Source organism: Pectinophora gossypiella, chromosome 16 (assembly GCF_024362695.1).
Source record: "Pectinophora gossypiella chromosome 16, ilPecGoss1.1, whole genome shotgun sequence".
Lineage (NCBI taxonomy): Eukaryota > Metazoa > Arthropoda > Insecta > Lepidoptera > Gelechiidae > Pectinophora > Pectinophora gossypiella.
Window position 1 is genome coordinate 9,963,050 of NC_065419.1, and position 144,179 is coordinate 10,107,228.

The window sequence follows — 144,179 nt, forward strand, 5'->3', positions numbered from 1 at the left end:
ATAAGTGTGATATTATGTTATAATAAATTTTATGTTTTAACCAACATTAATTATGCCATGTGACATTTGTTTTGTTTATGTGTGCTTATATGTGGTTTTGTTGTCCTGTTTCAGGAAATATACTGGTCATTATGTGATATCTTTGGACGTATTTACATGGACATTCTTTATGGCTAAATGTAGTTCCTGTGCTTGACAGCAATGGTTGTCTTTACTCTATGACGACCGGTTGCTATACAACCATAAAGTTGAAGTTGAAGTAGTGTGATTTCGTTAATTCGAGGCTAGATTGAATATTCAACGACTCAGGATATCCTTACAACAAACTCGGGGCCGCCACCGGCGTAATCAATTTTCATAAGTGATCTGTTTGATGACAGGTAGGTACTATACTATACTAACTTCGACCTGGGATAGACATTTAGGAGTCGCCGTCGCCGGACACGGCTTGGATGAGGATGATGACTATACTATACAGGGTGTTAGTGACATCGTAACGAAAACTTTGAGGGGTGATTCAGGCCATGATTCTGAGTTGATATCAAGTAGAAATTTCCGTCGCAAAAGTATGGATTGGAAAATAATTAAAAAGAAAAGAAAAATTTTCATGAATTTTTTGACACGAAATTCCACTTGATATCAACTCAGAATCATGGTCTGAACCATCCCCCTCAGTATTCGTTACGGTGTCACTAACACCCATACCTACTTGTATGGCTACCGTATGTACTTGTACGGGGTGTAAGTGTCATCGTAACGAATACTGACAGGGATGATTCATCTGATTATTCTGAGTTAATATCAAGTGGAATTTTCCATCGCAAAAGTATAGAATTGAAAATAATTTAAAAAAACTAAAAAAAATCATGAATTTTGCGACGGAAAATTTCACTTGATTTTAACTCAGAATCATTGTCTGAATCAACCCCCTCAGTATTCGTTACGATGTCACTAACACCCAGTATATAGTAGGTTGCGTGCGTCGGCGTCACTCGTCTCTGCAAACAATGAATTTCATATCGACTTGGATACGGTTTTCCCCGCCGGTTCTATTCGTCGCGGATGTTACTTTTGATCGGTTTGATTTTATAGGGCTGTGTAGAAATTATTTGTGTTTATAAAGGACCAACCCGTAGTAGTGAGGTTATATACCCCTCCGGTTGATTGAGGGGAGGCCTGTGCCTAGCAGTGGGGCGTATATAAGATGTTTATGTTATGTTAAAGATTTACTTGTTACAAGACGTTTGCCAACAGTGACGGCAGGACGACTTGGGCTAAAATAAATAGTATGAATCTTTCTCGTCATATATTTTTCGGAATCGGTATCCATAAAAAAATATATAAATGGCGCTGTAGAGATTTGCCTTCGTTTAACTTTCTAATTTAATGGTTGACAGACATAAGCAACTTTTATCTTTGTTTTTTGGGTATAAATAATGACCCTAGTTAGTACACCCAGGCACAACACATCGTCCAGCCGTTATTATTCTGAACAAAATAAAGTGAAACAATGTAGTAACATAATTCTACACGTGTAACAAGCAACAATGATTTTTATATGTGCCTCTCCAACACATTATATTTTTGAATAATTACATACCTCGAGCAGTGAGAAAATAGGTAATTATCACGTTAAATCTGAACAGCGCCATCTGTACTTTTTTTAGGGAACGTGGCCTGGAAAATTCCTCATTATTCACTACTCTACTCTGTCTTTTCATTTATATTATAATATGCAGAGTGCGACGCATCTAAAATTAAAGGTAGACTTATTAATTCGATAACACGAGTATCTACCACATTTTGGAGGCTAAATAAACTAGGATCATTAAAATGACAAACCCACACAATGGTTCTCCCTTTCTTATTCGCAAAATCTTTGTGCATACAGTAAAAAAAACTTGAGGCAACCCTGCAACGTAGTATATTTCATACGACGTTATTCAAATGCGCTGTATTGGCGTGTCAAAGCCCATTACACGGTATCTTCATTTTTTTTATTGAACCTATCTATGTACTTCTTTACTTTGTTACCTTAGGGTACACTTGTAAAGGAAAGACATGTTCAACTTGTAATCGCACTTATTATTTGATGTATGAAAATCTGTGCAAGAATTTTGGAAAAGTATTTTACATAATCTTGTTCTCTCGTGTGGGTTGTGAGGTAGATTATCAACCTCATCAACCCTGGTGTCAGGGTTATTATTGAGCCGCCAAAGGCCCCTAACATTGCTCAAGTAACGACTACGTCTTACATCAGTAAGTAGTAACCGGGACCAACGGCTTAACGTGCCTTCCGTAGCACGGATCTCTGACTATCGGACAATCAGGTGATCAGCCTATAATGTCCTAACTAACTAGGGGACAAAGTAATTTTTGTGGTACGTCCCCACCGGGATTGGAACCCGGGACCTCCGGATTGTGAGTCCAACGCTCAACCACTGGACCACGGAGGTCGTTGACTTTTTACATAATGATTACTTAGTAATAACGAAAATGTAAAAGCTAAACCAATTTATTTCTCTACAAATTGATGCTTTAATTTTTTAAACTATTATTTATTTACAATTAATCTTAAACTTAGTATAAATCTAATTTAATTCATTTTCGGCATATGTATCACGTTGATGTCTTTTCCTTTGTGAGAAGTTGCACGTCAAATCAGTTAGCGTTCGTAACTTTCTACATAAACTAAAATAGAACAGCAAAAGTGAATACCCAGTAAGTATATAGGCTTTTTTTCACGTGACTTATTGTAGATTTGCCGCAAATGATATTAACTACTTAACTGGAAAGTATAGGCATTGTACATTGAACAGTTGTTTGAAAAAGTGACACACACATAATCAGCGTTACAGGACCAAATTCTAATCCGGATCGGTTTCCGTGTTCTTTTCCAACGATAGCTGCGCCGGATCAGTAATCCCAACCGGAACGCATACATCATCGGAAGTTCACACTGCTCCACAATCCTATGGTCAGTGACAAACCACAAGCCTGGTAAAAGGAACACACTACACTATACTCGACTTGAGTCAAGTCAGTTCCCGCGTGATCGGCGCCGATTGCGCACGTACACACCGCGTTCCGATTGAGACATTCGAATCTCGAATACCCGCCAAAAGTATCTTTTAAACTTTTTAAAAAGAAAACTCAACTGTGATTTGAAATTTAACGTTCCAAATTAGAATTCGTTTTTTATTTGTGGACAGCTTTTTTTGGCAAAGTAAACAGTTCGTTTAGTTTTTACGATTGCGTGAAGGCGTAACAAGGACAATAAAGGTAAACCTTATCATATTACTAGATTTAGACTAACTTTACATAACCGTATCCACTAAAAGCATTTTATTTCAACTTTGTAGTAGTAGTATTTTTTTTTAATGCCGGTATGTGCGTAAAATTCAATGTCATTTTCGGAGTAGGCTTGTAATTGAATGGCTTATATACCTAAATAGGTTATAATAGGTATTATTATAAGTAGTTGTAAGTTTAAAAGTGTTTTTATCATTATACAGTAGAACTGGGACAGCCTTGAGGTTGACGGCAATATTTACGCAAACGTAGGCTTCTATCAAAACCAATGACATAACGCGACATCTTCGTTACCCGTCTTGTATTTTCTCTCAAAATTACCATAAAATGTCTAGCATTTTTTCGCTTAATCCCAAATGATTGCGTTTACCTTTATATTAAGAGTTATTTTCACTATTAAAAGTACATTTATATACGTAGTGTTCTTTTTTACATGTGCTCCTTTCTTCAAAGTTGCACCTACCTACATAGCTAAAGTCTAAAAATCTAAAGCCAATTTTAAATCCTACAAAGGCACGTACTTAATACATTACTTAATTATCAATTCTTTTACTAAATTCAAATCCTTTTATCCTCTGTTGGGATGTAGGGCTGGCATAACAGATCTCCACTCCTCACGAGCTTTTGCCGCCTCTGTAGCCAGTAATTTATTATTCTTATAATAAATTAATTATTATCATCATTATTTTTGTATGTCGTTTCCATATCTCGGGCCTATGGAGTCCCGGACTTTTGGAAGGCGTGCGTGCGCTTTAATCTAAATGAGGTGTGCATTATTATTATTATTAGGTATGTATGTCGTTTTCACATCTCGGGCCTGATGATGATGCGGTCAGGTACGCAGGATATATTAAGGTGCGCAGACGTTCGCGCAAAACGCAGGCGCACACACTCGTCTTACCCCTCCTTGGAAAACTGATCTTAACTGTTGTATCTCGGGCCTATGGAGTCCCAGACTTTATTATTTTATTGTAATTATGAATTACCTTAACTAAAATATGTAAGTGAGAATTGGAGGGTAAGAGAAAAGAATGGAAACTTCTCTTCAATATGAAATTTTATAGGTAGTGTAGATAAAATGAAACCTATATTTTTAGATTCCATGTTTCACATATTCAAAAACGTTATATAGTACTTTATGCAAGTCCCAGCTTTATATTAATAAAATTGTACTTATCTACTACATCTTATCTACGTGTCAAACAAGGCAATCTCATCGGATTTTTTGCGAGTCGAAACCCGGAAAATATTTAAGTACCGTCAACGGTTTTTTTTTCTTATCTACAATCGAAAGTGGCAATTAAAAGAAAACGTAAGTAAATACACGTCAATACTTTTCCTGGTGACCTTGTACGGTCGATGACCATTGACGAAATTATATCGCTATTTGTTATTCATACATACATAACACATAAACAGCCTACCTATACACGTCCCACTGCTGGGCACAGGCCTCCCCTCGATCAAACGGAGGGGGTATGGAGCATACTCCACGACGCTGCTCCACTGCGGGTTTGTGGAGGTGTTTGGGCTAGTAGTCCGGGACCAACGTATCGTGGCTTGCGAAGCACGGAATTATCTTAATTTTTTTGACAATCAGGTGATTCAAGCCTGCAATGACTGAAAACCAGCGCTGGATGGCGCCATAGCATGGCTCCATCGCAGCACAAGCTGAGCCATTTCCTTTTGCCCGTATTCGCAATATTCATTATTACCTAGTTCATATAGCAAATGTAAATTGTTACTGGCAATAAATTTATTTTATTCTTTATTCTTATTCTTCTTCTTCAATGTCCTTACCAAACAAAGGACAGGTTCACAAAGTGATATACATAAGATCACGCCTGTTTTCCGTTGGGGTAGGCAGTGACCACGGAATTCCACTTACTACGAGTACGATGACACACCACTTTCGCTTTGCAGTTTGTTATACCAGTACGTTACCTACCTATTTACCTTAATTTTTGACGACTTGAAGAGCGCTGAGGGATTTCTACGTATATTTTTGATATGCGATTATATCGGACAGAACAGTCCAGGGGAAAGAGAGCTGGCAACAAAAAGTTCCGAACGTCAACCCCAAACAATAGGGTAGTTTCGAACTGGTCAAATCAGTTAGTTTTTACTAAACGTCAAAGCACAAAAATACTATGGAATTTGTAAAAAAGCAACCTGTGACGTCATAGAAAACGTGACAAAATGTCGCAATTATTATTAAATTTTTCTTTGTTTAAAATTCATAGATAAGTTAAATAGAAAAAAGAAAACGTTATTAAAAATTGACACCTTCATTTCTACATTGTTTTAAGTTTACGCGGTTATTATCGTAATTAAAACACATAAGTCTCATATCCCCATTTAAACGTGGTAAGAACCCGTTATTGTGTGTTTTAACCTTCAATTCTGTCTTTATTTAGTAATCAGAGATTCATAATTTATCTTTGACCTAGGAAACTACCCAATTTGTGACAAATATTCATCTAAGACAACATAACATTATAGCATCACGACTATTCCCGAAAGGGTAAGCAAGAGTTGTATAGTAGGTAAATACACTTCTCGCCAACTAAGTTCAAATCCAAACCATTAACCAGGTCCTCTACTACATATCCTGGAAACCACGTCACACGAATTTCAAACGCGTAAAGAGTTGAATGGTTTAGATACCGCAATCCGGGATTCGAACCCGTGATACAACAATGCAAGTCCGTGCTTCGGAAGGCACGTTAAGTCGTTGGTCCCGGTTACTATTTACTGATGTAAGTAAGTTGTCGTTATATGAGCCATGTCAGGGGCTTTTGGCGGCTCAATAGTAACCCTGACACCAGGGTTCATGAGGTTGGTACTCCACCTCACAACCCACACGATAGAAGAGAAGACAGTGCGAGTCACTTGTTTTCCGAACAGGGCTGTTTCAAGACTTTTGAGATATTATCTATTAGAAACCTACGGTCACGAGCATTAATATGTATACACTATTACACATGTCACATTAACTTTTTTGACAAATTGAACTGTAAGTCTCACTAAATGTCAAATATGTTAGTGCGACAGAGTCCTAAAGTGGGTATATTATATTGCTCATGATGAAAATGAAGGTAAATCAATCTATGAAAGGAAGCCTACCACGTTGAAATTTATAAAAATAATGTTTCTACTTTATGTAAGTAGCTTAAAAATTTTAAACAAAAAAGATTTTACACCTTCAATGACACTTAGGATCTTTTTTAAGAACGGAACCCTTATAGGATCGCTTTGTTGTCCTTCCGTCTGTCCATCAAGACCTTGTTTATATGTATTACAGTTTGCATCAAATATCTCCTATTGATATTTACAAACTAATAAAACACATTCTCTGTTCAGGTTTTTATATGCCTTTAACAAGCGTTATTTATGTATCAGGACGTCAGTCCCGGACCTACCTTTATAGATTGTTACTGAAATTGGATCTCGTAAATAATTATCTCGGGTAAGATAATAAATAACATGATATATAAAATCAGCTACAAAGTAGTAACTACGTCAGCATTGGTAAATAAATTAACAAAACTCTTTGATAACATTTTTGGTATCCTGTTTTTCGTAGAGCCCAAAAATAGAGGAACTTTCCTCAAAAAAAAAAATAGCGTTGTACAGTTTTTCCTTCGTTTAACTTTCTAATTTCACGGATAACAGATATATGCATCTTTTATCATGTTTTTGGGTATAAATGATGACCCTTTTTACTACACCCAGGCACAATTTTTACATCTTCCACCCATTATTATTCTGATCAGAATAAAGAGAAGCAATATTGGTAGCAACATAACTCTATACATAATATGAGCCAAATATCAAGGAACAATTATTTTTATATATGCTTCTCCCATTACATTGTATTTTGGAATAAGGATGTACCCGAACAATGAGAAAATAGTTAATTATCACGTTAAAGCTATACAACGCCGTCTATATTGCTTTTGATGAGAGTCCCTCATTTCAGAAGTATGTACATGCTACACTTGATTGTCAATCAAAGCAAAGAGTTTGATTGCCACTTCCAAACATGTTATAGATTAGACTAGCTTTTGCCCGCGACTTCGTCCGCGTGGCGTGTTATAAAAGAGAGATCTTTGTGTGTGTGTGGGAGTGCATGTCGAAGCATCTAACTTATGCAGTTTAGATTTTTTCATACAACATTTTTTCCCGCTACCTTCCGTTCCCGTGGGAATTTTGCAATATCCTGTTGCAACTAAGCTTTAAGTTTACTGAGGTACCTGCATGCCAAATTTCAAGCGTCTAACTTAAGTGGTTTAGATTTTTCATACAAAAGAATTTTCCCGCTAATTCCCGTTTCCGTGGGAATTTCGGGAATTCCATTCTTAATGCACCTCTACGGGACCTAAGCTAAGTCCCTTCCAAATTTCGAGTGCCTACGTTTAGCCGTTAAGGCTGTGCGTTGATATGTCAGTTAGTGAGTCAGTCAGTTTCTTCTTTTATACATTTAGACTAAGCATACGGATGTTATAATAGTTAAGTTACTTAATTCTGTACCAAATATTTCTTCATTACAGTCCAATTATGTACTTAACGTTGCATATTCGACGTCACTAATTAACGAGATCTTACTAATCGTGAGAACCATCCCTCGTGACTTTTGAACGTACTGTTATAAAATTAATGTGTGTTCCATTAAATTTTACGATAACGATATGCGTTTATGTATAAATGTAACACGTTAGATGCTATAAATGATACCTACTTTCCATTCAAGAGTGCAAGAGGCGATTTAATAGCGCAATATGTCTAGGTAACTGACAGAATTAGGCCGCTCTCAATGTAAAATGCGTTCATGCCAAACTTAAGTGATTAATAAAATATTTAGTTTAACGCACGTTTTCGTTTGGTTGTTTGATACGTCGATGTTATGTCCTATTTAAGAATATGAACGTATTATTGTCACCAGGGTTGATGAGGTTGGTAATCCACCACCTAACCCACACGATAAGAAGACATTATAGATGCTTGATAGTCGATCTCTATAACATAACATAAATACTTTATTGCACAAACAGGAAAAAACAAAATACAACACGAAAGAGAAATATAATGAATATAAAAGGCGGCCTTATTGCTAAGTAACAATCTCTTCCAGGCAACCTTTAAGTATAGGAGATATTACGTTTTTAATGAATTTCTTATTTTTTTTACTAGTTCTGGATTTAGGGCCACTGCAACATGTAGATACAGAGCTGTTGTGGTGCCATAATATTCCCTATTGTTAAAATTATCAACAAAATGATGAATGGACACAGTTGGCTCGACCATTACAGACGGCGATACGACTCCACCACCTATGGTGTTGGTCTAACAGAAAGCATGGGTATTCCTCGCGATAGATTTACCTCTGACTACCCCGATTGGGATATAGTCGTGAGCTTAAGTTATCTTAAAATGACAAATTGGGCTCCTTAAATTTCTTATTTATCTCAATAAGTTAGTGTAAGTGTGTGTTTGGACCTGTGGTAGCCTAGTTGCTAGAACGCTTGCCTCTCACTTTGAGGTCGCCGTTTCGAATCCAGCACAGGCTTAAAGCAATAATTGTCGAATGTATTTTCGAATTCATGTTTGGATCATAAATAATTATCACGTGCTCAGCGGTGAAGGAAAACATCGTGAGGAAACCCACATTCCCGAGAAATGCATTCGGAGGTAGACCTAACCTGTATTGGGCTGGTTTTTCCTTCGCTGGTTTGAAGGTCAGATAAGCAGTCGCTTCTGTAAAAAACCCGACCTGTCAAATCGTCAAGTTAGGTAAGCGGAACGTGTGAACAACGGGATAATACTAGAAAGATGATAATGTATGGTGAAGTGGGTGTCAAAGTAAGAGGAATTATTACTGTCGGAGTCAGCCTATAAAATCCAAATATATGTTCCGATCTTCATAAAATTTCGGTCTAGATTCTAGATAAAATGAAAATTGCCATTGCTAAGGGGATGAAGTGTTTGAAAGCTAAGAACAGCCTGGAATCAAACAAAAAAGCTGATACGTGTTGGCTTAGCTAATTCACTACCCGGTACCTTTCAGACTGAAGTCTGATCTGCATACCAGACTGAGCTATTGTCATAAATTGATTTAGAGTATTAAAAAAAAAACAATTCGGAACAACACTCACGGCCACTGGCATTCCATCGACAGCCGCGGCAAGGTCGTTATTTTGCTCAGTCGAATTTGCAAAAAAGTCTTATGTAATTACATGATATAAATGCAATTTTCGACTAATTAGAGCAATGCCAGAGGAAAAACTTTGGTCATTATTAGCATATTAACATTGAATTCAAAAGCCTCTGCTTGTAATTTGCGCGTGAATTGGTCTCTATATGCCTCACATTACTTAGTCATTTAAGAGCCACACTCTTGTAGGTTTAGTATTCTCCATGCTACTTTTTTTATGGAAAAATAGGGCAGTGGTTTCCCTCTTGCCTTCCGCCCAAACCAAATTCTATACCTACCGAACTAGTTTTTTTTTTTTGTGAATTAACAATAATTATGAGACTATGAGACTTGGTTAGGGGAGTTTCAGCTGGATATAATATGATCCACGCAGAATATTTTATTGTTGTCTGCCGTACGCAATAATAATAATAATTAACTTCCGTTAGATAAAAAAGTTTATCTTGAACGTGACTTATTGTAGATTATTCTCGGATGGTAATAACTACTTGGCCGGACAGATGGGGACGACTGAGGACTCTCACCCGGTACAAAATTCAAGGCAGGCCTGAGGGTGCCAAAATAGTGTATCAGTATAGTAATAAGCGGGAATCCGTAGTCTCTGCCTACTCCATTGGATAATAGGCGTGATCTTTATGTAATTAATTCAGTATTCTTCTTCTTCTATCGTGTGGGTTGTGAGGTGAATCACCAACCTCATCAATCCTGGTCTCAGGGCCATATTATTGAGCCCCCAAAGGCCCCTGACTTGGCTCATGTAACGATTACTCACATCAGTATGTATTAACCGGAACCAACGTCTTAACGTGCCTTCCGAAGCACGGATAACCTTCTTTTCGGACAATAAGTTTAAAGAATCATTATTCTCAATAAGAATACAAATTCACTTACTTGAGAGCCTATAATGTCCTAACTAAACTAGGGGTCACAAAGTGACTTTTGTGATTTGCCTTCACCGAGATTCGAAACCGGGGCCTTTGGATCGTGAGCCCAACCACTGGACCACAGAGTATGTCGTTATAACATAAAAAAACAGCCTAAATACAATGGTCTCTTTATTAATTACTAAGTGTAGCATTATCTAACATTACCTACAGCCATTAATAAACTTTTTGGCGCGTGCTATTTTTTTCTCTGGTGTCAGTTGCCATAGCAACACATAATATACTTGTTTTTTACGCAAATTGTACTTACGAGATAATTTTTATTACAGTTGTAACGTGTGACATGACGTAAAACATTTTTCTTAAACTTAGTACATACTAGGTAGGTATTTATTTATACATAGTACGTTTATAAGCACTAAACCTTTTTTTTGGCGTGACTTATTGTAGATTTGCCGCAGATGGCATTAACTACTTGGCCGGACAAATGGGGAGCGCTGAAGGCTCTCACCCGGTACAACGTTTAAGACAACAGGCCATAGTCGCGTCGTCTGAGAGGAAAACATTTTGAAAGAATTAATCGACCCTAGTGGGTCGACAGCGATAAGCGCTGATTGAGGGAAAGCCTTAACCACTGAATTTGACTTTATGAATTTGAATACAATCCATGTTTGGATCATAGATCATTGTTATCACATGCTTTTTTATACCTGTATTTATTTCTAACAGCATACTACGGCTAATGGGATATTTAAAATGAAGAAAGAATTAAAATAAATAAAATATTTATAACTTAAAAAGAACATTTAATTTCTATGATCTACAAAATTTAAATTCAAATCTCGACTAATCAATATTGCAAATGACAGCAAACTTTAGTCAAGAATCCACACAATATCGTGTCCTACAATGTCCAAAGCTTGTTGCCTTATGTCAACACCATGGTACTAGTCTCAAGGCATACTAATATATTCAAATTAAATACAATATATTGACAGTTAACACTGACATTTAGAATAGGTGGATAAAGATCGATTGGGTGCCGGCTGTTATTTATTCGCAGAACCTATTTCGTTTGGCTGACTTACCTCACTTTTCTGGACACCTAACTTACATACATACTGGTGCTAATTCCTGTAAATACCATCTAATTTTATTTTAAGTTATATCTGTCATTTTCTTATCCGCCGAAAAGGAAAGGGACGGGTAATCGACAAGCATAAAATTTATGGAACACACGTCAATTTTAAGCACAAATCTAAACCAACCGTCTAAAAATTTTACATCCGTCAATAACCCGACACAGTTAAGTAGACAGCACGTCAAACGGATTGCATACCAGCGACGTACCTTTTGATTCGCCCGGGTTATTCATTCATTCATTCATTCTTCCTAAAATTAAGAGCTGTGAATCATCCGTCCCTTTCCTTTTCGACGGATATGAAAATGACGGATATAACTTAAAACAAAATTAGGCGGTGTCTGCAGGAATCGGGGCCACTGTTAGATAGGAGAATCGATCGACCTAATCTCGACTGATACATCACTATAATAATGAACGTCACAACACTAGCTTACGTACTTTGACAGATATATTGTTACTTCTAGAAATATAATAGATAAGATAGATAGGTAGATAGATAAAATCAGTAACCACTAATTGTACTGAACTGGGGGGTTAAAATGGCGATTTGACATTTGAAATTTGACATTGGCGCATATATAAGGAAGTGCGCAATGCAAACAAATATCAAATTGCAATATTGCTTTCTTAGATGAATTGCTTCGATGTGGCCATTTTAACCCCCCTGGTCGTTCTGTCTAATAATACAGACTAGCGGACGCCCGCGACTTCGTCTGCGTGGATTTCGGTAAGAATTTACGATTTGTTAAATGATTAAATTTAGGATACAGACTCTAAATTTAATAATTAAAAAAAATGTTTAAATGTTTTATTATTATCGTTTATAGACCAATCACTACACAGACATAATTATAAGCCTGGCTTTTTTGTAGGACCATATAAAATAAACATTTCCATCATAATATGATGCAAAATGATATTCTCATTACATTACATAATTATGTGTAACGGTTTTGTCAGCGCACGCCAGAATTGCTTGCAGATGGTAGATTTTTTCCTACTTACTTGACACTTGTCATATTTTTGTCAAATGACACAGTATTATAATAAATTGTAGTCTATGTGTTATTCTGATGTATAAGCTACATTATAGCAAAGTTTCATTAAAATCCATTCGTAGTTTTTGCGTCAGGGTATTACTTAATGATATCGTTTTTCAAATAACTAGTAGGTCAATTCAATTCCCATGCGACAGTGTAAACGTATGTTCCATTAACCCATTATCGATTTGAATTAAAAAGAGAAATTAAGTTGTATTACCTAAACGATTTTTGTAGCAATTTATCAGTGCTAGCTAATTGAAACTTACAAACTCATGTCATGAAAAATTTTGGCCTCTATAGTGATTCGGATCCTGCGTAGAAAAGTCGCTTGTATACTCGGAGACGTAAAAAGGAACGTGGTGGACGCATTAGGGTAGCTAACTTTATAAAGGTTAGCTAACGCTTTAAAAGTACCTAGGTTTACGAAGTTTTATGTCCTAGTGAGATAGGGCTAAAAGTTCTTCATATGTTTCTTCTCTCTCTCTCTTTCTCTCTCTCCTTGGTATTTATTATTCCCATCTGATGGTGGGGTCTACCTTCTTCTTCTTCATATGTTTCTAGTATTTTTTTCATTTGTATTTACCTCTGTTAAGTGCTATCATTTATTCTGTGCCTCTGTCCACATTTGTCACAATAATTTAGTATTACCTACGAAACTAATTTCTTAAAAAATCTTCAACTGCATTTTAAGTACGTGCTTGCTGTTCCCACGGCTGCGCGCGCGTCGTGATCTAGATGCACTTCGGCGATAGCGGCGACGTGCGCAGTGACACGAGTGTTGCCAAAATTATGCGAGTTTTCCAACCGTATTGAGGAAAAGGATCTTAATTTTAAATACTGCAATTATAGTTTCACGTGATATTTAAAAAATATATCGTCGGATTTTCACTTTGAAAATGGAATTTAGAAATAGGCTGACTGTAAGGTTGAAGAAAAAATGTTAATTACGCTACGGCAAGACTGGGTTTGGTTTGATCTTGAAATGTTTTTCCTACTTACTTGTTTTGTTCTAGTTCTTCTATTAATAAAAAAAAACTATACTAGGTTGCCTGGAAGAAATTGCTGCATGAGCAATAAGGCCGCCTGTTGTGCTTTTCTGTATATGCTGTCCTTATCTCTGTATTTTGTGTCCATTGTCCTCAATAAAGTATTTTATCTATCTATCTATAATAAGACTTTCAAATTACTTATATCAGAAGCAGAAGTTATTACTTACATTAGGGAACATTTTAAATAAAATTTCGCGCATAGATATAGGTACAAGTTGTAAATTCAGCGTTCCTTAAAAAACGATGTTTACTCACTAAGTAAACAAAAAACATTCAAGTTGAATGTAAAGGCTACTCGCAACGGAAACATACATCTCCGCTTAATTAGCGCCGGAATTCGACAATTCCTTATTACCCCTGAGTCACCCACGCAACACTCTTGCGCATAAAATATTTCAACATCAATTTATGTCCAATAATATATCGACATTTATATGCAAAATTATTACTTTCACACAGCCAATCTGCGCTTATCTAAAAGGTTTTTTTTAAAAACTGTAATGGTTTTATTAATAAGAAATAATTGTAGTAAAGAAATGGTTGATTTATTCCCTTGTAAATGCCAATTAGTGCTTGTATCAGCCTTGGTTTTTAGTGCACTTTCTCAGAACTATATTTAATATCCGTGTATGACTAACATACTTACTTGTAATTTTTGTAAATAAATTCATGACATATGTGTTTTCCTGAATGGTCTTAGTCAAAAACTACATAAAAGAGTAATCTATCTAATACTAACTCTTATTTCAATGTTTTGAAATGAATACAACGTCGATTTTAAATTTGGAATTCGCAAAGATTATCGATTACAATTTTATAAACGTGAAAGGAATTATTTTCTGTCTGCAACCTTTTCGAACCGGCGCGGCGTTCCCCATGTCGGAAGCAAGCCGATGACACGTACGTTCTCAAAATTCCCGCTTTTGATTTCCCTATAAATAAATAATGATACCCCTATAAATAAATAAATAAAAATAGATAAACCCGGACACTCGATACAAAAATCTCATTCTTACCATGTTACGTAACGCGTAAACGCGAGAGAGACAAAGTCCGCGCACTCTTCCTCCTTACTCCTTAGCAACTTACGACCATTTAAGACTGAATTCAAATTATTTATTTCAGATTAATATCCATAATTATAAGTACATTACATTAGATTACTTTATTAAAATTTAATTATATAAAATCATAAATAAAATATAATTAATAAAAATTAAATAAAATACAATACATTGGTGCCCATTCGGGTGCACACAAACTTAACCCAATTTTAGTTCGACAGCTCTTAAATGAGTGCCGTCCTGCACTTACAATAAGTGCAAGAAAGGGATAGAACTAAAATAAGACCCAGAAGGGATGAGGTCGGCGTCCGATACGAATTGGTGCGGGGCAGTGAGTTACCGTTCTATACGTAATATTACTCTTTATTCTATGCTATTAGTTTGTACGGCAGGACCTTGTGGCGGATTGTGATTGTCCAATTACTCACTAAGCCCGAGTAAACGGCCGATATATTAACTGCGACTATTTGTCACCAAATCTAGTACCTACAGCGAATGCTCTAGTTTCAGACCGACTATAAAATCGGTGAAGGGAATTCTTGGTTGGTTTATTGTCTTGTGTAGGAATAGACTTGGAATCTAGAATGAATTATACGAAAATCTACAGTTGGCCTTCTGTCTACTTTTTTAATGTTAACTCAATCTCAAAAAGGTTCAGTAGGTAACATAAAACTATGAGTCGTCAATTTTTATATCAATATATTTTTTTCGAATGTGTCATCCGCCTAAAAGTACTGCAGCTGTAGTTATAGCCAAGGTTAAATAGCTGCAAGGAAAACCTTTTTTTTGATAATTTTGCTGCCTAATAAAGTCACTTGTGTTTAGAAATTAAAATAAAATTCAAAAAATAATAGTCTGCTAACTAGATGAATAGGTATTCAATGTTTATCAAGTTTTGTTATGTATATTTGTGTTGTCCGTTTGGATATTATTTATACATTCTGAGAGCAGTTTTTTCTATGAAGATATTCTGTAATGAAAACATGTTTTAACGTAGAAGTCTAAAAATAAGTGCACTTTGTAAGGACGCGCAACCAACTAATACTTCCTACTCTAAAATAAAATAAATATATTAACAGCAAATCAGCTAAGTATACTTTCGAACAATACATAACATGCTTCGAGCTAAACAATTGCATAAATTATTATGAGTTGCTACTTCCACAAAATTTATTTACGTTCAAATCAAACATTTACAATCTAATTACTGTAAATAACAAAATTACAATTATCTGTCATCATACGTTACAAGTACAAAATAACCCTTCATAAATTATATTCGCAGACACCTTTGCTATTGGATTTTCCCAATTCCGTATCCAAAAGATTCTCTCGAGTATCACGACTCGCCTTTCAAATAGTTTGCCATTTGTAGCAAGGATGCTCAGAGGGGAAACCCAGCCGTAAACAGCCAGACAATGCTTCGGAATCTCGCTTAATGTCACAACTATCCAATTAATCTCCAAAAGGAATGTTCCGGAACAACACGCCGATCGCCTGCTCACTATATACCATTTATGCACTCTATTTTTAGTAAACTACCCAATGAGTCAACGCAAAATCGTACCTTTATGAAAAAACACAAAGACCAAGGCATATAATTACTTTGTATTTGTGACCAACTAACACTAGAAAACAAGGTCAAGGTCTTTGCTATAGTAAACCAACATGTGCCGACGCTTAACATTCTTCTGTTTGTTTCAGACAAGCGACGTGTGTGAGGTGCTAGTGTAGTGTGAGTGCAGTGTGTGCCACAATGCGAAGACGGTCGCGCTAGACTGTCCCACGCTGCGTTATGCAACCGCGGCCGTAATACCACGTCTATTGACACAGTGGCTGACATTTCGCGCCAATGACTGGGTAAACTTTGTAGTAAACCAATGGCTTTGGCGAATTTCACGCTGGCGGCCGTCGCCCCCCCGACACTCGCGCCCACCACACCTGCTCCCCTACGAGTCGACTTCGACGATCTATTATACTCCCCTGATCAGCAACAGGACTACGCCCCACAGCCCGGCAATGAGCCGTTCACTGCGCCAAACTCAAACCAACAGAAAAGGTCAAAATTGCGGAAACGCGCCGGTGCCACCTACCTCCCTCCCCCAAACCAGTACACCCACTATCCGAGACACGACGACGTCCCACACAACCCTTACAATGGTCCGCTTCACACGCAAGTGTACCAGCAAAACCCGAGGCTCGATATTCAGATAGAAAACCACCGAGTGCAAGAGGTGAACCCACAGTATGATAACACGGGGCAGTATATACATGATCCGACCGGGGATTACGATTATGAGCAAAGGAGGTTAGAGCAGAGTGGCAGGAGGCCACCGTACAACCCGGGGTACGCGGAGGCGCCGTATGGTCCTGCCACAACCCCGTCGCCATCTAGTCGAGGTTTCGTAGGGAACACGAAACCGAATGTTAATTTCAATTTCGGGCCGACTACACAGGCTCCAGCGCAGCCTCGGCATAACGAACCTGTTCCTAAGACTGGCGGACCCACGAACAGTAACCAGCAGCCGCCCGACCGGCCGCGAGGGTTCACCAAGGTGGAGACTGGCAGCTCAGGAGGCAAGACTCAACTACACGCCGTCCTTGATTACGACGACGATTACTACGACGACGTTTCAGGCCCAGGTAAATAAAGCAATTTATTTTATTTCAAGGTGGTCGCCTGACAGTTAAATCCTGTATAAAATTATGCGGATTGAAATAAATTGGTAAAACCGCACGACAGACAGATCGTTATCCGCCAAATAGTCCAATTCACGTCTCGTTGGAGTTGTACCACGATCGGTACAATTACTTCCACTATCAGGCGGCAGGCATAGCCTTCGGTGTGGTTCAAGATTTAAGCGCGAACGACTTGACAGGCCACATTTTAATCTGTTCTTGCGAAGCGGATACTAAAATGTCAGCTTATGATATTTTTTTGCGTGCCGAAGCGCAAATAAAAAAAATCAACCACTCTGTTATAGTAATAGTTGTCCTTTTGCATTTCCTTGACTTTGGCAATAAGATCGTCGCCTACGCTTATCGATATTGAATGGTACCTTTCGATCGTAATAGCCTTTAATCTGGAAGTGGAGGCCTTCGATCGCTTTATGTTGGCGCCATTGAAACGGCAGACAATGGCCGGCTTGCTCCGGACGTTGATGCATAGACACGACTGTTGCACGCCGTCTTGCTAATGTGGTTTATAGGGACTCGTTTTATCGACGAAATACTGACCAATTACTTAAGATATACTTAAAGAAAATCTCCTAAGTAATTTACTAAAACGCAGACGAAAACAAACACAGAAACAAATGACAACTAATAAAATATCTGAGAGTGAGGAACTGTCAGGTTTTTAGCTTTACCACACCTTATTTGAAGAATTTACGTCTAGTAATTGGTCGTATGAAAGAGACAAGTCAGTTTTATCGCATACGATGTTATAAGTCCTAAATTCTTTCTCAAAGGTGCAGGTGGCAGTGAAAATATTTTTCAGAAAATTTCGCTTTTTGTTCCTGAAGTAACCATAATATGCACGCGAGTAATTTTTCCTTATCTTCTTTGTCGAAGACGATAGTTTTTCTTTTAGGTAATCGATGACATGTCAAAATATAAAAAATATTTTAAGTTTAACATACTTACTTAATTGTATTATTAAATAATTAAATTGCTTTTAGTATATTTTGTATTAAAATTTTAAATGGTGAAAATATTGTAGTTATTAAACGTAATTACTTATGTATGTGTACTTATGTAGTTTATGTTTGTGTAATTGCTATTTGAGAGGTACGTGCCCCTCACGCCGTACGCCGCACGCCTTGCAATCAGTAAAGTGCCGTTCCAAAAAAATGGCGAAAAATTTATGTAAAAAGTGTTTTTTATTACCTAATCTTTACGCAAATAGAATCAGAATACAAACATGAAAGAACAATTTGAAAAACAAAAGCAGCCAGTGTCCTTACTATTAAAGAGTTTTTACAACAGGAACGTTTCCACTTTGGAAACATTCCCGTGAACGGCACATTACTGCTTGAAATATATTTTATAATGTAGCACATGCCTCGCCACGAATATGAAGATACCTTGCGTGGCGTGCGGCGCATGGCTTGCGAGGCACTTCGTACTAAGTATATTCTTCAAATAAAAGACTGGTCCATCAATTTAGATAAATACCTACCTCATATACCTAACCTAACCCACGTATCTATTTGTGTTAAAGAAAGACATAATAAAACCACAACTCTTCACTAAATACCAATGCACGTAACATTATTAAGTGTAAAGGTACATATACTATGACAAGCTAACTACAGCCATCCAGTTCTTCTCAGACTTCTATACAGTCCCGTTTCTATCGAAAACTTTTTCAAATATATCTAAGACTAGGCAAATTACTTAACCAGCTGGTTTTGGAGTCATCAACATGAGTGCTTACATGCGAGCTGCCGATGAAATGTTCTCTTAAAAGCCTTAGACGACCTTGGTTTCACTTTCGAAGGTATACATTAACGCAACCGTACCGTTCTAACTGTTACTTTTTGGAACGGGTTCCTCGGAAATGTTCACGGGTGTTAAGTTGTTACGAAGATCCGATAGTTACGTGATAATGTACTAGGTACATTATGAGTTTGACTCAATACCATACTTTTTGCTGTGTATTTTACACGGATCATCTTACTTTCAGACAATCGGGTGACCAGCCTGTAATGTTCTAACCAAACCGGCTCATAAAGTGATTTTCTGATATGTCCCCACCGCATATTATGCTGAAATGTATTTATATGGTCGAAATCTAACCCGATTTTGTTATCATTAATGACAACTGTTATAAAGCTATTCAAATAGATATTCAAATTAACTGCGCCCAACCTTTGAACTAAATGCTTATTTAGAATGGATATTCTAATTTTGATTTTACCAAAATGTTTTTATTTAAATTCGAAAATGAAAGATGTTTTTTGCGACGATAATTGGTTTTCATTTATTCAGTCAGGCCTTCGTAGTTCGTTATGCAACAATATAAACAATATATTTGTTTAATCCAATAATTAACCTTAAAGGTGCAAAGACAATATTTGGTGCTAAACTACACATTAAATAGCATTTACCACAAAACGTTTAAATACAGCTACGCAAAAAGGTCATCTATTAAGGTTTGTTTTTGCTAACTTGTCACTTAGAGTTCGTCATATTAGGTACCTATATAAATCTTAAGAAGTTTTAAATACAATTTCAGAGATTTTCAAGGCAAAAGTGAAGACCCACTTTTTGAGTTTGAGTGCTCCTACCTTAGACCACATCGCTGTTTGAGTGGTCAAACAAATTCAAATTCAAAAATATCTTTATTCAGTAGGTAACATAGTTACACTTTGAATCGTCAATTTTTACATAACGAACGCCTCATCCGTCTAAAACTACTGCAGCTTCTCACAACCTGTATAGCCGGGGAAAAGAAGCTGCAAGAAAAATCTCGGCACAAACATACTCCAGTGTTTAAAAAAACTAAATGTAAGTAACTGCATGTTGGTTTCTGTTCACTACGCCAAGATCATTAGCCGTAACAGTTCCGGCCAAGTACTGTATGTTATATACGGAAAATAGAAAATAAGTGACGTAAAAATTGATGACGTAAGTTTGATCAAAATCTGTTCCAGCAACTATGACTGTCTTTACTCCATCCCTATATTCCTATTGGTGCTTATTATAGTGCACACATGTCATTTTTTGTCCGCCGAAAATGAAAGGGACGAGTAATCGATAGGCATAAAATTTATGGAACACACGCTACGTAAATTTTACTAAAATTTTATATTAGCCAATAATTCCCGATAGAATTAAGTTGATAGCACACGTCAAACGGGTTGCAGATCAGCTATTTTATTCAGTCGTCAATCATGCGTCCCTTTCCTTTTCGGCTGATAAGAAAATGACGGGTACCTATAACTTAAAATAAAATTAGGTGGATATCTGCAGGAATCGGGGCCATTATGTTGCTGCAATTTCTAAAGGCTTTATACCCACGTTGTGCCTGACCGAAAGGCGTTTATAGTCTAGATTTTATCTCCGCTGCACAGTTGACATATAAGTAGTTTATGTAAGAACAGGTGTGACGTAATTCATCTCGCAAGACCAAGAGAGGGGCAGATGAAGCGAGAAACGTGATATTTTTGCAGTATTAGGGCGGTGCCATACTGCGCCTGAAGATACGCGGTCACCGGTCAACGCAATCCATCGATTATGGATTTTAAATTTAAATCGAACGTCTTACGTCATTGTCGTTACGCCTTTGATTGAAGTAAGCGATTAACCTATAAAGTTAATTTTAAATTCGTAACTGGAATATCGAACTTTTATTTTTAAATAAATGTTTGTGACTGTGATACTCATATAATTTAACCTGTGATTCTAATGGTGATAAAAATAGACAAGCAAATAAGTGACTTACAAATGGATCTTTTTATAATTGTAGAGCTGTGAAATGACCTGTCTTTGTGGTGAGTAGGTTCTGAGAATGTTACTCATTAAAAGTGATAATTGCAGGAAAATAATAAGACTGCCATTAATGCTTTTTGATTGCATTTGTCACTTAAAGGCGTGATCTGAATGTGTTTACTTTGGCCTTTGACCATGACTGATGTACGTGCAATATTTGCTCATCTTGTGTTAAGTTTCCGTACAATACTGTAAGCAACTTTATAATGACTTTTACCATTATTAAGGTTTCTTTATATTATGGGCCGCGCCTGGTTTGTAACTAGTAAACGATTGTTGTCCTCAATAAACTGAATGTCAATTTCAAATAAGTGTAAATGAAGTAAAGGAGATAAATATATATCACTTAGAAATGTTTACTGTTTCAAAGCTACTTCATAATTTCTACAAATTGGTACGCTTTCTTGATGCGAGAAGTAAGAAGTGAGAAGAGTATTGCGCGTAAAATAATTATTATACACCAATGACTTTTACTGTCGGAATTTCATAACTGTGATTGGGAATTAGTAATTTCAATTGAGAATTGGTACGCGTATTTCTAAACATACTTACACATTTTTTTTTATAAATAAAATAGGCTCGCGTTTGACCACAATCTCACCTGATGGTAAGTGATGATGTGGTCTAGAGTGGATCACGCTTGCCTAGCAAATGCCTATTCACTCTAGCTTTGGATACTCCCAAGTTGGAAAAACAGACGACGGCAGACAGTTCCAGTCTTTTGCTGTTCGCATCAAAAAGGAAGAGGCAAAACGTTTAGTGCGGATTGGTGGTATATTCTAGGATGAAATGCCTGCCAACGACTTGTTGTCGGTAAATGGAATGGAGTGGGTGGAATTGACTCTTGAAGTTCCTGCACGCCCTCTTTAGCCATTTATCGCTTTGAGTAGGTAACTCCCCTGCTGGACTGGGAGTAAAGAAAAAACATAGAATGCGTTCAGCTGCCTATCTTCCCGTGCATGTCGTAAAAGGCGACAAAGGGAGAGCGTCCTGTCGAACATGATGGATCATCTGTAAGAGCGATAGGCTGATCCCCTATCATCATACGGTTTATCATTATCCACCTTAGGACTATGTATCAAAAGTGGCTGCAAATAGTTACTTGAATATTTTTAGTTCTGCCCACCCCTTTGGGGAATACGGGCGTGAGTTTATGTATGTATGTAAGTAGGTACAATTTAGAATGACGAAACCTAGAACCGTAAAATAATATTCTAAAATAGGCAATATTTAGAAAATTAATCACATAAACTTCAAGTAACACACAACAATGCATAAACAACACTGATTTATGACTAGCTCAGTGACTCATGTTCTAGCACCAAATTTTAGTGCATTAATACATTCCATAGACACGAAACTGCAAGATAAGACTACAGTGACTGATCAAGGGTTTTTGTTTTGGGGAACGTAAAAATAAGACCTATGAAAATTATATTGCCTAATGCCACGTCCAAACAGAACTTCCCAGAGGGCTACCGAAAATACGATAAGCAGATGTGGTCAAGAAACACCCAAGTTTCTGCAACGTCTCCGAACACAACACGTGCTATAGAACAAAGTGGAAGAAAAAAATCGAGAAGACAGTTCTACCATTACGCGTAACGACTATGTAGCCATTATAGGCTGAACATACTCATACTCATCATCATCATCATCAGCCCATTAACGTCCCCACTGCTGGGGCACGGGCCTTCCATATGAATGGATAGGGAGATCGGGCCTTAAACCACCACGCGGGCCCAGTGCGGATTGGTGGTTATTAACGAGTGCTAATGCAGCCGGGACCAACGGCTTAACGTGCCTTCCGAAGCACGGAGGAGCTCGAGATGAAAACTTTTTTTTTGTGGTCACCCATCCTATGACCGGCCTCTGCGAAAGTTGCTTTACTTCAACAATCGCAGACTGAGCGCGTTTACCGCTGCGCCACCGAGCTCCTCTCATACTCATACTCATTTATTCATATATTTTTTTAATTTTACATGTCAAATGTCTACTTATAAATATCAAATACTCATAGTTAACAATACATAATTATATCAGTGATGTCAACATCTTATCTATCCATTACAGAACTCGTCCACAGAACGGAAACTTTTCTTTAAAAAAGGTTATTATAAGGTTAATAATTATTTAGAAAATACGAATGCATGGGATTAACAATACTGTCTGGGAGATGACATTAGGCAGCGAAATCACTAAATTGTATAACAATATTTTATGTTTTTTTCTAGAGCCCTGTGCCGAGGTGTTTCTAGCAGCTTCTTTTCCCAGGCTACACAGGTTGTGAGAGTTGCAGTAGTTTTAGGCAGGTGAAACGTTCTTTATGTAAAAAAATACGATCCAAAGTGTAACTATGATACGTACTGAATAAATATGTTTGTACTGAGTATCTATGTTAGCGCGTTGGATGCACACAAGTGGTAGTGGCAGCTGAATTTTTTAATTGTACTTATTTTAAAATGTTGTATGTTTACTAGTATAAAATTATAATATATGTTTAATAGTATAAAATTTTGTTTACTAACACCTATGGATTGTAATGTCTGAAAATAAATATTATTCTTCTTCTATCGTGTGGGTTGTGAAGTGAAGTACCAACCTCATCAACCCTGGTGTCAGAGTTACTATTGAGCCGCCAAAGGCCCCTGACATGGCGTGGATTTTTATTATTATTATTTCGATGATCGATCTCAAGAACCCTGGTGTCAGTGTTATTTTGAACCATCAAGGTCCTTAACATAGGAAGAAGGAGACTAAGGTCCACCCTAGATCCGCTACTGGGACTTAAGCTAGGAAAACGCACAGAACTGTCATAAATATAAAGTCGGCCCTTTCAAATACCGACCTTAGACTTGCTACGACCGGTCCACTTCTTTGCGCACGAGTTCCAATTCATTATCTAACACAAAGGTGATTTGCATAAACTAAACTGGACACATTACTGTCTGTAGACTATTTGGGTAGAGATACAAAGACATGTTCTGTAATGAAAGCAAATAACTTGATTATATAAGAATTCGTTTTTACAGCCGCCTAATGGTCGCCCTCTATTACATGGGACTTAAACATAACTGGCGAGAAGTGGGTGTATTCTATATTGAACACGTCCGCCATGGCCCAATCACGAATAGAGACTCACGCGTGTAATGTGCTATGATATGTTATTTTTCACATCATTTTCTCATCCGCCTAAAAGCAAAGGGACGGGTAATCGACCGGCATAAAATTTATCGAACACAGCTCTATTTTAAACAGAAATTTAAAAAACCTTCCCAAAATTTTATCTCGGCCAATAACCCGACAGAATTAATTTGACAGCACACGTGAAACGGGTTGCATATCAGCGAGATGCTTATTTTATTCGCCCGGGTTATTCATTCATTCACTCATTCATATTGAAATTAACAGTTGTCAATTATCCGTCCCTTTCCTTTTCGGCGGAGAAGAAAATGACGGGTATAACTTAAAATAAAATAAGGAATTGTCTGCACGAATCGGGGTTAACTTCTGCCCAAAAAGTAATGTTCAAAGCACTCAATTAAAAAAAATGATAATAAAATTGCGGAACTAGGTGATAAATCTCCATTTAATTCTTGTCCGGCTTGGACATGATTAGAGTGTTTTATTTTACGATGATGATGACATTATTATGATGACGATGAGGTAACCGACTGGCCGAACCGGTCACGTTAGATCTAGATAAAAGACGTCACAGTCGAAAACTAAGGTCAGAAAAGACACGTATGTTGGGTACAGACCGGTGGTTGGTGTAGCTATTAAATTATTTTAAAGAAATAAGGTCGCTGTCTCACTAGAACATCATAATGTATAGTAGTTCTCCTTGTCGTATCCGACACGTGCTTAGCGGTGAAGGAAAACATCGTCAGGAAACCCACATTCCCGAGAAATGGGTTTCGGAGGTGTGACCCAACCTGTATTGGGCTGGTTTTCCCTTCGCGGGTTGGAAGGTTAGGTAAGCGGACTCCGTGAGAAACAGGATAACGCTAGGGAGATGATGATGGTGAAGGAATCTCTTTCTAAACATACCTTCGTACTAGTTGGTCAGTTCAGCAGCTCACGTCTTGCGAAGTTTCAGACCCAACCACCACCAACGTATGTTACTGGTTCCAACTAGTATCACTAATACCTGCGGCTTTCGATTGAGGCTTTAGATTGAGGATCACTCTCTATGAATAATAGTAATTTTTGTTCACCCAAACCACGTCAAAACGCACGTGCCAAATATAAATATGATTATATTCCTATTTTTTTTTTAACACCTGCTAACATGCATAATTAATAACGGTATTTGTATGGAAATTTATTGAAAACCGAGGATGTGGCATTGGTAAATTTGAATCGTTATCGGAAGCAAGGTTAAATCCGAACTGAATGATCTTACCTTCGACCTGTTGCTGTTGTATCGTGATTAATTTGACAACGTCTTTAGTCTTTCAAACTTGAGCCGCAGTGGCGCCGGCGTGGTATTACGATCATGACACATGACTTCCACTCTCATCAAAGTCTTCATGCTTGCTTAGAGTACTCTTGATGTTGCTGGCTTGGTATAGGTACGGGGGACAGCCCGGTAAATTCAAACATATGGCGATGTATAAGATAAGAGCGGTCAGTAACCCTGACACCAGGGCTGATGAGTTGAACTAATAGGATCTAACTTAAAATCAACAATCATCAATTTAAGAGCCACGCTCTTGTCGGTGTAGCATTTTCCATTCCAGTCTATCAAAGGCCAATTCCTTGACTTCCCTATAAGACACGACGTTAACCTTTTCTTTAATCTGTTCCATGTAAGCCCTTCTTGGTCTTCCCCTTCCTCTCTTTCCTTCTAGCTTTCCACAAAAAAACAAAATCAACAATATAAATCTTATAAATACACAATCAACAACAAGAATAAACATTCGATTGAAGTGTCGTGAGCTCAAATTTAAATATTGATCCACAGAGTAAAAGGAATGGTGAATTATAAATTCAACCATTTCAATTCAATTCAAAAGATAAGACCGTTCAGTTGCCCATCAGGGTTGCGTAAGTTACAGGATTGCCTGATGACCTTTTTGAACGCTCTTCTCTCGTGTGGGTTGTGAAGTGGATAACCAACCTCAGCAACCCTAGTGTCAGGGTTATTATTGAGCCGCCAAAGTCCCTTGACATGACTCATGTAACGACTACGTACTTACGTCAGTAACTAGTAACCGGGACCAACGGCTTAACGTGCCTTCCGAAGCACGGATCATCTTACTTTTAGACAATCGGGTGATCAGACTGTAATGTCCTAAACAAGCTAGGGATCACAAAGGGAATGTATGTGATGATAATTGGTTTGTTTTTTTTTTTTTGTTAATGATTTTTGACTTTAGTTTTCTTTTTGTTTTGTTTTTTCTGTGTATTGATTTCCGTGTGTTTTCTGCCCTGTGTTGAATGTAATGTACCTGTCTGTCTGTGTCTGTGGTGTCCGGAAGTTATAAATGTTTCTTTCTTTCTTTATGATGATATTCATATACAATACAAGACAACGGTACATACAGTAATCCCATACCAATACTTACTGTTCTGCTATTGAGCAAGCAAGGAAAATCTAATGTCAGGTACATATTAAAGTCACGCAATAGTTATGAACTCTACAATTAAGTTCACGAGTGATACAACGTATTGTGTCTCGCTATTATTTCTTTCTTTGTTCTATGTCACGGACGAGTGAATCATTTAGTGTAAGGTTACACATCTATAATCATGTGGATTCGTTATTTTTAGTTCAGAAATTATTCAAAGAAGTCGTATTTTATTGCGTAGAAGAATTCCCTTCGCCTTTCGACGCGATTAACACTTGATAGGTATTCATTTATTTATTCTTCTTCTATCGTGTGGGTTGTTAGGTGGATTACCAACCTCAGCAACCCTGGCGTCAGGGTTATTGTTGAGCCGCCAAAATGATCCGAAGCACGGATCATCTTACTTTCGGACAATCAGGTGATCAGCCTGTAATGTCCTAACCAAACTAGGGATCACAAAGTGATTTTTGTGATATGTCCCCGCCGGGATTCGAATCCCGGATCGTGAGCCTAACACTCAACCACTGGACCACAGAGGCCATTTATTTATTGTAGTCGATATAATAGAACACAGTAATGTAAATAATTAGCTCTAAATTCTACTGGTGATTAATGTGATAATTGTACCTAATATTATTATGGTTCTAGAGCCACTAAGTAATCGGGATATGAGCGGGTAATCTTTCACAAGAAATCTAGGCAATTGGCTTCTTTCCACCTAGTCAAATCAGTTACTTTTCACTAAACGTCAAAACACGAAATTACTGTGGAATTTGTATGAAAAAGCACACTGTGACATCATAGAAAAACGTGATAAACTATCGGACTTATTATTACGTTTTTCTAGATTAGCTTTTTTTTTTGACGTGACTTATTTTAGATTTGCCGCAGATGGCATTAACTACTTGGCCGGATTCTAGATTAGTATTCATACATAAGTTAAATGGAAAAAAGACAATTTTCTTAGTTAGTTTTAGATCTGTCTTTATTTAGTACTCAAAATTTCATAATTTATCTTGAACCAAATACACGACCCATTTTAGGTGTGCGGGTGTTTCTAACACTAGGAGTTATTATCATAGAAATATTTGTATACATAACATACTGCCAAACTAGAAGTAAGCGAGTAAGCCAAATTCCATCCACCTTACACCAGTCACTCACTTCGTAGAGTAGTGAAAGCAATCGACAGCTTCGATAATCTATTCTTTCGAAAGTATCGATATGCTTCCGATGCTCGTAGATGAGTCAATAGCTTATTTTTTGAGATAACTTCACTCACCATGGAAACATAATAATTGTATGTAACCATAATTAAAGTGCCAATATCATTTAATACACTCTCAGCTTTACTTTCGATTTGATTCCACCTTGACCTATAAACCTTCCCACTGAATATAGTAGCATATTTATTTACTTTCTATGTCGTAACACAAACTGGGTGACTTGTCAACGAACTCGCAACTCATAGTCCGTACAACGAACCGCGTGGGTGACACCTTAAATGAAAAGTTTTGCCTTAAGGCGGTACAAGTGCTAATCAATTTAATTATACTAAAGTCGTAAGACCGAATTTAATTTTAAAATTACCTTTTATTTGAGTAATTCTATGTCCCACTTACTAGCAAAATACGTAAAATGTACAAATTATAATTCGAAGTATACAAGTAGAACTTAAATGGTCAATTTAAGGATTAGGAACACTCTGTCTATAAAATTAAGTAAGTATATTAAATATTCGTACTCGTACTTGTTTTGGCACGATTTGGAAAATTATGTAAATAATAATAATTTAAAAGACGTAAAACATGTAATTGCGAGTTGTACCATTTTGAACAAGGTGTTACGGTGCTTAGAGGTGTTTAGTGTTCGCTCAATCGGTCGACCGGTCAATCGGCCAAATGGAAAGTCTTTTTTTTATATACACGTTATGTTAACAATAGATATTTTTATTTTTTTATTTAAATAAAGCATTATAATAAAATATATGCTTCATAATATTATAATCTGGCCTACAAGCTAATAAGCAATTTATTTATAACCTAATCTACTATAAATAAAACACGAGAGGGAGTTAACAATAGATGCAGGATATTTTTCCCTTTTAACCGATAAGTTTCATTAATATGAGAGAGTCTTAGTGGATCGATTGATCTCGCAAACGGAGAACACTTGTAAAGACGATTTATTTTGGACGAATATCTAATAAAATAAAAATAAAACTTTAGACATTGATAAGCCCTCAGCACTACCTATTTCTTTTTAAAAGTTTTTTTAGGAGATAAAAACTAAAAACTATTTACAGTTTTTTAATCACTCGTAAAGACGATACAATTTATATGAATATCTCATAAAATGTAAATAAAACTTTAAAAATGACGATCCTCAAGTTTGATGAGCCCTCAGCACTACCTATTTAATTTTTTTTTGGCTGAGAAACTGAAAAAACTATCTACAGTTACAGTATCATATAAAAGCAAATCGTTATATTTTTATAAGTCGACAGTTGGGTGTTCCCACCGTTTATGTAATGAAGTGGGTTTAGATATACCAGTTGATTACCCAGAAGTCATCATTAGTTTATTATTGTCTCTCCATTATTATGGGTAATTGTTATTGTTTGTAATTGTAGGGATACTGGTATCTCTATACTTAAGTATAGTAAGCGCTCGGTCTGCGATTGTTGAAGTTAAGCAACTTTCGCAAAGGCCGGCCATAGGATGGGTGACCACAAAAAAAGGTTTTCATCTCGAGCTCCTCCGTGCTTCGGAAGGCACGTTAAGCCGTTGGTCCGGGCTGCATTAGCAGTCGTTAATAACTACCAATCCGCACTGGGCCCGCGTGGTGGTTTAATGCCCGATCTCCCTATCCATACATAGGGAAGGCCCGTGCCCCGGCAGTGGGGACATTAATGGGCTGGTGATGATGATGATGATGACCACTCATTTCACATACATAATGTTTCGTTCAAGAAACATTGTATCGCATCGCCTTAAGATCGACACAGGCGCTTATGAAGAGATTAGTTTCGTAACCTTTTGACCTGAATAGGTGACGCACCTCAGATGTCGAAACTGTTGTTTTACAACGAATCAAACTCAGACGCAGGTGATCTGATGTGTAGAACATACATAGATACATACATAAATTCACGCCTATTTCCTACTGGGGTAAACAGAGAGACTATGGAATTCCATTTGCTTCGATCCTATCACACTTCTCCTTTACTTCTTCACTTCTTCTTCTTGGTATGCAGAATTGTTATGTAATGTCAAAACTAGTAGAATAGTTTGATTTAAAACAAGTTTAAATTTGTAGGGTTCTCAGCATCTTACTTACGGACAATCGGGTGTTTGGCCTATAATGTCTTTGCCAAACTTGGAATCAAAGTGATTTTGATATGTCCCAGGATTCCAACCTGGGACCTCCTGATCATGAATGTAACCTAATGGACGTACGTCAGACTTCCCCAATTAGGATATAGTCATAAACTTATTTTATGTTATGAATGTAATCAATGTAATACTTTCAGACTCGGGACAGCCCGCGGTGACGCCGCTGCAAGGACCGATACTCCTGCGCAACGGCTCCGTGCCCGTCGTGCCTCTCACCTCATACCCCACCGTTAACAACGGATCTTTCTACCAAATACCTGTGAGTATATTTTACGATACGAATTGGAATATACCTACCACACTTACCCACAATTCCGAGAAAATGCGAAAATCGGAGATATGTGACCTAGAGGGTTAAAATGGCCACATCGAAGCAATTCATCTAAGAAAGCAATATTGCAATTTGACATTTGCGCATATAAAAGTAAGTGCGCAATGCAAACAAATGTCAAATCGCAATATTGATTTCTTAGATGAATTGCTTCGATGTGGCCATTTTAACCCCTCTAACCTGTATTGGGCTGGATCGGAAGATGCGACAAAAAAAAACCGGACTTACCAAATCTTCATGTTAGGTGAGCGTAGCCTGTGCAAACTGGATAACGCTATGGAGAAGATGAATTGGAAATCACCTGACAAATTTTCAGGTTAGGTGAAAAATGGGACAATGACTTATTGAGACGTACCACCTATATGTACAGAAAAATAAGTAATTGAAATCTGTGTATGTATACAGCCAAACTGCTAGGAGTAGAAAGTTGAAAATTGAGCAACATAGAAAGGTAAAGTCGTCATACTTTGAATACAAATCGCAAAACTTATCTTGGAACGAAATGCTTTGGTGGAACCTATCTAACCTTCACGGCGTGTTGATAACCCTACAATAACTCTTATACAGTACAAAAGACAAAATAGCATTTGGTAGATGATATTAAAAATAACGTCTATTTCAGTACAATTAGTGATTATATTTCAATAAAGATAATATTTTACAATAGCTTCAATGCGCGGTATGTGTTAGATCTATCAAAGTACAGTTCATTAACCTAGTGATGTATCAATCGAGATTTTGCTGATCGATTCTGTTCTATCTCATCATCGTCATCAATTTAAGAGCCACGCTCTTGTCGGTGCAGCATTTTCCCTTCCAGTGTATCAAAAGCTAATTCCTTGACTTCCCTATAAGACACAACATTAACCTTTTCTTTAATCTGTTCCATGTAAGCTCTTCTTGGTCTTCCCCTTCCTCTCTTTCCTTCTAGCTTACCTTCTATGATGTTTTTAATAAGTTCGTCGTGTCTGATTAAGGTCTGTCCGTTCTATCTATCAGTAAGTTTAGATTCCATAGACAAATATGATTAACCGTATAACGACAGGAACCAGACGATATGTTTTACTACTTCCAATATGCATCATTTATTTATACAGTGTTAACAACAGTCGGTAACTACAGACACAGCTTTTGCAAAATAACAAAGCAAATGATGTTCTCCCGAGCTGGGTTAAACAAACGTACTGTGCATGAAACGAACACAGACCCGTTGCAAGGTATCAAGTACTATAGTACTTTGAAGATTTGCGCTTCACTCGATGGTAAAGTCAAGAGCGTAAAATTTGCAAAATGTTACAGTCAAACTCAAGTAACATAACATAAGCTTACGACTATAACCTAATACAAATAATTTGGGTATTCAGAGGTACGGTCACGAGTACTAATATGTATAACTTTGTAACCATGTGTTAGGATTGGGGTGTAAAGTTCCTAATGGCTGTGGTGGTTATCTGAGGCCTAAGGCTGAGATGAAAACGTCCAGAAGTTTGCAAAACTCACTGAATTTAATTAAAATTCGTACAAACAGTATGACAGTAGTTCAATGGAGTGCAAGAAAATCGGAAGTAAAGAGACAAAATGTTGCCATAGGAATGAAAATATAAATTTAATGTTGGGGTTGCCAATACCATGTCACATTAACATTTTTGACAAATGAAACCGTAAGTCTCATTTAAACGTCAAATATGATAGTGTGACAGGGTTCTAAATTGGGTACATGATATTGCTCATGACTACATCGCAAGATGAAATAAGTCAAACTCAAAAATGTCTTTATCGATTTGGTAACATACTTTAACTTTAAATCGTATGTCTCATCCGCCTATAAAACTACTGCAGCATCTTAGCAAGTATAACCGACAAAAAGTAGCTGCAAGAAAAACTTGGTCACAAGGTACTACAATATCAGTAAGTGAAGCTTATAGTACAAAGGTCTACTACTCAAAACTCACAGCCACAATATTAAATAGTTACTTAATAGATCATTTTTCACATTGAGTTACAGGTAGGTCTACCATTCGCCTCACTATTAGGCTCAAGCTTTAGAGCACAATAATCAATCTTTAACTTAACAAACCATAATTTGTCTGTACCTATATAAAATTTCATTACTCTATGCACGTAGTACCTTTGGAGCAATAAATCACCATGAAATGAAGGGACGGGGGTCAATAAAATCAAGTTTTTTTTTTGACGTGACTTGTTGTAGATTTGCCGCAGATGGCATTAACTACTTGGCCGGACAAATAGAGAGCGCTGAAGGCTCTCACCCGGTACAACTTTTAAGACAACAGGCCTGACGGTGCCCAGTTGAGCGCGAACCTCGGCTCAGGGCGTCGTCTGACAGATCATAAAATCAAGTGTATTTATTACAGGAATTCAGAAAGTTCACAAGAACTAACAGCGGCCCTGTAGTCAACACGTATTATCGTGTTCATAATACTCTAAGGTACTCGTACTTGACAAGTCAAATACGTTTGCCTAATGTGTGCAAAATATACATTGGTACAACTCTAACTATTGCCTTTGGCTTCAAAGATACAACAAATACCATAGCTGTGGGTACTATACAAGTATTATTTGATATAATAGGTAAACACCTACCAATCTTCTTTGTGTACCATTTTTATTATGCTTGTAGATTTGCCGCAAATTGCATTAACTACTTGGCCGGACAAATGGGGAGCGCTGAAGGCTCTCACGACGATTTCTCTTCAACGCTATCCGCCCACTAGGATCGATTAGTTATTTGAAATATAATCCTCTCAAACGTCGATCTGTGACGAGGTTCGCGTCAAACTGGGCACTCTCAGGCTCTTCTTCTCTTCTATCGTGTGAGTTGTGACGTGGAGTAACAACCTCATCAACCCTGGTGTCAGGGTTACTATTGAGCCGCCAAAGGCCCCTGACATGGCTCATGTAACGACTACTTACTTACACTCAGGCTTGTTCTCTTTAATTTTGTACCGAGTGAAAGCCTTTATACTTAATGCCATATGCTTCAAATCTACAGTAAATCACAAACAAAAAGGGGTAAAAGTCATATTTTTTACCTCAGGACAGCACCACCACCTTATGATCAGTCTTCTTCTATCGTGTAAGTTGTGAGGTGGATCACGAACCACATCTACCCTGATGTCAGGGTTATTATAGAGCCGCCATAGGCCCCTGACATGACTCATGTAAGGACTACATACTTACATCCGTAATAATAACCGGGACCAACGGTTTAACGTGCCTTCCGAAGCACGGATCACTTTTGGACAATTAGGTGACCAGCCTGTAATGTACATCCTCTTATGTTTTACCAAACTAAATGAACATCCTCTTATGTTTTTTTTTTTTGTAATTGTTCTGTGAAAATTTTAAGTGATGTTATTGGCTTGTTTTGTGCGTGGCGTTCTTTTTATATTAAGCAATTTATATTCTATTCTATAAGAAACAATTAAATCTTGACCGTTATTTGAAGCTTACTTGTTTGAGATAGGCACTTCCGTTTCCCGCGTACATTTTCCCTCTTTTTCTTCTTCGATACATCTATCTCCCTCGCACATCCCTTCCACCCCCACCAGGGAGGCGAGCCGAGTTCGGGGTCTCGACCGCCATTTGTATCATTGGCGTCTGAGTTTTCCGCGCGTACAGTTAACTTTCTACGGTTAACACAAAGTTTTTATAACTTACCTTCAATTTTCTTATTATTTTTTGTTTTGTTTTTCTTTTTTTAGATACAAGTAATTTAGTAATATATTCAGTGTTAGAAGCAGAATCACGACATAACATGAGCTCCGAGAAACAAGTTGGTGAAAATGCGACCGCTGGTCCGTCACTGGAGGCCGCGCCAGCGCCAGCGCCCGCTCAATCAGTGTCACAGCGGGCTAGAACCAGGAATAAACGGAGACAAGCTAGCTCTTCTAGTAGTAGCAGCAGCAGCTCGTCAAGCGGCAGTGATACCTCCACTTCGAGTTCCTCGTCAAAGCCTACGCCTAACAAGAAACGTTCACGTCATTACCGTCGCACCAAAAAAGGCAAGCGTAGCCGCCGAAATGATCACCAGCTTGAAAGATTGACACGTCAGGTGAGTGATTTACGTAAACAAGTGGAATTTTATGACACCATTAGTGATCACTGCGCTTCTCCTAACGGCCACTGTCCCGTTTCAAATTGCGCATCCCCTAATCAGCTTCCTGTTGTTGATGACGACGTTATTGATGACAATGTCAGTGGTTTTCTATACGACGAAAGCCATGAAAAAGTGGCCGGTGATTCACATTTACAATTTGATTTTGGAATTGAAACAAAACTAAAGGAACCGACGGTTCCCAGGGCTCCCAACAATATTTTAAAAGTTCTTCAGGATATTCAATATTTTGATAAAAAGGAGTGGTCCGATGTACGTTATGCCGAGGTGCAAAAGCTCTATAACCACACACCCGGTTTTATTGATTTAGAACCTAATGAGGAGATCAAAGCTTATGATTCCTTACGACACCTGGCTTATGCAGACAAAGCATACGCAGCCTTAACCTTTTGTGTATTAAAACAACGAGAAACGCTCCAGTCTGGACTACGTGAGTTGCTCTTGTGGTGTCGTGACCAAAACAATATCAATATTGACGACATGCATGGGAAATTGACCGAGTTGTTCTCTAAAGGTGAGTATTCCAAGGTGTCGTCAGATTTGTTGCAATTAGTGTGCGGTCATAGGGCAGAAATTATTCAAATGCGTAGAGATGGAATCACAAATATGGTACGCGACCCCCTTATTAAGGCAGCCTTGCGAAAAGTTCCACCTTCTAATCTCCATTTGTTTAGTACAGAAGCATTTACGGTTACACTTGAGAAAGCAGGAGGTGTCAAGAAGGCCTTTCTACCTCTAAAGCCTAACAATGGACCCGCTTCGCAAGCGGGGACCAGTAAGGCAGCTCGTCACCCCTCGCAGGGGCAGGCTAATTATTCTGGACCCACGCAGGGACCAAATACTGGATATTGCGCCCACGTGCCTCATCATACAGCTCATCAATCCTCGCAGGGTTGTTGTAACAATTTTAACCGACCCTCGCAGGGTTATGGTCACAATTTGGATCGCCGCACGGTCCATAATCATAACACAAGGGGGACTTTTCGTTCCCGAGGTGGACGGAGTAACAGACCCTCCGACCAAGGCAGAGGTAATCGGAAGCGCAGCGGAGGTGCTACCGACTACAATACGAATAAGAAACGCAGGAATTGACTCGAAAGTGTTCAGGGCAGGCCGGTTAACAAAATTTGTGACACGCTGGAAACGAATGGGGGCCCCGAAATTTTTATTAAAAATAATAAAGGGCTATCGTATACCCTTTCGAATGAAACCTCCTTTAGTAAAAATCAATCGTCACATGCTAAATTCTTATCGTACGGAGGAAACCGAATCGATGACTGCGATAATAGCTCAAATGAAAGAACAAAGGGTGTTAGAAGTAGCTCAGCGCTCCCCAAGTTTTCTTTCAAGGATATTCCTTGTTCCAAAAAGCGATGGCTCCGACCGGCCTATTTTCAATTTAAGAGCCCTGAACGAATATGTCATAACCGAACCCTTCAAACTAATAAATGTGTACAGGGTACCAGAATTCATGCAACTAGGCGATTGGCTATGCAAGGTGGATCTTTCACAGGCATACTTTCACCTGCCCATAGCTCAAGGCCACAGGCGATTCCTACGCCTGATATACAACGGCGAATTACTTCAAATGACGTGCCTACCCTTCGGGCTCAGCACGGCTCCCAGAGTGTTCGCCGCCTTAACCAATTGGGTTGCACGAACTCTCAGAGAACTAGGTTTGAGAATAATAGTATACCTCGACGATTTTTTGTTAGTCCACCAGGATCAACAGACCTTGCGAGTACATGTCCAAATACTATTAGACAAGTTAACACACTTAGGATGGCAAGTCAATTACGAAAAATCGTTAGTGTCTCCTCAAAAGAAAATAACCTTCCTTGGAATCTGTTGGGATCCGTGGTCGAACCTAAAGTCCCTTCCCGAGGAAAAAGTTGTACGTCTTGTCGAGAAAACTACGGTTCTAGCCAATCAAAACCTGACATGTCTGAAAGATTTGCAAAGTCTAGTGGGTATCATGAATTTCGCAAGTTTTGTTATACCACAGGGCAGGTTGCATTTTCGAAATCTCTTGTTATTCCTGAATTCTCTTCTGGATATGCCCCCACTGAAAGTCTTCCCTTTGCCGAAAGAGGCACGCGAAGAATTACAATGGTGGCTTCAAAACTGCCACCAATCCTCTCCGATTCACCTTGCACCACCGTCGCATTATCTAACCACGGATGCGTCCGATATAGCATGGGGAGCCCAGCTGGACGGACAGCAAATCTCGGGAACTTGGACCAATCAAGAAAAGAATCTACACTGCAATGCCAAAGAAATGATAGCCGTCTTGAAGGTTCTTCAAATGAACGGTCCCTCTCTTCACAACTCGACCTTACTCGTTCAATGCGACAACCGCACGGTAGTTTCTTATTTGAGGAACGAAGGGGGAACCCGGTCTCTGAGTCTATTGGACCTAACAATAAAAATTTACAAGATTTTGATCCAGCATCAAATTCACCTGACTGCACATTACATCCCGGGCAAGTACAACAGTCATGCAGACCATCTGTCACGTCACAGCTCACCCCCAGAATGGAGTCTGATACCCAATTGCACAAAGACCATTTTCAAAAAATTCGGAACTCCAATGATCGACCTTTTCGCATCCGAAAGAGCGCATGTGGTAGAGAACTACGTGTCGTTAGATTTAAACGATGCTCAAGCTCTGTACCACAACGCCTTCTCCCGGACATGGAACTATCCACTGGCGTGGATATTCCCGCCTCCTTACCTGATTCCGAAGGTTCTGTCTCACCTAAACTCGGCGACCGGAGTTTATCTAGTGGTGGTACCCAGATGGAACCGCGTTTTCTGGCGCGCAGATCTGAAAGCTCGCTCAACGGCAGCCCCCTTCACTCTACGCAATCTGGATCGCAAGTTGGTCGATCTAGCGACCGGGCTGCCACCACCACACTCACAAGAGATGATTTTGGAGGTATGGAGACTTGGGGATGGTCAAGTAGCTTAGGCGAATGGAATTACAATCAGCTAGAGCTGTTAAGATCGGCCTGGCGCCCTTCTACCAGGAAGGTATATAAAGTGGCATGGAACAGGTGGCTCGATTGGTCAAAGAAGCAAAATATTGATCCCCTACATCCTACTGGATCAATAGTGGCTAGATTTTTAGCAGATTTGCATCTAGTTTATAAACTATCCTACAACACAATATTGCTTCACAAATCTGTTGTTGCTACTCTTAGTAACGTTGAAAAGGCAGGACAGTTAAGTACACATGTATTGGTTAAAAACATCTTGAAATCCATATCTTTAAAAAAGCCAGTAGTTGGTCAAAAGCCAGCTATTTGGGATATTGATATTCTCACGTCATTTTTAAAGTCTAGAAGTGTAGATGAAAACAGCCCATTTGCGATTTGCAGTCACACAGCCGCATTGTTATTGTTGTGCTCAGGCAGACGAGTCCACGACTTGACCTTATTAGCTGTAGATGCTAACCATTTCACGGAACACAATGATGCCATCGTCTTGTGGCCCGTTTTCGGTTCAAAAACCGACAACGCCAACTATAGGCAGTCTGGTTGGAAGCTACTGTCGAATAATGACGAAAGCAATCTGAATCCGGTCTATTGGGTTAAACGAACGATCGCCGTTATGGGCGAAAGACGTATTTCAGCTAAATCAAATAGGCTTTTTATTAATCTAAGAGGTCAGAGTAAACCTGCCTCACGTGCTTTAATCGCTGGATGGATCAAGTCGGTCCTAACGGACGCGGGTATTATAACATCTCCTGGAAGCATACGTTCCGCAGTAGCGTCAAAAAATTGGTCGATTGATTGTCCTATAGACGAGATTTTAGCCAGAGGAAATTGGCGCTCTGGTAACACGTTTACGCGATTTTACAGACGTGAAATAATACCAATCTCTGCTAGTAATAGCATAACTAGGTTATTTAACCCTGTGTCATAAGGCGAAAGTTTGATTGTGTTATTTAATTTATTGAAACTCAAGTGTTTGTTTTGTTTCTTATTTGTTAACCTTTCTTTTGGTAAACCAATTAACTTAGTATTACGTTGAAATATGTTCTTTATTTTTATACCTGTATTCATCCTAAGCACATAGGTACAATATACCACTTTGCTATCTCTTTCAATCATATGTATTTATTTAATGATTATAACTTTGTAAATTTTACAGTAGTTTTATTGCATCTTACTTATGGAACACCTTTTTGTTTGGCTGTCACAATAAGTTACTTTGGCACATCCCTCTATTATATATCTTAACCCTTGCTCATTATGCTGTTCATTCTAAAAGTACCTAATATACTTTTATATAACTAAAATTTACGATAGCTCTATCTAAGATACATTGTAGACCTGTCACATTGGCGTCCCCCACCAGGCGATAACAAACACGTCTCAAACAAGTAAGCTTCAAATAACGGTCAAGATTTAATAACAGCGTTTTACCTAAAAATAAAACGCATATTAAATACTTACCTTATTTGAAGCTTACCATACAATCTCTGCCTGGTGTTTTAGACACAATGATACAAATGGCGGTCGAGACCCCGAACTCGGCTCGCCTCCCTGGTGGGGGTGGAAGGGATGTGCGAGGGAGATAGATGTATCGAAGAAGAAAAAGAGGGAAAATGTACGCGGGAAACGGAAGTGCCTATCTCAAACAAGTAAGCTTCAAATAAGGTAAGTATTTAATATGCGTTTTATTTTTAGGTAAAACGCTGTTATTTTCAAAAAATCGCAACGTCGTACGTAATGTATAACTAGGTGTTGTAAAATGATTATAATAAGAAATCCGTGTCAACAGCATTTCCACGACGAACACTTTAAATGGTGCACATAATTTGCTGTTAGAATGTCCACTAGATCGTAATTTGTAGACTGGCAGGCGTGAAGAATTCTTGCAAAAATGCCTTCATCTTAAGTTCCACTGAACACAATTAAAATATACTAGTTTATATTTTCTCTTAAGAAATTAATTTATGGTGCAAGTGGATCAAAATAGTTCCGCATCGTATACGAATTAGTAACAATATTTACATTTAAATTGTTTATAAAAATAAACAAAATATAACCCTGACACCAGGGTTGATGAAGTTGGTAATTCACCTCACAACCCACACAATAGAAGAAGAATGATAATAAAAAAATATATGCTGTTAGAAATTTCAGTTTATCATGTGCTCAACGGTGAAGGAAAATATCGTGAAGAAATCCACATTCGCAAGAAATACCTTTCCCTGTATTGGGCTGATTTCCTTTCGCGGGTTGGAAGGTCAGACAGGCAATCGCTTCTGTAAATAAAAAAACGAACCTGTGAAATCTTCAGATTGTAAGTGGACCCCCTGATGATGATCACAATTATTCCTCTAAATTTTAGAGTCTAAAATATAATAAATTATGATTATAATTATAAATATTCGCATAATTGGTAGTTTCCTAGATCAAAGATAAATTATGAAATTCTGCTTACTAAATAACGACAGATCTAACGGTGACCAAAACGTTTCCTTTTTTCTATTTATCTTACTACGAATTTTAATAAAGAAAAATGTAATAATAGGTATCAAGTTTTTTTTTGACCTCTCAGGTTGCTTTTTCATACAAATTCCATAGTAATATCGCGTTTTGACGTGTAATAAAAAGCAACTGATTTGTCTAATTGGAAACTAGCATATTCTAATGGGGTCATAATTATCTTGACACGTAAATATCTACTTCCTATTATGATTGAATGCAAAATTCACATAGGTACTTTATATCTCTAATAACAGGTTGTCTCTTACTGCGTGTCCATAAGTGTCTATTTAATATCTGCACTCTATCATTAGGACAAATTAATTAATTGATGTTATTTACCTAAATACAAAGAAAAACCAGAAACTAGCGGGCCTTAGCCTAGCTGCAAACGAGAAAATGAAGTCGACAGGACAGTCGAAGACAGAAAAAGGACCCGGTGGTTTAATGTTTAACACGTTAGAGGCCATTAGCAAACGGTGTAAAGTTATTACAATAAGTATCTACTATATAAATTAGTGGGCACGTTAAGCCGTTGGTCCCGGCTGTTAGCCGTAAAAACACCTCCACCAACCCGCAGTGGAGCAGCGTGGTGGAGTATGCTCCATACCCCCTCCGGTTGATTGAGGGGAGGCCTGTGCCCAGCAGTGGGACGTATATAGGCAGTTTATGTTATGTATATAAATTAGTGCTAACATATAAACAATATTGCATCGATCGATATTGCTAGCAAATCGGTTCCCAAGGCGCAAATAGCAAAAACTGACCAGGTATAAGTCATAAGAGAGTGGCAGATAATGTCATGAATTATTGTAACACGATATTTGTTATTCTGTTTATTCGAAATAACCCCGGAAACATGCATTAGAATGAGAATTTTAAGTTATGAAAGTTATGAAGTTACTTTTAAATGTCTAAATTATTATCTATCTCTACTAATATAATATCTACTTACTAACATAACATAACATAACAAATACTTTATTGCACAAACAGGAAAAAACAAAATACAAAACAAAAGAGAAATAGAATTAGTACAATAGGCGGCCTTATTGCTAAGTAGCAATCTCTTCCAGGCAACCTTTAAGTATAGGAGATATTGAATATTAAGTAATATAGCGGGACTAATATAATTTTAAAAGAGAATTACAGATTCATATTGTAAACAATAATTGATTCATATTGTAATTCTCTTTTAAAATTTCTGTCCTCAATCCGGGACTATATTATTATTATTATGTGTTGCTCACTTTATGTTACCAACCTTTTACTTACCATGTGGAACGCAATAAAAAGATGAAAAAATATGTATTTTTCAAATAAAACTGTCTGCCGTCGTCTGTTTTTTCAACTCGTTATAACCTGGGTGTGTTCAAGGTCAGAGAGAATAGGCATTTGCTAGGTAAGCGTGATCCACCTTAGACCACATCGTCACTTACCATCGGGTGAGATTGTGGTCATGGTCAAACGCGGACCTAAATTACTTTTAACTAATTAAACAAAAATTAAAACATTAAAAAAACGAGGTCTAGAATAAAAAGTGGACTAAAGACATCACGGAATGGTACCCCAGAGATGATACAAGGCGAAAAGGGAGACCAAAAAAAGGTGGGAAGACTATCTACCACAAGGTTAGAGATGGTGAATAGGCGTCAGACAGGTGTGGCGCAATAAGGAGGAGGTCTATGTCCTTAGGACAGCCCGAGAAATAAAGAAACATATAGATAATTAAGTAAAACTATGTAATAATGTCGGTGATTAAAGGCTATTTTTATTTATTTTATTAATTAGAAAAGTAAAATTAAAACTATGTAATAATGTCGGTGATTAAAGGCTATTTTTATTTTTATTTATTTTATTAATTAGAAAAGTAAAATTATCACAGACCAGGTATTAAATGATATGATTAAAACCCTCAACTTACACCACAAGCCGATTAGAATTGCGACAACGTAGGACTACAGGAAACGTCCGATCGCTCGGCCGCGCTTAGTCACGGCGTAGGCCGATCTGGTACGTGAGCGATATGCAAGATTTGCTCAAATGGTATCGTAAGAGTTATGCTACTTAGAAGCGCCACAGCTGGGAGAGCGTTCACCTTAATGCATGTTAATGTTTTGCCTCTATCAGTATATGAGTGAGAAACTTTTTTTCATGTGAGTTATCGTAGGTTTGCCTCAGACGGCATTAAATATTTGAGCGGACAAAACTATTTGGTGATCTGGCCGGAAGTACTACACTTTTGAAAATTATAATAACTTTTTAATAACACAAGATAATGTCATGTGATGTGTGTTAATGTCGGGACAAACCCTTTTAGGGTTTTCCGATGTTAACTATTTAAAATGTAGCATTAAATTGTATCTATGATAAATAAATAAATAAATAAATAATAATAGATAAACTATCGAAATAAAAATTACTTGAAATGTTACTAATGTGTAGGTAATTTAATAGTTACAAGGAAAGCTGATAAAAAATGATCTATTTCTTTTTACGTCTTAATTTAGAAAACAAATTTTAAAACTGTAGTAGTACTTGCAAGCCAGTGTAAATCCAGCCCGTCACTCATATTCTTCTTCTTATCGTGTGGGTTGTGAGTTGGAATACCAGCCTCATCAACCCTAGTGTCAGGGTTATGATTGAGCCGCCAAAGGCCCCTGACATGGCTCATGTAACTGATATTAAGTCGGAATAAGGAGCTAAATCATCCCCCTCAGTATTCGTTACTTTAGTGTAACTAAAGAATAAAATATAAATAATAACTAATAATAAAATATAAACTAATATAAAACTGCCGTGATTTGAAAAGCAAATTAAAATCATTAATTCAGGATTAATCGTGTTTAAGGTTTTTTAACCACTGTTCAATTCAATTTGAAAAGGACAACTCTAAGTATGATAAAGTGTATTATTAACTAATGATTCAATCGTATTGGTTACGGTTGCATTATTAAATATCGTATTGGTCCCTTCGTCCACGTTGGTAACTAGATTTACCTAACCAGACCAGAGAGGTCAATAGAAGTGGGAGACACAAAGTGTGCAAATAAAAGAAATATATAAACATCATAAACTGCCTATATACGTCCCACTGCTGGGCACAGGCCTCCCCTCAATCAACCGGAGGGGGGTATGGAGCATACTCCACCACGCTGCTCCACTGCGGGTTGGTGGAGGTGTTTTTACGGCTAATAGCCGGGACCAACGGCTTAACGTGCCCTCCGAAGCACGGAATCATCTTACTTTTTCGGACAATCAGGTGATTCAAGCCTGAAAAGTCCTTACCAAACAAAGGACAGGGTCATATAAACATACATACAAATAAATGCATATATAAATGAACACAAGTTTAAATATGTATAATCATATAAAATGATACTTAATTAGTTACGCTTTGAAGTATAGATATTCTAAGTTAGTCAATAGGTATTTAGACTATTTAGGAAATACCTACGAAGCTTTACGTTTATAAAATCATATTCATAAGCACGTACTTATTACATAACATAAATATGGAGGGCCTTAAGCCTTCCTTCAATTAACCAGAAAGGGTATGGAGCATACTCTATACTTATTTCATAATTATGTTATATACATCTAGTTGTCATATATTGTTTATGAATCTCTCTCGTTATCTGTTTATCTGTGGCTTTTATTTTACACATCTGTTTATTTGTCGTATCTATTATGTATACCTAACCCCTTGGCATACTATCTACCTTTGACTAATACTTTCATATTTTTCGTAACCCCTTAATTCATATATTTTCTTCATAATTAAATTTGCTTATTTTCTTATTTACATACATACATACATACATAAACTCACGCCTATTTCCCACCGGGGTAAGCAGAGACTATAGAATTCCATTTGCTTCGATCCTGACACACTTCTCTTGCTTCCTCCACATTCATCAATCGCTTCATACACTTCTATTCTGTTTCTTATTTATTGTAAGTAAATCCCGACACTTTTTGTTGGCACGATAGTTCAAAGTATTTATAAGCGTAACTTAGGTACTGGCAGAATATCAGTGTTGCTAAGAGTGGTATTTCTACTATCCTTCGCAACAACATGCTGAGTCAGTCCCTTTTCCCTGGCAGTGTATTTTTGATTTGTATACTTATCTTTATCTTCTCTACTATTGTACTGCACTGTTTTGGGAATAAAGTTATTCTATTCTATTCTATTCTACTCCACCACGCTGTTCCATTGCAGGTTGGTAGTAGTGTTTAGGCTAGTAGCCGGGACCATGCGCTTTCTTAGACTTGCCTTTGTTAGGCGAGGACATTGCAGGCTGAATCATCTGATTGTCCGAAATAGTAAGATTCCGTGCTTTGGAAACTCAAACCAAACTCCTAAAAACCTGATGTAAACGAACCCATAGCTCTTTTGAGTCACTAAGTCTGTAAATGACACCGTCTTTAAGCTTTACGTGTTTAGAATTTAGGTATAACACGATAATATATACGTAATTCAGAGATACGATACTACGACACGACTGCCTAAGTCGCTGGCTGCATCTAAATAAACTTAAACAAAGGAAGATAAAGTTCGCACGTGCAATTTAACATGTAATAAACAAATCTGACTTGAAAATTACTTTAGAATAACATAACAATAAAATGAAAAACAATTGAACGCAATGATAATATAGAGAAGAATTTTCCGCTGCAGATGAATCATAATCGTAATTAGGAATATTATCTTTTACGAGTCTTTTATTTTTAACCGAACTCAGAAAAAAGAGGTTATTTACAATTAACCCGTGTGTAATTTAATTACATTTTATTTCTATGTAAGTGCAGATGGGTTTACTAAATGATTTTCATCATCATCTCTCTAGCATTATCCCGTTTTTTACAGGGTCCGCTTATCTAACCTGAAGATTTGACAGGTCCGGTTTTTTACAGAAACTACTGCCTGTCTGATTTTTGAAGGGAATACCAGCCCAATACAGATTAGGTCACTACCTCCGAAAATGCATTTCTCGGGAATATGGGTTTCCCACGATGTTTCCTTCACCGCAGAGCACGTGATAATCATTTATGATCCAAACATGAATTCGAAATCAAATTCGACAATCATTGGTTTAGGCCTGTGCGTTCTACCAACTGGGCTACCACGGTTACTTAATGATTATAAAATACATAAATAAGGTTTAATGTTTAAATATTACGTTTCTTCTATCATCGTCCGCTTTGGTTCAGTTCGGCCAGAAACACACGTGTCATGCAAAACCGCATAATATGAACACTGATCATAAAAGTATAAAAATAGAATGCGAAAACGAACATGATAAGGTCAAGAGTACCTACTCACACTTTATAAAACGCAATGTATGTTTAAATGATGTCCAAGTGTCAATCAGGCTTATCTGTCCACCTTGACAGAACATGAATAATTAGTACTAACTTATAATTTACGTGAAAATTAGATTATTTTATATAGATAGGTACTATTAGTTGGGTTAACGGCCTCCGTGGTGGACCACGGAGGCCACTGGAGCGGTTGAGCGTTGGGTTTACGATCCGGAGGTCCTGGGTTCGAATCCCGGTGGGGACATATCACAATAATCACTGATTGTCCAAAAATTAAGATGATCCGTGCTTCGGAAGGCACGTTAAGCCGTTGGTCCCGGTTACTACTTAGTGATGTAAGTAAGTAGTCGTTACATGAGCCATGTCAGGGGCCTTTGGCGGCTCAATTATAACCCTGACACCAGGGTTGATGAGGTTGGGAAATCTCCTCACGACCCACACGATAGAAGAAGATTAGTGTTGGGTATAAGTAGTAGAGTTGGATGCAGAAGGCGTCGGTGTACAGTCATGAGCAATATCATGTACCCACTTTAGAACCCTGTCGCACTATCATATTTGACATTTAATGAGGTTTAATTTATGGTTTAATTTGTCAGGAAAATTAATGTGACATGGTTGCAAAGTGTTATACATATTAGTACTCGTGACCGTACATATCGCGATCAGATCCAGGAAGTTTTAAAAAAAGGCCAGGTGAAGACCAGCCCAAAACGGCGAGCATACATACCTGAAGTCTTTGATGAGGTAGAAAGAAAGCGGAAATGGTGTATCAGGATCGTAGTAAGTGAAATTCCGTGGTTTCTGCCTACCCCAACGGGAAATTGGCGTGATCTTACGTATGTATTAGTTCAGTTGAGTTTGATAAAAGTCAATCTAAAATGTATATGAGAAAGAAGCAGCCATTTCTCGCGCACAGTGGCATCCCATTGCTAAATGTATCCGAAGATTTTGACAGCAGCATGTAAATGAATTTGTTGTATTTGTTTTGCGTTTTATGTGCAAATTGAGGCGTTTCATAACACGGGAAACGCCAAGTTTATCGGATAAAGGTTGGTTAATTACTTTGTGTATATGTCGCGCTCGGCGCTCGCTGCGTTTTAGCCACTAGGCATTGTGGTTCTTGCTACATGAGATGATAGCGCGTGGATATTTTAATCTTCAGATTTTAATTATTAATTTATTCTAGAGTGATTGATACTTTGAATAAAAAAAGTGGAAAAGGGCCTTAATGATTCAAGAAGAAATTGATTTTTTTTTCTTTAAATAAAATATTAAGTACCTGTGTAATAATAGGGATAAAAATATTCAAAAGCTTATGAAACAAAAACCACAAAATCAAATATTATATAGGAACTTATCGACGCAACGCTATGACAAGGCCATTACAATTTATTAGCATTTTTACCTGTGCAGCTTTGATAAAACTTTCATGTTTATACTTTTATATAATAGGTCTTAAATTACAAATTCATAGCCAACTAAAGGTTACCTGTACGGAAAGTCTTCTGCCAACTATTGAAATTAACTTGCTCATCACTTAAAAATAATTCGCACAAGTTTGAGTATAATTATCATATTCAAAATGTTTTAAGGTACAATTAAAACTCATATTAGACATATTGAATGAACATCAAATATGCTAAATTCATAGACAAATATTAATAAGAGACATAAAAAGTCTCATAAATCATTTCAAAATTGTCTAGGCGCTTAAAATTGGCAGATGGGCGCCGCAAAATTGAGCTTGCTCGTTTTTTACTTACAAATATATGCAAATTTATTTCATACTAGACAAGGTTATTGACACACATGTGTCTAAAATAGTGAATTACTTTTGAATTGCAAAACAACGAGCGCTTGCTAAATTAATAGCACGATCCAGTTTCCCATCTGTGCGTTGCGAAATCACAAACGTCATAAATCATTTTAGCTAAATGCCAAAACACAAAAGGTTTTTGCGACTCTGTAAGAAGTCACAAATGTTTATTTATTAGAGACAGAACAAAAACGCGCATGAAAAGTTTTATACAAATTCGTAAGTGACACATTCGCTAGTGTCAAGTCAATTGTTAAAGAAGCTCATTAAAATTATATGAAATCGATTAAAACATAGTAATCAAAGTTGTATTTATATGTTTTATTCGGTCAATTTATTCATATTTATTTTTGTCACTTGTAAAATATTGCACTTCACATTATTTCTTCATGATTTTGTCCTCGCGTTATGGTTGCCAGGAACAGTTGCTCTGGACGTATTATAGATTGGATAAACCTCTTTTACTTATGTAATCGCTTCGTCAATATTTTTACAATAAGATAAAAAGATTGCGAGGCAAGTGCTCGCACGCCATGCTCTGCATGCCTAGCAATAATGATGTACGCATATTCACGACAAAGCTTGTGCAACGCACGCACATACAAAGCAGCTGATGCGCGAGGGGCACATGCCTCGGAACGTGTGTATTCCGCTTTAGATATCTACATAAGTATACATTATATTGTAAGAGATTGCACTTAATATGACACCTCTCTGTAAAGACTAACACTGCTTCAATAATAGGATCGATTTATTTTTACGTATTCGCGCGAACTGCATTCAAATGTTTTATTCTAAACGAGTACAGTTAAGCATAAACAGTGTCTTGAATACCAATGCAGCATAAATTTATCTAAAAAGATTGTAATAAAGATAACACACAATATAAAACTGGCGTATTGTAATTGCGAAATAATAATGCAGCCAATAGGTAGGGTAAGTATCCTATAAAATTACTAGTTGATAAAAATCCTCATAGGGTTCATAAAAATTATAAAATATCAACAGTTTTGTGAGATCAGTGCAATATTGGGGTACATCATACGCTAATACAAAACAAAGTTGTATTTATATGCAAGATCTAAACACTCGGACGAATGCCTGAATAAAAATCTATTATAAGGAAAGAAGTGTGTAGTATTAATTAACTATTGACAAGTAAAGTTATCCCATAAATTTTAATAAACTCCTAACATTTTCCAATGTCTCTAGTCATATCTCGCGATCATGTCCACGTGGCTCATGCAACGACTACGCACTTACACGACTATGTAGTAACCGGGACCAATGGCCTAACGTCCCTTCCGAAGCTTGGAAATCATCTTATGTTTCGGCCACACTAGGGACACTAATAATTATTTATTAGACGTCCTCAACGGAAATGGAACCCAGCACCTCCGAATCGTTATCCCAATGCTCAAGGCCAGGGATCTTTGGCGGCTCAGTAATAACCCTGTCAACTAGGCTTGCTGAGGCTGATCATCCACCTCACAACCCACACGATAAAAGAAGACACTCGTATCTGCAAGTCGTCCTTTGAAAATACACCTAACATTTTCTAATATCTCGAGACATATCTCGCGACCCTGTCCTCGTGCGTCACACGTCGTCAAGAATACATATTTTTTTCTGTCAGTTACGGACGGCTTGTTTTAAATCCATTTAGTTAATTAACGTCTGCCACCACAGTACTACCTGTGTCAAGTAATTATACGCGAATTAAAATATTTACTACTCAACGACACGGATATGAAGATTGTGAGTTTACCTAATTTCATTATGTTATATTATAATATAGCCTTCTCTTTTGACGTGTGTATTCGCTTGGCCGGACAAACAGTGTTCTTTAATATTCGTCATAGATTAAACGAGTACTTTTCTGTGGCGTTAGATAACATAAAACTTACAGGGTTAGTGACATCGTAACGAATACTGAGGGGGATGATTCAGACCATGATTGTGAGTTAATATCAAGTGGAACTTTCCGTCGCAAAACCATGATTTTTTATATATTTTTTTTTCAATTCTATACTTTTGTGATTGCGAAAATTCCACTTGATATTAACTCAGAATCGTGGTCTGAATCATCCCTCTCAGTATTTGTTACATTGTCACTAACACCCATACGCATTTGTGTGGCTATCTCTACGTACTTGTACGGAGTGTAAGTGACATCGTAAGGAAATACTGAGGGTGGGTGATTCAGTTCATTATTCTCTTCCTGCCGGAAAATTCATGGAAAATTTTAGTTTCATTTTTTTTTCATTAAAGTTTTCGTTACGATGTCACCAGCACCCTGTATAGCATCACGCCATATATACATATATACAAATATACCCTCTCCTCACCAGCTATGTTAGACAGCTGTGTTAATTGTGTGTTTGCATGTGTGTTAGATTATTTAGTGGTTAATTTTATAAGCAACAGACAATAAGAGGCAAGATAAGAAGAAACTTCCATCCACTTTCTTATTGTATTAATTACTTAATTGACGAAACAATAATAGTTAACACATGTTTAATGTTTCAGATTATTAAGGTTCAATTTAGTTATTTTTGATATTATATAATAACGAATTTAACTCTTTATCATACATATACTACTATTATAGTATAACAAAATTTTCCTGTGTTCAAAGAATGGCTGGAAGAAATTGCTACATGAGCAATAAGGCCGCCTATTGTGCCTTTCTGTGCCTACTATCTGTTGTCCTTATTTCTGTATCTTATGTCCATTATGCTCAATGAAGTACTTTATCTATCTATCAAAAAAGAAATATAAAAAGGCAATATATCTGGCTCGGCCATTATAGAGGTAGTATCACGTTGGTCTAACAGAAAGCTCGGTGAGGCGTAAGTGAACAAAATGAAGGCAACCTAATACTGGATAGGCATGCCTAATGCCAACGCAACAGAACCGTTTAAGGCCGAGGGACCGATTGCACGCAGAATGGATAAAATATAATTTCTAATCTAATCTAATCTAGCCTACAAGATTCCACTGCTGGGCAAAGGCCTCCCCTTCCTCTTTCCATTTTTCGCAGTCCTGCGCGGCCAGTCCCTCCCGCAAGCGTCCAAATCGTCACGCCATCTCTTTCGAGGTCTACCACGACGACTGTACCCATCATAAGGCACCCAATACGTAACAATCCGTGCCCACCGCTCAGGGTGCATGCGACAAACATGTCCGGCCCAATCCCATTTGAGTCTGCCGGATTTTCGTCCCACATCAGCGATTCCCGTTTTTGAACGCAGTTTTTTAAATATAACTTACTTTTTTATTTTTCCAGATACTTTGGACTGCGTTGTCCCTGGCTCTCGGCTATGAGCTGCAGGGTCAGATCATCCGAGGGGTGCCCTGCGTCAAACGGAACTTCCAACTCTACTGCCCTACTGCGGGGAACACTTATCCTTTGTAAGTTTTATTTTTTCTAACATCATAATACTATTGGCGATGGCCTGCCCCTACGTGTCCCTCACAGAGTTCTTATTATAGAAAGATGCTTCAGGAGCATTGTCGGTGGGACCGAAATATGCACAAACCGAAATGTTTTACTTAGGCAACGATCGTATTATAAAACTTTCCATATCATTCATTGCTTCTTTGGTATCGCGCAAACACCACTAGCGCTTGTGTTACTACGCAATGAACGGCGGGTAAATCGATGTAACGGTCCAGTAAGAAATGTCTTGGTGCAGCCGCTTCACACGTCGATGTGTGTTAACAGGCGTCATGCGGACTCGTATAATTTGGTGCTGAAGGTTTGGTTGGTTTGATTTGGTTTGGTCTCATTTTTTCATCATCTGCGGTGTCCATCCTTCTATATTCCGAATCATTTGAATTCTAAATAACATCGCGTCTAACGCCTAAGCGTCTCCAGCGACTAAGTAGTAACTATTTAGTAATCAATAGGCTCTGCATGGTAACCGCTCCGCGCGCAGCGCGAATTATATCGAGGCCTTCGACCGATAGACTTTTGACGTCGATCTACGTAGATAGCATTCGTATCGTTTATTGGTCGAAGAGCTCAATATAATTCGCGTTGCGCGCGGCGCGGTTGTTGTGCAGACCCGGTTGTGGTCTAAGTGGTATCTATTTTATGACAGATTTCGCCTACCTTATTTGCAAGTTCATTAGCATTTTGATATCTGAGTCGATTTACACGTGTCGTCTAAAAGTTCATCTATAAAATACATTCCATGCATTGTCGCGGACGAGAGAAAAAAATTGGTAACTTATTGTGACCGGCGGGATATTACATTATGTAAAGTCTGGCTGTCACTATCACTCTTCACACATTATCGTATCAAAAGGAGTCAGATTCCATTTTCAACTGAGCTAATGCATTTATTTCCACCCCTCACTTTTCGAAGTCACGTGGTTTGAATTTGTGCCCGGTTAATAGCAATAGGCTCGCTTTGTTACATGAGACACAAACATAGCTGGCGAGAAGTGGGTGCATTACTGTCCTCCTCTGCCTACCTTCCTTTCGGGGATACGTTGGATATGTTGCGACTCTCCGATTTTACTAATGAACCTGTTTTCAACCTTCCAGAGACAAAATAGAGAGCTTCATAGACGAGAATAAGGCGCTAATAAAGCGGATGTACGGGTCCTTCGCGACCCCTGGAGGTGGACGGGTGCGCAGAGCTCCAGGGGTCCCCGACATGCATTCTGGAGACTCCTACTTTAATCACGTCCGAGAGGCGCGACAGGCACGGCAAGCCAATACCAACCTGCCAGATCCCGCGTCTGTCAACAACACTGGCCGGTAAGAGAAAAAATAATTGACAGTTCATTTAATTGACAGCTGTTAGAACAATTAATTACTGTGATATCTCTCTTTCGCACTAAACCATAGGTAAACTGTATTTCTGTCTTACTGTCAAATCAAGTTAATCATACCGGAGAATGCTGCTAATCTTCCGTAGGACACGGCATTAGAAGAAAAAATCTTACCTTTCTGGCCTAGATGCTTTCATCTTGGGCATGTAGTAAGTTTCACAGGATCCGCTTACCTGACCTGAAGATTTCCCAGGTCCCGTTTTCCACAGAAACGACAGCGTGTCGTAAAAGCGAATTATGGGATTAAGTCCTCACTATCATCATGATGGAATACGGATTTACTATCCATCATCTATACTAGTCTAAATCTGACTATCCATACCAGTGATGGGATGTTAAGCAACAGTTGCCATACGCTTCATTATATCCATCTAAAGGCTTCAATATTGAGTGTGACACAAGGTTTGGTAAGGTTGGTTATCGACTTTACAACCTAATCGAGACAAGAAGACAAGAATAAGTATGATTGCAAATTGTCTTCTAATGACAAAATGCTCATATAAGCAGTCCTTTCGTTTTCAAATTGCAGTTGTAACTGCCTTAAGTACCTAATGAGAATGACTTAATGAGTAATCTTCCCTCGAATAAAATACCTAAGTATGTAAGGCAGCCAGCCATTGCATATCTAAACCAGATTATTGACCTGTTTTAGGAAATATCTGCTTTATATAGTCAAATAACCGTGTGTCATGTAACACATTGCCTTGTGCTAGCTTAAAGAAGTTTTGCTTTTTTAAAAACTTGCGCTCTTTTAAATTCTAGCTAAGTTGTAAACTATTTTTGTGTAGTTGAATTTTACCTTGTAAGAAGATGAAGTCATTAGTTTCTACCTAATATTGATACTTACGAAAATCATTATGAAATTCATTAAATACGGAACTACTAGATATCGTCTTGATATGCCTATGCCGGATGCTCTAAATGATAAAAAATAGTCATGCGATGGGTACTTAGGATGCACGGATGGTATTAATAAACTAATCTCAGACGAGACTAACCTTAAGATTGCTCGAGTCCCTGTTTTTATATAAAAACATTGACATGGTTTTGAGGGCAGTCTCGAAGCAGTGATTAGTCTGTTAATACCACCATCATCATCATCCACGTTCATCTTTTGATGGATGTACCCTGACTACCCCATTGGGATATCGTCGGGTATAGTCGTTCTCAGGTGAGACTCATCAGAAAAGATCCATTCCTAATGTGTTAAGTCTAAAAAGTAAAGATAAATATTTATACATAAACCTTTATCCTTCTTCATAAAATAAGTACCGCCTCTTCATTTGACGAATTTATCCTTGATCGTGCATATAAAATCGACCAAAATTCTAGCTAGCTCGATTGCTGGCGAAACAGGCGTAATGCCAGGTTATGATAAAATGTTATGCTTTCCATTTCCAGGGTAGACGCGTGTGAGAGCAAAACGGAGATCATGACACCGTACTGGGCGCTGAACTCTGCAAGGAAGCTGCGAGCCATTGTTAACACCATGCACTTCGAACAAGCGATCCATCAGGAAGTGTGCAGGTATACGTATTAGTAGTGCAGGTACTTAGCAATAAGCCGCCTGTGGTATTACTCTGTTCAGTAACTGTGTAATAAGAGTACTCTCTCTCACTCTCCCCCCTCTCTCTCTCTTTCTCTCCTTGGCATTTTTTAATTGAGTAACAAGATTACAATAGTCAATAAATTTAATTTAATAGATAAACGTATTAGTATAAGAGCCACGCTCTTGGTGGTGAAGCATTCTCAGTGATACTTTTTCCAAAAAAATAGGGCAGTGGTTTTCCTTTTGCCTTCCGCCCCGTAGTACTCTTGTCTGACGGGAGTAGGATGGCACCCAGAGTAGTTTATTTCAAAGCCGTATTAGAACTCCTGTCCTCCGCCTCTGAATAGTACTGATAGTTACTGCTGCCCTCTGTTAGGTTCCAGGTTACAGTCCCTGTGACTCGCCTCTTCCGTCCTGCATTGCCGTACCGATGGTTCCAATCTTCTCCTCTCAATCATCATCTCGTCCTGCGTAGCAGTATACATATAGACACAAAATTTTCCTTTTTTTGACGTGACTTATTATAGGTTTACCCCAGATGACATTAACAGGCTCAACAGGTTGTGAGAAGCTGCAGTAGTTTTAGGCGGATGAGACGTTCGTTATGTAAAAATTGACGATTCAAAGTGTAACTATGTTACCTACAGAATATACGAATACCTAACATTTTTTTTGTGGCCTGATTTATTGTAGATTTGATTTAGCTTTAACTACTTTTCTGACAAATGGGGAGCGCAGAGGGTTCTCACTTACGAAAAACTGAAACAGTTGGCTTTTGTTGGGTATAGTCTATGTTTTCTAAGTATAGTTTTTAATTTAACTTTTTTTTTTGCCAAATTGTTTCAAAATGACTCTTTATGGTTCCAGTAAGAAATCAACGTCCAGATGTTCAGGCGACTGCGGGTGCGAGCAGAAGTACAAGTGGCACCGACTTCTCGCTTACGACCCGAGTGACGACTGCGCCGGTATATTCATGGACTGGTTCCTCTTCCCTTCCTGCTGTGTCTGCCGATGCAACCCTTGACGTTCTGTTTTTGAATTCACATGGCTGTCAGTTTTCTTACACGGTTCACGTCGTGGTATAAGTTGCTTTTAAGGGTTTGTTTCCCGTCACGCAAACTCAATCGTGATCCTAAGTTACATTTTATCACATCGTATCACTTACCATTAGATGGGACCTTGTTAAAACGGGAATCTACATTCTATAAACAAAATAAAAACATGATATATCCGCATGACAGGAAACAACCTTTACGTAAAAGTTATGCCTTAAGAGCCGTATCTCATTAGGATACTACAATTGCGCCATCAGCGGGAAAGTATTCAAATCAGTTGCCGGCAATACAAAATGGTAACAACATCTTCAATTTCATACAATATGTTGGTGGTGCAACCGCGGTGGTGCCACTTTGGTGTCCTAGTGAGAGAAGGCCCCAAGTCCTCCTTAACGACACGAGCGTAAAGTAAAAAATATGACAATCTGCCATTAATAATGGACAGAGCCCCGTTTGTTTGATGGCAATCGGAAGGGAGAATGTGTAAATAGATTGTTTAATGTGAAACTTAGTATTCATTAGGCATTAAGCTACAGTTATGGTATATTTTATTCCGATTGCCAGAGAAATATTTATTTGGACGTAAGGACTACACACATTAAATAATACTTGTAATACATTCCATAGACCTAAGTACATTTTAGTGATGTTTGATAGTGGCCTATCGATAGTTGAATAAAAACCGAAAGTATCGATAGGCTATATCTATACGTATAATTCGGCAACGCTACTAGATTATTTGCCTTGTTACCATTGACCTCGTATAAGTGATTGTTACCTAGTAACCTACCGCATAGGGCATCGACAATTTCAATGTAGGTGTATGTATCTATTTCGTTAAGAAACCACACTTCTTCGAAAAGAAATAGACATACGCATATGCATTGTATTATATTTACAAAAAGGGAATATGCTTAACTGCCTTGCCTACTTTAACATTATGATAACGGTTTTCTATATACGTACGGTCACGAGCATTAATATTTATGTATACACTTTGGTACCATGTCACATTAATTTTTTTGACAAATCAAACTGTAAGTCTCACTAAATGTCAAATATGTTAGTGCGATGGAGTCCTAAAGTGGGTACATTATATTGCTCATGACTGTACGGGTCAAGTGTCATCATGTCATGTGTGTAGTCTTTTAAAGAAATTGCAAAACTATAAGTTCCTTAAGGGTCGAGACAAATTTATAAATTGTATATTCCATGAAGTAGGGACCTAGACATGTTTTTAGTTTTATAAATAAGAGCCAGCATAATCAATGTCCTTAGGTATCTGCTTACTATTTCATTCTAGTAAGTAGATAGGTAATAAAAATGTGTAAAAGTATCTATTTTTGTAACATTCAGCCTATGAGTCGCTTTAGAAGTTAATTAAATTGTATAAAATCTAAACAAAGCTTATGTTTTTAAGGGAAACACATTACGATCATAGGTACTTTTTAAGAGTAACGATTTTATTAAAATTGTGTTGCCATTAGTGAAGCTGCCTATTTTAACCATTTGCTATATTCTTGAAATCGTTTAGAAATAAATATTTTTAAATAAATTGTAGGTAGTATTACGTTTTCCAAAACACTGCCATTGTACAGTTAGTTTATTATTGATTTATTTAATTTTATATTTCTTAGGTTTTTTCTCTCTTTAGTTAAACATAGGCCCCGTGTGTTTTTATAAATTTTATTCCTGTCAATTACCCGTCCTTTTCCTTTATGACAGGTATAACTTAAAATAAATTTATAGATGGTGTGTACTGGAATCAGAACCATAGTTTTCCATATCCCTGTCTATTACATAGGATTTAGAGGCATTTAGCTTTTAGAATAACATCAATTATAAGCAACGTAAAGCTACTAATATTATTGCTTAGATTAATTAATATATAAAAGATATTTTTTCACAAATAAGATTAAATTCTGTATTACTTGGTATATAAAAATGTTGTTTTTGAATGTCGGTCTTTACTTAATAAAATATGCAATGAGTGAAAGTCTTATGTTTTTTGTGCGAATCAACGAGAAGTACCAACTGCCCATAATAATGTACCTACCCAGATGAAACAAAATTATCACTTAAGTAAATAAATGTTTGCTACCACTGGAATACAGATTTATTCGCGATTTCCTTCGCAAAAATAATAACAATAGCTGGATTCGTAAAAGAGTCGGCTACTACGTTCCACATAAAAAATATAGATGGCGCTGTAAAGATTAACATGATAGTTACGTAATTATTTTGTCGTTACTTGGTTCAAGGACCAACTAGGGTACCTACATAATAATTATTCAAAAATACTATAATTTAATGGCAAAGGCATAGGAAGGAGGTAAGGTATAGGTTGCTTATTTATAAAATTATATTGCTAAGTACCTATATTACTTTTCTTTATTTTGATCAGAATAATAATGGGTGGACGATGTCTTATGCCTGGGGATAAAAACAAGGGTCATCATTTATAGGTACCTACCCAAAACAAAGATAAATATGTCTGGCCGCTATGACATTATGATTAATACCTTACCTACAAGACAACACAGTGTGTCCTCTAAAAAAAATGTTAACTTATTTATAAATTATGTATTGAAATAAAAAAAGAAAACATGTGATACTAGGCTGTATGTACATAAGGTCCTTACGATATTATTGAAATAAAAACACTCAAGTGACGGCTGACCACTGGGTGACATTGACAGATAATTTTGACGTTTCGCTCGATAGAAGTTTTCTTCCAATTCTTCCGAACGATATCGCCGACGAAGTTAATATTTCTCAATATTTGCGTCATTAAACATGTTACGAAATTCATTAAAAGTTCTACGAACAACAAACTCTTGTGGCCGCGTCTGTACATCCGCCATAAACAGGTATGGATATTCAACAAATTTATTGCGACTGAAATGTGCACCTAAGAAGTAACAATTCTATGTTTATATTTTAGGCATGGTGACCTTAGGCAGTTCAGTGGATTATCACGATCGTCGGAGGAAATTAAGATTGTAACTAGAAGTCAGATCTTGCCAAATATGTGCCCATGTCGGACGATGTTCATACAAACACAAGACACCCCTAACCCTAACAGTTTGAAATTCCTACCGGGAACCAAAGTTCTCGAGGCTGGGCAAACGTTAGACTTTCCCAACATTGGGGCAGCCAAATGCAGTCCTTTAGGTAATTACTTAAAGTTGTTTTACAACCTTGGAGAAGTTAATTTATAAAAACTTATTATATGTATGAATACTCAAACTACATCTTTGTTTATAATGTAATATCACTTTTATCTATGTATACATTCCAGCAAAAATGCTATTCCGCATCGAAGGTGTGAAGTCAGTTTTCTTCGGGCCTGAATTCATAACAGTTACGAAACAAGATGATGATACCGAATGGAAACTGTTGAAACCGGAAATATATGCAACTATTATGGACTTCTTTGCCAGTGGTCTGCCAATAGTTACTGATGCTAAACCTTCTGGAGACACTCGTAAGTTACTTCAATTTCAAATAATCTAGTAAGTCCCAATATTATTGTGTAAACAATGGGATTTGATATTAAAAGGATTTTAGGCCTTAATATGCTTAAAACCTTTTTTATTGTGTTCCATTGTGTACACAGGTGAGAGCCCACAGCGCTCCCCATTTCTCCGGCCAAGTAGTTAATGCCACATGCGGCAAATCTACAAAGTAATGTCGAAATAAAAATTGTGTCTCAAATTCATTGACCATAACATTTGTTTCTATCTTCAAATCGAATTGAATATTTGTGTTTTGTTCACAGAAATAAACGATGACGATGATGAAATAGTGCAAATGATAAAAGAACTTTTGGATACACGTATCAGACCAACCGTTCAGGAGGACGGCGGTGATGTACTGTTTGTAGACTTTAAAGATGGACTGTTAAGGCTCAAAATGCAGGGCTCATGTTCTTCATGTCCCAGTTCCATAGTCACCCTAAAGAATGGGGTTGGTATTTATTGACCTTTTCTGCCGTATTGTTATTCAAACTCAAAAATCCAGTTTATAATGAAGATGATCCTGGAAGTCACCAACTTAATTTTAATATAGTTTGACATCTCTAAATAAGTGTCATCCTTCATTTACAATAAGTGCAAGAAAAAGATAGAGCTACTTTTAGAACTAGTAAAGTTTGTATGCCAGATTCTGCCTCAATTTAAAGCCACCTTGCTGTTTAGCAATTTCACTTGCCAATGGGCAGAATGATTAAATGTGGAACCTAGTATTATAGGTATTTTATTTGTCATTGTAGATAGGGAATAGGAATAGTTCCAAAATATGAATATATTTTTTTTATTTATTATAAGCCTTTATTTCAGACTTTTTTATTATTATTATTTTTATGTTTTATTTTCGCCTGTGTGCCTTCTGCAGGCAAAGACCTCCCCCGAGCTCCTTCCAGTCATTTATTGCCTTATATTTTTATGTGTTTGTTAACATCAATGTTTTAATTACTACAGGTCCAAAATATGATGCAGTTTTATATCCCAGAAGTAATTGCAGTTGAACAAATAGACCATGATGAAACTGATGAACTTAGCGAAAAAGTGTTCAAAGAATTTGAGCAACTGAAGACAAAGGAAAAGAAAAGTGACTCAAAAGAATGAATCTGAAGTTAATATTTATTATAATCATTATTGTTTTTTAGCAAATGTATGTTATGTATTATGTATATAGGTAGTCCCATCCATTCGTAATGTAGATATGAATTAATTTGTCAAATTAAAAATCTATCGCGTAAAAATGTTTTTATTAACCCAAACACAGCCATTGAAGACAGTAAGGTTTCTTGACTCTTTGAACTCAGAAATTTTTCAAATCACTGTCAGGCCGGCGAGTGTATTTATGTATCTGAACGAAATACGGATTGTTTTCGTATGGATTCACTGCATATTACAATAATACTACCTCATGTCTACATTACAATACCTACATCAACGTAATCTAAGAAATTGATTCAATAGGCGCCTAGAAAATTAGTAATAGCAATCAGCTAAATGTAACTGCTACCTGCTATCAATTTGTCAGGCGTTTAAGCGACTGTGGCACTATGTAGAATAGAATAATTATACATAATAATGGCAAATTGATAGAAATGACGATATATAATTGTGAGACTAGAGTATTCAGTGTATTTATACACCAAATTTTGTGAATGTTAAGTTACAATAAAGGCACACCGAATAACTAAATATTTTCATTACAAAAAAGAATGGTCATGATCTGATTCTAGTAGGAAATCAAAGTATATGTTTCAGTTTATTTATTTAGCATTATGTCCGACCAAAGACCAAGTAGTGGTCTTTGTGTCCGACTTACACTTGTTTTACTCCCAAAAATATCATATACTAATACCATGAAAAATACTTCTGAACAGTTTCCTTTTTAATTTTTATGATTTTTATAATGGTCACACTGGCAGAAAAATTGCGTTCGCTCGCATTTTTGTTTTGGCAGCTTGCTTGCTGCTCTTTTTACTTCTTGTCTACATCGAAAGTGCGAATCGAGGTACCTACTAAACAACTTTAGAATTCCATAATTACTTTTGGCGGATTCAAGGTAAGACAACGAATAATAAATTATGTGTTTGTTACGTTACTACTTAGCAGTTTAAACTCTATATTTAATAACCTTTATCTGGAAAAAGCGTTTCGAAAAGCAAATGAATAAGTTTCATGCTTGTTAAAATTTGCTGAGTTTTGGAATTTAGTTGCTGATTGAGACATCAGACAAGTTCTTGTTCATCCTTGTTGCACAATTTCTGTTTTTGTTGGTGAACAGCATGTTTCCTGGCTAATAATAACATTTTTATTTGAATAACGTGCTGTGTTCCTTACGAGTGTAGGTAGATGAACAATGTTAAATGTTTGCTCATTTTGGTTTGAGGTATTTTTATCATATAAAATGTAGGGCATAAGGTCAGTAGTTCCTGCTAGTAGTGTAATATGTAAACTTTGGGTGCCAGTTATTTGGTATCAGCCAGTTAGTTCCTCCCTTTATATCATTGATGTTATGGATAAGGATACCTACAGATTGGAATAATATGGCTTGAAACAGAGGCGGCGAATACCAGCAGTGGGTGGGTTAATACAGGCTAGGTAGATAGATATAAAAACTGATAAACATTTATATAAAAACTGATGTGAATATTAAAAAGTGAAATTACATGTAAAAAAATAGTCTGTAAGGCAGCTATGATTGTTGTGGGCACACGAACATAAGAGTTGAAGATGGTAGCCTTAATCGCCTGGATCACATCATCATCATGGTTTATAGTTCCTGCGATCTAGCATGGTGTAAAAGTAGTAAAAGAACTACAAAAACAAACTAACATACACTACACAACTAGACAGTTCCTAGCAGGTTCAGTATAATCTACTCTGAACCAGTGTGCATGTAGGTATGAAATAAATGAATGTGGAGGAAGCAAGAGAAGTATGTCAGGATTGAGCAAATGGAATTCTATAGCCTCTATAATAGGTTTGACATAGCAGGTCCTACAGACTATGCTATAATGCAATGCAGAAGGTATCTTAAGTATAATTTTAGTTTCAGAGATGTTTGAGTAATTGTAAGTTTTAGTTTATTGTTAAAGCAGTTAGTGTTTTATAGTTACAGTTTATTTATTATTATTTTTTCCTGGCTATATCTGCAATCAGTATCTTTTCTTTTTGTTTACTATGAGCAGATTTGGTATAAATGATTTATTTATTTATAACACACTTATACACTATCATTACAGGTGATCCCCAATGCGATACTGAAGAACATAACTAGTACAGAACAATATCTACATTCTATAACTAATAATAAATAATGATACCTTTATGAATTCACCCAGAGTACAGAGAAACATGTCCACTTCATTATTAATAAAAGTTACATATTAACTTTTTTTTTTAAATGTACTTGTAATCAGGAACGCTACAATGGCAGACTCTGGCATGGGTCGTGGCCGCGGCCTGGCTCTGCTACAGGCCCTGAAGAAATCACAAAGGATGGACTCTCCGCCACAATCTGAACAACCTACACCGGACCCCACTCCTGGGCCCAGTGTTACCCCCAGTGTGGTAAGTTAATTTTACTACATAAACACTTATTGTTTGAGAAGGATAACAGATTTATAACTATCAAATTAAGATAAGATGCACACACACACAGTGTCCGTCAGAGTCGACAGTCAAGACTGTTATTTAATGTAGGTACCTACTTAATTACTTCCATTTCATGTTTTTCTAATATGGAAATTTACTATATTTCACCCCTTTACTGAATACATTTGTAAAAGTCCCTTCTAAGCAGCCAATATCATAATGAGAAATTTTGCACAGAATTGCATTTTCCTTCTCCCTTCCTTCTTCTTGTGTCAGTCAGTTACTTTCTCCCTACTTAATTTAGATTATATATTTTATATTAATTTATTAACACTTGGTAAATAATTTAAATTTTGTTTTTGGGTGCATGATGAAAAAACCATCCAAAGTAGTCAGAAAATGTAACTTATTGTTTAATATAACATTTTAATTTCTTCTAGTATATGAATGGACATACTAAACATATGAATGGACATGCTAAAAATTTTCCTTTTGTAAGTGTGCAACATAAATACCATTTAGCCAAATATGTAATATGCCTGTAAAAGTTTATATAATAGTTTGTATAATTTGTATCTTTAGTTTCACTTATATTTTTATTAACCTAGAAGGACATAGGTACATTGACCAAATTGAGGATGTCTTTAAAAAAGGTTTAGGACAATCTACCCTGAATTGGCGTGCGCGTATAAAATTCAAATTCAAAAATATCTTTATTCAGTAGGTAACATAGTTACACTTTGAATCGTCAATTTTACATAACGAACGTCTCATCCGCCTAAAACTACTGCAGCTTCTCACAACCTGTATAGCCGGGGAAAAGAAGCTGCAAGAAAAACCTCGGCACAGGGCCCTAGACGTTCTTTAAAAAAATAAAAATAAACATAAAATATTGGTATACAATTGAAAACGATTGATGAATGAGAAGGAAGTATGTGTTCCATAGTCTCTGTTTAAACCAGTGGGTAATAGGCGTGAGTTTATGTCATATTTTGCGTTTGCCTCTACAATATTTGTTCAATCATACAAAATTACCTATAGTAGTGAGATTACAGCAGAGCATTAAGTATTCTTATATTTGTTTGCAATCAGTGTTTCTTGTTACATAATAATATATTTACGTACATTAACAGTAGTAAATGTTTTAGTGTATGTAACTGCAGAGGTATTATATTATGTATTATGTATAGTTATTACTATAAAATAGATAACATAGAAGATTATTTTTTTATAATATTTTATTGTTATTTTAGGTAAGTTCCACAAGTGGAGCAACTTCAACCACTTTAGGTGGGAGAGGTAAAATGGCTGCGATGATGTTGGCAAAGATGGCTCCAAAACCTGGAGGTATGTTTGGTTTTAATAAGTATCATTTTATCTATAATATTTATTTCTTTAAGGAAGGATATGAAAAGGTATGTTTCTGGTTAGATATCTGGTGGGGGTCAACTTGACAGATAGACGTCCTATGAGACAAACATGAATTTTGACTCATAAAGTCGAATGCAGTGGTTTATAGCCTAAAACGGGATTTGACCCTGTGACACTGCGATGTAAGTCACTCCTTCTCGGATCAGGGCTATCACGGTTACAACCATCTAGTTGATAAAAGGGGAATTTTTGCCCATAAACAATGCCAGCACTAGACCAACACACCTATACATCGATAGCCTTTGTGAGCTTTTTGAAGAATACCATTTATTATGTCTTGTCATATCATAGCGTAAACGACTGTGGTGCAGTGGTTGAGCGTTGGGCTCACGATCCGTAGGTCTAGGGTTCAAATCCCGGTGGGGACATACATAAAAATCACTTGATCCCTAGTTTGATTAGAACATTACAGGCTGATGTCCGAAAGGAAGATGTTAAGCGTTGGTCCTGGTGTAAGTACGTAGTCGTTACGTGTGCCTTGGCGGCTGAATAATAACCCTGACACTTGGTTGCTAAGGTCGGTCATCCACCTCACAACCCACACGATAGAAGACGAAATATTCTGTTATTAACGCCATAAAATATGATATGCTTCCAGGTACAACTCCCGCCTCGGATGTCAGCCCGAATGTTGTCCCAGTAAGGGGTGCCGGTCGAGGCATAAAGCTTTTGCAAAATTTGTAAGTACTTGCATTTAGTTTTATTTATTATAAGTTAGCTTCCGGCTTTTTCAACTCCCGGGTTGACAAAGTCACCTTGTGTTATATAGTTTGTTTACGTTTGTGCCGGATACAAACACTGATTTCGCCGGCGCTGTGTAATAGGTACCGACTGTGGACTCGTAAATATAATTTATAATATTATAATATTACTAGCTGTTTCTCGCGACTTGTTCCTTTGCTACCCCTTTTTACCCCTCTAGGGGCTGAATTTCGTGAAAGCCCGTCTCTGTGAGCGCCTACGTCCTAAAAGGAACCCCTATGCAAAATTTGAGACTCCTAGCCTTTGCAATTCCCGAGATTTCGTGATGAATCCTCATCAAGGATCTCCATGACGATCGGTCCTGCGCTGCCCGCATCCAGATCGTCGGTCCGCCTTGTAGCGGCCCTACCCACTGAGCGACCCACTGCATAGATTTTCATACAGTAAACAATTCTTGTACGGAGATGTGTGGTAATACCTTTTTAATCACAGGAGTTATTGTTTATTATTAATTCCAGGAAAGCCATGCAACAGACCGAGAAGCCTCCAGAAAGTAGAATTGCATCCGACGTCGAAGCAGTCACACATAGAATGGCTGAAAGCGCAATTTCGAGTACTGTCAATACTGAGAAATCATCAGTCGCCAGGAATAAGTATTTTGTAAGTATTTTTGGCTTATGTTGCCACTTGGCATAAGAGCTAAATCGAGGATGTTTTAAAGAAAGGCATGGGGGTTAAATTCAAATTCAAAAATATCTTCATTCATTAGGTAATACAGTTACACTTTGGCCGTATCGCCGAAGACTAGCTGTTAGAAGAACCTTGGCACAGATAGACATTCTTAAAAAGGACGCATTCAAGCAATTCATCTAAAGAAGTAATATTGCAATTTGACATTTGCGCATCAAATACATGTAAATGTTGCTTTATAGACGAATTGATTCTGTGAAATGTGGCCTTTTAACCCTTTTGGTCAAAAGTACTCTAAACCATGAATACTTTGATGAGAGTAGAAGTGAAAGTGATGTGTTAGGATCGTAGTAAGTGGATTTCTGTGGTGTCCTACACCAATTGAAAATAGATGTGATCTTATGTATGTATTTGTATTGTATTAATTTGTTTACAGAAAGAGGTGAAGGATTCTCCACCTGTGGTTATGAAAGGAGAGTCGGGTACTCCTTGTGAAATAACCGCCAACTTTATATACTTGAAGTTTGAAGAGAACAATGTGTTCGAATATGACGTCTCATATGACCCAGATCAGGATTACAAGTCGTTGCGGTTCAAATTACTAAACGGTAAGTTTTTAAGCTTTTGCATAGCATAAGCTCACGACTGTGTCGTAATGGGGTAGTCAGAGGTACATATTCTAAGTATCTACACCTTACCAAGCTTTTTTTTTCTAACCCCCTACTTCCCTAAAGAGGGGTGGGGGGTGAAATTTTATATGGTACGTTTCGCAGTTGTTAAGGTAGGAAGTTAAAAATTGGTACACTAGGAAAAGGGAACCCTGTTAACCCGAATTTGACAGTTATAAATTAATTCGAAACTAGATGAACACCATAAAGAACATCGATTTTTCTATATTTACGTAGCTATTAATTAATATGCAACTTGATGGGCCGGCCGCTTGTTTGCGTATAGAGCGGACACTCCTTGCCGTACTAATTCGTATCGGTGCCCTGTACAGTAATGAGCAATATAATGTACCCACTTTAGGACCCTGTCGCACTAACATATTTGACATTTAGTGAGACTTACAATATAATTTGTCAAAAAAGTTAATGTGACATGGTACCAAAGTGTATAACATATTAATGCTCGTGATCGTACCATAGCATCACTCCTGTATCCCCGAAGGTGTAAGCAGAGGTGTATAGTATTACACCCACTTCTCGCCAGATATGTTTAAGTCTCGTAGGGGGCGAGCCTATTACCTTTAACCAGGCACAAATCCTAGAAACCACGTGATATCAAACATGAATTCAAACTCATAAAGTCGATACAGTGGTGTTGAGTTGGGCCGGGATTCGACCCTTCTTCTATCGTGTAGGTTGTGATGTGGAATACCAACCTCATCAACCCTGGTATCAGGGTTATTATTGAGCCGCCAAACGCCCCTGACGTAACTCAAGTAACGACTATACTTACATCAGGAAGTAGTAACCGGGACCAACGGCTTAACGTGCCTAAGCACGGATCATCTTTTTTCTGGACAATCAGGTGATCAGCCTGCAATGTCCTAACCAAACTAGGGATTACAAAGTGTATTGTCCCCACCGGGATTCGAACTCGGGACCTCCGGATCGTGAGTAGAACGCTCAACCACTGGACCACGGAGGCCATTATTCGACCCCGTGAGGCTACGATGTACGTCACGCGGTCACGTTTTGTTATACTAGTCCAAATTAGAAGAAAGAAAGAAACGTTTATTATAAAGGGACACCGCAGTAACAAATATAAAACAAATAACAAATATATAATATGTATAAAACACAAAGTAACACATAACTTGCAATCAAAACTTATAATAAAAACAACATATGAAATACAAATAATTGAGTGTATGTATGGACTGGTCAACGATGGTGGTGGTGTCCTTTATAATAGGGGCTCACTCAACATAAGCGGAGGCGCGAGCCACGACGCTGGTATTCTGTGGACCCTGCTAAGTGAGGCACGGAAGCCAAATTACAGGTTGTTGCCAAAAGGCTTAGTCGCGGTTTGTTTGTTAGTAGTCCAAATTACATTGTGTTTCCATTTCAGAGCACAACCACTACTTCAAAGAAAAGACTTTCGACGGCACAACTTTGTATGTGCCACACAAATTGCCAGATGAAGCTACTAACTTAGTCTCAACGAATCCCTTTGATAACAGCAAAGTTAACATTACTGTAAGTTAAATATTTTATTTATTTAAAATTAATAACCCGGGCGAATCAAATAGGTACCTCAGTGATATGCAACCCGTCGGAAGTGTGCTGTCAACTTAATTCAGTCTGGTTATTGGTCAATGTAAAATTTTGAGGGGGTTGTTTTCTGCCTCAAATTGACATGTTCCATGAATTGTATACCTGTCGATTACCCTTCCATTTCGGATCTTCTTCTTCTATCGTGTGGGTGGTACCAACCTCATCAACCCTGGTGTCAGGGTTATTATTGAGCCGCCAAAGACCCCTGACATGGCTCATGTAACGACTACTCACTTACATCAGTAAGTAGTACCGGGACCAACGGCTTAACGTGCTTTCCGAAGCACGGATCATCTTACTTTTTGGACAATCAGGTGATCAGCCTGTAAAGTCCTAACCAAAACTAGGGATCACTAAGTGATTTTTGTGATATGGCCCCACCGGAATTCGAACCCGGGACCTCCGGATCGTGAGCCCAACGTTCAACCACTGGACCACGGAGGCCATTTGGATAAGAAAATGGCAGGTATAACTCAAAATCAAATCAGATGGTGTCTACTGGAATTAGGGTCAATGTCATATTTTGTTTTCTTACCACAGATCAAATTTCGGAGGACGCGGCGGCTCAGCGAAATGGTGCATATATACAATGTGCTGTTCAAACACATCATGAAGGATCTGCAACTAGTACGGTTTGGGAGACAATTCTTCAACGAACATTCCGCCATTCAGATACCGCAACACAAGCTTGAAGTGTGGCCGGGGTATGTGTTGTTTATTATATCGTCGCCTTATTGTTAAAAGCCATGTAAGCGATCTTTTGAAAAATAACAATTCTAATGTGTATTTCTTTAACAAACCCTCGATTTATTTCTATTCTTTGCAATCTAAGTAAAGAATTTCCATTCGTTCTAAGTTCTTGATTCCATTAGTTATTAGCTTCATCTATTTTTAACTGTTATCTTATGCCTACTTAATCCCACTGCTCGGCAAAGGCCTCCCTTGATTCCTCCACTCCTCTCTTTTTTAAAAAGCCATCTATATACCTCTGCCTACTCCTTCGGGGTTACAGGCGTGATGCTATCTTATTTTTTCCTTAAATCTAGCTACGTGACAGCAGTAGACGAGTACGAAGGTGGTTTGATGTTGACGTTGGACTCGACGCATCGCGTTCTGCGCACGCAATCTGTTCTCTCGCTCATCAAGGAGGCGGCGCAGACGCAGGGCAACAACTGGAAGAGAATTGTCTCCGATCAGCTGCTCGGGTGTTCTGTTATGACTACTTATAACAAGAAGCTGTTCAGGTAATTATAACATCTTTCGGTGCCATGACCTCATTTCTTTTTAAACGCCTCAGTAGTATTGTAGTTAGGTCTTGCTCACAATCTGTAAGTTTCCACCCACCACGGTTCGATTCAGAGATAGAGAAAACATTTATTGGAGCATGGCACACATATGTAACAACAAACAAACAAGAGAAATTACAAACAGATGATTTGACAGCAGCATAATAATAATATAGCAAGAGACAGTGAGACAGAAGCAAACGCAAATTTTCAGTCGCACTTTCGTCACTTGACAGATCCCAGGGAAGTAGAAACAGGATGAACCCAGTGGGAACATGTCAAAAAACACCGACCGTTTCTAATTTGTTTAGTACATTGTAGGCAGAATCACCAGATTAACTAAGACAGTATCGTGTTTCGGAAGGCATGTTATTATTCGTTGGGTGCCAACTTAAATTTAACTTATTTTGTCAGAACTGAAACTAACTCTATCTCTTTCTTGTAATTACTGTAAGTAATGGTATTAGTTTTAAGGGTTGTCAAAATAAAAGTGGGTTAATTTTATATCCGCCCGAATAGGCACCCATGTCTATAATTATATTCATTCAATCGTGAATCAATGATTCACAGGGTGGACTACATTGATGACAAAATGACCCCAAAATCGACTTTCGAGAAGAATGAGAAAGGAGAAATGGTGAAAATATCCTACATTGACTATTACAAGAAGAATTATGGTATTGACATCATGGACTGGGATCAGCCAATGTTGATTTCCAAGTAAGTATTTGTTACGTTTAGTTTTGTATGCTTTTTGTCAAGACAAGAAAGACATGCGATATTGGAATTGTCTTCTGGAAAGACACTCTACAAGTCAAGCTTATAATAATAATGACTAAAGAAGATGGAAAGACGTTCTTGATGCCTTTGAAGGGTGTTGGCAACACCAACACAATTTAAAAATAAAAAATATAGTTTGTTAGTCTGACGTCACTTCCTGTTACACTTCGTCCATCATCGTTGTAAGCTCCATTGTTGCTCGCATAATTTACGCGAAATAAAAGTGTTTATTCAAGTCTCCGAGTGTTTTAATTAGTGCAGTGAAAGCAGCTCAACCTCAACATCTACACATACAGTCCACTTGCCCCAGCTGACAAAGGGGACTGGCAAAACATCTGCCTAGATCGATAGGGAACTGTGGAAGAACGAGACAACGGCACACACAAGAACAGGACACTAGTGGCTCATCAATTTAAGAGCCTCGCTATTGTCGGTGTAACATTTTCCATTCTTGTCTATCAAAGTCAATTCTTTGAGTTCTTTATAAAACACGAAATTTGCTTTACGAGAGGCTGGAAAATAAATTACTGAAAAATCTGTCTTATTACAGGGAAACAAAGCGCATGCCAGGTTCAGACGCGCCGACAGAGTTCCTCATCTGCTTAGTTCCCGAGTTGTGCCAGATGACAGGTTTGACTGACGACCAGCGCAGCAACTTCCGCCTCATGAAGGATGTCGCCACTTACACGCGCATCACGCCCAACCAACGACATGCTGCTTTTAAGAAGGTATGCACGATCATGAAGTAATTAATATACTACGTATTTTCTTCCATAGCCTCCATTGTCACTAGACTACCACTAGGTTAGAGCGTTAGGCTCACGATCTGCAAGGTCCGGTTTCGATTCTCGATGGGAACATTGTCGAGATCACTTTTTGAGACTGTCCTGTGGTAGGGACATTGCAGGCTTGAATTACCTGATTGTCCGAAAAAGTAAGATGATTCTGTGCTTCGGAGGGCCTTCCGGATGATTGAGGGGAGGCTTGTGACCAGCAGTGTGACGTACACAGGCTGTTGTATATCTTCTTCAGTCGTGTGGGTTTTAGGTGGATGACCAACATCAGCAACCCTGGTATCTGGGTTATTATTGAGCCGCCAAGGCCCCAGGAATGGCTCAATAACCAGGCCCCACTTGCTATTTGTAAAAGGAGAGGAGTCCTCGCCATACGCAGGTGGCGAGCATTTGTACTAACTGTTAGTGTTCACGATGATACGACACACCACCACTAGATGACACTTACTTCCATATGTAAGTTTATACGGCTAGCGACATCTAGTTACTTCATGGCGATATAGATAGACCAATTATAGTAAAGCCTCTACCCATACTACAAAAAAAGAGCGCCGCTGTGTATGGAAGGGGCCAGTCATGGTGGTAATGACCGCTAAACCTTATATAACTAAACTTACAGTACATACAAAACGTCTTAAAAAACGAAACAGCAGTGAGACGTCTCAAAGGTTGGGGCCTAAGCATAGCCCCGGAAACGATCAACCTGACAGCAAGGACACTTGACCCTGAAGTGTTGTACTTTGGGAACAATATCAAAGTACCAGGCAAACCCAATGCGGATTGGAACGGAGATGTTTGCAGACAACCCGTGATGCAAGCCGTTGATATACTCCGTTGGGCCGTCATATTTACAGACCGGGATAAGCAAGTCACTCAAGTGAGTATGGTTTCATGTTCATTTATTACCAGTAATGTGCTGTTCACGGAAATCCTGGCGGTAAAAGTTATGTAAAGTCAGATTGGCATCCGCTTTTGTAAAAATTTGTGATGAAAATCGGTGAAAGTCCGACCTTGGTCCTTGTTTCTTTGGTTTGTTGGACCTTGATTCTTTGATTTAAACAGGTGTTTACGAGAAATTAATATATGGGGTATTATAAATTACTTACCCCCAATAAGGGGTAAGTACCGTATAAGCTCACGAATATATTCCAATAAGGGGGGGTAGTCAGAAGAAGAAAGAAGTACATCCATCGCATAATAATAAAATGTTACCTAACTTTTTCTTAACTCGGTTACTGTCTTTGTTTAAATCATAATTTTCTATATTACTTTATATTATTGTGTTTATGTTGCTGTGCCATTGCAGGGCGTCACATGTACCTACTTACCATGGAACACCTTAATTAATTGTGACTTTGGAATAAATTAATATGAATAGGAATCGCAAGATGAACTAAGTACCCACACCTCACCGAGCTTTCTGTTAGACCAATGCGATAGCTGGAGTTCCATTCACATTTATAATGTTATAACGACCTCCGTGGTCCAGTGGTTGAGCGTTGGGCTCACGATCCGGAGGTCCCGGGTTCGATTCCCGGTGGGGACATATCACAATAATTACTTTGTGGTCCCTAATTTGGTTAGGACATTACTAGCTGATCACCAGATTGGCCGAAAGTAAGATGATCCGTGCTTGAATCGGCTCAATAGTGACCCTGACACCAGGGTTGATGAGGTTGGTACTCCACCTCACAACCCACACGATAGAAGAAGATTTATAATGTTATATTAATTCTGTTCTAGAGCTTCCTAGAAACCCTCAAACGGTGTTGTACTCCAATGGGCATCAACGTTTCGCCGCCAGAAATGGTTCGTCTGCCAAACGACCGTACAGACTCGTATATCCAGGGTCTGAGGAAGACGATAACGCAGTCTCTCCAACTCGTAGTCGCCATCTGTCCGACGGCAAGAGACGACCGATACGCTGCCATCAAGAAGATCTGTTGTGCTGATTATCCTATACCTTCTCAGGTAAGCTCTGATGTAAAGATGTTCTTCAATAAGAGCAGTAACAAACGATAATGTTATTTCCCAATTTGTTAAGATACGAGATTGAGATGTCACCTTATGTCAATCGCATACATTTTATCACAGTCACTGTCTTAAAGTCAAGCGGTCACGGTACGGTCCTCGAATCTTAGCCTGTTTTATATAAGGCGAACACACACACACCACAACACAACAACACATCTAACATAACATCAACATCTATTATTGTTAATAGTTTGCAACTTTGCTAAGGTGTCTGTATGTTTCCGTGACATCCTAACGTTTAAAAAATATTTGACAGTCAATATCAAATAATAGAGTAGTTTGCAACTAGTCAAATCAGTTACTTTTTACTAAACGTCAAAATACGAAATCACTATGGAATTTGCATGAAAAAGTAACATGTGACGCTATAGAAAAACGAACAGATTTTTGTCACCTTTAGTTCTCGTCTTTATTTAGTAATCAGAATTTCATAATTTATTTTTGACCTAGGAAACTACCCAATTCTATTGAGCTTTGCTTGGTAGATTGATGTTTTCCTCAGTCTTACAGACAACCAAGTTTTGATTCTTTACGATACAATATAAAAACTATTTATTTCACTTCAAACATACATTAAAAAAAACAATTACACTCAGTTAGTTTTTGACATCGTAAATGACGAACCATAACCTCCTTCTTTTGTGCCTCTTTCGATTCAATAACGGTTTCCTCGGCAGGTAATAAATGCGCGCACGATAATGAACCAGCAGAAGATCCGCTCGATAACGCAGAAGATCTTGCTGCAAATTAACTGCAAGCTGGGCGGGTCGCTGTGGAACATCAGCATCCCCTACAAGGCGGCAATGATCATCGGCATTGACTCCTACCACGACGCTGGGAGGAAGAAGCGAAGCGTGTGCTGTAAGAAACAAAAAAAAAAACAACATAAATGATATCTTCGTCTTATAGTGAAATCTCTTTTTGAAAAATCACGTTTCAATTATTGATTTCGATCGATTTCTTTCAATTAATTTCCGGGTAAAAATTGCTACCTCTAATTTTTATCTACATTGCTAAAATAAAAGCGTGATAAAACAATATAAGTACGTAACATAAAAATTACTATAATAATTCAGAAAATAACAATACATGTTTCATAGAAAATCGAGTATTGTGTTTCGAGATTCAAGATTTGGGAGGCATATCCATGTTAAGACAAATCTCGCAAATGGCATTACCTATCCCTATCATTCTTTCATTACTTATCGTTAATTTTATTATTTTTTCAGCGTTCATAGCGTCGTATAACCAGTCGATGACGCACTGGTACTCGCGCGTAATATTCCAAGAGCGAGGACAGGAGATCGTAGACGGATTGAAGTCATGTCTCGTGGACTCCTTGACGCACTACCTGCGAAACAACGGGAGACTGCCCGACCGAGTCATCATGTACAGGTAACAATAACAGAAGCTCACGACTATCCAAATTGGGGTAGTTACAGGAACATCAAGATGAACTAAGTACCCACACTTCACCGAGTGTTCTGTTAGAGCAGAGCAGAGCAGTATCCCTGCATGTACAATTGTACAGGCAAATACGCCACACACATAGCAACAATACATCAAGAGAAAAATCACAAAAAAACACATGATGAGGAGGATGAAAGTAATTTAAGAAAACACAAAAAATATTAATTTTGCGTCGGAAAATTCCACTTGATGTTAATTGAGAATCATAAACTGAATCGTGCCCTTCAGTATTCGGTACGGTGTCACTTTTTTTTTTGACGTGACTTATTGTAGATTTGCCGCAGATGGCATTAACTACTTTGCCGGACAAATGGGGAGCGCTCAAGGCTCTCACCCGGTACAACGTTTAAGACAACAGGCCTGAGGGTGCCCAGTTGGGCTCGAACCTCGGCTCAGGGTGTCGTCTGAAAGGAAAAATATTTGAAAGAATTAATCGACCCTAGTAGGTCGATACCCTCTCCGGTTGATTGAGAGGAGGCCTGTGCCCAGCAGTGGGACATATATAGGCTATTTATGTATGTATGTATGTGTAGTAGGTCGATAGCGATAGGCTGATTGAGGGAAGTCGTCGACCACGGCGGCGGGGTCGGTATCGGAGTCCTGAAGTGTTTGGTGTCGCGAGCTGACTGGCTGCCTCTGGCTAGAGTAATCGGGTCGTCGGGATCGTATATTACGTCCTTCCAACTGTCAGATAGATAGTCGCTTCTGTAAACAACTGGACCTGTCAAGTCTTCAGGTTAGGTAAGCGGTAAGGTCTCTGCTAGGGAGATGGTGATGATGATATCTTTTCTGCCACAGAGACGGCGTCGGCGACGGCCAGTTGAAGATAATCAAGGAGTATGAGATCCCGCAGATGCAGATATGCTTCTCCCTCCTCGGGGAGACGTACAAGCCCACATTGACATACGTCGTGGTGCAGAAGCGGATCAACACGAGGATATTCATGAAGGTCGGCGGCGGCTACGAGAACCCGCATCCCGGCACTGTGTTAGATCATGGCGTCACAAGGCGTGATTGGTGAGTTAATTCTTACATACCTACCATCTAATTATATTATTATTCTAAGTTATACCTGTCGTGTTCTTATCCGCCGAAAAGGAAAGGGACGGGTAATAAGAGAGTGAATGAATCTTCTTTTTCTTAAATTCAAAAATGTTACCTTCAACAAGTTTATACATGATAATTTTCGTTGAATAAAAAACTGTTTTTTGCCTGTCCTGTAAATTTTTTTTTTTATTATGATTTTGTTAAGTCGCAAATCACAACATTAAACCAGTTATTAACCCTTTCACGGACAGAACGTCTACATGCGATGTCACGATCCCAATTTTCATAATATTAGCTATGAAAGTTCAATGATTGATGGCCAGTGTCCAGGAAAGTGGTAATTACATTACAATTACGTTCCCAGGTACGACTTCCTGATCGCGTCGCAGAAGGTGAACCAAGGGACGGTGACCCCAACCCACTACGTGGTAGTCCACGACGACAGTGGTATGACGCCTGATCAGTGCCAGCGGCTCACCTACAAAATGTGCCATCTGTATTACAACTGGCCCGGCACAGTGCGAGTACCTGCCCCCTGCCAGTACGCCCACAAACTCGCCTACCTCATCGGACAAAGCGTCCACGACCTACCCTCCGATAAACTAGCAGATAAGCTCTATTTCTTATAATATGCTCTATGCATTCCCACTTTATAAATATAAGTAGTAGTTAGTATAAGGACAATGCTCGTAAAGTAATAATGGAAGGAAATGCTCACGTGACGGTGGAAAAATGTCTTGTCTATGATGCCGATTCGGGCAGCCATCAACATCATTTTTGTTGATTTAAAACTAGCTCTAACTCTTTCTTGCACTTATTGTAAGTGAAGGACGACACTAGTTCAAGAGCTGTCAAATGAAAATTAGGTTAAGTTTGTGTGCGCCCGTATAGGCACCAATACGTGGTAAGTTTTTACCAAACATTACCATTAGCCAAAAAATCAAACGATCCGGACTTACTAGCGGGATGAGGGGCGCGATCACTTGCAATACGGCTGCGTGCCACTATGAAAACACTGCGACAGTTTATGGCGGAATAGCTATCAACACGTGTTTTTTCTATATCTCTTAAGATCAATAATTATCCGTTTTTACAGTCCGCTGATATGTTATTACAATCACCAATCTAGATATGTACTCCTTTTCAGTCACCACTTCATAATGGAACTTTTTTTACCTTTTTTTTTTGACGTGACTTATTGTAGATTTGCCGCAGATGGCATTAACTACTTGGCCGGACAAATGGGGAGCGCTGAAGGCTCTCACCCGGTACAAAGTTTAAGACGACAGGCCTGAGGGTGCCCAGTTGGGCGCGAACCTCGGCTCAGGGCGTCGTCTGAGAGGAAAAATATTTGAAAGAATTAATCGACCCTAGTGGGTCGATAGCGATAAGCGCTGAATGAGGGAAATCGTCGACCACGCCGGCGGGGTCGGTATCGGGGACCTGAAGTGTTTGGTGTCGCGAGCTGATTGGCTGCCTCTATGGCTAGAGTAATCGCGTCGTCGGGATCGTATATTACGTCCTTCGGACGCCGATACTTTTCAGTACCGTCCCTAAGCGGAATGTACTCGGAAGCCGCAACTACCAGGGGATTTGGGTGGTGCGGAGCAGAATCGTTTTTACCTTCGTTGGGTTTTCTTTTGGCCCAAGACTTGCCCGAAGGCATTGACGAGGCCCAAGTTGGGGCCTGTTCACTCTGGTCTTGAAATCACCCGTGTTATATGCATTCGGAAATACAGAAGACGGCAAAGAATTCCACTCCCTAGCAGTGCGCATAATGAAGGACGATGCGAAGCGCTTTGTGCGATTTTTTTTTTATTATTATTATAAACAATAGGCTAGTTTCCAACTAGTCAAATCAGTTACTTTTTACTAAACGTCAAAACACGAAATTACTATGGAATTTGTATGAAAAAGCACTCTGTGACGTCATAGAAAAACGTGACAAAATGTCGGACTTATTATTACGTTTTTCTTGATTAAAATTCATAAATAAGTTTAATAGAAAAAAGAAAATGTTTTTCGTTAGTTTTAGATGTGTCTTTATTTAGTAATCAGAATTTCATAATTTATCTTGAACCTAGTACACGACCCAATTGCAAAGTACATTATCATGTTTAGTACAGTACATCACAAACTTAAAAAGTTTTACCGTGCACTGGAGATTCCTTCGTCGAATAGTTGGGATATCCACCAAATAGGGATGGAACTCGGCCGTAAGTCTGGAAGTCCGAAGATGAATGGGGATGGTGGAATGAGCTCGTGTAGATCGCGGGCACTCTCTTCGAAGTGCAGCCTGTAGAATACCGACATACTGGCGACTTTTCGCCGATGTGCTAAGGAACATTCAAACATTCAACAGGATTTTCTTCCTCGCAGCAACGTCACCTTTTGTGTGCGTATTACGACGAAAATTATTAGATTCATTTTTTTTTGTTTCAATGTCCAAATAGAACAAACACTATATGGTATCACTAAGTCCCAAAAGTGTCGGTCACCCTCGCACCGACCAAGCACCCTTCATGCATACTTCTCAAAGGGCTATGTTAACACACTATGTTTATGCCGGCAACTCAAGTCATTAAGATGTTTTGCTGGTCGATCCTTTGGGAGAACAAGTCAAACATCTCGCCGTCGTCTTAGATAGACGTCTAACGTTTCGCACCCCCCCGATACCGACCCCGCCGGCGTGGTCGACGACTTTTACACTTTGTCAACTTAGTTACACTTTGTCAATTATACATAACGAACGTCTCATCCGCCTAAAGCTACTACAGCTTCTCACAACCTGTATAGCCAGGGAAAAGAAGCTGCAAGGAAAACCACGGCACAGGGCCTTAGACGTTCTTTAAAAAAAATATATCAATCATCAATATTACATACGCACGGGTCAAATTTAGAACCTTCTTTTATGATCTTGGTTTAAAATTTTGTGGGAAAGGGTACGCTACGCAAATGAGACGACACTAACTGCGAATCCAAGAATAAACTTACAAAAGTTTACATTAACATTTGTAATAACAAAATTAATTTTGGAAAATATGTTTCATTGCATTTTCCGCGCTCACCTAAGTCCGTCGTGTCCCCGGAAATTCCATACATGAACTCACGCATATTTCCACCGGGGTAAGCTGAGACTACGGAATTCAATTTGTTTCGATCCTGACACACTTCTCTTGCTTCCTGAGTTAAATTCTAATCCCGAATATACATATTATTATGACTTAACTGCCACATACACACCAGCGTCCCTACATGTCACATAATATGTCCAAATGTATTACAAAAATATTAGTTCTAGTTATCCTGTAAATACATCTAAATATATGTGGCAACAAGATAAAAAAAAACGTTCATTTTCAATATAGGATCATCAAATAACTGTTAGAATGTCAAAATACACCATCTATCACTTACCACGGCTTTGGAGAGCGTTATACTAACGTTAACTACAACATTCCGATAGTAATTGAAGTACTTACTATGTGAAGTTATAACTCCTTGCCGCGTTGAAGGCATTTTAATCCTTTCAATGGTCTAGTCTCGTTAATAGTCTGAGCTATTATTGATCCAAGCCCAGTAGGGCTAACATGCCCAACGTGATAAAATTTTGTCACGGTCATTATATCGATTCTGACGATATAATTATCGTTTTGTCGATTGGTTCAAATATGTGAACCCAAATAAGTCATGTTGTTCTGTCAAAATACGAACAAAACCACGTAGGACGCATGTTAGGGAACAAAACAAACTTAACGATTTCGACAAAATTGATTGAATCTATCGATAATTTTATCACGTCGCGCAAGGTTTTTACGAGCATTGTCCTTTGCATCTCAGATCAAAATGGTGCTAAAATTTTTGAATATAATCGTAAGAATCTCGAGTGCATTTGTATTGTCAAGAAGTCATTTCCAATTCTCTTCATAACTATAATATTAGATTTGACTATTCGCTGTGTGTAGATGACCTTATATTTATGATTAAGAATATAGATAAGTATTCGGTCTGATTGATACGGTCTGGGCGGTTGCACTTCGATCGCGGTTTCTTACGAAGTCGATTGATGCCACACTAGGGGCTGAAAAAGTTGGCATTTTTCTTACGCATTATGTAACTTGCGTTTTAAGTCCCGGTTACTATTTACTTAAGTAAGTATAATCCGCGGCGTATTAGTTGAACAAAAATGGCGGTCTGCACAGGTGTCTCTGGTTGTCATAGTTACGCGCTCCCCTCGCGTCCCCCTCAGTCCGCACGTCGATTGAGACCCAATATTATTATGTCACAGCGCATTCAAGGACATAGTTCAATTTATACGTCGCGGATTATACGTAGTCGTTACATGAGCCATGTCAGGCGCCTTCCGCTAGCGTCTAATAACTCGCCTGTGATGTTGTGACTACTTTTCTATTTTTTTTAATATTTTGATTTGACTTTTTTTCTGTTATAAATTCTAACTTTCTGAACGAATTAATTGACTTGTTTGTTAAACCTTAGTGTAGTAAGTTGATTTGACAAGTTTTGAATTAATTGTTTTACGATTTATAATCGAGTACACTTCAATTAAAATAATAATAATATTGGTGCTGATTCCAGTACATACCGTTTAAGTTTATTTTAAGTTATACCTGTAGTTTTCTTATCCGCCGAAAAGGAATGGCAGAATTTAAAAAAAAACCCTTTCAAATTTTACATTGGCCAATAATCCGACATAATTAAGTTGACAGTACACGTCAAACGGATTGCATATGAGCGTGATGCCTATTTTATTCGTCCGGGTTATTCATTCATTCGCTCATTCATTTAAAGTTGTCAGTTTTTTCATTGGTTATTCATTCATTCATTTTAAAATTGTCAGTTGTCAATCATCCGTCCCATTCCTTTTCGGCGGATAAAAAAATAATGGGTATAACTTAAAATAAAATTAAGAGGTGTCTGCAGGAATCGGGGCCGTTGTTGAGTCTTAAAGATAAATAAAATTATTTTCGCAGTTTGACGGAAGATCGATTAATTCAATGAACAATTACGAAGATACGATTAAAAAGAATAGTCTTGAAGCGTGCTCGTGTATTAAAGATGTGTAGTTTAATATTTTTATACATAAAATACGTATGTACAAATTCTACATTTTCTTGTAAATGTAGTGTTATTCAAAGGCAGTATTGCCTTGTTAGAGTCTATCGCAAGTTTTGTATTTATCATAGATCAAGCAAGGTTGCCTGAAAGAGATTGCTTTTAGGGATAAGTCCACCTTTTTGTTATATTTCTCATTTGTTTATTTTATTTTTTGCGTGTAAGGAATCTAAAGAAGACTTAAAAGTAGTTTTAGTTATGAATATGTATGTGTGTAAGGGCCACGCTCATAAGAGCTCACCGATAACGGTGTAGCATTCTCCATTGTTGTCAAAAGAACTTGTTCGTTCTTGTTGAGAAGAAGGGGAAGCCGAAGAAGAGCTTACATGGTACAAATTAAAGAGAAGGCGAACGTCGGTCATATAAAGGAATCAAAGAAGTAGCATAAGACACAAGAATGAAATAGGGTAATTAATTGATTGTTTTTTTTATTGCATCAATCTCACGTGAATATGCTGACAATAAGTCGACCGTTTTTCAATATCTCATCTTACACTAGATTTTGACAAAACGTCTAATGTCGGTCCGATTCCAAGGTGTCATACTATCTATTACGAACCATCAATGACCCATGGTCTCTGCCCGTGAAAGGGTTAAAGATTAAAGTCAATGGTGGGGGTATGCTCCGTTCTAGCAAAACTTGTGTGTAGCATTCATGGCACTAGCAACATATGACGTCACGAGTTACTACTGAGATTTTTATCTAACGCTCATATATCAGATGGCTGTAACTCACATTTTTCAAGGAATTCTGGGGGTTTAAAATGGCAACATCGAAGCAACTCATCTAAGAAAGCAATATTGCTATTTGACATTTGTTTGCATTGCTCACTTACTTTGATATGCGCAAATGTCAAATTGCAATATTGCTTTCTTAGATGAATTGCTACGATGTGGCCCCCCTTTTTTGTTTACGCATTTGATTTTTCTTCTTTCTTTCTATTTATATATATTTTAGATAGATAGTGAAGAACGCGTCATTTTCGACACTTTCGCTAACTGCCCTATTGCTCTAAATTCAATTAAAAAGTATCATTGTGAATGCACTGCTTAGTTTATCCACATATCCCTCCAAATAATTTTAGATATTTAATCGTACAAGTCACAGCGCAGTGGAGCAGCGTGGTGGAGTATACTTTATACCCCCTCCCGTTGATTGAGGAGAGGCCTGTACCCAGCAGCGGGGCGTATATAGGCTATTTATGTTACGTCATACAAGTGGAAAGCTCGAAAAGTATACGTTGGTGTTTATAGTATTAGTTTGATGTTACCTAGTTTTACTCTAACCTTTAAGTTTTTACTTATAGGTTTATCATATCCAGCTTACGACGTCGTATCAACAGTCGCTGCAAGTTGTCTTTGATTACTTGTGGCTCTGCCCACCCCGTTAGGGATTACGTGCGTGAGTTTATGTATGTATGTATGTATGTTTACGTTTTGTATCTATGGTAAAAGTACAATTATGAATGAGAGACCAACGAATAAGAACGCCAGTGGCGGCCCTAGCAAAATATTTAGATGGTGCTGGACCTCACAGCTTTTTTCGATTAGTTTAAGGTCACCGAAATATACCTAATTAAATCTTTTAAAGATGTCGTTTACGGCCGCCCTTTAAATGTATGAGTTTTATGTCACCGCTAAGAGGTCTAATTCACAGGGCAGGTGTGCCCGATCCAGTTACTCCCTTATAGATCCGGGGCTGCCAGCCAGGGTGGTCCCGTCTTGGCTGATTTTGGCGCCCCAAAAAATGATCGAACCGTTCGCACCGCCCTAGGGCCGCCACTGAAAAACACGTTTGTAAATGAAAGTAAATAAAAGTTCGATAGTTAATAACATTGGTACCGCCTACATCGTCATCGTACGATAAAATTCATATATTAATCGGGTCGTCATTTAAAACTAAAGTAAGACCCAGAGGGGGTGAAGTCGGCGCCCGATACAAATTGGTGCGGGGCGGACAGTTACCGTTCAATATGTAGTCTATGGTTTTGTAAAAAAAAAACAGTTGGCTATTAACCTCTATCTGCCGAGATACCAGACATAATAAGTTTTATATCTGTGTTCTGTGTTCCGGCATTCGAAAGGTTAACCATTACAGACGGCGATACGGTTCAGCACCTATCACGTTGGTCTAATATGGCTCGGTAGCTTAGTTCATAATACGATGCTGTACTTCTGATTACCCCAATTGGGAATATAGCCGTGAGCTTGTATTATTATTATTATGTTCCTTTAAAATTTATATTACCTCCGAATTAAGTCATAGAATAAATAAGCAGATTGATATACCAATGTATAGTTTGTAAAATGTTCATTCCCACCAATGGTTCATAGGTATACCTTATTCTCAAATGCTCTAGTCACATTTGACAGTGATATGGAGCCATAATGGTGCCAATTCCTGCAGACGCCATCTAATTTTATTTTAAGTTATACCTGTCATTTTCTTATCCGCTGAATTGATGAAATTTATGAAACATTCGTCAATTTTAAGCAGAAATCTAAAACAACCGTCTAAACATTTTACATCGGCCAACAACCCGACAGAATTAGGTTGACAGCACACGTCAAACGGTTTGCATACCAGCGAAATACTTTTTGATTCGCCCGGGATATTCATTCATTTACTCATTCTTCCTAAAATTTACGAGTGTCAATCATCCGTCTCTTTCCTTTTCGGCGAATAAAAAGATGACAGGTTTAACTTAAAGTAAAATTAGGAGGTGTCTGCAGGATTCGGGGCCAATATAAGGGTTGAACTACACTTTCCTATGCTGCACAGATTCCGTCGCGTGCGGGCGTATTATCTCGCTCTAGCAAATTACGGGTTTAAGTGACGGAAAGGGATAGAAGCATAGGAAAATGCGGTGCGTTCCGGCCAGAAGTAGTTCAACCCTAAGTAGGTAGGTATTTTATGAACGGGCTTATATATTTTAACTGATTTCAAAAAAGAATGAGGTTGTATAAAAAAGCCTAACTTACTATTTTTCTAAAAACAACATTTTAGTTTTAAGATTTATATAAACGTGATGAAAAATGTCGTTGATTTTATAGATGTGCCGTGAAAATTTACGAAGGTTGAATAATTCTGTAAGATGACCAGTTTCACCAACCCTGGTGTCAATGTTATTGAGCAGCGAAAGCCTCTAAATGAATAAATGATTCCAAACCAAATTATCATGTTTTCATTACTTGTTGGACTGTGAAACGGCCGTCAGAATAGTACATTTCCTTAGTGTGTCTCTTTCGCACTAGGATGTATTCTATATTTATGTCCTGTTGGACATGTCCATGCTAGGAAAGCAAATAGCATAGTAGTATAGAAACATCTTAGAATGAGTTCAACTGGTGTTCGAGTAACTTAGTTTCTATCTTGATAGATAGAATCCTATCCTAATGATTGACTCAAAGGATTTCTCTGTTTCAATCACGGGATAGATTTTCAGTGTTTAGTTTTTATTGGCAAATTTAAATATTATTATAATTATATTGTTTCTATATTTCTAGAAACTGAATTACACGAAAGTCTCTGCTTACCATCACGAGCATGTCGTGAAAGACTGTTCATCTTATAGGTTGGCATCATTCATAGTTCTTTGGCACGTGCCTTTATGTGTGGCCGTCTAGCCTAAAGCACGTGGAATGTTTTAAAAATGTATTATTATTTTTTATTCAAAACCTACCTAATCAGTCAAATATGTTCCAAAGAGACGATGAATAAAATTGCCATTTTAAATATTCTAATCTTGCTTGTTATAGCTAAAATTCGCCAGAAAAAGAAGGGAGATTGACACCAAAATTAGTGCAATTACGATTCATCTAAGAGCGGATCAAAAGCTGAAGTCGAAGAGAACAGGTACGTATTTAGATAGAAAAGTGATTGGTTGCGTATGCGCTTTAAAACGCGCCGTTTCACGTCGATTGGCCGAAAAATAAATGTGACCAAAGCGTGAGAGGGTCGCTAATAGGCTAATTTCCAACTAGTCAAAACACGTACCTAATTACTATGGAATTAGTATGAAAAATACAATGTTGCGTCATAGACAAACATGATAAAATGTCGGACTTATTCTGACTTACTAATAAACAAGTATGTTTTCCTCAGTTTTAGATCTGTCTTTATTTAATAATCAGAACTTTATAATTTATCTTTGACCTAGGATACTACCCAATTGTCGATAACCGAACGGTTATTCCGTGATATAGGGAATAAGAGCATGTGGTACGGTCACGAGCATTAATATAATGTATATACTTTGGTACCATGTCACATTAACTTTTTTGACAAATTGAACTGTAAGTCTTACTACATGTCAAATACAGAGTCCTACAGTGGGTACATTATATTCTCATGATTATATGCTCATGACTGTACATGATTCTGGTTCCTACAGTTTCCTTAATACGTCCCTGCAGCCAAATATTTCACCTTTGTTTGCATCATCAGATGTGCCTCGTGGCGTTATTTGTCAGGAACGCAATAGGCCAGATTTTATATTTTAGAATTTAGGTGTGTTGAATCTAACACGAAAATTTGACAAATTAATAGTGAACCTTTTTATTCCATCGGCGTTTTGCACGATTATGTTGTATAGAAAAATAATATTTATGTATTTCTGTACCACATAAAACGCTTTCTTATTTCTTTGTTAGATAAACATAAATATATAGGCTATATACGTCCCACTGCTGGGCACATGTCTCTCCTGTATATTAGACGTATATTTATGTTTATGTATATAGACGTATATTTATGTTTTTGTGTAACAAATAAATAAGAAAGCTATTTATTTGTTACGTGCAATAAAGTGGTTTGAATTGATTTGAATTTAAAGCTAATAGTGATGTACAAAGGTCCTTAAAGTACGATGTGTTTTCAGAGAATTTTAATCGTAATATGCAGGAATACATATTGCCATTACTTGCGTGGAAAATCCGGTGCATCTGCTGATTTATTTCTTAGTCCTCCATTTTTACCGACCTAAGGAATATTTGGATATTGTTTTTCCTATCCTTTCTTAAATATTAAGCAGTTAATTAATTATCTAGGTTAGTTCACATTTAGTTTTGTTTTGACCCAACAAGAATTCGCCTGCACACGCCCTTGGTTCTAATCTGAACATAAATCCCATTCAGCGTTTGCAATGTTAAAAACAGCAAGCAACAACTCGAGCATAGTGCTACATCGATAACAAACTTCTAGCCTACTCGTGGGCTGACGTAATCTACGTTGGTCCCCGAACAATCTGAAATACCGACACCGTGTGTGGGTGTGCTTCGTTTAACGAAAGAGCGGCAGTCCATCAGACGGGAGAGGGATGCAGCTATACAGAGCGAAGAGGCCAGACGAATACGCAGCCCGTGGGAAATGCACAGTAGTGGTCAGATCAGACTGCGCGCGCGCCGGCCCAGTGCACGTATTATTGTATTGGAATCTCCGCAGCTAAAAACGAGTTATGATATCGTGCTCGCACTCCCCTTCTCGGTTCTACTCCTCAAACATAAGATTCAGTTTTCAAAACCGGATCAATTTGAGTTATTGTGAAGAATTTTAGCATGAAACCTATAGGTAGTTACGCGTATAACGCGATGGATTTTTTTAGCGATCGATTGAGGTTTGCGGCGGGCTTCGGTCGGGATGCAAATGTGGTGTTTACGAAGTCGGCACACGCCTAGCTAAAGCTTTATGGTTTAATAAACACATTTTGTGGATTGTAGACCATGCAGACTATGTTGCGTATAAACGTGCGATTGTAGTTGTTCAAGAGTTGTTGTAGAAGTTTATTGGCTTTCTGTGGTAAGGAAAAGATGAAACGTATTTGGTAAAATATACATTCACCATAGAAGTAGAGCTTTTCATTATAAACTTCAAATAACTGATTTAAAGTACTCGATTGATTGACTGAATATAATTTCTGTGTGGAATTGTACCATAATGTCTTATTTCTTTTGGAGAATCTGGGGGTTCAAAAGGCCACATCGAAGCTATTCATGTAAAAAAGCAATATTGCTATTTGACACTTGTTTTCATTGCGCACTTGCTTTTATAAGCACAAATGTCAAATCGCAATTTTGCTTTTTAAGGTGAATTGTTCCATGTGGCCTTTTTAACCCCCCTGTTCTTTTGAGAATCTCTCATTTTATCCTTAGCAAAAAAGGGTATTTCTGGGACTCAAAGTTTTGCATTGGGAGAACTTTGAAATATGAGTAGTCTTGGATCTTATCGTAGTTATTTATTATAACTACTATTATTTATTATAAGTTTTGTTTTAAGTTTTCCTAAGGACAAGTCGCACTGTGACGCTAGGCTGATCAGCAAATCTATCCTCTCAAATTGTACTTATTTGATGCTGCCTTCTAGTTTTAGTGTATACCTATGATTTTTGTCTACCTAACGGTTTTAGGACTTGTATATTGCTTGAGTTATGTATTTTACTCATATCATCAGTTTGAAAATGTCATGCGGTCAAAAAATCAATGAAACATTTCGCCCGCCCTGTGCCAATACAATGGCCTATAATTCGTATCGTCAACCCACGCGCCGACCAGCAAGAAAACGATACCAGACACATTTAAATACTTACATTTAAAACAAAACAGATGTTTCCCAACACTTGCCTTAATTAATTTTAACTAAATAGAGTTGAATATCGCTTGATCGTCTGCCTACATCCATTCAATCCTTTTATGTAAAGGGACAATGGTGTTTCAAACAGAGGAGGGTTGGTCACATCGGATACATATCTTAATTAGGCCTCACAGGGCGTTCGGATTTCTTTTTTTTTGTATATCCGTCCGCTTGTGCGAGCGTGACGAATATTTGTGTAGACGGACAACATTTTGATGCAGCTATCTGAGCTTGGAATAGCTTTTAATCCCTTTGTAAAACAGACGATATTCTACTTTTCGGTTGAGCAACAAGATGTTGTGAGTAGAAAAGAAGATGCGATAATTAGAAGAACCGTTGACAAGCCCATTCTTTCACTGGAGTTAATTAATAGAGTGCCATTGGTTGAGTTGTAATGATAGCTGTGGTTGTGAATGAAAACTCGTTAGTTGTGTAGAGGCGTTTGAGTGTGGCCCGACTGAAGTAGGGGGGTCTGTATCGGGCGTTTTATCTTTTGAAACTTCGTGCGTGAAGTGGAAATTGAGAGCCTGATGATGAGTATAGAAGATGTAGGTAATGCTTATTAGATGATTTTGACTTTGAGATACTTTCGGGTACCGGTACGACAAACGTATTTCGTGTGATATGTAATGTTATGGAAATGATTAGGGCGTTTTCGTAGTCCAGGAATGACGGATAGTAGAAAATTACTCGGATGACGGATATCAAAAGTGCATAATACACCCACTCCTTGCCAGCTATGTTTAGTCCTTAATAAGGACTACACCCCTACCTGAGGATTACATAAGGAGTCCTTATGTAGTAGGGGGCGAGCCCATTGTCATTACCCGCGCACAAATCCTGGAAACCACGTCATATCAATTATCTGTGATTCAAACCTGAATTGAAACTCAAAACTGAATTCAGTGGTTAGAGTTCGAGCGCATTCGGTCCCGTGACAATATGATGTCATGCGTTAGGCTATCACGGAATTTTACTCTACCCTGCTGCTTACTTCTTCTATCGTGTGGTTTGTGAGGTGGATTACCAACCTCAGCAACCATGGTGTCAGGATAACTATTGAGCCGCCAAAGGCCCCTGACATGACTCATTTAACAATACTCACTTACATCAGTAATAACCGGGACCAACGGCTTAACGTGCCTTCCGAAACACGGTCTTACTTTCCGACTTTCAGGTGATCAACCTGTAATGTCCTAACCAAACTAAGAATCCCTAGTAATCACAAAGTGATTTTTGTGATATCTCCGGGATTCAAACCCCGGACCTCCGGATCGTGAGCACAACGCTCAACTACTGGACCACAGAGGCCGTTACTGCTTACTTAGTTAATAAAACAACTTCCACACTTTTCACATTTCCGAAGTAGCTCTGGCTAATTTAATCCAACATTCCCTCCCGTCAGACTTCACTTCCGTAGCCTATAATAAATTCAGGCAGCTAAGTTCGCTCAAAACGGCTTTTAAAGTAGGAACTTATTCCTTCGGGTTATGGCTTAAGTTTCTACTTTTGTACGGGTTAGGGCTTGAGCTATAAAGTATGAGGCGTGAGAAACCCTGCGGAGTTCGCATAAACAGAATGCCCCTGTGCAGTTAAGAGGCCTCGTCGCGTTTCAACCGTCACAAGTCGTCAGGGATATTAACTATCTGCTTTATAAGCCACTAGCGACCCGCCCCGGCTTCGCTCGGGTGCAATGCTGAGGAGAAAATGAAATTATTTACGACATCACATTAAAAACCTCAAAATAACAGTATTTCTCACTATTTAATGGATGTTATTATACATATAAACGTTTCTCTTGAATCACTTTATCTACTTATTAAAAAAACCGCATCAAAATCCGTTACGTAGTTTTAAACATTTAAGCGTACATAGGGATATAGTAACAGAAAAAGCGACTTTGTTTATACTATGTACTGATGCGAAGTTTTAAAAGTAAAACGTTTTTAATCATGCATGAAGACTTTAATGAGAGTGGAAGAACTGCTGTGTCAGATTCATAGTAGGTACCTAGAATTCCGTGATCTCTACCTACCCCAACGGGAATTAGGCGTGATCTTACGTATGTATGAATGTACGTTATCGTGAGGTTGTGTTAACTTTCAACTTTTCCCCCGCCTGTCTCATACCAAGTCTCAATTAAAAAAGAAACTGGGATTGGTGGCAAAACACCCACACAGATTCAAATCACGAGATTACCCATCAGTCGGCCGGGCGGGCGGCGCATGCGCGTTCCCACGGCGCTGCGCCCGCGGCGGTGCGCGCTGAAACGACTGCGCCGGCGACGATTAGGCGGGTAGCACAACCATAATATACCTACTCTGTGCCTAGGTAGTCTCCTGGATGAGTAAATGTTTGACCTATATGGCTTTGTTATAGATATAATAAGCCCTGAACTCTATTCCACAAAAAATGAAAATGTATAATATTTTACAAATAAAATATTTAGGTATTCAGTATGAATGGGATATAGTTTACGTTATACATTTCTGTTACGTTGTAGTCGATATTTTAATGTACTTACGTGCGTGTTACATTCATTGCATAATCACAATCACAATGCTCAGCTTCTTAAAAATATACAAATAGGTACACATAGGTAGGTACAGATCGGTAGGTACGTAACAGCTCCATTATGAGGTAGGTTCCCGATATCGAGTACTCACCTAAGCACGATACATTTCACTATAAATCCCATACGTGTAGAAACATACATAACGTGTCTTCTCTAAACTTGTGAAAGCGTCCTAACTCTGAAAGCCAGTAACCGATTATGCTATACCTATGTATCTAGACAGTTCGAGATTAGATCTAAGCTTCTAGGAATTATGGCTGACGCTGGAATCCACGGCAAGGCACGTGGAAAGGCACTGCCAATCAAGTGATTTCTGTTATGAACATTATCATAATGGCCACTATACTAAAATTAAGTTGAAGGAACCATAGATAATTTGCTAAGGTTTTAAAAGGTTGTTAAAGTAATTGATTTTGAAGGTAGTTTCCCTAGTGACCTTGGTTCGAATCCTGGCTTGGGCTCTAAAGCACTGAATCCGACTTTGTGAGTTTGGATTTATATTTAGATTATAGACAATTGATATCACGTGGCTTCCAGGATTTGTCCGGTTAATGGCAATGGACTGAAACGCTGGCGAAGAGAGGGTGTACTATACACCTCTGCCTACCCCTTCAGGGATACAGGCGTGATGCTATGTTACGTTATATTATGATTGTAGTTTGTAATTTTCTAACAGAAGTCTAAAAAAGATAAAAGTGAGGCGAAGGTATATCAAAATTGTAGTACCGAAGTGGAGTCCCGTGATCTCTGCCTACCCCAATGGTAGATAGGTGTGATTTTATGTGTTTTTTTGTCCTGACTTATTGCAAATTTGCCGCAGATGGAATTAACTATTTCTTCGGGTATGTAGGTTTCCTCACGATGTTTTCCTTCACCGCTGAACACGTGATAATCATTTATGATCCAAACATGAATTCGAATAACAATTTCGAAAATTATAGGTCGTGCTGGATTCGAACCTGCGACCTTACAGAGAGAGTGAAGCGTTCTTTCAACTGGGCTTCCACGGCTGCATAGGTAAGTATCTTACATTTAAGTTTGATAGAAAGTAACAACTGCCACATTAAAACATTCCAAGTAGGTATAGTCATGAGCAATATAATGTACCCATTTTAGGACTCTGTCGCACTAACATATTTGACATTTAGTGTCAGTTCAATTTCTCAAAATAGTTAATGTGATATGGTACCAAAGTGTATACATATTAATGCTCGTGACCGTACCTATATGTATACCTTGACTGTCACTATTTGCTTGTGACTGTACTTACTTAGGTATTTATCGCAATTATAATGTTTGCTTTAAAATTTAAGAATCCGAATTGTAGCCATTTGGTTGACAATCAAAGTACATTGTTTTAAGTTTACGCGGTTATAATAAGGGATTCTTACCGCGTTTAAAATATGGATATGAGACTCCCGATATTTTGTTTTTTTTTATTATCCCTATTTTAAACGCGGTAAGAACCCGTTATTATATGTTTTAATTATGACAATCGAAGTTATTGACGTAACGCAATGCAAGAATTTGCTGAAGGGGTTGTTTCAATGTAGACGCAGTCGTATTTCTGGTGAGCTAATGCAGAGAACAGATAAGGATAGCTAGTAGCAAGGTATTTAAGGGCTAATCGAAAAACGGGTTCAGTAGGTATGTGACTCGATGGGTATTACTTAGTAGCTTTTTTTTGACATGGGATATTGTGGATTTGCCACAAATGGCATTAACTACTTGGCCGGACAAATAGCGGGAGTGCTGAGGGCACTCATCCGGGATTTAGTAGCGGATTTTTAGTTACTATTAAGTAAACTTTGAAGTTTAGAAATTTCCTTACACATTAGGGCAACATTTCAGAAAGAAGAATCTTGTTTAGTTCAAGTGCTAGGAACCGCAGCGTCGCTAGTTGTCGTAAACCAAGACGTCGACAATTTGTAGAACACGTTCAGAATAAGACCGACCGGCGGAGGCTTAAAGATACCACTCAAGTTTCACTTAACCAGACATTTGACCCTTTAAAAACAGTCGGCAAATCCGTAGTCAAAGTAGGAATTATTACTATTGTGAGGGCATTACTCTTCATTCTTTAACTCATCGGCGTGGTGAGATGAATGGTTTGGTTCTATACATGTTCCGCTCTGTACAATGGTTGGCCTGTCCTCCTATTATTACGGCGGCGCCCTTTATGCGCGGACGTCACACGATAAAGGGGGGTATAAATAAGCGCGTGCGCACGTCATGTTGCGTTGGGGGACGGCGACGTCAATGGGGGCCGTTATAGCCCTATATTATAGGCGAGCCGTAATTTATTCGCCGAGAGGACATTTGGGAGTGAATTTCGTACACACATTCGTGTAGGCTTGCCGTAATGGGTCGCGAGATATCACTTTGCGAGTGGTCGAAATATCTGCTCTGCTGGGAGGTAAATGTTAAATCAGAATGTGTTCGGAATATTAACAATAATTTTATACTCAAGCACTTACTTTTTACACTACGGACACTTCATAAAATACACCTCGTTTACACAGGCACTACACATTGACGTTATCGTACACGCGCATCTCTGTGACGTCTGCGGCCATACGATTGAAGACTAAAGTAAGACCGAGAGGGGGTGAGGTAAACCTAGCTCAGCCGCTGGTGGGGAGCGGAGGGTTCTACGTTCTATACTTAGTATTATTCCTTATTATATGGTAATATAACTAGTGAGAAAAAGTGTTTTCTAACAAATTATATTAGTAATTGAGGATACTCCACGGGACTTAGGGTCTGTTCATATCAAACGGAAAATGCGTCGAGCGTATCATCTGTTGAGTGTGAACGGTCTTTTTGTCTATACATTTATCTGCGTTCGCGTTACGCGACTGATAATACGCGACGCATTATCCGTCAGAAATGAACAAACCCTTACCCGTTGTTCTACTATTTTTTGAACAAAAACATCTTCTGCCACCCCATCTGTCACGTACCCTTCTGACTGATCTTAGACCGCAAACACCCCACTGTGTCACCTACCGCACAAAAGAGTCGCCGATAACTGCGGTGGTCCAAAAACGCAACAATATTTAGCAAGATGTCACCAACGAAACCTCAATAACATACAACCACACAAACCGTATACTTTCAAACACATTTTTTACCTTCCAAGTCTTTTATGTACCAAAATAATAAAGCTCGTTTTTGTGTAACAACTGGATAAGTGAAAGGAAAGTTTAGGTTGGTTTTTTCGTCACTTAAACGCCGTAAACGCACCCTATCAGTTTCCTCTGTATTCTGAGAAGTATTAATACATTTTTATATTTTGGCGACGAGTGTTTGTCGTTGGAAACGTCGGCATTAAATAAAGACTTCCTGTGTGGCGTGGTGGGCAAATACAACGTCCGCTGGAAAAGTTTACTGGGAAATTATGTGAGGATGTTTGTACTTTGACTCACTGACATAATTCAGATTTTTGACCTGCCAAAAGAAGGCCTTTTACAACTTAGATCCGGAGTTTTCTAACAATGTAGCTACCTAAGATTATTTTAATTTTCAATAAAAATAAATAATTAGTTAGTAATTAGTTTTTTTTTTTTTAATAATTAGTCCTCCCTTGTAAACGTCCATTTCATGTTTGTGATGTAACTAGTTGTTAATTGCAATAAAGTACATTATAATTTAAAATTGTTATTTATAATTTATTTTATTCGGTTTACTAACAATCACTTACATTAATACATTGTAATAAGTAACACATTTGCAACTTATAAGCTAAATGTAGTGACTAATTAATCAATAATAACCTTCAATAGTTCTACACGAATCGGGGGTTGTCTTTGGGTGCAGTCCAAGAGTACACACAGATATACCCGATCCACATTTAGATTAAATTGTCATAAGGAGCCTCTACATGTTGGCTTCGCCTCACGCATGCCTCCTTAAAGTCCGGGACTCCATAAGACCGTGATATGGAATAAGGAATTGACTTATAAATAATAATAATTAGTGGTTGAGGAGCTCGCTGTGCAGCGGTAAACGCGCTCGGTCTGCGATTGTTGAAGTTAAGCAACTTTCGCAAAGGCCGGTCATAGGATGGGTGACCACAAAAAAGTTTTCATCTCGAGCTACTCCGTGCTTCGGATGGCACGTTAAGCCGTTGGTCCCGGCTGCATTAGCAGTCGTTAATAACCATCAATCCGCACTGGGCCCGCGTGATGGTTTAAGGCCCGAGAGGTAAACCTAGCTCAGCCGCTGGTGGGGAGCAGAGAGTTACCGTTCTATAGTATATTTTTCCTTTTTCTATGGTGATAGGTAATGAGCAGTATCTATCTATAATGGTCGAGCTAACTGGTCCACGATCCCGGTTGTAGGTAGGTACTACTTATATGTGTCTATCTGTTCTACACAAAAAGCAACAAAATATCAACTCGTACGCATGCATGCAAAAAAGTTACGTCTGGCCTTGTGGTGACCCGGTCCCAATGTTATGACTTATTTGTCTCGCTTCACCAGATTTATCGATATTCCACGAATAAACTCAACAATATCTGCATAATATTAACATTAAATTACATGCAAATTGATTTTTGGCAACACATCTGTTCTGCTTGTTTGATAGAAACATTTGAGCTATAAATCGATGAGGAAGGAAATAAGATGTAAAAAAGTAGTCAAGTGACTCTTTGATATTTTAAACAGGATTCTGTATGTTGTAAGTCAATGATGGTTGCAGAGGCGGAGATGGGAGCCATCGGTACGGCAATGCAGGACGGAAGGGGCAAGTTACAGGGACTGTAACCAAGAACCTGACAGAGGGCAGCAGTAATTGTCAGTACTATTCAGAGGTGGAAGACAGGAGTCCTAGTACGGCTTTGAAATAGACTACTCTGGGCGCCATCCCACTCGCGTCAGACAGAGTACTGCGGGGCGGAAGGCAAGAGGGAAAACACTGCCCTATTTTCCCCTAAAAAAGTAGCATGGAGAATGCTACACCGACAAGAACGTGGCTCTTAAATTACCTAGTGATGATGATGTTGTAAGTAAGGAACAATGGGTCACAAAAGTATATAACAATTTGAACGTAAATTACCAAATATACTTACCTATCGAGCGAGTTGTAAAAGTGATGTCACAAGACCCATTTGACAGAACGACATGACTTGTTTGGGTTCACATATTACCACCAATTGGCAAAACGACATAATTATATCGTCAGATTCGATAAAATGACCGTGACAAAATTTTATCATGTTCTGCATGTTAGCCGTACAGGACACAAATATTGTACGGACTACGTAAAACAGTATTTATAGCCAATTGTTTTACATACTCACACAACGTTACTGTCACTTTTTTTAAGATTTGGCCATGGCTAATTATAACAAGGACCTCTAAACTAGTTCTTCAGAATACAGTTTACGTCATGTTACCTAACGACATCCTAACATTAATTTATGACTGAACAGGTGCAGACAGGTCGAAATTTGATGATCACATCTAGACTATAAAAGATATAAATTAATCTGGCTTTATTATTGCACGTTAAAGTGATTTCGACAAAAGAGTGTATGGAGCGTACTCCACCGCAACTGCTCCATTGCATTGTCTTTAGTAATATAAAGTATCAATAGCAGCTAAATACGCAGCTGTAGGTACTAAACCCTCATAATAATGTATTTTATGCATACTTAAACATCCATGCATATCGAAAAGGAGACAATTATACTTGATTATACTAATCAAACCGATCTGAAGTGTTTTGCACCCATAATTGTATTGGGATCACAACACGTTAGTAAATTAAGAGCCTTCATAACAAGAGTCTTAACGAACTGAACCATTAATGTGCAAATTATCATTATTAAAGAAGGTAGCGTTTGCCTCCCACTAAGTAATGGGGTAGCAAGAATAAGCTATTAAACATTACTTATAAACTTAATTGCGTGTTATGAATGTCGAAAAATGTATGGACGTTTGTCGCTAAGTTTAGACAAAACGACTTGGTCAATTTTGATAAACTTAGTAGGATAATTTTGGATGTTTATCCATCAACTTCCAGTGGTAACTAACTACTTAGTTAACTGACAAATCTTATTTACTATAAGTAGGAATAGGTATGTTTTCTTTTACGGTCTAATTGAAGATCCATAGTAATATTATAAATGGGAAAGTGTATGTGTCTGTCTGTCGTCTTTAACTGCAAAACGGAGCAACCAATTGACGTGATTTTGACGTGACGTGACGTGGATATAGTTGAAGTAATGGAGAGTGACACAGGCTATTTTTTGTCTCTTTCTAACCCCCCACTTCCTAAAATGGGTGGTCGAAGTTTGTACGGAGCATTCCGCAATTTTCAAGCTAGAAAACTAAATATTGGTATGCGATCTATTTGTGACTAACCAAAAAATCGTGTATGTCGAGGGGGTGAAATTTTATATTTATGGCACCTTTCGCAGTTTTCAAGGTAAAAAGCTAAAAATTGGTACATTAGGCTTTCCTAATGTACCTTTCCGGTTTCCTTTGGGAACCGTGTTACCCCGAATTTAACGCGTGGGAAGCCGCGGGCAAAAGCTAGTAAAAACTAAAATGGATTTCAAATTATTTTTTAATGATTTTACTCTGAAGGCCGTTTATGATGTGACTTATTAAGGTTCGCCTCAGATGGCATCAACTACTTGGCCGGACACATGCAGGCAAAACTAGTGGCATAAAGTATAAAAACCAAAAAGTTTAAGTCCCAAGACACGAGTCCGAGTTGTAAATTATAACATTGTATCGAAATTTACATTTTTATTGTCTCATGCATATTGAAATGGACATAGGTTTTATCCATGGCAAAATTGAATTATTCATTCGTAGGATCGCGAGTAAAATACAATTATTCGGCAGCAAAACAAAGGATTTTGCTTCTTTGGCCATCTTCTATCGTGTGGGTTCTGAGCTGGAGTACCAACCTCATCAACCCTGGTGTCAGGGTTATTATTGAGCCGCCAAAGGCCTCTGACATAGCTCATGTAACGACTACTTACTTACATCAGAAGTAGTAACCGGGACCAACGGCTTAACGTGCCTTCCGAAGCACGGATAATCTTACTTTCGGGTAATCAGGTGATCAGCCTGTAATGTCTTAACCAAAGTAGGGACCACAAAGTATTTTTTTGTGAATCGAACCCGGGGCCTCCGGATCGGGAGCGCAACGCTCAACCAACTGGACCACGGGGGTCGTTTTTGGCCATAACACTTTATGGCTAAAAATATGGGTGCTGCTTCTGTTGTGTCCTTACACAACAGAAAGACCACTCCTCGCCAGCTATGTTTAAGGTCCATGTAAAAGGGAGCGATCTTATTGACATAATTCCTGGAAACCACGTGATATCAATTATCTATGATCCAAACATGAATTGAAACTCACAAAGTCGAATTCGGAATTGCTAATATTCGATTCCCATTTTTGTTAATATTCAATTGGATTTAAGAATAGCGAGGCAAATTTATATATTTACGATTAAAATAAATATAGGTACTAATTAATTGGATAAGAATATGATCTGGTTTCAATAAAATAGTTTGCAATTGAATTTATTATATCACTTAAACGTGTGCAAAATTATTATTGTTAATTGTACGTAAATAATTACCTACCTAGGTTCCCTTTTTTCTAGTAAGAAGAATTATTTATTTAAAATAAGTAGGTCACTATTTTGACGAAACTTGCACGGTAGATTAATTGGATGTTAGACGAATAATTAAATCAAAACGAAAAAATAATGAAAAGTGGAATAAAAATCGATGAAATAAAAGTAGATATAAATATTTTATTTTAATAAAGAATTTATTTAAAAAAATAGCGACAGTTATGAGCAATAAATAATTGATTTACTTATTTCAACAACATCCATAGTCTCAACCAGTAACCTTTAAATAAGTAGATGTGTTATCTCAACGCGAATATTTCAAGCATTCTGCAAGACTATAAAAAGGCAATCATAATGATTTAATGACGATAGTCCACTACCTAAGGAACCCTGAGGAATTCAGTGGCAGATCGCAGATTATACACATTAATCAACAGAAATGCGCGCGCGCATAACTTAGATTCCATATTGATTAACAATTGATAAAGACTTCTTGTGAATACCAATAAAAGTTATTAATAAATGACGAGATTTTTATTTATGTGTTTATGTTGTTTAAAAACTGTGGTAGCGCTTTTTCGGTTGAGGAAAATCTGCATAGTGGTTTAAAAGTAAGTATGTGTGGTTTGTGTGGGCGACTCATCTTCTACTTATTTTTTCTGCATTTAGAAAAAGCACCAACGTAGCTTAGGATAGGCGGTGAGCCGTATCGCCGTCTATAATGGATGAGCCAACTGTGTTTTTTGCAAATTTCAAAACTGAGCAAATTTATTAATAAAATTATTTATTATTATATTTATTAATAATTTGTACGCGTATGTATGTCTATCTATATAATATTTTATACGTTGAAAGTCTCTCTTGTCACGTAGGTCAGCTGGAAGAAATCTCTTTGTTTAGAGATAAGCTTGCCTGTACTATCTGTTTTCTTTGTATGTTTCTTGTGTCTGTTTTATTGTGTACAAATAAATAAATTATTTATTTACATTTCACAACTTTACAGTGCAGAAGCGCCAATGCGCCGTGAAACTTTAAATATAAACAGTATAATTAAACATGTGAAACTAAATAAATAAAATAAATATTATATAAATAAAGACAATTAGAAAATATTTAAACAAACTTCCAACATTGTATGCATATAACGGTGATCAGAACGATTAACTCAAAGAAGGCTTTGACTCTATTTAGCCTGTCACATTGTACTAAGTCGGTTAAGGAATCTGATAACGACTTCCACTGATCTGCGGGGTACAGTCGTACTGTAAAACTATTGGAGACATAGTAAATTTGACGCAATTAATTTAATAATAAAAATAAAAACACAATTTAATTCGGACAAACTTCAGAGAAAAAATATATAAATTTAGAGATTGTTGACAACAATCGTCAATAGTCTCGAAATTCAGCTAATATACAAAAGAATATATTATATAGATCAGGGGTCGCCAACTTGATCAAATTCAAGATCACTTGTTTACTAATGAAACCCTGTGCGATCTGCCAATTACATAGTTCTTGAAACCTTAAATGAAACAGTATAAGTAGTTCAGTACACAATCATGTAGTATTTTTTTATTTTATTAAGAGAGAACAGTGCAGCAGTTGGTGATTACGTTGCGCAGTCTGGTCTGCGTATGTATTTCTATTTTTTGACTTGCCACGTTCTACTGGACTAACAGTCGCGTTGGCTACCCCTGATATAGATGGTAGTGGTAGAGGGCTCTATTTTCCCCATTTACCACAGTCTATCCCGAGGGCAAACACGAGGCCTACTATGAAAGCTGATTGGCTATGGTTAATTAAAGTAATCGGGTCGTCAGAATAGCTTTCAAAGTCCTCCGTCAGACTAAGAATGTCTATAGGGTGAATTTCAAAAGAAAACCAACCACCCATGGTAGATACAGTTACAACGAAAGGCTGACTTCAGTCGAGTTAACGCGCGAAGTGTACCGAACGCAGCCGCACTAGTGTAAACGAGCCACAATTCAAAAGGCGTTACAAAGCTAAACACTTACACAATGAGATTATAATGCTTTCAATAGGACAAGGAATTTGACTCGACTGTACATCGACTGTAGTTCTCACAGATCATGAGAGTGCTTTTTACAATCGATATTCAAAAAAGAACATCGATGTCTCCGTTGTCAACGGACAATTCTTTTGGAGATCAACCGCACCGGCTTTTGTACCAACTTTACCTCTAAAGTTTTAGAATTAAGGTGTGTTTTAGCGTGGTGTTGGTTGAGAATTTTATTGTTTCGTTCGGGTACGAATTGCGTCACCGACTAAAAAGACAAAGAGCGGCCGATCGCGTCGCATTGTGAGGCTAATGATGAGCCAAAACATTATTTTTAGAAGGCTCGACTAGCCTGTCTTTATAAGGCGTACAGACGATCGGAATCGAGATACAATTCGCTTTTATGGTGCCGGTAGCGCGGCTGTTAACACGAGTTTCCGAGACGGCCATGGTCGTTACCTCCGGTCGACTTGTGACTTCAGTGCTTCGATGGTAATTCATTATCGAGTCTTTAGATCTACTTTAAGCCGTTCCAAGATCGTTTTATAAATAAAAGTGGGGAGATTGGCATTGGTTGGTAGTCAAAAAATACATTGGTTTTTAAAGAGTCAATGCTTCTCACGGGTACCTACAATACAACTAGTTTCCAACTAATCAAATCAGTTACTTTTTACTAAACGTCAAAACACGAAATTACTATGGATTTTTTTTTATGAAAAAGTAACCCGTGGCCTCATATATAAAAACGTGACAAAATATAGCGCTTATTTTATTGCATTTTTCTTTATTAAAATTCATAAATAAGTTAAAAAGAAAATCATCTGATCTGTCTTTATTTATTTATCACAATTTCATAATTTATCTTTGACTTAGGAAACAACTTACTCAATTCATTCATCTAAAGATATAAAGAGCATACAGCCATAATTTAACAGAGAAATAAATTATTAATTCAATAATTAAGAAGCAAAACTGACAATAAATGTCATATAAACACATTCACACATTTTTTTACTACGACCGACAACAATGTAACTCCACACAAAAGACATAAACGCGTTTAGATACATTTTATTTTTAAAATGAAGTCACAACTGTGACTTATGCGTTACAAAAAGAGAACATAGCAAACCGAAATGCAATTACAAATCGAAATTTCCATTCCGTCGTTCGACAGGTTTGAAAATTAGAAAATTAGCAACGCATGTCATTTCGGTGTGGTCACCATTCATCCGGCCTACAAAGGGTGACCATTGGATGACGTTTTTGTGTCCATAAACTGGCCGTTTGTTTCTTGATACTGTGAGCAAACATCGGTTTTCTTTGTGTCAGTTTGCAGTGTGACAAAGAGACTATGCGCTCCCCGTAGCTCGTCACAAAAGGTACCAATTTTGTAGACAATTATTCCTCTAATATGTTTTGATGTTTGACGATTGTCACACTGTTGATTGGGACTTTAGAGCCGTGACGGCGTTGTATGAAACTTGAGTTTTGTCAGTTTTGTTCAGCATTGTGCTATTGTGTTATTTGTTCTATTAAGAAAGACACGTATTTAACGGTCGCGTGTCACAGGACCCGTTATGGATACAGAAATTTGTTAAAATTCACTTTACATTTGAAGCTTTATCTTCAGATGGAATGCTATTGAAATCGCGTACTTTGATTTTAAAAGCACGCCGAAGTAAGTATACCTAATTGTTATTTAAATTATGTTAATAGAAAAATAGTAGGTAATAGGTACAGAATCATTATTTCCTATTTTTATCAGTATTGAATTACATAAGGTTACGAAAGTCATATTACAATGTTTTCATTATAGTGAAATAAAATATAGTGTCTAGTTACTGAAGTAACACAAACAGTATCAATTCACGTGCTACCACATAACCGCGTGGGTGTGTACTTGAAGTGAAAACAAAAATAAAGAGGCGGCGCGTAGCCCGGCAGCCGCGGGCGTACATAAACAACCGCCCGCAAACGCGCCGCTTTACGACAATATAATATTTTATACATGCAGTACACGGAGGCTCTAATACCCCGCCAACCTACATAATGACGAGAATGTGCGGAAGGCGTAACCCGGTGGCAATCTACCGTCTCGCTCGACGACGCCCCGGGCGCGCGCCTAAGCGAGACGAACAACCACAAATTTATTGAAACGAAAAAAAAGACTCTACTGCTACTGCACTCCGCGTCGCCTCCACAGAACTAGATACATTTTTCCACGTCTCCATGTGCGAGTGAGAGGTGCGTCGCGCGGCGTGCGAGCGAGCGAGACCGATGGAGGTCGGCGAGTAGCGCGCGCAGCTAAACGGCCGGTCATGTGGGCGCTGCCGGTGTTGCGCACGCGCAGCTACCTCGCCGCGACTGAGTTCCACGCTCACGCTGCGTCGTCCGGCTCGCTTAGCCCGTGTGACCTTTACTTGGTGAACTTAGGAAGCGTCGTTCGCTGTGAAACGTCCATTAGGCCCCTTCGTCCCGCGCAGCCGACAGCATCCAGCGCAGCAGCGGCGGCATTGGAGCGAAAGGGACGACAGGCGGTCGCCAGCGCCGTAGCCAAAGGTATTCGTAGAATGCGTGATCTGTATCGGGCGGGCGGAGGGGCGGCGCGGGGGCGCGGGGTACGTTCGGAAGCGGTGGCAGCTCCCAGCGACTCCTGGGGTTATTCTTCCTCAGGCCACTGCTGCTCGAGCTACGTACCAAGCGAGCCAGTTTTTTCTGTCCACCGCACCGCACGCCACACACTCGTTAAGCCCGTGCCAACACGAGAAGTCGCCACTAATAAATTACTGTTTTTTACTGCACACGAACAGTCTCCGCCGCGCACTCGAGTAATTTATACGTAAAAATAAACATTAATCAGCAATAATCGCAGTGGGTAGCGCCCGAATACTTACAGTAAGTACTATGACATCTGTTCTTATTATTTTGTTGATCTAATCGAACTCTCTTAATTCCGAGTTGCAACATCGCAAATGTGTACAAGTTTATATCAAGGCTGCAGCCTTATCTGACATCGCAGAACATAAATAAAATACGACGACTCGATTAAGAGAGGAACGATTGAATCTGTATTTTGTTTTCAAATATGTGTGAATTATACTCGTTAATTTTTCCTTCTACTTATTGCATTGGTGGAGACCATAATAAAATTTTATGTTGTGATTATTTTTACATGGTCAATGCACAACACATATTTGAGGACTTTCATTTATTGCATGATATTTTTTGACGTTTAGCATGTTTCAGATTACTTATATTTTTGTGTTATATTTAGATTTCCAAAAAGTGACGTAGCTACCTTTTTAGCACATTTATCAATCTTATAAGAATTATTATTTTTCATTATTTACTGCATCAATATTGTACTTAAAATTGTCGAATCGCATTCGAAATTTGATACAAATCATCAATATCTCAAGGAATTCAAAACTCCAATTTTAAAATGTTCTAGTGCTCTCATCTGAATCAAAAATAATTTGAATAATCGAACTCCATTATCATGTAAATTACGTTTAGCGCCTCTCGTTCCATTTTCAAAAGTTCCTAAAATATTGTCCTTATTATAACTTTTTTTTTTTCAAATCATAAGCACCCGCGTTCAACCATTCACTGCCCAAAGTGTACATTTTATAACGATTTATGGTTTATTTAACAATAAAAGAAGAATGGTCACAAAAAGTGGCGTCTAGTCCTTTTGGACACTCTGTGAGTGTATTAAGATCCTTTTGTCGTTTGAAAGTATAGTATACGCGTCATTAAGTGCAGATTTTTACAGTTTTTTTGACACCCACGTAAGAATTCCCGTGAGATTTGTTGCTTGGACCCCTTAATAGATGCGTTAATAGCCATTGAAATTGGTCTTTGAATAAAATATCACCTTTAAAGGATCAAAATTGTTCTGGAGGAATTTTAATATGAGTTTTGGTCCTTTGGTCCTGCACGTTTTACCTTCAATTCACCTGTAATATTCATATTCAATACTAAATCAAAATTGGTATCTTGATGGCAAGCATAAAATCATAATAAACAATATGAATGTTGATTAAGCTTCTAAATTTACCTTCGTTCCTATCGCAGTAAATAAATAATTGTCCGCTTTTAAATTCCCTATGTTTGTGCACTATGTACAGGTAACAAGTTTTTATTAACGATAAAAGTATTTATAAAGGCCTATAAGTAATACGGAAACGTTGCAAGTAATTGGTATATTCATCTGTACTAAAGATAATTTTACTGCCTTCATTATTTATAGTTAGCGAATAATCTTTAATGCACGTAGTTTATAATTAAAGCGCATTTTTAATATAAGTTAAAACGAACTTTCAAGTAGGTATTTACAAAATTATTTCGCAAAAGACTCGCTGCAGAATTACTGTTCTGCTACTAGTCCAAACACCTCGACCAACCCGCAGTCGAGCAGCGTGGTGAAGTATGCTTCATAACCCCTGTGGTTGATCGAAGGAGGTAACTTTACCCATGATTTAAATACGTTGAATAAGTGATTCTGTTTTCTGTGCTCAGCGGTGAGATGTGCATAGGCTTTTAATGTGTATTATTTAAGTATTTAGAATTTTAAATCAAAATATCAATACAATAAACACAAATGTACTTTCCAGTAATTACGTCAAATCAAGCTTGTTAATTTGCCAAAATTGTAGTGACCTCGAAAATGTCTGTCAAATGTTTGCAAAGAAAACACAAGGAAAATAAGTTGTTTACGTGTTGGGTAGAATAAACCAATTCTGGTCTTTAAGTCCCCGCCCGCGGCTGTCCGAATTTACATCAGTAATTACTGCTAAAGTGGCTTTTGTAGTCCGAGAGCCGACGCCGCTTTTGCGCGTCAATTATACTCATTTTGGAATTTCATTTCTTGATTGCAGTTACTTAAATAATTCTTGGATTTAAGTTCGTTCGTCTGGCGATTACGTGGTTTATTAGATTCAAAACCTAGTTATCGAAAGGCGTCTGTTTAAAATACTTTCTTCGTTAAAGATTCTTTTAAAAATCTCTCCTCAATACGTATCTTTACAACAGGTACAAACCATTTTTAATAGCTTATACTTAAGTTAGGTTAGGTTAGATGATGATGATTAATGATACAAAATAATTTTAATGCATTTCAATTTCTGTGCAAATACTGGTAATTATATTTGTCAACAACATAATTTAGCATATTATATCTATTCTTAAAATGTACTGGCCTATAATAAAAATGAAATCCGTTAAAAATGATTTACATACATTTTTCGAATCGTCTCTCGGACTATAATGCGTAACACAGTGGCTCTTTGCCACGCGCCTGCAATCTTCCAATTGTGGTTGTTCCACACGTTATGTTTTGATGAGACCGTACTTAAGTAAGCTAACGATTCGCCATATTCGTAAAGACTCGAGTTAAATATCGTTTTAAGTAATTATATTATTTGATTTTGTTTAATATACATATAATGTTTTTTAGATTGTATGACTGTGTTAAGACTATTCTTTGGTATGCAATTAGTTCGGAAGCTTTTAAGAGTTTTTTAAAAAAATAATGTAGTACGTTTCTATTCGACTTGAATGTACATCAGCAGAATTTGATAAATATCATTAAGAGCCAAGTACATTGCATTTTCTATACTAATCTAAATACAGCTTTCTGCCGACGTACATTCAAGACGAATTAAACCGTCAGGTACCTATCGTTAAAATAAGAGCTATACATTGAATTTTCCAATCAATAGTGTAAACGACCACTTTGCAGTCAATAATGCCTTACTTGACAAGTTGACTTGCTCCAAAAGCGGCTGCGTTCAGTAGGTGTTCGTATTTTCAAATTCCAAGTTCGTGTCGTACAGTTTGGGAATGTCAGGGACGCACAGCGGGGCGCCTCCCCACGCCACTTTCTTTCAACCTCGCCGACCAGAACCAAGAATATAACCCTCTCCATTGTCACATATAGGTACCAGTAAGTATTAACACATTGGCCCATGTTTACGAGCCGCGGGGTGGAATAATGTCTGAAGACAATGATTATTTATTGTCAGAAAAGCTTTTGTCATAACACCGCCGCGGTCCCGCCGCTCTTGTAGCCATTAATAATGGCTTTTGATACTTAAATATTGATCGAGGACACAGAATTGATTATTGGGAGTCGGGATAGAATATTAATTTGTGGTTTTGAACTGTATAAATGTAAGCGCCTGGATTATTAACATTCCGGCGTTGTTCGGATTCCTAAGTGGCGCCGAAATTTTGATCGTAGTTTATCGGACAATCGCAGCCTTATTGTTCTGTTCTTTCATATATTATAATGATTACTTTACTAGGTATAATAAACTCCAAAGTGTTATCTTATTCCTATAGAGTTTGAAGATCGTTTAGTCATCTTCATTCAAACATTTCCTGTCTTTTCTTTAGCTTTCAAAATGGTTACCAAAGGCGAACGTCGAAAGTCAATAAGCGATACCTTATTTGTACATAACAAATGTCCCTTTAACACATAATTTGTCAACCAACATACGAGAATATGACAGGAAACTTTTGTTTGTCGTAGATAAAAGACAAAGGTTGGTCGAGTTTCGGTTTGGCTTATCTACTGGTAATCTTGAGGGCCATAGATAAACGAATTCCTTTCTCGGATGTGTTAAATATCAACAAGTGAAGCGCTAACTTTTGAGCGCCAACCTCTCTAATGCGAGGGTTTGTAAACATCGCTTCACATTCTTCTTGATACCTTGTTAGCTCTTTGTAATTCTTGGGAGCGATTAGAAAAGTTTAATCTTACAATACGGCTATATCCGGGTGTTCTATTGCTCCTTCCTCCTCCGGTTAAGATTACCCTTTGCCATTTTTTGGCACACGATAGTCATTTCGTGTGTCTCTTGACATTTTATCATTTAGCGACTGAGTATTGTTTCGTGATTCTTTGAGTGTCGAAATTCTATTGCTTGCTGCCACTATTATTCCATTGCAGTGTTTAGTTTGAAATTTTTGAGCGCAAAGTTCAACATGTGTTCCATTGTTTTATACAAAGAGTACTTTTTTTTAATAATACGTAAGTAAACTTTTGTGAACTTTCTAGTAAGTGACTCAATAGGTACACAAGCAAGGTGCGGTCAGTCGATAGCTTATCGCTCGCTTTGTTTGCGCACAGGCAACGCTTTGTGAGCGATTTTCTTTGACCCCAACCGACAGCGATAGCGTATGATAACATTATACCACGATAAACTTTACAGTCAATAATAAACAGATTCCCGCTAAGCCTCAATAGCTCTGTGTACAGTGATAAGAAGCGGAACATTGTTTGCGCAAATTAATGCATTTGACAAAGAACTTAGCGCTGCAAAATTATTGTCTTATATTGCGTTGTAAAGCGATGTCTAATTATGTGCAATTGCAATCTTGCACTAAAAGTGTTTATCAGGCGAACACTTTTTATCTGGTCGGCGGATCTTTTTGGCTATAATAGGCATTTAGCACGTATTCATTGACAGTGATTTTACGTCGACCATTGAGTCGACAATGTTTGCGAAGGTCTGTCCGGTGTTTGCTCAAGTTTGACCAGAGCCAACATTTGCTGGGAAGCGCCACAGGTGACGATACCTACCTGCTTTTTTGCCGTTTTTGCGTGTGTGGTTAGGGAGTTAGATCTATTTAGACGTTTCATTGTTTACGGCCAGATTTTGAGTGTTTAATAGCTGTTTGGTCCGAAGTTTTTTGTGGTGGTTGAGGTGTTGATTCAGTTTTGTTGCTTCCTGTTACTTTTAAGTGAGAATTAGCGTGACGTTTTTTTGGTTTTGATACATGATTTGTATAGTTACTAAACAACTCTACCTACATTTCTACATAAGACATACACCGTTTAGATATTGCTTGTAAAACCCAAGCTGCTCTATCAGAAATTGCCTATCTAGTATCTTTATAAAAGTTGTAGATGGTAATTTTCCACTAACATTAGGTCAGTTAACTGCCCATTTACCTTTCGTCTGAACTTCTAACTCAATTTGACGGAAACCATCCACTACATGTACCTTGTTCTCATCCCACGAGAAAATCGCCGCGGGCGATAGAAAGTCCCACCCACGCTGCTCACGCGCATCGGCGGTAAAAAAGTGGATTATTCGTTTTTTGAATACTCTTCAGCAATTCGCTGCCGTGTTACGCGCTCCGCCCCGCGCCCTCTGATTGGTGCACGGTAGTCGGATAACGTTTTTTCGTTGCGTATGCGCACGCCAAATCGTTTTCTGTATCAAATCGATTTCTCCGATAAGAAAACAATAGAATGAATTTCAAGTACTTAAATACTTTAGTATAAACGCTTTAGCGTTGTATTATGCAAGGTACCTACTGAAGTCTCTCTTTGATTTTTTATTTCGTTTTTTTTATAAGTACTTACTTCTTTATCTGCAATTCAATTGTAGAACAGTAAAAATGCTCGTATAAAACGTAAGCAAGTGGCACAATAAAGTTGTTAGTTTTGATGTGTTGAATATTTATGTATAAACGTGAATGGCTGCGCTATAACTACATGGGCTGGTAGAAATAAAGCCTTCGGGCCATATGATCTCCTCTGAGTCTATTATGTATGTAAGATCACGAACAACTGTGTCTCACTAAATTCTGTTTATTTTATGACCAATTGTGTCTGTTTTCTGAACATAAAATTTACGACTTTCCTTTCAGCATGTATGTAAATTCTTAATCAGCATTTAATTATTCGTGTTTCGGTTTATTCGGTATACGACTGGCTTTTGAATTATTATATAAGTACATACGTATAATTCATTTACGTTTACGTAAAAAGTACGTACGTTTACGTATAAGTTCTGTTTTCAAAATTAAAATCATATACCTATTTAATGCAGCAAAAGGTCAAAAATAAATTATATAACCCAGTAAATGGGTAATTATTTAATATTTATTGATACAAACTCCTTTGCATATTTAATTAAAAATGAAAAACAAATTTCTGAAATACAAAATTCGAATACTCTAAAATTCAAATATTTATTTTTAAAACCAAATTCAATTAAAAACAAAACTCGCTCACCCCAATCCAATCAGTACGCAGATATAATTTTAGAGGTTGCCTTTGATTGGCCGCCGGCGTAAACCAGTAGCCGGCTGGCATATAATGATTATTTGTGTGAATGTGTGTGTATATATTGCTACTGTTCGGCCCGCCCTCCCCTGAGGGACTCGGGAGGATTGGTTAGCGAGAGGGATTGGGAATTGGAGAAAAGTATATAATAAGTGGGTATCAGATTCTGAACTTCGTTTGAATTTAAGAACGAGTATTTAGAGAAGTACGTATGAAAGTCTCTTATTTAGACATGAATGTGTCAAAGAAATTTCATGGAATTCTTTTTGAATTAATATTAATTAGTAAGAAGTACATTGTAAGAAAGTGACCGATTACCAACGAAAGTGTAGGTATCTAGTTTAAAAGTTGGGAATCGTATTTTCTTCTGAGTGTTACAATTTAATACATAGTGCTTATTTCTACACCTTTAAGGAAGATAACTAACATTATTGCATACTGCAAAGCATCAACTTATTTACACGTTGAAAATGTAACATACAAAATGGTGAGTCACGCGCATTTTTATTGTTTTATTTTTTATAATACTTACCTACGAATTTTACAGCAACCACATACACCACATAAGCGCTTAGGAAAATCTCACGAAGTGAACATAACATACATATTCGAAAATCATTCTTTTTAAGCGGATCCGAATTCGCCTCGAGTCAGAATTTTTCGATCTTGTATCTTTGTTTCCTTAAGATGAAGTTAGACGTCACCCAATTGGAAGCGTAAACAATTTGAGCTAGGATCTCAGCTAAGATCAGACTATCTGGCGAGACGAGGGCGCAGCGCCGGGGGCTACCCGGGCGAAGCCCCCAATATATCAGCCGCTCACAGATACTTCGCTGCTCGTTGGAACATAGGCGTGAATAAGCCGCCGTGGTACAACTTTTTAAATCCATTAAAAACCAATTTTAGAAACCACAGTCCAAAATCCAATAATTCCAGAATTCCAGAGTCTGGGGCCTAGAGCAAACCCATCGAAGGTAAAAAAAATAAGTACTTATCTATAGATTATTTTTGTATATTTAAGTATCTGTGACTTCTTCACTTATTTTTCAATTTGCTAGGCTAGTCGTTCTTTAATAGATAGCTGAGAAACTTTTCCCAATAAAAAAATAACTTAGCTAGCATTTTTTATTATTTTCTGTAGCTACTTACTTATGTGCTACCGTTTTATGGAAATATGATATCAATGATTGCTGTTCGTTTAAGTTCAAAAGAGCAATATTGTATAATATATTTATCATTACATATTGGCGGTTCGTTCTTTGGTAAACTGTCGTAATAAATATATAAATGAAGTCTAAAAAATAAATTTCCCTTTTATTCATCAAATATTTTTAAATTAAGTTCAATACTCTGGAAGTGCAGCCGACTAAAATTTCTCGTAAAGCAATTTTAGATAAATATTCAATTCTCAAAATAATATCTCTAAATATTTTTATATCAAACAGCGGCTCCATTCCCGACGATGTGCGCGCGCGGCGCATACCGTTCCATTCCGTTCCTGTGGGAACGCGCGAGACATAAACTGTTTAGTTATTTCTGCTCACTCGCTCATTTGTATATTATAATTTGGAGTCAGCTAAGCCAGGTCGAATTTAAATTGTTAACATTACTGCGCCGCGAATTTATATGTGCCGCCGATTCTGTGAGGACTTGTACTGATTGCGTCGGGGTCTTTATTCTTTTACTTCTAAACTTGGACTTACTTCCATAAACTACTAAGTTTGATATTATTAAGATACTTAAACCTTATAGTGACAGGATCAAGGGTTCCAAGGAGGATGCATTGTTGCAATTCATCTAAAAAGCAATATTGGAATTTCGCATTTGTTCATAATAATAGTAAGTGTGTAATGTCAACAAATAGCAATATTGATTTTTTAGATGGATTGTTTCAATGTGGCCTTTTTGACCCCCACCATCGCCCATCATGTTGGAAGTAATACAATCCCTCTGTCGGGTTTTACGATAAGCATGTGAACGTGTCCATGTTTTTTATCAGCTTCCATTTCAGCTTAGAAGCTTTTAGTATTAATTTTATTATGTACACTTAACTTGTAATTGGTGTATTAGAGTATTTTAATTTTAAATTATGACGCCGGCAATAAAAGTGTCTCTTCATGAATATTCATAAACAAATTGGAAGAAAGTTGTAAAAAATAAATTATTACTCTTTCACTTATTGCTAAAACGTGAAGAAACACGAATAGCTTTTTTTAATCAACTTTTTATTTTACAATTAAATTCTGGTTGTGATTGGTCGATATTTTTCTTTAGTTACGACTTAGTCTTACGTTTGGTCAAAATATACAACAATTGCCTGGAAAGTCCCTCATCATATACCTATCCATTTCTTGGTAATTTATTCCACGGTTCGCACAACATTCCAGCAGTGAACATGTCATGGGTAGTTACAACATGTCAACAAGTTGTACGCATATAAGAGGGGTGTATCACCCTCATTAGTAAAGATATATTCATACAACTTCCAAATTGTAATTATAACAACATGATTCAGCTCATACCGTACATTTTAAGGACAAGCCAACAATCGCATTCCATCCTTTTCACTATTATACTGATCAGTATCTGCGCAAGAGAGACAGGTAGAAGTCATTGTCCGTAAAAATGTCAAATAGAATGATAAACATAAAATTCGTGTTGAAATAAAGGGAGATGTGCACGCGTCGAACAATAAGAAGTAATCATTTTATTCAAATGTGGGTGATCAATGCCTTTCATGTCGATGCATTTTTATGATTTACGAGTAGGTCTAGGGGTGTGTTTTGTTAATTTATTGTCGGTTTTATAGTGCGCCGCTTTGTTAAGGGGTTTTGATGGGCGTTGTGTAAATACGTCGGATTTATTATGAGAATCTGTTGCAGTTGCTCACGACTTCAGACTTCAACTTGTGTACATAAAATTAAATTGTTCTGAGTTATATTTTGTAGTTATGGTAATTTGTTATGAATAATAAACAACGGTTTTATAATAAACAAAAATAATTCATCTTCACCTAAATATACAGGATGCCTTTTTCTGGACAACAATATTTAGGTATAACTACACAGGAAAACTTTGAAAGATGATTCAGATTATAATTATTATTCGGAGTTGATATCGAATGGAACTTTTCGGTGCAAAAGTATGGGACTGAAAATAATAAAAAGAAACACTAACATTTTGATATTAATTCAGTATTATGAACTGAGGGGGATGCTCAGTATTCGACACGGTGTCACAAACCCCCTGTATAGTTTTAAAAATATTTGAAGTTTTTCTTCGTCTTTCACTACCGCATAAATATGGTTCCCATTTGCTTAAGTAAGTTCGCTCGAGCTCCCACCAAAAGGTTAAACGGCAATTCGCGAAAATTTTCTCATAAAGACAGGCCATGATAGGTTAGGCTGGGACCCATCGCTGGTGATATCATCCTCTTATTAATGTTAACTAATAAAATTTACGGTCACTAAACGTTGTTGAAGAGCGATGTGCACTTACTTGTGAATAGGGCAAAATTATAAGCTTACATTAACGGCGTCAGTTTTTATTATGTTGTGATAAATTTTAATTATAGGGCTTGATGGATAAAGTTTATGGTCGCCGATCAATCGGTAGATCAATAGTCCAGCGTATAGTGTAGTAACAAACTTACTCATAAGACTGAAGTCCCCGAGATAATTTATGATACTTATCCTTATGCTAAAAGGGCTTTACAATAGATTTTCTGATTAGGTTACCCAGTTGGGTCTCTACCGCAGCAATTAATAAAACTATAAAACAATTTTAAAAAGTATTTTATTCCAAATACAAATTCTCTCCGTTAGTTTACTTACTGGGAAATCCTTTCTACGAATATCTGCTTGTACTTTGAGAAATAAATGAATTACATTTTTAGGTTTTATTATTTTATTTTGTTTGTTTATTCGATTTAAATACTAATACAAACATGCTTTAGAAACAATTGAAATTAGGTTACAGGTTTCAATGAGTAAGCAAAAGTTTCCGACGAATCCAGTTATATGGAACATTGGGTCGTCGGTACTCAACACAGTCATTCATAAATTTGCACTTTAATTTGAAGTTTGATGGATTGATGTTATCCCATCATCGAATACGTTTATGTAGCTTTTCTGGGGAACTAATGATGTTATTTACCATTAAGTAGCGGTTTGAGGTTTCAAATAGATCTGTTGATATTAAGTATATAACAACTTTAAAATATTAGAACAATAATTCAATGTACTCTACATTTTACCTAGCTACACGAAATGTTAGTACTTATATGCCTTATCCATAATTCTATTGACAGTGACAAAAAGGGAGGTTGATATATAATTTACATACCTAAATACATCTCCGTAGATCCTTCAAATCAAATCAAATATACATTATTGCATACAAACAGAATTATCAAAAATGTATACATTATGTAACTATTAAAAATGTATACAATTTGCTCCTAAGCAGTTTCTTCATCAGCCATATAACTTGGATGCGGGATCCTTCAACAATTGATCCCCTAATTTCTCCAAGTAAAAATTAAATCTTCCTGTAATCTCAACGGAATAACAAACACGTACAAGATCCGTATACAAAGTTGCGGACAATCGAATCACAATTTTATGTCGGTAGTTGTATCGCTTTGTGTTCCTGTGGAATTTTACATAATTATCTTTGTATATCTTTTTGTGTAATTATTATTGCTTTGTGTACAATCGACTTGTGAATTTCAGCATCTTTGTTATTAATGATATGCTATAAGCAATCAAGCTTGTATATTATTGTGTTTGTGCTATTCGTTATATTACAAAGGTTCTTAACATGGATTTGTTACAAGTTCAATGGGTTTTATGTTTATGAATCGATACAATGTTGGTGTTTTATACTGGAAATGATATAACGTATGTTACTACTAGCTATGTTTATTGAACATTAAGTTTACGATGTTTAATGGGACATATGTCTATGATACGTTGTTGTGCATATATAGTGCATTTAGTAATGTGAAATGTTTTACAATCTAGTAGAACTTTAGCATAAACAGCCTATATACGTCCCACTGCTGGGCACAGATCACCCCTCTTGCAATCGGAGGGGATTGGTATGGAGCATAATCAACCACGCTGCTTCACTGTGGGTTGGTGGAGGTATTTTACGCCGGGACCAATGGCTTAACGTGCCCTTCGCAGCAGAGCTCCATAATATGATCACTACCAATTATGACCAATAAGGCTTATTATAATTCACCTTAGGACATCGTATCAACAGTGTTTGCAAGTTATTTTTGACTACTTGTGGCTCTACCCAGTCCACTGACACCTGAGTATATGTATGTGTAATTAGTTTTTTTTTTAAACTAAACATCATTATATCTTCCGGATATCCCAAATGTTGCGTGGAAAAAATTGTTGCATGAGCAATAAGGCCGCCTGTTGTACCTTTCTGTATCTTGTATCCATTGTGCTCAATAAAGTATTTTATCTATTTATTATTTCTAATAATTTTGCCAAACATACCAGAAAACATAAGACAAAATAGAAAAGAAAAACTCATCACTTTTTTTATTTGGTCAAAAGTGTAACACAGAAGCACTTTAAAAGGTGTCACCGACATTCCTCAAACAAATTAATGAGTTTTGACTCACAAGTCGCAGGCGCAGGTTATGAAACAAACCGCAAGGTCGCACCTTAAGTTGACTCATACACACTTTATTACACACATTATATTACAACTTGCACATTTTACACACTGCACTTTTATTACACGGTAAAGTAACTTTGAGTTATAAAAGTTACGTAAAACCAACGGTTTCATTGCCAATTTACATTAAAATAGTTACTTTATAAAATGCCTTTACACTTGACGACTTTATTGCGATTGGAGACAGTAACAACTCTAAAGAGTACCAAAATGTACCAAAATAGTCAATAATGAAATCCGTCGTATGTATTATTCGGGCTAATCTTGGTATTCACTAGTGCTGATTGCAGTACACAGTTTTGCATATGAGCGAGATGCCTATTTTATTCGCCCGGGTTATTCATTCATTCACTCTTAAAATTAATAGTTGTCAATCATCCGTCCCTTTCCTTTTCTACGGACAAAAAAATGACGGGTATAACTTAGAATAATACACTTCTCATCAAAAAAATCGAAACACCTTGCAAGTTTACGTTTTGTCAGGATTATCAGAAAAATGTGTACATTTAGGAATAAATGTTAAATGTCGTTTAATAGTGAGTAATATGAGCTTATCAAATCTTAATGTTAATGTTCTAAATTTAAATAAATTTTTCATAGGTTTCGTATTTTGTTAAATGAGTCATTTTTATTCCGTATGGAGTATAAAGGAAATGGATAAAACAACACACGTAAATGAAAAAAAAAGCTAAAAAAACGTTTATTTAATAACTTGTATTCCCTCCTCGAGCTCTAATTACTGCTTCCATACGATTCTTCATCGATCGGATGAGAGTCACGATCACATGCTGTGGTATATTGTCCCATTCCTCTTGGATTGCATCTTGCAGCTGGCTAAGTGTTTCTGGGGCAGGATCTCTTGCTCGAATTCGTCTCTTTAATTCATCCCACAGATGTTCAATGGGATTCATGTCCGGGCTTCTTGCTGGCCATTCCATAATAGAGATATCGACTTCGTTAAGATAATCTCGTACGACGCCCGCGGTGTGAGCCCTAGCTTTGTCGTGCATGAATATGAAGCCGTTGCCAATAAAATGTGCATAGGGCATCACATGAGGCTCGAGACACTCTTCGACGTACCGATGACAGTTTAGTGCAGGCAGACGTGGCCCAGACACGAAAGCAAGCTCTGTTTTACCGTCGGCGCTGATTCCTCCCCAAACCGTCCACGAACCGCCACCATAGCTGACCTTTTCTTCAATGCAGCATTGTGCATAGCGTTCTCCGTCTCTTCTGTAGACCTTGTTCCTTTCGTCGTTACCATACAGCATAATTTTACACTCATCAGAAAAGAGAACTTTGCTCCACTGTAGGTATGACCAATTTAGGTGCTCACGTGCAAAGTTAAGGCGCGCTCTTCGATGGTCTGCAGTTAATTTCGGCCCATTTGCTGGCTTATGCGGTACCAGTCCACGATCCTTCAACCTTCTTCTAATTGTAGAGTCACTTACAGCCACCCTTCGTACAACACGAAGCCGCTGCTGCAGTTGAAAAGCGTTAAGGCGTCGATTTCTTAAAGAAGTTGTTACAATAAATCGATCATCTCGCTCAGAAGTGACCCGATTCCTGCCAGATCCTGAACGGCGCGTGAACAAACCAGTCTCCCGATAACGTTTATAGACTCTATGAACAGATGACAGGCTTAGATGCAGTCTTGCAGCCACAACACGCTGACTAAGGCCAGAATCCAGCAATGCCACAACTTGGGCGGCTTCTGTGGGCGAAGTATCCATACGTTTTAGAAAAAAAACCTTTTTTCAGACGTCCCAAAGTCACAGTATTGAAATAAAAAACAAAAAGTTTAAGGATAGGCGCCAATTTTTAGTTTTTAAACGCTAAATGTACTCCAACCCTAAACACACATTTGTCTCAAAACAGTGATTCATTTCGTTTATAAGATAAACAAATGAAATTCTAATTTTGAATTTAGAATTTTCGCTTATTACTGTAATGGCCAAACTGCCAGCTATACATTTATGTATTTTTTTTCATCGTATGAATTCTTTTTTGTGTTAAATTCGGACAGAAACAATGAAAACGGAAGTGTTTCGATTTTTTTGATGAGAAGTGTATTAGGAGGTGTCTGCAGGAATCGGGGCCACTGTTAGGTTAGGTTATTTTTGTATGATAGGATGAAAGTCTATTTTTTCTATTAAAATATATATAAAATCTCTTTTCTCTGCCTACCCTGTTAGAGGTTATAATTGTATATCAAGCATTTGCATCAACGTGCCTGATGATGGTTCCGTTGTTGTTTTTTAATTAAATATTAATGTGTGTATATTTTAATGTTGTAAATGTATATGTGTTTCGAAGGTCTTACCTAAATAAACTTTTTTATTATTAAAAAAAATCCAACTGTATCTTAACTGTAGTGTGACTGTATCGCAACTGTATTCTAACTTTCACGTAAAAAGTCGTCGAGTGTAAAATGCTTGGTGTTTCTAAGTAGGGTGTAAGGGCGGTGGCAAAAGTCACCGTTTGACTTGGTAGTTAAGTAACGTAAGATGGATAATCAAGTGTTACTTTGTATAATAACTTTGCATAATTTATTAACAGTATTTTTTTCTTTTACTTAAGCCTTAAGGGCTTTTGATGAAAGAATCTCCAAGATACCTATATCACTACTCTGGCTCCTAACTTTAAGTTGATTAAATAAACACTGCTTTTGTGAGGCATATGACACATAGTTAAAATAATAAAATGTTACGTTGTTTAGATGTGATAACAGTTTAATTCTTGAATGTGTGAAAGTGTTAGAGAAACCATTCCATTGCAGTAATTTTGAACACTACTTAGTTAACATTTTGATTTAAATTTTTTAGCTATATAATATTATTTCAAAATCAAAAAGAACCTGTGTCAAAAATGAGAATGAGTCATTTGAACTCAGTTGTTACGAGTATTGAGGTTAACCGAGTCTGACTCACGAATAGATCCGTTTGAGCTAATTTTAATAAAGTATTTAATACTTGTAGATGATATCTTATAAGTTGCTTATCTCGAGACCGCAAACATGTTGTTCTAAGGAGGTACATTTTTCAAAAGCAGGATGTTAACATTCTTTGAATTACTCAATTTGTCTTCTTTCGATTGGGGTTTAGCATAGATTAGTTTCGTCATTAGTAGGTCCTCTATTATTTACGTTTTTTTTTAATTTGTTACATTTTTTAGTTAGACGACATGTTAAATTAGAATAAATAGGGCAATTTCATTCAAAATGACCTTAAATATATCAATTTAATTTATAAATGACTAGATATAATTAAAAATACTAACTTTCATTCACAATAATTTTTGGAATATTCTAACTTGTGTATTGCCACTTTTTTATAACTGTATAAGTTCAGAATAATATTAATTATAGTAACACTTAAAATATTGCACCTAAGAAGTTGGATCCCACATTTTGATACTTATCTCTGACAGAAAGTACCAGAACATTGCCTCTTTTAATCTATCAAGAAAAGTACATACTAAACTTGTCGGATCACGAAGTCTTTCATGTGACGGAACTCAAGAAGCACGTTTAGATTGATATCTGTCTGTCTGTCTGTTCTTTGTGGCCATAAACAGAATAATTTCGGACTAAATACCCGACTCTTCAGATCAAGTGAGATTGCCAAATTTTTTAGAACTGTTTTCGTGATAGTTTTTTTATGCAACGAGCTTCTTCTTTATAAGGCACCTGTAGATATAAAAAAATATACTTAACTACAGAAGTACTTAACTACATATATACATACATAAACTCACGCCGATTTCCCACCGGGCTAGCCAGACACAATTTCATTTGCTTCAATCCTGACACACTCCTTCAGACTTTTAAACATCACTTCGTGAATATACTTGTAAGTATGATTTGAAACGGTTTCATTATAATGTGCTACCTATACAAAATCAGTATTTGAATACGAATTAAAGTTTCGGCTTCGGAAGTCAAAAAATATCACTACTTATATCTTTTTTCGTTTGTGAGTGGTAAGAGAGTACATAATAATTAAATTTTAAAATCAAGTACTTATTAACTACCACATACTACTTATTTCTACTTACTACATAATTGCAAAACAAGTAAAACAACTTCTAGGTATTATTTCTAAACATAAACAAACACGCCACACATGTCGACAATAACTCGATATATGTCTACAGACATTAAACATCACTAATAACATTAAGTTTACGGGCGCGCATAATTAGGAATTGCATTATGAATAATCATTATATGTCTTTTTGTTCACATCGAATGTCGGGTTACTTTCAAAGTAAAGGTGTACACACATTCAACGACAAGGCAGAGATGTTTTAAACTCTCTGTTGCAAGGTGTGTGTACCTATTGTGAAGGATTTTGTACCAATAGTTACCCGGAAGAAGGAATTATTTTTTTAAATAACACGTAACATAGTATCCTCGAAGTATACACGAGTTTTATCCTTATGAAACGATTTCAAAAAACAAAATTTTCTGTTTCCCTCATAAGCTTGCACTTATGTTGATTTTTCAGAAACAACATGACGATTGTTTATGCTTTTCTCTGTTGTAGCTTTCGCTTTTTATTATAATTTTATGCTGTAGTATAACTGAATTTTATGGCCTTTTAAAGTACAGATACTTTTAGTATTATTTTTTCGGAGCGTTAAACCTAGTAAATCTTACACAGCGTTTTAACGCATGAAATCTGTGTAGGTACAACTTTAGAGTATAAAAGACTCATAAGTGAGTTTTCGCGTTCGTTACAAGAATTAAGTACTTACTTGTATGTTACGTTATGGCCTCTATTGATTGAGGCGTTATTTTGGCATAACGACGATTTGCTTCAGGTGAACAATAATAACTGAACACACACTCTCACGAAAGTAATTTAAATACGAATTATGCATTATGGTTGCCTGTTTAACATACATTCATATTATAATTTATAACGCGTTGACCACCAACAGTTCAAAAGGATAGTGATCTAACTCATAGAGCCTGTGAATAATCACATTGTGTTTGAATTAATTATAACTTTATTTTCGAGCGCGTATTTTGTGTAACAATTGTAACTGAGTTACATGTTCCAGACTGTTTTATCTTAGTATACTTACTTAGAATTATTGAAACAATGTAGTGCTAAATGATAATAATAAATATACATAACATAAACAGACTATATACGTCCCACTGCTGGGCACAGGCCTCCCCTCAATCAACCGGAGGGGGTATTTATTTATTTATTTTGAGGAAGACTTACGGCCATATACATTTTCTAACATAATAACCAGATAATAACATACTCCACCACGTTGCTCCAATGCGGGTTGGTGGAGGTGTTTTTACGGCTAGTAGCGGGACCAACGGCTTAACGTGCCATCCGAAGCACGGAATCATCTTACTTTTTCGGACAATCAGGTGATTCAAGCCTGAAAAGTCCTTACCAAACAAAAGACAAATAATAAACATAATTATTAATATCTTTCCTGTGTCCCTTTTAAAATGTTTCAAGTGTGTGTAAATTTTGATTTGATTTGAATGCTGTGTTTTTTCCAATATTTTACAAATTTGGATCTCAACCCCTTCAATCAACAATCTTTATTGCTATATTACAGTGGGTAAGTGCGTCACTCATACCTACGCGCGTGTAAAAACGCAAATCAAATCTATTGTATGGAGAGTCCGCCCTGTGGTTTGGATTTAAACCCCTTCTTATTGCCTTTCAATCGGTATAAGCCGTTGCACATGTTTCCGAAATTAAAAAAAAAAAACAGAATGCCAGTTTTGTCTCCATTTAAAAAGTTTTTAAAGGTTTTCTTAAACATTTGTTTCTTCTTAAGAGATAAAACTACATTCAATATTTTCGGCTTTGAATTGTAAAACGTCATAATTAAATATACTTAGGGTAATATTTGCTCTGGACGACATACATTTGGATTAATTATAAATAAGTAATATTATACTAATATACTATTTATCATGAAGATGTATAATATACTATACAAAAATGTTTCAAGAAATAAAAAAGTCATATCCATCCAACTTTTTCGAATCCAGTAGCCCAAATCAACAACCTAATTACACGGACATAAAAAATCTAGAAAGCGCATTGTCCCGCGGGCGCGGTAATGTCAGAAGCCGAAAATCATCAACAATTTACTAGTAAGTGCCGGTGCCGAAACGAGCGGGGTCGTGTGAGTTCGTGAGTGAAACTGAGGCGCCGCGAGCTACCGCTTCCCCGTTCCCACCAGTACGGCCGACATACGACATGTCTCGACTAACTGCTGAGGAAATTTTGATTGATTTCACATCACTGAAGACGTGTCTTATGATCTTGTATCAACGAAAGCTCCATTTGTCTATAAAGTTATTTTTTTGTAAATTACCTCTTACTCTCAAATGCATTACAAAAAATTGTTTAATTTAAATTTATTCTAACAAACTTTAATTATACAAAGCGTCATTGTTGTCTCTATCATCTAACTTACTATGTAGAAACATTAATTTTAAACGTCAATGTGACCCTTGCAACAGTATTTTATTTTGAAGTTGACGCAAGCGAGGTGTGAGGTATACATAAATTTCGTATCGGCGTAAACGTCGCGTAAAATCCGCCTACTAGAATGCCAGTTGCATTTTCCGCTAGCCGCTATTGCTACCTGTTCGACGTTGTTCATTCACTCGCGCGCACGTGGTGGGGGCGCGCTCGTCTTCCGCGTAATGTTATCAGTAGCTTCCGCACCCTCCGTCGAGCGCAGTTGCCAAACGCACCCGCTGTTGGAAACACGTCTACCGTTTGACACATCCAGTAATTAATCTGTAACTCTGTGATTTTTTGATTCATTATTTTTATTTATATTCGAACGATTTTATTTCCAAGTGATTTTGAATACTAGACCGACCAACCGTAGAAGCGTGGTTGAAAATATAGTGGAAGTGTTAAAATTAGTTGCTCATAACGATATTATTATCGTAACTGGTATTTAGAGGTGTGTATTAATATTCTAAGTTTCGATATCTCGGCCATTATACTGTGTATAATCTTAAACCGTGTTAGTAACATCGTAAAGTGCATTGTCGATAACCTTTTTACGTTAACTATGAGTGTTATGACCTTAATTACTATTACTTTTACGCGTTAAGTAGGTACTGAATTGTACGGGTTTTCTCTCAGCGGATTGTTAGATAAAGTTTTATAACCTGTTCTTTTATTATCTATAGAAAGTGTTTATATTATACATACGCGCTTCATGTATTTTGTCATAAAACAAAAGAAAAGCGACTCTACCACCGCCTGTGTAGGCTATAGAATAATCTAGATCCGGCAACTGATAAGACAATCTTTCCACAGGCAAGCCCCGCCCGTCGCAAGCATCATAGACCAGACAAAATGTTCGCTGTGATGCAAATCGACGAAGATCACACACGGGACTTCAGGCGTAAGCTGCGCCAGAAGTGCGAATTCGTCTGCAAGTACTGTCAGCGCAGGTTCACGAAGTCCTACAACCTGATGATTCATGAGCGCACCCACAAAAGCCCAGAACTGTCTTTCAGTTGCGAGGTCTGTGGGAAGAGCTTCAAGCGACAGGATAACCTGCGCCAACACAGGTAAGTTCAATCGTATTTACTTCTTTTTATTAATTGGTTGTTTAATTATTTGGTTGACTAATTTGTTTTTGGTTGTTGAAAAGTTTTAATAAATTAATATTCATATTGTCGTGATACTTAATATTGATAGAATTTGTTCCAAAATATTAAAAATTTAATTTAAAAGCCATGCAAAATTATGTTTTCTTTTTTTGAAATAGAAAGTACCTTTTAACATCACGAGGGATAGTGATTTAAAATGAGAAAAAAGTTTAAAAAGCGTAGACACGTGCGGACGGACAACTGTTAATAAATTATTTTGTAAATATTAATTTTGTAAAAATAGAACTAGATAAATTGGATAAAAAACCTATACAATATGTTCCGAAATAAAATATACAAATATCTTCAAACTATACGTACATACATACCAACATGTATACATAAAGGGTATCTATCCACTGTATGGACATTCGACCCAGATACCAGACCGTGGTCAGGTGACAAGGCCGTGGTTGGCCACCTCACGTTGAATTAGGGTCTGCCCCGTCACGGGGCCATTCGCCTGTCTAGCCTGCCTCTAGTATTACTAGATGGTACTACTGTATCCTAGGGCGGTATACTCGTAAACTGTTATAAACACTGTAAATAGGAAGGTACGTTTATGATACAGGTACTTGGATTTTGAAACTGAATTTATTGGTGTAGGTACAAGTGACCGTCGGCCGATACCTTCGTTCATGTAAAATTCGAGCCAGGTAGTTAACGCCATTGGATGCGGCAAATTTACAATAAGTCACGTCAAAAAATCAAATATTTTAGTTTGACAGCTGCAAAAATAATATCTCGTTATAATACAAAGTACAAAACGAGATGGATAGTGTTTGTAAATATGATTGTTAGAGTTATCAGACTCATACACGCGTTCTACTAAATTAATGCTGAATAAATTGACATGAGGTTTTTGATATTATGTAAGATCTTTTAGAGACATTTTCTATCATATGGGTTGTGAGGTGCAGGAACGGATTCAGCTTTTTGGTTTGGGTGGGGGGGGGGGGGGGGTCAAGAAAATTCCAGTCGCTACCCATGATCCAACCTGTCGCCCAGGGGGGGCTCATGTAACGACTACTTATGTAAACACTGATCGTCTTACTTTCGGGCAATCAGGTGATCAGCCTGTAATGTCCTAACCAAACTAGAGATCAAAAAGTATTTTTCGTGGTATATCCCCTCCCCACCGGCGATAGAACCCACTGGACCACGGAGGTCGTTACAGAAAGGAATTTCTACACTATAACTGACTATAATTGTACCTAGGTGAATCCATGTCGCGTCGCTAGTTGGCTACATAAGGATTTAGCTTGTTATCTCGATTGTAAAACATAATATCGCAAATTTACTGTACCTACAGTAAATAAACGAAATGGAAATCTGATCCATAGCAAAAATCACATATCTACAGTCACGAGCATTAATATGTATACTTTGGTTCCAAGTCACATTAACTTTTTTGACAAATTGAACTGTAAGTCTCACTAAATGTCAAATATGTTAGTGCGACAGAGTCCTAAAGTGGGTACATGATATTACTCATGACTGTACATACTACATAGAAAATATTCTAAAAGATACGAAAAGCCTAGAAACATACTTATTTTTTAAATTGTTCATTTCCGCTTCTCCGCGAAATGTTTACTCACTCTGTCACCCTTAGAAGAAACAAAGCGAGAATATTTTGTCCACAAAAACATGTTCTCAAGATTAACACAGCTGTCAATATCAAGTCATTGAAAGTTCATTAAACTTCTTAATTCTTAAAGGTGCGTACACACGTCATCATGTGACAATGTGTCACATGGCGAGAGGATTGTCACGACATTCCATCTGTCACAGTAATTATCATACAATGCATTGGTAGCAAGTTGCATGAGGTCGCGACCCTAAACGATGCAAATTTCTTCTCTCACAATGTCAGTAAGTTTAACTTTCCATGTTTCTATCAACTTGTTATAGATGAGATGTTACTGTTGGAAGTAGGTATCACGGGCTCGAATCCCCGGATGGGGCAAACCACTGAATTCGACTTTAGCAGTTTGGATCATAGATAATTGATATCACGTGGTTTCCAGAATTACCTGGAACTTCATTATAGCTGGTGAGGAGTGGATGTATAGTTTACACTTGGGGATATAGGTGTGATACTATGTTATGTTTTTATGTTTGTTCGTACACTTTTAAATACGGATGAATTGGTGACGAGCTAACCTAAATTAGTTTAGCTTACTGACACACAACGTCAGCTATGCGAGCTAAGCTTAAATTACCTTAGATGCGACCGGAATATGAAGAAAATCTTTGCAAGAATTAATTCTAATGCGTAAGTTTCGCAACTCAACACCTTCGTGCACTAAGTGCACATTGATATGGGTTTGCAACTATCCAGTCGTCTGCCCTTTTTGTTACAAAGGCGGTGAAGTAAAGAAATGTAAGACGTTACGAAATAAATGGGTGACAAAGGGCGCCATGCCGGTGAAACGTCGTGAACATAAACGTAGCCATATCTGTACATCTCCAATGTTTCGCCCGTATATGATGTTTAGAAACGTTTGTGAATGCCGCGAACCGTATTACGCTTTAAAGGCAAATTTTTGCAACACACGACGTAATCTTCATTGTTCTTTTAATTTCATTTTTGACGAAACTTGCGTGACATTTGCTTGAATACAAGAGTCGCTATTCGCATGCTAGATAAGGTCTCTAAGCTCCAGATTTCCGGGCAGAAATGTGCAGTACACGCATCGTGTTTTCTGTGAGTGTTCCGTGTGAATCGTTGTTGCGGACTGCGGGTCCGGGCTACCGAGATCGTCGATAGATCGCTCACGCCGCATACGAGTCGTGATCTCGTGACGTGCCCGTGTGTTAACGGTGCTTAATGGGGCCTAATGCTTCCGAAACTGTGCGAACGCGGACGGTAGCTCGCAAGAGGGAACCACACGTGACTCCTTCAGTATAATTTGCAGTTTATGCGCCGTCCGTACAAGAAACAACGATGTGTACCACGCTTTACTGTACCGCGTTGAAATTGCAGCAATTTGTTGGTAGGACCATGTAGGCAATATATTCATATTTGGGCTGTTTTACGGTTAGCCGAGTTAGGAAGCGTATTGCTTCACAGGTTTTCATCTGTAATAAAACGTTTGGGAGTATTAACATTTGAGTATTGGCTATCATTTGCTGATGTTATGATGTCTTGATATTACTTAAGTCTTGTTTACTTCTTTTGTTATGTATTTTTAATCCTAATGTTCCATTAAAGTAAAGTACTTATGAGGTGTACTGAGGGCTCACCCAGACGGTTTCAGTTACTTTAGATACTTATGAATAAAAGTATGTATTTATTCATGACGGTATGTAAATGTTTTAATTTGTAGCTCTTCCATCCCGTTTTCTCTGTCTCATTATTTAGAAGCTGCGCTATTGTCGGTGGAGTAATGGCCATTCCTCTCTTTTTCTCCGCCAAATCCTTCACCTCCTGATACGACACTACCTGCACCTTCTCTTTTATTTGTTTCATAAATGTTCTCCTAGATCTACCCCTTCCTCTCTTTCCTTCAATTATTCCTTCTATGATGTTCTTTATAAATGAACAAAGTCACATCAGGTGGCCAATCATATTTCCTTTTCGGTTTTCTAAAGAATATATTGTGGTTCTTTTTTCTTCCGTTACGTTTCCGTTGTACAGTTTCCAATTAAGGAAATGGGTCCATTGCTCCTTCTGGTCCTTATGGCCCCTATGGCCCTCGATGGCCCTCCCATCAGGCACGAGGCTCAGTGCGTGTGAACGTGCGTCCCTCGTGAATGCCCAAGGCGCCCAGTCCCGCTACTGCTTGTTTTGCTAAATAACCACGCGTATGGTCTTTCCACGGGCCGTTTGAAGGTCAATATCCTGGCGTGGAGTTCACGGGATCTGGTTTTGTTATTGGCAACCTTTGTTAGGTTTCTGAATCTTTGGCATAGAATAAATTAATCTACATAGTCAAAATAATCTAGAGTCTTTGATGAGAGTGGAGAAAGGGTGGTGTCTCAGGATTGTAGTAAGTGGAATGTCATGGTATCTGCCTGCTCCAGAGGGAAATAGGCGTGATCTTATGTGTGTAAAGAATCTACGTATGAAACGGTAACTCCCCGCCCCGCACTTAGACCCCCTCCAGGTCTTATTTTAATCTTAAATGGCTGTAAGCCACTAAAAAGTAAGGAGGAGCACGCTTTCGAATGTTGAAGCGAAATTGCTGTAATTGTAATTGAATTGAGTACCATTCGTATGTTTTATAGATAACACCCGTGCTTCGGAAGGCACGTTAAGCCGTTGGACCCGGCTGCATTAGCAGTCGTTAATAACCACCAATCCGCACTGGGCTCGCGTGGTGATTTAAGGCCCGATCTCCCTATCCATCCATAGGGAAGGCCCGTGCCCCTGCAGTGGGGACGTTAATGGGCTGGTGATGGTGATGATGATAGATAACACTAAAAAGATATAGAAAAGACATTGTGAGTCGTTTTGTTTTTCTTTTTATGAATGGTGGAGATTTTCTGTAAGATCTGTATATTAGTATTTGTCCGGTACTGTCTCTATGAGATACGCTATCCAAATAAAATATAATAATATCAACTCATACTATAAATATACATATACAACTCATCATGTTTACTAATGTTTCTCAAACGAAGTCCATATCTGGTAATAATTATCATCTGAGCTTAAAAGCAAAACAGAATAGATAATATATAATCCTTAGCATTTTCAAGGGTCAGATTCGCGTGCTATAATACGCTCTTTCGATAGCACTCGATAGTATCAGACGCAGAACATGTGGGTTCGAAAACAAAACTCTCAGCTTAATTGCATCTGAAAATAGCACTGTGATGTCCCATATAGTTAGTGCAGTGGGTTACCGGCGCATGCGCTATCGCACCATCGATAGCTCGATCGGTTCACGAGTGCGCATCGACTTGACGCAGAATCGATTTTTCTTATTGCTTTTCATTTTGTTCGGCGCGTGTTCTTGCAAGGATGGAACTATTTTTATTGGCGGAATGGTGGATTGTACTGATGAGATAGTTAGATGATGGACACTAGTTTATTTAAATATAGGTGTAAATCGTGATTTTCTGAAACTTTATGTACGTACGGTCACGAGTTAATATGTATACACTTTGGAACCATGTCACATTAACTTTTTTGACAAATATGATGGTACGACAGGGTTCCAAAGTGGGTACATGATATTGCTCATGACTGTACTATTAATATTTAAATATTTTTATAAGAAGAGAGTAGGTATAATATAATATTTTTACTTACTGTCTTACGTACCATTACACGTACATTTGTTTTATACGAAACGGAATAATGAAAATAACCTTAATTGCCACATCTATTAATTTATTTTCGATTTTCTTTCATCACTAATAAAACTTCCGTATTAGGTACCTATCTCTAACAAATTGTTATATTAATTTCATGTCGTCACCATTGTCTTCTCATCCGCTACTGTTTATTCAACGACAAGGCCCCTATTACGATTAGTCGAATCGAATTCGAATCGAATGTTTCGAGTCGCGCCAAAGGGCGTAGGTGACAGGGCGACATTTATACATTTCCGCGCGATACAACAGTCGTGATCGCGCACCCTGTATACGCTGTGGGAACTGTTCTTTGTCTTCATGTACAGGATGATTGCACTTTAATTGGTTTAAAAGTATAATAGGATTTCTGCAATGAGGTTTGTTGAGTTTAAAGTCTTTTAAGGTGACGTGCCGATTCTTGTACTTTATGGTGGATAAGGGGAATACGTATCTTTTAAATCTACAGAACACTACAATTTTCTAGTTTTCGCTGCAAATGTCGGTTTGAAAGTCGCGGACGGATCGAAATTTTCCTTCTCACTTATTATCTTGAATAACGATAGAATAGGAACCTACTTGTAGAGACATGTATAAAGTTATTTTACGCTTAAATAAGTACATAATTTTAATACAATGACCTGGCGAATTAGAAACCCTCTGTATAATGAACAAGATTTCTCGCCAGTGCTCCTAATTAACCGTATTTGCCACCTCTAGTGCGATCTACAGACAATGTATTGTACCTCGGTACTGAACGTAGCACGTACACACAATGTGAACATTTAGGTATTGCATGTTACTTACGTTATAAAATTATTACTATAATACGAGTAAAAGTAGGAAGAATCTTGAAGAACAAGGGACTACACTAGGGGGGTGGGGGACTAGGGACTAGGGACCTTTTCTGCACGAAAGATATCTATAGAAAGTGATTGATGAATTGCTACTTTATTAGGAACATGTGTTTGGAAAGCAAAATAGAAAACGAATAGGTCTGAAAACGAGAAAATTAAAATGAATACTACTTATAAGACATGTCTTATTTTTACTAAACTATTATTGCCAGGTACCTGTAGTATCGTCGATGATACCAGGGGGGTATAAAAATGCCATATTGAAGCAATTCATCTAAAAAAAGCAATATTGCAATTTGACATTTGCGCATATTAAAAGTAAGTGCGCAATGCAAACAAATTCCTTCGATGTGACCATTTTAACCCCCCAGGTTTCAAATATGGTCTGCGCTACGAAAGAAGTTTACAGATATCAATGAAACTGATTGACAAGTCATGATAATTGTAGCCTATGCAAAATCTGCGACATTAGCGTCGCGGTCGCGGGACTTCTTTCGTGGCGCGGACTAAGCTTATTTAATTATTTTTTTTTTTGGAAATTTTTGGCCTGGTTGCAAAACTTTTAGGTGACGTCTTCATTTTGGTGCGGGTTCCAGCAGTCACAGATTTATACACTTATATGTTTTGAAATGTCTTTTTAATACTAAACCTGGTATTGTCTTTTGTTTTCGTTTTTTAATAAGGCGGTATTTGTTTTTTAAATTACCTAGGAAATATTTTTATATTCTAGGCAAAACTTCAAAAATATTTTGCTTCTTTATAATTATGTTACAATAGTAACACGGATTGTTGTCTGTTAGCGCATAGGGATCATTTCCTGCCATCTGACAGACTAGTTACTTATAAATGAACTTACAATGTATATCATACACGTATAAGAAACCATCTAGTGCCTACCAGGACATCATGAACATAAATAAACTACAAATCCGATGCAAGGCGAGGTTGCGAAAGGCGAATCAAAAGCGGTTTAACTCTGGTTCATGGTCATTGTTAATAACTCCATCACGAACATATCATATATGAATAATTATAATAATTATTAATATTATGAATTATTATTATAGAACGCTTTTGTAGGACGCACATGACAATCGACTAAATTAAAAACATGATTGGTTCCATTAATTTGTAAGTAATTGCATAATATTGTGTTTCATTTATACATAGTAAGTAGATTTATAGGAAGGACATAAGAAAATGAATTTCTATTTTAAAATTAAATTTTGAATTGAATTATTACGTCGAATTCAATAATATGTTATACCTACGCATCCAGGTTTTTATAGGTGGCCAGACCGACGCTTTTCTGTTGTCGTGTATTTGCAGGAGACTATTTTCAATGAGAAAAACAGCGTAAAATAAAGCGTAAAGTAACAACGTTGTTTTTTTTTATTTCTATCCAACGTTTGAATTTGTTTATATATTAGTATAAGTAAACAAAAAAATTAAAACAAAGTGTTTTTTTTTTTAAATAAAATATAATATATTTTACGACTGTTTCCCCGGAACGAAATTAAACCTTTAGTTACGCCCAAAAAAGTCCCAAATAAGTTGTCCGCGGTCCGCACTTCGACACTAATCCCTTTAAAATGTAAAAACTGTCTTTTGTACGAGAAAAAATACTAAAAAGGGATTTTGAGACCCGCTATTCCTTGAGCCTAATCTCATTCAACACGCGCCGTCTTTACATTCTTAGAAACCACAAGAAAGAGAATTTGTAATTACATTAATTGTTACTGTAAAACATTTTAAGGCATCATTGTTTGTTTATATTTGGTAACGGTTATAAGAAGATTAAAACTGTAAACTAACATTTAAAAAACCTTTTGCACTTTTCCGATTTCTTGCACCGAATAACATTAACATCGGCATGGTTTTTTTATGAAAAAATGTTTCGAAGATAGTTTTTTCCAAGTTTTTTATAAATTTAACAATTGTTTTTTTTTAACATGTTTTTAACTTGTAATAACATGTTTTTCTCAATTGTTGTAGATGTAGTCAATGCTTGTGGCGGTGAAGGTGATGCTGAAAGCACGATCCTACCACAGCGGTCACTCTTACACATAGAGTAAGGATCATGCATTTATCTCCATACAACTTCATACATTATGTATGTGGATTCAACTTCATTTAACTCCATACATTTTGTAATACAATGAAGAGGACCGCACCATGTAAATCTAAACTTTAATTTAACAAAATAATTTGGTCGTGCTCCTAAATGCCCTACAAGCATTTTCAAATTAACATTCTGTGGCCTGTCCTTTTCATAGTTTCTTCTTTTTTTAAACCAGTCTAATGGCATTCAAAAAACTTACGATTAATTGTTTGTTGCAGAGAAATACATTACAACCCAAGCAAGGAGACCATGTACTTAAGGTGGTGATAAATCACCCGACCCTGTGACGTCATCGCATTCTAACATCGGATTCAAATTTTTACGTAACAGTATTCGTGCTTCATCATTAACACCGCCAGAATGGGAAATTGCAATTTTAAATTATTTTTTTTAAGAATTCAATTTCAATTTTTTTTAATCGAAAACTTTGATTCCGTATTTCGTTGTCAAAGTTTTTGAAACTTTGTGATATTTTCCGATACATTCCAGTGGGTTGAATTGAAATTAAGAGTTTGTTAAAAAATAATGAATAAAAACATTCTGGTGATTTGTAAATAGAATTTATTAGGATATGTGACGATAGCATTTAAACGGCTTAACTGCTTAGCTATATTGTAATGTAAAATAATATTTATATTATATTTAAAAATATTGTTATTACTGTTAGCTTCTAATAATACGTAGGACGTACAGTTTTGTGACCAGTTGAATACGACGGCAGTTTAATAAAAAAATCTTTAATTAACAAATTATGATTTTCCGTCATGTCTTATTTATTAATAATTTAGTATGTAACATTCCATTTATGATTAATGTATATTTTGAGGGTTGTTCCTAATAATTAAAATGGTCGAAAAGACTTAAATAGCATAGGATCAGTTGTTGGGATTATACATATAATATGTTGTGCGAGTACATAGTATATCGTTAATGTCATTTTCCTCGTAAAATCACAATTACAGGCTCTTGAGATTATTTTATGACTCCAATTACCTAATTAAATCTACTATTGTTACAGTTGAAATGTAGTGAAACAGAAAAAGCAAATATCATCAAAAGATTCACAATATTATATTCATTATATATATTAAAAATACATTTTTGATATATCATTATTAATAATCGCAAAAGCAAGGAGAACATAGATGGAGCCATACAGTATACATTTAAATGTATTAAATATTGATTTATATTTGCACATCGGAATAGTTATAATTACATAGATTTATAGTTTTTTATATATTATATTATTTAACACAGTGTAAAACTCAATATTTAACAGTTTACCACCCTTTCTTACAATTTCTGTTCTTTTCAAATACCAAAACAAATATCTACTTACTGTAAATTATTGTGTGTATTTTTAGTAGTTTAAAATTATAAAGACCTTAAAGTATCAATCCTTTTCAAATGGCCTTTACGCAAATACTGAGTTTTACATAACGTAAAATAATAATAAACAATTTCATAATTGGCTTCCCAAACTTTACCATTGTTTCGATACTTGCGAAATACATAAGGTAGGGTTTAAAATTGTTAACATTTTTACTTGTCTTTATACGCAATATATAAAAGTTATATATGTCATATAAGACAGCTTAAATTATGCTTTAAATATATTGAGAAAGCTCGAAGTGGTAAAATTATAGATTTTCCATGTGCCAATATAGGACAGAAAAGATTCTGTCGCCTAGCCATATTTTTGATAGTTTTAGATGTAAAAAATAATATTTTGACTATGTTATTATTATATATCGAGGGTTGAAAGGCAAATGGGTTTAAGCGACATTTTGGGCGAAATTGACTTATATATATATTCGGAATCAGCGATTTTTTCCGCGTCGACTGATCTTGGTTTCAGATCAATCGAAGCTACTTTTTGGCGCTTCAACCAATTAGCACTTTGGGTACATTTTTAAAAACCCGTGTTTTAACCGACAAAAAAATGCACAAAATTCTGGGCGGGTGGCATATCAGTCGTATTCCGGGATATGAGTCGGTCACATAAGCTGTTATGTCTTTTCATTTTCATGATTCGAAGTCTGTTAAAGCGTTTTCCCTGACAGTGTTTTGTTATAGATAAGTCGGTTAAATCATTTGTCCTTAGACGAAACGAAAATAGATTTGGCGCTTAAATCTTTTTGCTTTAATCCAGATTTTATAAATATTGTCGCTTCAACCGTTTTGCCTTCGACAGTTTAAAAGTAAAATTGGCACTTGAACTGTTTTGCCTTTACCGAAAATATTCATAGAATTTGACTTCAGCTATTTATGCTACATTTTTTAAAATTTTTTGTCGTATAAAACAACTATCATTTTCTTTTCAAAGGACTTAAAACGTTTTTCCAAAACAAAAAAGAAATAATGTTAACATTTCAGTCATCGCAATTTTGTATGAAACCTTGTGCCCGCATCACTTCAACATATCAAAATAAGTATGGGCAGGTCCTGGTTGGTCGGTTCACACAGCTAAAAATTACGATTGGGAAGACCGGGAGTGTGCGTGTCATCATGTCACCCAAGCCGTATTCGTTGATGGTGACTTCTATTTGTGTCTATCCCAAGTCGTTGTTGTGGTAGACTTTGACGTGGCTAGCGGAACCGAACTTAGAATTGAAGATCTGGTCACATGGCATACAATCAAGCTGGCCAGCCGAGTTTACAGTGTAATTGTAGGAAGGTTTCCGTTGAGTTTTCTGTATTTGGCGTCTTGGACTAAGATTTTCGAGGACTATATCACGCGCTATTCCAGGTTCAGACACACTCATCCCAACTATCAGTTGGCATGTTGAAAGCCACATGGTTGCGCTTGAGTACGTCTTTGTACCGCAGGTATTGTCCACCTTGTTTACAGTTCCTTCTAGACACCTCGAAATAGAAAACCTTTCGGTCATCAATTCGCATGACGTGACCGCACCATCGTAGGTGATGTTTTATGATGAGAGCTTCTATTCCGAATATGCCAGAACGACGTAATACTTCTGTTATTGGAAAACCATCTTGCCGCTTTATGCGAAGGATGGACCTTAGACATTTAAAGTGTTACGTATCAAGTACGCCGCTGAGACTTTGTACACTAATATTTTAAGTTTTCCAAAGGCTGCCACCGCACCTGTTATCCGGGCTGGCAACTCCGATGACTTTGGAGTCATTTCATATTTGAGAAACCAAATATTTTAATTTTGAAACTTCTTCCAGCTCAGCGCCCTTTAAAGCAACATTGGAAGAAGCTACATGCCCGGAGCATCCTCTGGATGGTTATTGAATATTGAATATTTTAAAAGGGTTTTGCACAAAACTATAAATATTCTGGTGTGTGACTCAATTGAATCGGCCATTCCTCGGCAAGTTTGGTTAACTGACGCATAGATGTGAGACGTGAGAGATCAAAAATGATCTTATTCATTTTAGCCTTAATTTCAATTAAGCTATAAATAACAATTCCACAGAGTATTCCACTTATGCGTGATACAGAAGCGATATATAAAGAAAATAGACTAGGAACCATGGCTCCATGTGTTATGACATAGCCTTGTTTCGCGCCGTAGGTAACGACGAATAGCTTTGAAAAGTTACTTCTAAATCAAACTGTCGTCATGATATTGTTGTATCAGGATAAGTCATAACTTTTCAGGACAATCTGTTTTCTTTAGAGCAATCCACAAGCCGCGTGAAGCCTCACGCAGCACATAACAAAGGCCGATGTTGTTCAAGCCTTTTGGCCTGAATCTGTTTAATAACAAAACCGTACCCCCATATCTCTGTCCGGACAAAATCATCATTGGGTTTCCGGAAGCACCTTTTCTGCATCACGGGATAGAATAACGTTAAGGCTAAAATTTAATATCGATCGCCATCGACTCGCAAAGAGGAAGAAGGCTAAAATCATTCCAGCAGCTGACTCCCATATCTTCAGGATGAGTTTGTATAACCAGTTATTAATGTGTAGGCATATTATACAGTTCAGATGGTATTTTTGATGTGTTGGTATTTGTCATCCTTCTTAGCGCGGTAAGAAGTTCTTCAAAGGCAGGGGGTGCCGCTAGATCTTAAGCGAAACCTTGTTGTAACAAACTCGACCGATATGTTGTAACAAACAAGTCACTGGTATTACTATTGGGATTTAAGACATCGTTAAAATGTGTCCAAAGCGCTGCTAACAAGTCTTTCTGATCAGTGAGGCGTTGGGTCTTTTCCTTGTTGTAGATTGAAACTCTCTTCAAAGTTTGTGGCCGAAAACAGTCTTGAAGCTGTCGAAAATCTACCGGAACTGGATTGATAGGAATCAGCATAGAGCTGAATTTCACAAGCTTATTCCACCTTGCATTTGTTTTTGAGACATATGGTGACAGAAAAGCCCGCCTGTAGTTCCCCACGAGCTGATTTTCACGTTAGAACCATCGCACCAATCTTAGTTTTGCGATCTGGTTTACCAACCAATAACTTCGGTAGAGCAGAGCACAGCTATAAAAACGCTCGGCAAAGAAACACCATCTATTAATTATTATTATCATCTATATTATCTCATCGACAGATGTGTCTGCTGCGATGTCCGACGTATCTCGGCTTTAAAAGCAAGATCGAGTTCTGTTATTGTTTGTCAACTTCGACGGTATTTTATGGCCAGCTCGAAGTGGAGGTCTTAGGCGCAAATGTAACAGAAATTTTGATCAAACAAGTCGCTGATCTATCCACCCCTGGCCGCCTCTTAATATGAGAGCAATCAGTACTTCACTGCAGTCTGTCCTAGTACCGCGTACCATCTAGTAGGAGCCAGTGCTTGGAACTTGCATCCAGGCACGTGGTCTTAAATTTTTCAGTAAATCGGAAACAGGTTGTGATAGTGAGATTAAACTCAGCACAGAGTATAAGCATATTAAGACTTTTTCAAAGCTATTTGTTTCTTTTATTGCCCGCATTCAGTTGGTGACAGTTATCTGTCATCCGCCATCATACGCGGTTTACCATATACTTAAAAAGTCGAATTAAGCATGTGTAACAATCTTTATGGTTATATTCTAGATCCTGTTTCTTAATGAAATCGATTTACTCATTATATCCGCCGTGATTTTTCCTAATATTGTAAGGTACAAATATCTGTAAATGCCTTGCCCGACTAAAATCTCTCCCAGGAAAAACGGCTTAAGGACCGACTTTATTTCCGATCTTACTAATATTTGGATTTCATACAATTGAAATTAGTAGCGGATGGTCACTTAAGATATTTTCCTTCCCTGTCATATAACCTTTTATGGAGGTTAAGCTGATTTGCCTCTAGTCTTCTTTTTTTAAGAAGTCGTTTAACTCATTTAGCTTTAGTCAAACTAATAAGTGAGAGGTCTCTTAAAGCATTTTGCTTTTAGCCAATATTTGGCTCTAGTGGATATCAACCGTTTTTCCTTCAACTGTAATTTAGTTCAATTGAGGCATTTTGTATTAAGCGACTTCTAAAATCTATAACTGATGTGTTTTTCGAACCAAATAAATACAGAATTGTGCAACGTTTAATTTAAAATAATTCTTAGCATTTTGAACACTTTTGATTCAGTAGTTTTTTTTATATGAATTTTTTTCGAAAAAATAAAACTTTAAACGGCTCTCCTGTAAAGTTCACAAAATGTCGCTTAAACCCATTTGCCTTTCAACCCTCGATATGTATGTATTCCATTTCATTGTGTATATCAATGATAATAAATGATTAAACATTACTTAATGTTGTTTGAATTATAACTGAAGTAGGCTGTATTCCCCATTTAGTCAAAACTGGGCATAAAATAATTCAATAAAAACATTTAATAATAATGAAATATTATTTCTTAACAATAAAATATTTTTTAAAATCGAATTTATCAGATTCAAATTAATATAACATACATAACATAAGCTCACGACTATATCCCAATGAGGTAGTCAGATCAGAGGTACAGTCATGAGCAATATTATGTACCCACTTTAGGACTCTGTCGCACTAACATATTTGACATTTAGTGAGACTTACAGTTCAATTTGTCAAAAAAGTGAATGTGACATGGTTCCAAAGTGTATACATATTAATGCTCGTGACCTTATATCCATCGCAGGATGAAATAAGTAGCAACTTAGAAAATAATATCCTTCTCTTAACAGAGATTACGAGAGTGATCGATTTTATCAGATTTTGTGTTTGTGTGGAAACCCAGTTTAGTCATGCGTCATTTTTCCAGACACATGACGTCATTACATATCGATTTTAATCAAAATGAATCGTCCGATACAAAAACTCTATAAAGGAAAATGGTATTTTTGACGCTTCTTTGATCTACCGATATTAATCGATAAAAATTCAATTATAATTAAGTATGATCTTAATGAGTTTTACATTCAACCTTTAGGTGCAGTTTTTTTATAAAATGTTAGGTGAGTACTTAAGTATCTGTTATTTTGATAAGTTTATGTAAAAACATTGATAAGTAATTTAAAATTATATTTATTGAAGTATTCAAAGTTAAATCAAATTTTTCAAAATATATCTAAGTACTATATTTTTATACTATTTACCGGTTATTACCCAATAGTATATTAATAAAATTATTTTTATTGTCTATCCATAAAATAAATATGATATGAAATAATAAATTTAATCCGATTATATAATTAGTAGATGGTCTGAGTTATAAAAAAATGTTTTTGTGAAAAAAAGATAATAATCAACAACATGATAACAATTAAAAACAAAACAAACACATCTTATAAATAAAACACCTCCACACCTTTGTGAAATATTTTTCCATTGAAATCTTCATTCACGAAACTGTCGTCGTCGCTAGTGCAAGATATTCCAATATCAAGAAATCAAAAAAACTCTCAATTCAAAAATTAAAAAGAATAAAATGACCGTGGAATTAAGTTTCAATCAGCCAGCTATATGGAGAGCAAGTGTAAATAAACCCATACGGGATCACGAGTAGGTCATTGCTGGAACCAGTTTGCGCGTAACGCGGTGGCAGACGGCGCGGCGCGTTAGTCATCGCACGCGGATGCGATACGTAATCTATGCGCTTACGCATCTGTATTGGCGGATTGGTTAATATATCAATATCCGAATTGTGTTTTTAATCTAATTTGTACCTAGTGTTCTTTTTGTTTGTGTTTCCGTTGGTTTTTCTTTTGTGAGATTATGCGATTGTCTGTTTCGTGTATTTTATGATTTTCGGAGACGATACGATTCTGAAGCAATATAACTATGTTTACGAGTAATATAGGGAACACATTTAATGGATCTTGAAGTCTAAAATATTATAAAGTAATATGTATTAAAATGCCAAGAATAGGTCACGCGCGATAATAAACAAGAAAGGAAATGATCTACTCTAGATACTACTACGGAAATATGAAAGTGAAATCATTATAATATATGAAGTTATTAATTTTGAATTTACAAAAACATTAATGAAACTAACAGAAAGTAAAGCGTTTTAGAAGGTCTAGTCTAGTTTAGTGTTGGTCTAACAGAAAGCTCGGGGTCATTGTTGGTTTCCAAAAAGTAGACTCTATCATGACAAGTAGGCCACAAACTATAATGCTAACCTTAATACCCCGTTCTCTTTCGCCAAAAGCAGAACTATTTCAACAGATTAGGCAACGAAACACATCCGTGTTACCAGGCACCCATAGCCTGTAAGAGCCGAGCCGTGAGTCACTCGCTTCGTATCGGCCATCGCTGATGATATCTCGAGGTCGCCCAACGGAAGCCGCGAGAAAGCTGAATTTTTATGCTGTACTTCACTTTTGCGAGCGGTTCCCACGATATTGCATGTATGCTGGTACCAGAAACACATAATTGTGAAGAAACTTTTTTTATATGAGGAGTCTATTAGGCAGTATGTAGTATTGAAAGATATTAAGGAGGTATTCTGTCAACGTTCGATAAATGACAGTGGCTCTACTTGCGATGCTTCAGCTGTAGATAGGAGATACATTATGTTTTAGTGATGATTTTGGGGTAACAGAAAATTTGTTCATACGTATAAAATTAAACAGTTTATAAAACCTACAGGATATATAAGTCTGTACGTATTCGTCCAAAACACACATACGGGAATTTGAAATTCTTCGCATATAAAAAATAAGTACGCAATGTCAAATAGCAAAATTGCTTTTTTAGATGAATTGTTATCATAGAAAAGACGATACATGTAGTGGTGTACGAAGGTACGTAGTAGCACATTTCACAACGCTGACCCTTTGCTGGTTGGCAGAGAAATACCAAGGAATTAACTGGTAATTTAGTAAGTATACAAGTTCCTAAATTGGTCAGATTCGAGTAAAACTAAGTAAAACTAAACCTTATCAATAATCACTTAATTTAGCAGTTCTTATACTTGTTCTATCTCTATCTCACATTTATTGTAAGTAAAGGATGGCAGTTGCTTAAGAGCTGACCAACTAAAATAAAATTAAGTTTGTGCCAGAAGGACATCGTGGGTGCCGTGGTGTCGTGGGTACATCGTGTAAAGAAGACTGCTTGATGGGTTTTCCCCACTCCCAGTAATAAATAAACTTGCGTACGGAGGTTTCCAAAGTCACATACCGATTCTCTTGCCAAGAGGATGTTTCTTAGTGTGACTTGGTCTTTTAGGAGAGGATGTGCATTCTCGACCAACAGCTCATCTTTCCAGTGGTTCCCACGACACTATTCTTTGACATTACAAGTATTTGCAAGCGCTGACTAAAGAATAGTTTTGCAAGTCATCTGAAGTTTGTTATTAGTCATTAACATGAGGTGGGGCAATGAGTTTTGGGCGTGTTATCTCGAGATAGCATCTGGAAGATTTCATGAATACCTGCTGTTGAACGCAAAGGCGTTGCGTAGTTTTTTTTATAGCGCTTGTCCTGTTTATTCCGTGATCTAGGTCATCCAACATAAAGAAATGATTCGGAGGATACTCGCTCCAGATCATACCCAATGAAAAGGTTAGAAACCACAACAATTTTTGATTTCCCCACTGTCAATGAAAATCAAAATATTATCTCCAAATAGAATCAACCTACCAGTCAAAACACTCCTGAGCACATAACTCCAATCCAGTTGCACTACGGTGTCTACAACATTCAATAGCGGATAGCAGGCGATTATTATAGTTAGACACTATGTCATAGATGCCAACTTTACGGGCATTCTAGTAGGCATTGTCATGCCAAGCCTAGGTGCGTAAAGTGCCTAGGTGATCACGCTACCTCGGATTGCCTTAGAGACAAAAACGAGGTGGAACCCCCTAGCTGTGTGCTGTGTGGTCAGCAAGGTCATCCTGCGAACTATCGCGGATGCACCAAGGCTCCACGCACCCACCATAAGGTAGCTCAACGAAGGGCAGCCCGCGCTGCAGCTTCCCAACCCGGTCCCACTAAGGCCCATATGGCCCCTTCCTCGCACTCTACTCGCGATTTCCCGGCTCTGCCACTCACGCAGACCAAACTCGCGCCACAGCGTCCATCCGCATGGATTCGTCCCCCGGCAATCGTCCGACCCACAAATCCGCTCCGCGCCCAACCTAGTAGCAACTTAGGTATTCCTGCAGCCACTCTTGCGCCTCATCCGGTTCCTGCGATGGCCCCTCAGGCCTCTGCGTTTCCTGTCAACCAGTTTAGGGAATTTAGTATTCTCTTTAAGTCGGCCCTTAGTCAACTTGACAGTTTATTAGACTCCCTGTCCCAATTTAAAGCCTAATAATGGATTGTACGAATAAAAGTAGAGTCAAACCGCGTTCCCTTACAATAGGTTTTTTCAATGCTGATGGCATCTTAGGTCAACGTGCAGAGATTCACGAGTTTGTAAAACATCATCAGGTAGATATTTTATTAGTGCAGGAATCTTTCCTCAAACCCTCTAATCGCGACCCCAAGATGGCGAATTATAATTTAGTGCGAAACGACAGGATCTTTGCGCCCAAAGGGGGCACTCTCATTTATTATAGAAAGTCACTTCACTGTATACCTATAGACCCGCCTGCCCTCACTGACATTGAGGCTTCGATCTGTCGAGTGGGCATGACAGGACATCAGCCAATCACACTAGTGTCGGCTTATCTATCTCCTAATAACTCTAAGAGGTTACTTAGAAGTGACCTCGAAGCCCTCTTTAATCTCAGTAATTCAGTCATAATTGCAGGCGATCTTAACGCTAAACATCTTTCTTGGAGTTGCTTAACAACAAACACAAGAGGCAGGGTATTAGAAACTCTAGCCGAGCCCCTCTATTATGATATAATAACACCATTGCAGCCCACTAGATATCCCCCTGACTTGAACCACAGACCAGAAATACTCGACTTGGCGCTTCTAAAGAACATAAACTTACGTCTATGTTCTATAGAAGTACTACACGAGTTACAATCCGACCACCGACCTGTTATATTAAAACTAGGCTCCCGTTTAGACGCCCCTGATAATCCAGCAACCCCTAAGACAGTACTGGACTGGGAGAAGGTGGCCGAAGGCCTCCAGTCTTCTAGTTCAGTATACTTAGATAGTATCCCAGTAGAAATAGTCTCCTTAGAGGAGGCCTCGACAGCTATTAACTCCCTCACGGATCACGTGAGGTCGGTTTTGAATGAAAGTTCAAAACAGGTTCCGGAGATGGAAGACCATCGCTGGAAACTGCCTACCGACATCCGTGATCTGCTAACGGAGAAAAACGCAGCCACCCGCGCATATGATTCCAATCGCACCGAGGAATGTCGCCGTCATTTGCGTCTCTTGCAGCATACTGTAAGAAAACGTATTAATGACATGCGACAGAATCGGTGGGATAATCTTTTGAGCGGCATTGAGCCCCACCACCAGGCCATCTGGCAGCTGTCTAGGTCTCTTCAAAAGGATACGGTTGTTCCTACTCCTCCTCTCAATAGGCCTAACCAACCCCCCGCTTTTGACGATGACGAAAAAGCCGAATGCCTTGCCGACAGTCTCGAAGCCCAATGTTCGCCCAGTACTCTCCCTATCGATCGTAGGCACCTCTCGACGGTGAACTCTGAAGTTCAGCGTAGGGCTTCTGTACCTCCCACCGATCCTCCTCTTCCACAGGTTACTGAGGAAGAGGTACTAGGTATCATCAAAAGATTTCATACCCGAAAAGCCCCTGGCTCAGACGGTATCACGAATCGTGTCCTTAAAAACTTCGGTGCTCCCCTCATCTGCTTACTAACGGCAATATTCAACGTCGCCATGAGCAACTGCGTCTTTCCACAGCAGTGGAAAGAAGCAATTGTAATTGGTATACCAAAGCCTGGGAAACCTAAAAACGAACCTTCCAGTTACCGCCCTATAAGTCTCCTCAATACCATGGGGAAGATTTATGAGCGGCTCATATTTGCTAGATTACGGGACTACGCCGAATCCAATAGTCTTATTCCACCAGAGCAGTTTGGTTTTAGAACCAAACACTCCTGCGTTCAACAAGTGCACCGTATTGTTGAACATATCTCCAGTAGATTAAACTTAAAAAAACCTGTCGCTACGGGAGCGCTCTTCTTCGATGTGGCGAAAGCGTTCGACAAAGTCTGGCACAACGGCTTGATCTACAAGCTTTATTCACTGGGAGTGCCAGACCGTCTCGTGCACATCATACGAGACTTCCTCTCAAATCGAACCTTTCGCTACCGCGTGGAAGGGACGCTCTCGTCACCGCACCCGATACATGCCGGAGTCCCACAAGGCTCCGTCCTCTCCCCTTTACTATTTTCATTGTATACTAGTGACATTCCCAAATCCCCTAATACCGAATTAGCTTTATTTGCGGATGATACAGCCATCTATTCTTCGTGCCGTGGTCGAGTTATGATGACCGGAATCCTCCAACGCGCGGCCAATGCCTTGGGCAAGTGGTTTCGCAAATGGAGAATCGAGGTAAACCCGGAGAAAAGTGCAGCGGTGTACTTTTCAAAGGGCTATTATAACACGCCACGGTCACGCCGTCAACTTAAAATCATTAAGATGTTTGGCAAGCCGATCCCTTGGGAGGAGCAAGTCAAATATCTCGGCGTAGTCTTAGATAGACGTCTTACTTTCAAGGCCCATATCAAACGTGTGCGCGATCGCGCCGCGTTTGTAATGGGCCGTCTTCACTGTCTCCTTAACAAGCGAAGTAAATTGTCCCTTAGGAATAAGGTCAAAATCTACACGACTTGCATCCGTCCGATCATGACCTATGCAGGGGTAGTTTTCGCTCATGCGAGTCCCTCTCAAATCCACCGTCTACAGGTAATACAAAATCGTTTCATGCGGAAAGCCACGGGAGCTCCGTGGTTCCTTCGCAATGAAAATCTGCACATTGACCTAGGTCTGCCAACCATTGCCCAATGGCTCAAATTAGCTTCCAAACGTTTTTTCGATTCTGCTCCGCACCACCCAAATCCCCTGGTAGTTGCGGCTTCCGAATACATCCCGCTTAGGGACGGTACTGAAAAGTATCGGCGTCCGAAGGACGTAATATACGATCCCGACGACCCGATTACTCTAGCCATAGAGGCAGCCAATCAGCTCGCGACACCAAACACTTCAGGACCCCGATACCGACCCCGCCGGCGTGGTCGACGATTTCCCTCATTCAGCGCTTATCGCTATCGACCCACTAGGGTCGATTAATTCTTTCAAATATTTTTCCTCTCAGACGACGCCCTGAGCCGAGGTTCGCGCCCAACTGGGCACCCTCAGGCCTGTTGTCTTAAACGTTGTACCGGGTGAGAGCCTTCAGCGCTCCCCATTTGTCCGGCCAAGTAGTTAATGCCATCTGCGGCACATCTACAATAAGTCACGTCAAAAAAAAAAAAAAAAAAAAAAAAGTTAGACACTACGGTAGCGTAATGGCAGGTGTTGCTTTATGGGACTTGCGCAGGCGCAGACGTCACGAGCGCGGCCTAGGATAGACTGGAGGAATTTTGTTTCATGGCAAAAGTTGTTACATGTAACCACAAGTGTTACCGTATTCTCATGATGACCTTTAAGTCTCATGTATCATGTCACATTACCTTTTTGGACAAAATAAACTGTAAGTCTCATCAGATGTAAAATAATTTAATGCCACACAGTTCTAACGTAGATCGGTAAATGATATTGTACCCAAAGATATAAATATACAAACAGACAAGTGCCAACCCACGTTATGTACCTAAACCTTACAGAAGTGGGTAGAACCACAAACCACTAGAACAACCTTCAACCACTTTGATATTGGAATCCTAGCAGATACAAACATTGCGAGGCATGTGCCATGCCGTACACCGCACGCCATGCTACATGAAATGCGTGCGTAGCATATGCCTCACTGCGAATATGAATATACACACATGCATGCGGCACATGGTGTACATGGCACATGCTTTACAATGTTTGAAATCTGCTTTAGATGAACAGTATGCTGGTGAGAAGCTTCTGGTCATACTTTACAACATGCTCGAAGAGAAGTTAAAAAATAAACCGAAATAGATTTAGAAAATCCACGCTATTCCTGTCGTGCTCCGAACTCCCGCGTCGCAATCGAACAAAACCAACAGACACACACGATTTGCATCGCGCTAATTTCGCTCACGGCGCTCGACACAATACGCGGAAGGAACCTTTGTATTCCACAGCCAGAGGTGCCTCTACTTATTTCTATTTTGTAGCAAGGTTTTTATTTCGACGGCGAGTTTCGTGGAGTTGGTATCGATTGTTCTTTCAATTCTATTTGTAAATTGTTTTATTTATAGTCCAGGCCTTCTGAACCATCTTATCGACCTGTCGTGTAATAGCTTCCGAAGATGTTTGATTCTGAAGGATCAGTTTAGGAACCGAACTTATAAAATTAAATTTAATTTAAAATTGGCCCCGATTCCTGCAGACACCGCCTAATTTTATTTTAAGTTATATCCGTCATTTTCATATCCGTCGAAAAGGAAAGGGACGGATGATTCACAGCTCTTAATTTTAGGAAGAATGAGTAAATGAATGAATAACCCGGGCGAATCAAAAAGGTATGTCGCTGGTATGCAATCCGTTTGACGTGCTGTCTACTTACCTGTGTCGGGTTATTGACTGATGTAAAATTTTTAGACGGTTGTTTTAGATTTGTCCTTAAAATTGACGTGTGTTCCATAAATTTTATGCTTGTTGATTAACCGTCCTTTTCCTTTTCGGCGGATAAGTAAATGACAGATATAACTTAAAATAAAATTAGATGGTATTTACAGGAATTAGCACCATTTCATATTAAAATTTAATTTAGGTAAGCAGGCGTCAACATAATGACGTTGTGAATCTGAAATTTCACATGAAGAGGATGGGGACCCGATACACAGCCGACAGCTGTGGTAGCCCAGTTGGTAGAATGCTTGCCTCTTACTTTGAGGTCGCAGGTTTGAATCCAGCACAAGCCTAAACCAGTGATTGTCAAATTTGTTGTAAATTCTTGTTTGGATCGTAAATGATTATCACATGCTCAGCGGTGAAGGAAAACATCGTGAGGAAACCCACATTTTCTCAAAATGCCTTTTAACTTTTTACAACAATAAAGTAACTCCAGTGAAGCAGTAAAAGCTCTGGTCAGTGAGAGTGGGCGCGTGTAGGCGTTTGAAGCTAATGAGGATAGTTCACACACTAGTCCGCTTTGACAAATGGGAGGCTGAATATGCAAGCCGAACAACTGGTGTTATGATGGGCCCTCGAAAGGTGTAGGCTAGGTGTCGCAGTTTTAAATGGCTTTAACTGTGTATATAGCTTACGTATACAAAGACACGCGTGTAATTTCTAAGCGACGAGCCAGAAGTCTAATACACAGCCATTTGTAACTCCGTTTAACATAGGGTTTACAAAAAATGTTCTAGGGGTTTAAAAAGTTCACATAAAAGCAATTCATCTAAAAACCATGTGACTATATGACATATGCGCAAGCATATAAAAGTAAATGCGCAATGCCAACTAATGTCAAATAGCAACATTGCTTTTGTAGATAAATTACTTAAATGGTAACTACTATGTCATAATAATGATCCCATATTAATATAAGCTCACGACCATATTCCCAATTGTGGTAATCAAAGGCATATCCGCCTCAAGGTGAAATAAGTACCCACACTTCACTAAGCTTTTTGTTAGACCAACATGAACC

The 144,179-nt window shown here is 37.7% G+C and overlaps 4 protein-coding genes across 7 annotated transcripts; all 4 read left to right on the top strand.

Annotated features, from left to right (window-relative positions):
* The first annotated feature begins 3,036 nt into the window (after positions 1 to 3,036).
* LOC126374084 (protein spaetzle 3) lies at positions 3,037 to 55,052 on the top strand. The gene is made up of 7 exons (XM_050020557.1): positions 3,037 to 3,282; positions 16,415 to 17,353; positions 30,311 to 30,432; positions 50,571 to 50,695; positions 51,837 to 52,052; positions 53,528 to 53,653; positions 54,543 to 55,052. The coding sequence occupies exons 2-7, from the start codon at positions 16,591 to 16,593 to the stop codon at positions 54,697 to 54,699; spliced, it is 1,509 nt and encodes a 502-aa protein (XP_049876514.1). The 5' UTR covers positions 3,037 to 3,282; positions 16,415 to 16,590; the 3' UTR covers positions 54,700 to 55,052.
* Positions 55,053 to 57,427: 2,375 nt separating this feature from the next.
* LOC126374090 (NFU1 iron-sulfur cluster scaffold homolog, mitochondrial-like) lies at positions 57,428 to 59,495 on the top strand. The gene is made up of 5 exons (XM_050020564.1): positions 57,428 to 57,600; positions 57,675 to 57,904; positions 58,032 to 58,217; positions 58,512 to 58,699; positions 59,212 to 59,495. Exons 1-5 carry the CDS (start codon positions 57,527 to 57,529, stop codon positions 59,356 to 59,358), a joined length of 825 nt encoding a protein of 274 aa, XP_049876521.1. The 5' UTR covers positions 57,428 to 57,526; the 3' UTR covers positions 59,359 to 59,495.
* A 683-nt stretch (positions 59,496 to 60,178) lies between these two features.
* LOC126374066 (piwi-like protein Ago3) lies at positions 60,179 to 75,786 on the top strand. The gene is made up of 17 exons (XM_050020525.1): positions 60,179 to 60,310; positions 61,671 to 61,821; positions 63,099 to 63,192; positions 63,875 to 63,956; positions 64,497 to 64,638; positions 65,105 to 65,276; positions 66,745 to 66,872; positions 67,491 to 67,654; positions 67,997 to 68,194; positions 68,807 to 68,956; positions 69,567 to 69,744; positions 70,430 to 70,687; positions 71,554 to 71,781; positions 72,522 to 72,705; positions 73,074 to 73,239; positions 74,113 to 74,331; positions 74,726 to 75,786. The coding sequence occupies exons 2-17, from the start codon at positions 61,681 to 61,683 to the stop codon at positions 74,988 to 74,990; spliced, it is 2,769 nt and encodes a 922-aa protein (XP_049876482.1). The 5' UTR covers positions 60,179 to 60,310; positions 61,671 to 61,680; the 3' UTR covers positions 74,991 to 75,786.
* A 24,956-nt stretch (positions 75,787 to 100,742) lies between these two features.
* LOC126374103 (protein drumstick) lies at positions 100,743 to 130,813 on the top strand. 4 transcript variants are annotated; one of them, XR_007567398.1, is made up of 4 exons: positions 100,985 to 101,222; positions 120,438 to 120,694; positions 128,932 to 129,007; positions 129,277 to 130,813. XR_007567398.1 is itself a non-coding variant. In XM_050020581.1 (3 exons), exons 2-3 carry the CDS (start codon positions 120,477 to 120,479, stop codon positions 129,323 to 129,325), a joined length of 267 nt encoding a protein of 88 aa, XP_049876538.1. In that variant the 5' UTR covers positions 100,743 to 100,886; positions 120,438 to 120,476; the 3' UTR covers positions 129,326 to 130,813. The 4 variants fall into 4 exon arrangements, 3 of the variants coding, with proteins under 3 accessions (XP_049876538.1, XP_049876535.1, XP_049876537.1); XM_050020581.1 differs by lacking the exons at positions 100,985 to 101,222; positions 128,932 to 129,007 and adding an exon at positions 100,743 to 100,886; XM_050020578.1 differs by lacking the exon at positions 128,932 to 129,007 and having other exon boundaries at positions 100,983 to 101,222.
* Positions 130,814 to 144,179: the final 13,366 nt, after the last annotated feature.

Bases quoted from the DNA above. Each gene is read 5' to 3' on its own strand.
- LOC126374084 (XM_050020557.1), top strand. From the start codon at position 16,591: ATGGCTTTGGCGAATTTCACGCTGGCGGCCGTCGCCCCCCCGACACTC. The intron at 30,433-50,570 runs GTGAGTATATTT...TTATTTTTCCAG, and splicing joins GATCTTTCTACCAAATACCT to ATACTTTGGACTGCGTTGTC. The intron at 53,654-54,542 runs GTATACGTATTA...TTATGGTTCCAG, and splicing joins ATCCATCAGGAAGTGTGCAG to TAAGAAATCAACGTCCAGAT.
- LOC126374090 (XM_050020564.1), top strand. From the start codon at position 57,527: ATGTTACGAAATTCATTAAAAGTTCTACGAACAACAAACTCTTGTGGC. The intron at 57,905-58,031 runs GTAATTACTTAA...TATACATTCCAG, and splicing joins AGCCAAATGCAGTCCTTTAG to CAAAAATGCTATTCCGCATC. The intron at 58,218-58,511 runs GTAAGTTACTTC...TTTTGTTCACAG, and splicing joins TAAACCTTCTGGAGACACTC to AAATAAACGATGACGATGAT.
- LOC126374066 (XM_050020525.1), top strand. From the start codon at position 61,681: ATGGCAGACTCTGGCATGGGTCGTGGCCGCGGCCTGGCTCTGCTACAG. The intron at 66,873-67,490 runs GTAAGTTAAATA...TTCTTACCACAG, and splicing joins ACAGCAAAGTTAACATTACT to ATCAAATTTCGGAGGACGCG. The intron at 68,957-69,566 runs GTAAGTATTTGT...GTCTTATTACAG, and splicing joins CAGCCAATGTTGATTTCCAA to GGAAACAAAGCGCATGCCAG.
- LOC126374103 (XM_050020581.1), top strand. From the start codon at position 120,477: ATGTTCGCTGTGATGCAAATCGACGAAGATCACACACGGGACTTCAGG. The intron at 120,695-129,276 runs GTAAGTTCAATC...TGTTTGTTGCAG, and splicing joins GATAACCTGCGCCAACACAG to AGAAATACATTACAACCCAA.